We start from the raw sequence: 144,179 nt of genomic DNA, 5'->3' as shown, positions 1-144,179 counted from the left end.
TCAAAAGATGAGTCTTCTTTAAGCTCTTTTCATCTGACTCGTAAAATATGAAAAGATTGCCGAGTTTTGGCCTTCCAGCTCGTTAAAGGATCGGAAGAGCTATCCCTCCTCTAGATTTTAAACTTGTTGGACCTGAGGGATTATTGCACAAAAAGATCGAGCGCTTGTTTTGTTCGACTCGTTAAAGATATCGAAAACTCATCCCTTTTGTATTGTTTTATACTTTTTCGGACTTAAGGGATTAGATGACGAAAAAGAAATTTTGGAGTTAACTTTACATACCTTTTCAGACTCTCTAAAAATGAAAAGGACCGAGTTATCCTTGTCGTTAGACTCGTTAAAATTATTAAATAGAGAAAAACTTGTCTTTAGAAGAGAACGAGTTTCACTATCGCTAGGCTCGTTAAAACATAGCGATGGGCTTGCCCGAAGGGTGGGTTATAGAACAAGCATATGTTATCCTCCTCAAGCTTGACAAAAATAAAGAGGTACTAGTCAGCAATGACTGGGGAAAAATTGGGAAAAAATCAAGAAAACTTTGATGGTAGCAGGTCGCTCTTGAACATGACACTTTTCCTCCATATCACATTCGGGTTGGGTTGTTTCATTCACCGGTCACATCACCATGGTCTTGCCATACCATCCATATTTGGGGTAATGCTACCGATCCATCGCATCAGTGTCGCCATATGTTCAAGAGAAGTTGTTCAGAAAGAGTCAACCGGGTCCGATCCAGGTCATACATTATCCTTCATCCATTCATGACCGCCACCCTGAATCATATGTCACAGATTGTTTTCGCCTCCATTAAAATCATTAGCTCCGCTCCGTGTCACTGATGTGGGATTCATTAAGGCCCTCCTTTGACGGACCGCTCCTTGTTGACATCAGCTCATTATCCAAGGAGTTGATCTAGGAACAACCCCTTCAGTACTTTGAAGCTTGCATGCCTCAATGGCAAGTTTCTCACTTCCGGCGACAGGTATACATCAATGCCCTTCGACCAGAAGATTTTGCGTGGTGTTCGACGCCAAGTCCTTTATTCACACCACGTGAATTGTACTGCAGTACCTTGAGGGACATTATCATTATCGGTGATTCCTCTCGCGCTTGTTAACGGTTTACATCATTGACCGGTAATCAAGCGATGTCTTTCCATGTTCGACTTCAGCGCAATTCTCACATGGATCGACTTGTACTTAGAGTGAAGATTAAACGAGTTTGAAGACCTCGGATCTAGTTTCATCCATCCGGGTTGCGATATATATTCAGGAAAAATAAAGGCATTTGATGTGTACATCATTATAGCAGATGATCATCCTACTCAAAGGATGATAATTTCACCAAAATTATCAGTCTACCATTAGACAATCGTCTGTTCTTTGTACAAAAAATGAATTTATAAAGCTGAGCATAGGAATGCCCACCTCAGCTAGACCATTAAAGCAGTATGAATCATAATGTATTGTATTGTATTTTATTACAGGTCTCCTCCCAGCAGATGGATGAACTTCGGACCCTCCTGGATAAAGCATTTCACCCGATAAACGGCCTCATACTTTAGGGGGCAACTGTTATAGACATTTTTGTGCCTTGCATCACTGAGCATGAAATATCAATAATCAAGGTATCCAAAGTCCCTAAACATGTTGTTCCTACCCCTAGAGGAACAAGGCCAGCAAACCACAACACTTAACAAAAGTTCTCCACCTGAAAACACTCAAAAACAAGGCAATTCTGGATCATGTCAACTGCTCCACTGAGCATCTGCGCTGAATGTCAGCTGCTCCACTGTCTACCTACGTTGAATGTCAACTGCAAAGAAGGCTACCTACGCTGAGCGAGTTTGGACAAGTGGCAGAGTCATTCCTCAAGGTGTCAATGCCCAGGAAGCTTCCAAAATGACACTTGGATCAGGGAATTCGACTGGTGATGAGTAAGAGGTTCCAAATCTCCAAGTGGAAGCAAGAACCTCCAAGTGGACTCAAGAACTGAAGTGGGAGAGAACACTAGTCAGTCTCAGACCAGTCTCAAGCTGACTCATCCTCTCTCCAAAAACCCTATATATAGATCTCTTCTACATGAGATCAAGGGAGGCTGGAATTTGGTATTTGCAAAGAATTGTTGTTGGTTGGTGGCTAGAAATATTGGGTGTGTTTTTATTTGAAAGGAGCTGAAGAAGGAATTCCATTCTGCTGGGAAGGAGATGCTGGGTTAGAGCCCTATGGGTTGTATCTCTTCCTGAACCCTGTTACTTTCAATAAAGTTATCTTTATTCTTTCCTATATGCTAGTGTATTTTGATCCGAATTCTTACGGGCTTTCTTAGACGAAGCCTTTATCGATTTTGCGTTTGTCGTGCCAATCACGCCATCACGGCATGAGAGTCACTATTGGATATTGGAGGAGGAGGAATTGAAAATTCCGGTCTAGGGGCGTCAGGTATTTTGTCGTAGAGCATGCCAGACTGAGTATATACTAAGTCTAGATATTGTGCACAAGCAATAACCTGCTCCTCAGTTATGACTCCCCCTTTCGCCACATCTTCCGTTATAGCAGGAAATAACGACTTTTTAAACCATTCAGCTAACAGCTGATCGGGAACGTATGTTTTCACCATCCTATGACGACGACGCGACTCATGTATATGATCAGATATATGAGTGGCAGTTGTTTGCTTGAAGTTGGTTAATATTTCTGTTCCCGTTTCATACCTTATCGGTAATTGAAAATGGGTTAAGAAAGTCGTGGCTAGGGAACTAAAATTGTCGAACGAGGCTCTAGGTAATTCAATATACCATTTAGCCGTTGGACCTGTCAATGTCCTCTGAAAAAGGCGAAGCCTTATCGAATCGTCGTTCAGGGTGTTCGACGAACACCACAGATGAAAAGTCATCACGTGATTCGACGGGTCTTCACCTGGATTTCCATTGAATTTAGGAATGTCAGATGGAAGTTTGTGAGGAATCGCTGGCCACCAAGGGGCGTAAGCAATCGGATCGTTGGTTAACCGGTGTAAATCGGGTAACTCTAAAGTTGCCACGAATGGTAACTGTTGATTCAGGTTTGGTGAAGCATAACCGGGGTACGATGGAATCGCTTGAGCAGTGGGCCTTTGCATACCACCATAATGTAATTGATGTTGGTATGACTGATACGGTTGGTGGACTTGCACAGTGGGAGAAGAACTTGTTTATTCATTTCAATTGTGTTTCCGTCATTTGTTTACATCATAGACTTGACAGCAACCCTTGAACTGCATCTTTCCCGGATGCAAAGTAAAAGTTGCTGCTTTGATCTAGTATGTTGGACTTGTCTATGATTTAAACTAGATCCACAAATGATTTGATTGATCCTTGTGATAGTCTTTAGTACCCTATCAAAGCATCCCTCTGTTTATACCTTGCTTGTGTTTATGATTTGGCCTGAAACAGTTGATTTTTAAGCATTTTGTGACCCAGAAACCAAGAGGAACGAGAGTTTCTCTCTTCAGCGCAGGCACTGTGAAGGCAGTCTGCATTTCAACGCAGGTCTCGAAGGGGCTACCTGCGTTGAATGTCAAACTGATAGTGTTGGACCTGCGCTGAACCAGTGTGGCCTTGTGCAGCTGGGGTTCTTTGTCATTTTTTGCCCTGTTTTGATCTCTGTTTTTGCAGCCTTTAACCAAGTATAGGTGCTAGTCTGATAACCCTTTTCTTTGCCTGAATTCCGCCCCAATTTTTGTACAAAAATATTGTGAATGTTTTTATGTGTTTGTGGCGTCATTTACAGTCTTCCTTTGCATGAGTAAAGTGGTCTTTATGTAGCCTTTGATTCAGATCTGATTGAGAGTGATCTTAGAAGAGAGTTCATTGGCTATTTGTTCAGATTGATTATAGTTTTACTTTTGCTTATTGGTTTGAATTTGTTCTTTTCAAAGTATCAAAACGAGCCTTTATTTCAAAAATCGCAAAGTGATTGTAATCTCTTCTACCCTTGTCGATTTCGAAGAAAGTGAACTTGTTTATTTTGATCATTGTAAAAGCAAATTCAAATTTGTGCAAAAAGCTTTCTTTGTAGGCATTTATACTAAGAAAGTGAAAACAAACACCTGCGTTGTGCATTTTGCATTTGATAAGTTTGCATGTTGGATTTAGGGAAAGTGCATTAGAGTGTGCTGATTGCTCTTTGAGAAAAGATAGTCGCTCTCTTTTCCCTTAGTAGCTAGGATTTTCAAAGTTGAAAGACTGTAAAGCTTGCTTATCATCTTAGACTGCATTTAGGAAGTTGTATCATACATCTCATGGTGAACCTTGAAAGGCAAACTTTAAAAAGATCAACCTAAAATAAACTGAATGAACCTAACAACGCTTTGTAACATAACGCACAACATAGAGGTCTAGGCTAGAGACGTGTTCTGGCGTCGTTAAACATAGTGACTGTCGATCTCGAAGAAGGTGGGTGATTCCTCCTAAGAGTCGGTGGCGCTAATACGGATTGTGCTCCCACGTACCATCGCATATATATTGGGAGACCCCTATAGGCATATATCTTTTATCCTTAGGAAGCTGTGTTAGCCGCCCTACTGATCGCAATGCAGTGAACACAGCATTCACGAAGATCGACCACCCATACCGTAAAAAGTATTCTGTGGTTTTGCGAAAGGTTTGGCACACCCTCTGCCTAGATCTCCAGAGCAGTTTCTTTTGGCCTTTTTCAGACTCTATAACAGAAAAAGTCCATCCGAGCATTTGTCACTTCGGGCTCGTTAAAACATCGAAGGAGACTAGTGTCATCTTTAGCTTTTTCTCGACTCTTTAAAACTGAAAAAGCAAGTTGTGTCTAAAAGCGTCGTTAACAATTTATTTTAAACGGAACAATCACCCTTTAATCCTGCGTTGATCTTTAGGTTGAAAAGATGGAGCACGCCAACCAAGGAGTTCCCTTGGGTGGAAATCCTAGTCCCTTCTCCTCTTGGGGAGATGTTGGTGCGCCCCACATGGCCACATTGTCGCTTCCAGGATTGACAATTGGCCTACCAGTTTGGCTCTTTTCGACCAATGTCGTTCAAAATACCACCACTCCTGAACAGTCAAGTCAACAGTTAGATCAGACAAGAGTTGTTTCCCAGCCTTCCACTTCATCTTCCTCCCCTCCTTCCTCTTCGCTTGATAGAACTGGTCGATCAAAAAATCGGGTTCCTAAGGAGAAGAAGGAGAAGAAGAAGAAAGAAAAGAAGAAGAAGGAGCCTAAGGCGACTGGGGGCAAACAAATGTCATCTAAAAAAAATCCACACACCGCACTTGTAAGGCCTAAATCACCATGCATCATATGCAGGGGAGACCACTTCCATAGATATTGTCCCTGTATCCCACGGATACTAAGAGACTGGTCCCCCCGTTTGCACAATTCGGGAGCATTGACCTCTGATAGCCATGTCGACTGCTCACCGTCAACTAGTGGGAGTGAAGCTCCAAGACAGAATGGGAAAGTTAAATTTCCCTGCAGACTGTGTGAAGGTGATCACGCCATCCACCGTTGTCCCTTCTTAGACGAGGCAAAAAGAGTTCTGGAAGATCGCCCGATTTTATGAGCGAATCTTCCTCCTGGATATCAAAGACTCCTGCCAAGTCCCTCACTAGTTGAGAATCTGGGTGAGCCACTTAGATGGTCAGCCGAAGCACCTGTCATTGAAGAAGAACCGTCTGGATCCATGCCTGATGAAATTCAAAAGGTTGATACGGCAGTTGACCCGGTTTTGCTTTCAGAGGCTCCATCTTTGAATGACACCATCACAGAGGAGAATACAGACGACACTGTCCAAGTTCTCTTCATCAGCACTGACTCTGATGATCAAGGGGGCAATGCCACCATTCCTTTGTCGCAGGAAGGAAGTTCATCAGAGCTCTATCCGACCGTATATTCGGTCCCACCATCAAGCAACCTGGTTGTGTCCTTTGATTGGAATTAACTAGGCAGACCCCGGTTGCCAGCCAGTGTGCCATTCATAATTATTTGTCAAATATACAGAATGGTAATGGATGGCACTATCATTGATGAGGGGCAACTGTGAGTATCCTTTCCTCTATTGCTTGGAGAGTGCTTGGTTCGCCAGCACTCTTACCTGAGATGAGAAATCTATCAGGTTTTGATAAAGGAACCAGTCGACCTTTAGGGATCCTCCCCAATGTGCCTATAACATTGAAAGGGAAGACCGTTCAAATGAATGTGATGGTCGTTCAAGGACCTTTGGATTATAACCTACTCCTTGGACGAGACTATATATATTGCATGGGAGCTGTAGTCTCCTCACTCTTTAGAGTAATGTGTTTTCCGTATGAAGGAAGAATGGTCAAGCTCGTGGACCAACTTTCGTTTCCCGGATCACACATCGCAAATAGTCAGGTGTCATCCCTAAATCGTCTATTCATGCAAGAAGTGTCTCAACCCACGGTCCGTCCTCCTGATGAGCCCGAGTAATCCGGGAGGATATGACTGGAACCCAGGGGGAATGCATCCTGGCCTGCTTTAGCAGGGAAACTTTAGGTATAAGGTAGGTTTCCACGGGAGAATATGACTAGTCCGTACCCCGTCCGTGGTTGGAAGAGGGGTTGTTCTAGAATAGGATTCTTTTGTCAAAGTTACGTGTTTGGCACCGGTCATTCTCCCTTGTCTATTTCGGTAGACATTGTCGAGGAAGTGTTTTGTTTGAAAGATTAACGAGACAATATTTGGGTAACCTGAAAGAGGTAAGCCTCTCTCGATTTAAAACAAATGTTTTGGCGGAGGGTAAGTAGAGGTAACCTTGAAACTATGTTTTATACTTGGGGGCATGCAAACCTTTTGGAGTGCAAGCAAAGAACGGTTATTTATCTGTTTTTTGGGTTAGCCGTTTCCTAACTTGTATAAAGAAAGGATGGGGAGCAAAGCTTAGTGAGATGAATCTCCATAAAAAATAGAATCTTGATGAGACACTCTTATCAAAAGACTGGGTAATCGAGCAGTTTTAGCATAAAGTTCATGCTCGTTAAAAAATAAACACAAGATCCGAGCAGTTTTAACGCGGTCTTCATGCTCGTTAAAAAATAAATATAAGTAGTGAGCAATGTTTCCTCCAGACTTTAAGCTCATTTTTAAATAAAAAATGAACCTATCCCGGTAAATAACCACTGTGATCGTAAATTTATCAGCCATAAAAGCCTTGGTCGTGTTTGCACCTGCCACCTCCATTTTCATTTGGCCGATTGTTCACCTCCATATGAATGTTTACCCATTTTGAGGAACAGCTGCGAAGAGTGATTTCACCTAGCCATCCTTGTGACACTGCCGTGATTGGAAAATTCCAACCTGTACCTGGAATCAGTTGCTACCCCTGTTTATCACTCGTTCCTCAAAAGACGAGTCTTCTTTAAGCTCTTTTCAACTGACTCGTAAAATATGAAAAGATTGCCGAGTTTTGTCCTTCCAGATCGTTAAAGGACCAGAAGAGCTATCCCTCCTCTAGATTTTAATCTTTTTGGACCTGAGGGATTATTGCACAAAAAGGTCGAGCGCTTGTTTTATTCGGCTCGTTAAAGTTACCGAAAACTCATCCCTTCTGTATTGTTTTATACTTTTTCGGACTTAAGGGATTAGATGACGAAAAAGGAATTTTGGAGTTAACTTTATGTACCTTTTCAGACTCTCCAAAAATGAAAAGGACCGAGTTATCCTTATCGTTAGACTCGTTAAAATTATTAAATAGCGACAAACTTGTCTTTAGACGAGAACGAGTTTCACTATCGCTAAGCTCATTAAAACATAGCGATGGGCTTGCCCGAAGGGCAGGTTATAGAACAAGCATATGTTATCCTCCTCAAGCTTGACAAAAATAAAGAGGTACTGGTCAGCAATGACTGGGGAAAAACTGGGAAAAATCAAGAAAACTTTGATGGTAGCAGGTCGCTCTTGAACATGACACTTTTCCTCCGTATCACATTCGGGTTGGGTTGTTTCATTCACCGGTCACATCACCATGGTCTTGCCATACCATCCATATTTGGGGTAATGCTACAAATTCATCGCATCAGTGTCGCCATATGTTCAAGGGAAGTCGTTCAGAAAGAGTCAACCGGGTCCCATCCACTTCCATACATTATCCTTCATCCATTCATGACCGCCACCCTGAATCATATGTCACAGATCGTTTTCGCCTCCATTAAAATCATTATCTCCATTCCGTGTCACTGATGTGGGATTCATTAAGGCCCTCCTTTGACGGATCGCTCCTTGTCGACATCAGCTCATTATCCAAGGAGTTGATCCAGGAACAACCCCTTCAGTACATTGAAGCTTGCATGCCTCAATGGCAAGTTTCTCACTTCCGGTGACAGGTATACATCAATGACCTTCGACCAGAAGATTTTGTGTGGTGTTCGACGCCAAGTCCTTTATTCACACCACATGAATTGTACTGCAGTACCTTGAGGGTCATTATCATTATCGGTGATTCCTCTCGCGCTTGTTAACGGTTTACATCATTGACCGGTAATCAAGCGATGTCTTTCCATGTTCAACTTCAGCGCAATTCTCACATGGATCGACTTGTAATTAGAGTGAAGATCGAACGAGTTTGAAGACCCCGGATCTAGTTTCATCCATCCGGGCTGCGATATATATTCAGGAAAAATAAAGGCATTTGATATGTACATCATTATAGCAGATGATCATCCTACTCAAAGGATGATAATTTCACTAAAATTATCAGTCTACCATCAGACGATCGTCTGTTCTTTGTACAAAAAATGAATTTATAAAGCTGAGCATGGGAATGCCCGCCTCAGCTAGATCATGAAAGCAGTATGAATCATAATGTATTGTATTGTATTTTATTACAGGTCTCCTCCCAGCCGATGGATGAACTTCGGACCCTCCTGGATAAAGCATTTCACCCGATAAACGGCCTCATACTTTAGGGGGCAACTGTTATAGACATTTTTGTGCCTTGCATCACTGAGCATGAAATGTCAATAATCAAGGGATCCAAAGTCCCTAAACATGTTGTTCCTACCCCTAGAGGAACAAGGCCAGCAAACCACAACACTTAACAAAAGTTCTCCACCTGAAAACACTCAAAAACAAGGCAATTCTGGATCATGTCAACTGCTCCACTGAGCATCTGTGCTGAATGTCAACTGCTCCACTATCTACCTGTGTTGAATGTCAACTGCAAAGAAGGCTACCTGCGCTGAGCGAGTTTGGACAAGTGGCAGAGTCATTCCTCAAGGTGTCAATGCCCATGAAGCTTCCAAAATGACACTTGGATCAGGGAATTCGACTGGTGATGAGTAAGAGGTTCCAAATCTCCAAGTGGAAGCAAGAACCTCCAAGTGGACTCAAGAACTGAAGTGGGAGAGGACGCTAGTCAGTCTCAGACCAGTCTCATGCTGACTCATTGTTATAGACATTTTTGTGCCTCGCGTCAAGGAGCAGGAAATGTCGATAATTACAGGGATCCTCAGTCCCTAAACATGTTGTTCTTACCCCTAAAAGAACAAGGTCATCAATCAACAGCACTTCCAATCAGTTCTCCACCTGAAAACACTTCAGAACAGGCTTATTTTGGATCATGTCAGCTGCTTAACTGAGCTTCTGCGCTGTATTGCAACTGTCCCACTCTGTACCTGCGCTGGAAGTCAAAAACAATGAAGGCTACCTGCGCTGGGCGAGATTGGCCAAGTGGCACAGTCATCCTGCAAGGTGTCAATTGCCCAGGAAGCTTCCAAACTGACACTTGGGTCATGAGATTCGCCCTGTGATGAGTAAGAGGTACTTGATCACCATGTGTAAGCAAGGATCTCCAAGTGGACACAGGAACTGAAGATTAACTGAAGATGGAGAGGACACAAGGCAGCTTCATGTCAGTCTCAAGCTGACTCATCCTTTCCTCTTCTCTCCTATATATAGAGCTCTTCTATGAGGTCTAAAGAGGCTGGAATTTTGTATAAGCAAGGAGGTGCTGTTGGTATACTGCCAGGATTATTGGGTGATTGTTTTACTAGAGGTGAAGAAGAGAGTTCTTGCTGCCGAGGAGGTGCTGCTGGATTGGGGCCAACATCATTGGTTGTAACTTCCTCTGGAACCCTGTTACTTTCTATCAATAAAGTTTGCATGTTCTTCTATATACTTGTTTTACATAGATGCTTTTGTGTTTACATGTATATTTGATGCAACCTAATCCATGCTTCAATTATGATTGCTTGTATCTCGTAGTTTGCTCCCTTTTGTTGTGCAGATTCTGTGTGTAGCTGGATCGGCTTGGAGAGTAAAGAGCTGGGAACGGGATACAAAGCGAGAAGGACAAGGATCGACTAAGCGCAAGACACCAGGTTGGTTGATCCTCTTTCTATTCTCTCTGTGCTTTTATAAAGATGAACATGAAAACTTTGTCATTCAGTTGTTGCTAAAGTCTGTCACCTTTAGAAAGGGTTAGTGTCATCCGCATCGGATACTTTTCCCCACAACAAACTGGCGACTCCGCTGGGGAGGTCCTAGTATCTTGTTGTTGTAGTATTTTGCTATTCATTTCTTGAAGAAAGGAGTACCGAATCGAAAAGCTTTTGACTCTATCAAAAGCGAAGTAGAGGGTTTTTGCTACTCTTGCTCCTTTGCTGAGCAAATTCAAGATTTAAAGAGCTAATCTACAGATGAATCCTTACTCTTTGTGATAGATCTTTATCCTCTTGATCATCCCTTAGCCTGTACTTAACCCATAGCATTTTATTTCAGTCAAAACAGTACATTTTTGAGCTTTTTATGACCCGGAATTCTTAGCAGACGTAACTCTCGCAAGTCAGTGCAGGCTTTCCACAGGCAGTCTGCATTACAGCGCAGGTGCTCCCTTCGGGAACTGCGCTGAGAGTGAGATTGGCAGACCAGTGCCTGCGCTGGTCCAGTTGGCCTTAGTCTAGCTCAGCTCTTCCTTTGTGTCTTGGCCCTGTTTGCACTTGTTTTTGGCTGATTGCTTGCTGGTTATTGTATTTGCTGTAGACCTTATCTCCTTGACATTATTCCGCCTCAGTTGTGTGATGAAATTGTAAATGTTCTTTCAGTATTTCTTGTTTCAGTTACAATTTCCCATTGTGAAAAGCGAACCTAGTAGCTGTGGCCTCTTAGATTGCGATCTTATGAGTTAGTGTTATTACTGTTCATAGCTGTTTAAGTTGGTTTGCTTCTCACTTTATGGTTTGAATCTATACTTTTCTTGTATTTAAAACAAGTCTTTCATAAGGTGTTCTTTTGATTGTGGACAAGCTTGTTTATTTTTACTTGAAAGTTGATTCAAAAATCATACAACAGTTTCCTTTTGTTAAGCATCAACATTAAGGATAACGAAAAGAAATACATGCATTGTGCATTTTGCATTTGACTGTATGCTTGACGATTTAGGAAAATGTGCATTTTAGTGTGTGTTCTTTGATCTGTGGAAAAAGTTGTGTCTTGCTCTTTCCTCAAGTAGATTAAGGTTTTCAAAGTTGAAAGATTGAAAAGATTTTGCTTCTCATTCTTAGATTGCATATAGGAAGTTGTATATATACATCTCGTGGCGAACCTGAAAGGCAAACTGTTAAGGAAGATCAACATTAAAATAAACTCAATTTACATAACAACGCTTTGGAATTTAACGCAAACATCTAGAGGTCTAGGTAGAGACGTGTTCCGGCGTCGTTAAACATAGTGACTGTCGATCTCTACGAAGGTGGGTGATTCCTCCTGAGAGTTGGTGGCACTAACACGGATTTGAGCTCCCGCGTACCGTCGCGTATATTGGGAGACCCCTATAGGCTTTTATCCTTTATCCTTAGGAAACCGTGTCGGCCGCCCTACTGATCGCGATGCAGTGAACACAGCATTCACGAAGATCGACCACCCGTACCGTAAAACGTATTCTGTGGTTTCGCGAAAGGTTTGGCACACCCTCTGCCTAGATCTCCAGAGCAGTTTCTTTTGGCCCTTTTCAAACTCTATAACTGAAAAGGTCCAACCGAGCATTTGTCACTTCGGGCTCGTTAATACATCGAAGGCGACTAGAGTCATCTTTAGCTTTTTCTCGACTCTTAAAAAATGAAAAAGCAAGTTTGTGTCTAAAAGCGTCGTAAATAAAACTTATTTTAAAGCGGAACATAATCACCTGTTATTCCCACGTTGATCTTTCAGTTGAAAAGTATGGAGCCCACCAACCAAGGAAGTAACCTTGGCGGAAGTCCAAATCCCTTCTCCTCTTGGGGAGATGTTGGTGCGCCTCATATGGCTACATTGTCACTTCCAGGATTGACAATCGGCCTTCCTGTTTGGCTCTTTTCAACTAATGTTGTCCAAATCGCCACTAATCCTGAGCAGTCGAATCAACTGTCAGAACAATCTAGAACTACCCACCAGCCTTCTACCTCTTGTGATACTTCCTCTGATCCTTCATCTTCGCAGGGTAGAGCCGGCAAAAGTCAGCCTCCCAAGGAGAAGAAGGAAAAGAAGAAGAAAGGGAAGAAGCAGAAGGAGCCTCTGGCGAAGGCGACTGGGGGCAAGCAGAAGAAAACTGACAAAAACCCACACACTGCACCGACCGGGCCTAAATCGCCATGTGTCATTTGCAAAGGGATCCATTTCCATCGTGATTGTCCTTGTATTCCCCGGATACTAAGGGACTGGTCCCCGAGGTTGCACAATCCGGTAGCATCAACCTCTAGTTGTCAAGTTGATTGCATTCCCTCAACTAGCGAGAGTGAAGGACGAAGAAGGGGACCAAGATCACCATGTCTATTGTGTGAAGGTCACCATGCCATCCACAAATGTCCATTCTTAGATGAGGCAAAGAGAGTTTTGGAAGATCGCCCGGTGTCACCGGTGCAACTTCCGCCTGGATACCGAAAACTCGCGCCTAATCCCTCGATAGTTGAAAATCCAGTTGAACCACTCAAGTGGTCAGCTGATGTGTCAGTCATTGAGAGTGAACCTACCGAATCTAGACCAGACGAAAGTCTAAAGGTCGAAACGGCAGTTGACCCGGTTCTTCCTTCAAAGGTTCTATCGTCCAATGACTCCGTCATTGAAGACCCGTCTTCAAATGACACCGTCACCGAAGTGTCGTCTTCATGTGACACCCTCACTGATGAGAACAAGGATGACACCATCCAAGTTCTCTTTATCAGCACCGACTCCGACGAGCATCCGGGCAATGCGCCCATTCCTTTATCGCAGGAAGGAACATCATCTGAGTCGTATCCGGCCGTATATTCGGTCCCACCACCAAGCAACCTGGTTGTATCCTTTGATTGGAATCAACTAGGAAGACCCCGGTTACCAGCCAGTACACCATTTAGAATCATTGTCCAGATCTATAGAATGGTTATGGCTGGTACTATCATTGATGAAGGGGCGTCTGTGAGTATCCTTTCCTCTATTGCTTGGAAAGCACTGGGTTCCCCAGCGCTTTTACCTGAGTTGAGAAATCTCTCAGGTTTTGATAAAGGAACCAGTCGACCATTAGGAATCCTCCCCGATGTACCTGTTACATTGAAGGGGAAGACCGTCAGGATGAACGTGTTGGTAGTTCAAGGACCCTTGGATTATAACCTACTCCTTGGACGCGACTATATTTATTGCATGGGAGCGATAGTCTCCTCACTCTTTAGAGTAATGTGTTTTCCACACGAAGGAAGGGTGGTCAAGCTCGTAGACCAGCTTTCATTTCCGGGATCTCGCATCGCAAATAGTCAAATACCAATCCTAAATGGTCTGTTCACTCAAGATTCGCCTCCGCCCCCAGTCCTCCTTCCCGATGAGCGCGAGTAATTCGGAAAGAAAGACTAGGACCCAGGGGGCATGCACCCTGGTCTGCTTCGGGCAGAAGAAACTCCGGGTATAAGGAAGAATTTCCGCAGGAGAACATGACTAGTCCGTACCCCGTCCGAAGGAAGTGGGGTTGTTCTAGAATAATGATCTTTTGTTAAAGTTATGTGTTTGGGAATCATTCACCTTTGTCTAAAAAAGTGGGCAATGCCCAAGTAGGAATTCCCTTATTATAACAAGTAGTCACCATCTTTAAATTCAAGCCTCGCCCATCGAAACATATGTTTTGAAGGATAAGCAGGGGCAGTAAACTAAGAAGGAGACCGTATTGTTGTGACAGAGGGTAACCATCTTTGGACAACCCAATGATAGACACCGCCGAAGAAAGAGATTGATTTGCGGCAGCGAATAGAACCACTCTTCGGATAATAAGAAAGAGGCAAGCCTCCCTCGATAATACCAATGTTTTATCTTTGAGTAGTGTTCTTCTATTGTCACAATAGCTGTTTGTTAAAAGTGGGCCAACAGGAAGTCTGAGTACTGCGTAAGACCCCTTAAAATAACGAGAAGACAAGTATCGTTAGCATTAGATTAGCAAGATGACAAATAACTGTGAACACCCAAAGAAAAGCAGAAGTAGAAGAGAGGAGGGGCAACCTCGAAATTCTATCCTATACCTGGGGGCATGCAAACTTTCTGGAGTGCAAGCTAGGGGCGGTTATTTATCTGGTTTTAAGATTAGCCGTTTCCAAACTTGCATGAAAGAAAGCCTGTGGGGCAGAAGTAAAATTTGCCAAAATAAGAGCATAGCTGTAGTAAGGCATAAGCTCTATAAAAATTGGTCCTTATAGGAGGCATTCTTATGACTGGTATATCGAGCAGTTTTAGCATATAGTTCATGCTCGTTAAAAAATAAACGCGAAATTCGAGCAGTTTTAGGCCTGAATTTATGCTCGTTAAAAAATAGAAAAGTATGAGCAAATGTTTCCCCCAGAGTTCAAGCTCATGGAAAAAATGAACCGGTAAATAACCTTTTGAGATCGTAAATTCATTAGCCATAAGAACCTTGATCGTGTTTTCATCCACCACCTCCACCGTTCATTTGGCCGATCATTCACTTCCATTTGTGTGTTTACCTCTTTTTGAGAAACAGCTGCGAAGAGTGATTTCACCTAGCCATCCTTGTGACACTGCCGTGATTGGAAATTCCAACCTGTACCTGGAATCTGTAGCTATCCCTGTTTATCACTCGTTCCTCAAAAGACGAGTCTTCTTTCAGCTCTTTTCACTGACTCGTAAAATATGAAAAGTTTGCCGAGTTTTGGCCTTCCAGCTCGTTAAAAATGACCGGAACGCTATCCCTCCTCTAAATTTTAATCTTTTTGGACTTGAGGGATTATTGCACAAAAGGATCGAGCGCTTGCCTGGTTCAGCTCGTTAAAAATACCGAACAACCATCCCTTCTGTATTGTTTTATACTTTTTCGGACTTAAGGGATTAGCTGACGAAAAAGGAATTATGGAGTTGACTTTCTGTACCTTTTTAGACTCTCTAAAAATGAAAAGGACCAAGTTTTCCTTGTCGTTAGACTCGTTAAAATGATTAAATAGCGACAAACTTGTCTTTAGACGAGAACGAGTTTCCCTATCACTAGGCTCGTTAAATCTTAGCGATGGGCTTGCCCGAAGGGCAGGTTATAGAACAAGCATATGTTATCCTCCTCAAGCTTGACAAAAATAAAGAGGTACTGGTCAGAAATGACTGGGGAAAATTTGGGAGAACATCAAAGTTTAGAGGTAGCAAGTCACTCTTGAACATGACACTTTTCTTCCGTATCACATCGGGTTGGGTTGTCTCATTCACCGGTCTCATCACCATGGTCCTCGCCACACCATCCATTCGGGGTAATGCTACCGATCCATCACATCAGTGTCGTTATATGTTCAAGAGGGGTCATTCAGAAAGTGTCAACCGTGTCCCATCCACTACCATACATTTTCCTTCATCCATTTCATGATCGCCACCCTGAATCATATGTCACAGTTCGTTTCACCTCCACTAAATCATTAGCTCCGTTCCGTGTCATTGATGTGGGATTCATCAAGGCCCTCCTTTGACGGATCACTTCTTGTCGACTTCAGCTCATTATCCAAGAAGTCGATCTAGGAACACCCCCATCAGTTTTTGAAGCTTGCATGCCTCAATGGCAAGTTTCTCACTTCCGGCGACAGGTATACATCAATGACCTTCGACCAGAAGATTTTGCGTGGCATTCGACGCCAAGTCCTTTATTCACGCCACGTGAATTGTACTGCCGTACCTTGAGGGTCATCGTCATTATTGGTGATTCCTCTCGCGCTTGTTAACGGTTTTCATTATTGACCGGTAATCAAGCGATGTCTTTCCATGTTCGACTTCAGCGTAATTCTCACATGGATCGACTTGTACTTAGAGTGAAGATCGAACGAGTTTGAAGACCCCGGATCTAGTTTCATCCATCCGGGCTGCGATATATATTCAGGAAATATAAAAGCATTTGCCATGTACATCATTGCAACAGATGATCATCCTCCTCAAAGGATGATAATTTTAGCGGAAGATTATCAGTCTGTCTTCAGACGATCGTCTGTCATATGTACCAAAATGTATTTATAGAAAGCTGAGCATGGGAATACCCGCCTCAGCTAGATCATGAGAATAATGATGAATGAAAGATAATGTATTGTATTGTATTGTATTACAGGGCACTCTCCTCAGCACTAGAACGAACTTCGGACCCTCTAGCTAAAGCATTTCACCCGATTAACGGCCTCATACTTTAGGGGGCAACTGTTATAGACATTTTTGTGCCTCGCGTCAAGGAGCAGGAAATGTCGATAATTACAGGGATCCTCAGTCCCTAAACATGTTGTTCTTACCCCTAAAAGAACAAGGTCATCAATCAACAGCACTTCCAATCAGTTCTCCACCTGAAAACACTTCAGAACAGGCTTATTTTGGATCATGTCAGCTGCTTAACTGAGCTTCTGCGCTGTATTGCAACTGTCCCACTCTGTACCTGCGCTGGAAGTCAAAAACAATGAAGGCTACCTGCGCTGGGCGAGATTGGCCAAGTGGCACAGTCATCCTGCAAGGTGTCAATTGCCCAGGAAGCTTCCAAACTGACACTTGGGTCATGAGATTCGCCCTGTGATGAGTAAGAGGTACTTGATCACCATGTGTAAGCAAGGATCTCCAAGTGGACACAGGAACTGAAGATTAACTGAAGATGGAGAGGACACAAGGCAGCTTCATGTCAGTCTCAAGCTGACTCATCCTTTCCTCTTCTCTCCTATATATAGAGCTCTTCTATGAGGTCTAAAGAGGCTGGAATTTTGTATAAGCAAGGAGGTGCTGTTGGTATACTGCCAAGATTATTGGGTGATTGTTTTACTAGAGGTGAAGAAGAGAGTTCTTGCTGCCGAGGAGGTGCTGCTGGATTGGGGCCAACATCATTGGTTGTAACTTCCTCTGGAACCCTGTTACTTTCTATCAATAAAGTTTGCATGTTCTTCTATATACTTGTTTTACATAGATGCTTTTGTGTTTACATGTATATTTGATGCAACCTAATCCATGCTTCAATTATGATTGCTTGTATCTCGTAGTTTGCTCCCTTTTGTTGTGCAGATTCTGTGTGTAGCTGGATCGGCTTGGAGAGTAAAGAGCTGGGAACGGGATACAAAGCGAGAAGGACAAGGATCGACTAAGCGCAAGACACCAGGTTGGTTGATCCTCTTTCTATTCTCTCTGTGCTTTTATAAAGATGAACATGAAAACTTTGTCATTCAGTTGTTGCTAAAGTCTGTCACCTTTAGAAAGGGTTAGTGTCATCCGCATCGGATACTTTTCCCCACAACACTCATCCTCTCTCCAAAAACCCTATATATAGATCTCTTCTACATGAGATCAAGGGAGGCTGGAATTTGGTATTTGCAAAGAATTGCTGTTGGTTTGTGGCTAGAAATATTGGGTGTGTTATGCTTTGAAAGGAGCTGAAGAAGGAATTCCATTCTGCTGGGAAGGAGATGCTGGGTTGGAGCCCTATGGGTTGTATCTCTTCCTGAACCCTGTTACTTTCAATAAAGCTATCTTGATTCTTTCCTATATGCTGGTGTATTTTGTGTAATTGCATTAGTATATTTGATTTACTTCTAATCCTGAATCATTTATGAATATGTATATTTGCCTTTGTATTGTGTTCTTCTCTTGTTGCAAGTAGCTGTTCTCTTGTCACAGGTAGCTGTTCTCTTGTGATCTCGTGGGATTCAAGTAGCTGTTCTCTTGATCAAGCGAGGAAGCAAGTAGCTGTGGACACACAAAGAGAAGAGGATCTAGTTCGAGGGACAACCGAAAGACAATGGTAAGTCTACCGATCTCCTCTCTTTCATATTTCATAAAGGAAGAAATCATGATAGTTGTATTCGTTTGTTACTAAGGCGCTGTCACACCTTAGGTGGATAGGATCGTCCTAAATAGGAATTTTTCCCCACAACACCATCTCTATCCTATTGCGTGTCCTCACATAACTTCACCCTTACCTCTACAAAAAAACACATGGAGACCTTCCTTCAATCCTGTATCTATATGCTAATTCCTGTCTTCAACTTACTTTGCTTCTTAGCTCGAGCCTTCTTGACCCGTTTGACCAATTTCCTGAGTCAACCATAGAATTTCAAAGCTCAGAACTTCCACACTCTTTCTTGTCGTTTTCATTGTTGCACTTCCCCTACCAATTCAACATTCTTATTCTTCAGAAATACACCCTGCTCTTTCATGGACTGATTTAAAACTTTGAATCTATAAATGCATTGCTTCAGCTCCTCGATCTAACTATTCAAATTGAGAGTGGAATCCTCCTTAAAAAATTCCTCCTTCATTAGAATATTCTCAGCGGTTTACTTGAAGCAAGTGTTGGTATCGTCAAGACCAATATCATCCTGTATATTAATATCCGGCATTTCGACATCACAGGGTGTCTCATCATCCTGCACTTTGTCATCACATTGTATTTCATCTCCCTGTTCTTCAACATTACATTGCGCTTCATTACCCTGATCCTCTGCTGGACCCTTTTTTGCACTAACGTCTGTTGTCTTAGAGGTCTTCCTATTCTTAATATTTCCAACTAATACTGACAGAGGAGTAACATCTTCATCTTCGAGGTACCCTGCACTAAACATTGTGTGAACCGCAGCATCTGCAAGGAGTGAGAGATTGTTCTCATTCAGCGAACTAGGCTAGGAGTCATCTATATTTATTGGAGAGGTTGACTGAGTATGGCCTTCTCTCGAGGAGGAAAACCTCTTCTTAACAGAACTTCTAGTTATTCTCTTCAAAGGGCAAGGGGTTTCGGTTACGGGTGCTTGTTTCTCTTCCTGCACTGGTTCCTTAGGCAGGGTCTTTTTCTTCTTACTAGTTTGTGGGGTGAGGGTTTTATTTGTCTGTTCATATTCTTCCTTCCTACTCTTACCCTTCTTCCCAGGTGACTCCACTATGTTTCCTAGTAATTCCTTCAAAAACCTTTCCCAAGTCATATTTTTACTCTCCAATTCATTCCTAACTGGAATTGGGATCAACCTGTAATGATATAGCTTGAACCCAACCTGACTCTCTTGACTTTTCTGAACACCCTTCGACATTTTTTCCAAACTTTTAAGCAAGAATTAAGGAAAGTTAATCAAATTACCAGACTCAAAGTGTAACAACAAGTGGATGTGATATAGGAAGGTTAGGGAATATCGTCCTTCACAAGTGAGGAACTTCTGTAGAATGTACAGTAGGTGTCTCCACTTCTCGATCATAGAAGTTTGTTGCGTCCCTTGTTTCCAGTCCACTTTCTGCTTTTTATTGACTATAAATCTATGCCAAGCCCCTTTTTCGAGCTCTCCTTTCTTAAACCACTGTTCGCCTATGGCCCCCAGCCCTGTAGCCTGCGAAATAGTTTGCTTTATCAATTAAAACTCTAGAGACCCCACCTTGGCTCTACATCCATCAAAGGTTCAGGCAAACTCTAATGTCATGGCCAAATAAAAGCCATCAAATTTTAGCAAGAACAAGAGAAATCCTTCTTCTTGCATCACGGACAAGTTGTTATTGTACTCCATCGTTTGCTCTACTTCCTTCACAGACCATGGTTCGATTAGAATAGGTTCCATTTATTGTTCGAATTCGCTCAACTACTCAGAATTTGGGAGAGTTAATTAGCAGGGGGGTTCAGGACAGAGAAATTTGAAATTTTGAATGAACTAGACATTTCTATATTAATCTTATCTTTAACAGCCACACTACTGAAAATTTTAGTTCTTGGGAAAGAATATGATACGGCCTGATATAATTGTGCATGCAGTAATAATGATTGGTAGTGGGAGGCGGTAATGGAGGAAATTATGTGAGAAAATGTGAGGTGTTATATATGAACGGGTCATCATTTAATTATCAGCGGGCTTTCCAAAAATGAACGTTGGATTTTGGGAGATTTTCAGACAAGGCACACATGTTAACTTACATAAAGATAGGTTTTCATAATCAAATGTCCATGTACTTAAAAAACTTTCCTAATTAGTAACAATGAACAAAGTCTAATCATCTACAAAAGAAAATCATTGCATGACATCATCATAAAGTAGTGCAATCAGTTGTGCTTGAGTGCGATTTTTGTACCAAACATAAAAAATAAATCTCGTTTTTATCCTTGGACTAAACTTTGGCTTCAAGTGTGCATTCACGCACTGGACATTCCTATACCATAATATACATTATTGAACTAAAGAATTGTTGGTTCCTGCACTCAAACATACATTCTTTCACTGAAGACTACTATTCTTCTTGCACTAGGAACATGTTCTTGTGCTCTAGGCACACAGCAATGCGTGTTCCTACACCTAAGATTTATTGTTCTTGCACAAGAACATACATTCTTGTACCAAGGGACATCATTGTTCTTGCACTAATTGATGTTGTGGAAAATATGAAAAAGGTTTAAAAAAAATACAATTTGTGGGCTGAATCTTGGTAATGACACATGCCTTCTTATCTAATCCATGAATTTTGATTAGATCCTACAATATAATCCATGAGGGAGAAAATAATTGGAAAAGGAGTAAATTCATAACGGGAAGGAAATTCAATAGGGAGTTCAAGTGTGAAACCACTAAGAGGGTGTATGGAAAAAGGGAAAGGGAAAACAAATTTAGGGGAAAAGAGGGAAAAACGAAATTGGACAGGGGTAGTATCTTTAGAAGAAAGGGAAGGTTCATTTCCATAGGACGAAGAAGAAAAGGTATAAGGGAATTTACAGAAAGGAAATGGAAGAAGGGAAAAATTTCACCTAAAAATCTGCTTGAATAGTGTTGAACCAAAAGTAAATGCAACAGGAATTGAGTGCTTCTTGCATAAAAAATTTCATGTTAGTTGTCCCAAACTTGGATAAGGGCTCGGTTCCTGCACTTAAAAACCTACTTCTTAGCGACAGTTAGCACATATAAAGATCAAGAAACATTCCCATCTTATTAGAATTTCGATCTTCCTGTCAGCATGCTGGTTTTCATGTTGATCCTTCTGTGACCATGTCAGCAAACTAATTTTCACAATGACAAGAAAAGCTTTTCTTTCTTCTTTTTTTGTCACTTTTTTTCATTTTATTTATTTATTTATTTATTTTTTTTGGAAGGAAAGAATTAGATCTATAATCGGTTGGCATAGCTTCCTACCATCTCTAGCTCAAATTGTTGTTGCACTTGTTGCATGAGGTCTTCCTTTGTGAGGGGTTGAAAGTATACCTTGAGTCTATGCCCATTCACAAGGAATACTGAATTTTTCCCATCAATAGTTTTGGTATCTATAGCCCCATTCTAAAAAATTATGACTTTCATAAGGTCCCATCCAGCGTGTATCGAATTGTCCTTTGAAATGTTTACATCTAGAGTCATAAAGAAGTACCCAATCACCTAGTTGGAACTACTTCTTCCTAATAGACTTGACATGCCACTTTTTTCATTATTTCTGTACTAACACATTCTGTTAAAAAACATCTCTTCAAAATTCATCTAAATAATTTAATTGCAATAGGCGTTGTTGTTCTTCTTCTGAGAGATCTAATCCCAACTAAACTATTGTTAGAAAAGTTTTTATCTGGAACTCTATCGGCAAAAGAACTTGTTTCCTGTATACCAGCTCATATGGTGTATGTCCTGTGTTGTTCCACCAAGTGGTTTGATAAACCCATGAGGCTTCAAGTAACCAACTATCCCAATCCTTCCTATGTAGATTTACTATTTTGGTAAGGATGGATTCGATCACCTTGTTGGTAGACTTCACCTGGTCATTTGCGTGCGAGTGATATGGAGTGGAATTCCAATGACAAATTTTGTATTGACCCATAACTTCCTATACCAGATTAGAAATAAATTGTAGCCCATTGTCAATAACAATCTCTCTAGGAACACCAAATCTAGTAAAAGTTTCACTAAACAAAAATTCAACAACATTTTTTTCTGTAGCAAAAGAAACAGCTTTAACCTCTACCCATTTTGTAACAAAATTAGTGGAAACGAATATATGTTTTTTATTCATAGATGTTGGATTTATTGGTCCTACAAAATTGATAGCCCATTTTTAAAAGGGCTCAATCATAATCTGAGGACATAAAAGCATTTCATTGGCTTGAACAGGTTGACCCATTCACTGACAATTATCGCATCGCTTGACATATTGTCTGGCATCCTTAAACAAAGAAAGCCAAAAGTATCTAGCACATAAGATTTATATGCAGTTCTCTTATCAGAAAAGTGACCACCACAAGGTTAATAATGGGTAGATTTTAGTATATCAAACACTTCTTCCTCTCTTACACATCTACGAATGATAAGATCTGGTCTAGTTTAAAAGAGGTCTCCTCGGATCCAAGAATATGCAACACTTCTTAATATGATATTCATCTTTTCACGACTGGATAAGTAAGATGGTGTTTTTCTGGTCACTAAATAGGTAGCTATGTCATCAAACCATGGAGACTTTGTTGACACAGGAAAAATATGTTCATCAGGGAAATCATCATTAACAGGAATTACTTCACCAGGATTATTCGATCTAGAAAGATAGTCAGCTACAACATTATATTTTCCTAATCCATCAACAATATTAACATTAAGTTCCTGTAGCAACATAACCACCTAGTAACTCTACCACTAGTCAATGGTTTATTCATTAAGTACTTTGTTAGGTTCCTATACCAATAGGTTTCATTTTTCATGATTGACAGTGGAAGTGCCAAATATGTTCATCGTTTCATGCCGCAAAGGTTCCATATTTTGTAAAAATGGCATTAGAGGAAAGTTAAAAAATGTGAAGAGGGTATGCCCTAAAAGAATTATCAAAGGGCAAAGAGAGTAAATTGGTAAGAAAAAATGATAAAAAGGAACCCCAAAGAATGACCAGGAAAGTGGCTAGCCAAGATGCCACTTCTAGCTTGATGGATGGTCCAACAGTTCAATCTGGACCATGCCATGTTTAATTTGAGGTTGTAGAATAGAGAAACAATATCTGTCCAAACAGTTCAAGCTTGGCAGATCACTAGCTAGGTAGAGAAATTAAGGAGCCCAACAGCTTAATCTGGGCCCTCGGAAGAGATAAGGGTAGATTTAGATAGGAGGGCTGTCAAAAGAAAAGACGATAATCAGGGTTTGCAAGGCTAAATTCACCCATTCAAAAGGAAGAAAAAATGTTAGGTGTATTAGGCTGGGTAGGTAGTTTGAGGTTGCAGAAGCAGGATTTGCATCACATTTGTATTGTCAAACAAAGTCCATCTCATCAAGGAATAGATTCTCAAAGCAGATGTTTAATGGAAGAACTATGGAAGCATGTCTAATTCCCCTTCACTCTCCCTAAAAGTTTCTCACTAACACCCCCTTGAGGAGTTTGGGATTTGCCCAACCAGTCCTACTTGCACTTAATTCTTGAGAAAATCGAGTCAAGTTTTGGCTTCCCTCAATAAAAAGAATCCACATTTCTTGTGTAAAAGTCATTTCTCCATATTCCATTCATCCATATGTCTGAGTTTCAGTTCACAAACTTAGCCTCTCCCCTACACTTCACCTCACAAACCCATATTAACTTCTGATTCTATTGAATATCTCCCTAACTACTTTCCCATCCCTATTACTACAAAAAACTATATAAAATTCCAAAAAAATATTAAATATCCCACCCTATGGCATTATAGCCATATAATACAGTCTTGGGAAATAATAGTCCATCTGGGACTACTACTAACCCTTTCACGTTCTAAACCTGGAATTAACTTAACATTTGGTTAAGTTAATAACCTCTTTTCCCACCCCTTTAACATAAAGTTTGCCATTCTACCCTTTCGCGCTCATTGTTTAAAAGTCTTTGTTTAAATGATTATTTAAAACATTAAACACTACCGGCACACATAACCCACATTTCCAAAGTTTTTGACCCTCCCCGGTGCGTGATTATTTTAATATATTGGGCGGGTCCTGTCCCTAACCCCCTATCACCTTGCCTTTACCACCATCCGTCTGATCTGATAAGCGATGAATCAACGGTGGGCGATCGTTTTGGGACCCTGATCCACCGAGGTTAACGTCCGGGGGATGGGTTGCTTCCTTGCCGTACCCCCGACACGTGTCGGCCTCCCGGCGTGTTCAGAGGCCCCTCCCCCAATACCGCCTATGCTCAAAGGTGGTGCGGGGAAAACCGGATACCACCCTCCGTCCCCTGACGTCAGCAACCACGTCATTTGTGACGTCACCACCGTGTCCCCGCCACTGCTCCACGTCATTGTCAATTCGTCTGCCCGCATCCACACACTGCCACTGTGTCACCGCCACGTCGGCGCCCGAGTCAGCCTGCCACGTCACCCTGCCGTACCCAGGACCCGCCGATAACATCATGCTAACGTCATCGCGGAAAAGCGCCAAAAGTGCAAATATGTCAATTTTTTTATAAAAACGTGCATTTTCGACCGTTTTATGTTAGGCCCCTATACTACTAGTGTAACCCCTTATTGTTATTAGTACAACCCACTTATTATATTGATGTACCCATGTAGTGCCCATATAGTTACTAATGGGCCCCATAGAAGCCCACTATTGTTATTATTGTGCCCTTACATTATTATTGTTATGTTGGCTCTGGTTATGTTATGACCCCTTAGACTCCTATATATAGAAAGCGGGTATTTTCATTTGTATCATCCAAGAATTTTTTGTTTATGTAATGTAAAGGAGGTTTCCCCCTCGAAAAGGCTGAATTCTAAAGCGTTGATCTATCTTTTCTATCTTTTCTTGAGTTGGTTTCATAACATTTGGTATTAGAGCTTTGGATTCTAGGGTTTCGCTGCTCCAAACAGGTCATCGTGAAATTTTTGCTATAACGTTTTTTCTGTGACATTTCAGAAGTAAAAAAAAAAACCCATTTGAGAAGAAATCGCACTGAACCTTGGGTACGAATTTCAGAGCTTTTTGAGTAATATCTACAGAGATATGTCTGAGGAAGTTGGTCTTTTTCCAAACTCTTGAATTACATTCAAAACAAGTGACCTGGGGAAAATCATCATAACGTTCTCTCTGGGGATCGGATTGAAATTTCGTAAGAAGGTAAAGAAAGAGGACGGATTGTAGTTTCTTGTATGCATTTTTCAGATCCAAAGGTTGAAACAGTGACTCGTGGCACATCGTACAAGTTTGCTCTACTGAACTAGTCTATAATCAGGTCATCTTGGGAGATTGCGCATAACTCTTTCTTGGAGAATCCAATTTGGATCAGAGTGGTGGAATTGGAAAGAGGACATAGATGGATACTATAGGTCACGATTTTAGAACTTAAAGATCTGAAAGTACATAGTTACAGTCGTTTCAAGGTAGAGCTCCTAAAATCAAGAAAAAGCAAGATGAGGAAGTTTGATGGCAAGGATCCGGTAAATTGGATACTTCAGATGGAGCAATATTTTGATATACATGGTGTACAACTATTACAAAATTTATATATTACATCTTCATATTTAGAACCAGATCAATTTTTATGGTACAAAGGGCTTTGTTCTCGTAAACAACTTGTTACGTGGTCAATTTTCATGAAGGAAATGATAGCACATTATGAGGATACAAAGAGCAACACCTTCTTTAGAGCAACACCACAACAATTGGAAAGAGTAAAAGGGCTTTGTGACATAGTGGAAAGAAAAATTATGGAAACCACGAAGTGTACCCCTCACAACTATAAAGATGGAAGTGTTGTTTCTCCTAGCCTTCCACAACCTACAAGGGTTACACCACAGCAATTGGAAGAAAAAAGAGAAAAAGGGCTTTGTTACAATTGTGATAGCAAATGCACTAAAGGTCATAAGTGTGCTGAGAAGAAACTATTTTACATAGAATATGAAGAGGAGGAAGAAAAGGATCAAGAAACAACAAAAGAAGAAGATATATGCCAGGACCCCACCCGAGAGAAAGAAGAAATGAATCAGGCCATATCTTGTAAAGAATTGGCAAGAATTACCACTCCTCAAACTCTCAAGATAGAAGGACATATCAAGAAGAAAAAGGTGCAAGAAGTAAAATATCACATCGAGAAAGAAGAAATGAATCCAACCATATCTTGTAATTCACTGGTCGGAATTACCACTCCTCAAACTAGCAAGACAGAAGGACATATTAAGAAGAAAAATGTTCAAGAAGTGAAAGATCACATTGAGCGTCAAGAAATGAATCCGACCATATCTTGTAAAGGATTGGAAGAAATTACCACTCCTCAAAATATAAAGATAGAAGGACATATCAAGAAGAAAAAGGTTCAAGCAGTGAAATATCACATCGAGCATCAACAACAAGTTCTCCAACTTTTAAAGGATAGTGCCACTTCGGTGCAAAATCAAATGAAACAACAGGTAGATCAACATCATAGTGAAAAATGTTTTTATGTAGGCGATTGGGTATTTTTACTGCTACATCTAAAGCAAGCTATTTATGAGAAGGAAACGTTGGCAATACTACATGCACTTAAAAAATGGCGACCTTACCGAATGGGAAGACTCTTCAAGGATGAGGATGTGGAAGCATTCTTTTGTGTTATTTCTATTATCAAAACAGATTGGATAAATGAAGCAAGGGATGAATGGAAGAATGACAAAGAAGTATGGCCACTTATTCAAAACTTGCAAAAGATCCCAGAACTATGACTACAAGTATAACTATGCCAAGTTCATAGCCAATAAAATACATGATCAGCTAGTAAAACTGGATAGGGAGGGAGTCTTTAAATATTCATCATATATCTATCATTTGTTCATGTATTACCAGTCTGAATGCTTCCAATGCCCCATCAAGAAGTTGGATTCTAAGGGTGAAAGGAGGTTTGTCATCTTTCAGTCATCAGTTTTCCATGAGGTTCAAAACTCTCCATTTTCCTACTGTGAGTTCACTGACCAATTTGTATACCCAGTCTCTTGTCTCCTAATGAGATCCCCTCCTCATAGATTGTCATATGACATACAGAAGACCTTGCAGCTGTCCAAGAGTTACAAAATAGGTGATTGGTATCTCTATCAAGATCACACTGTCATTAGAATCTATGGTTTTGAGCTCTGTCCTTACAGGCTCCCAAGATATGTACCAATGAGACTGTTTGCCTTGGAGTACTATAGGCAACTCATTAATTCTGATCTCACTCATTTTCACAGTGCCAAAAAGAAACCTCACCTAAAATTCAAATACCATCTAGGCCCCTTGTCGTGGCGGAAAAAGTCGTTTGTGCGGGCACAACAGACCTCCCTAGGAGTCTAAACTCTCTAGCGACAAACAAGACAAAATGGAGCAATCTTTCTCTAAATACATCTTTTAAAATATGAAAACTACAAGTGTTTAGGCTTACCTTATTCCAAAACGCTGTTGTTGTAGTCCGTCCTTGCCGATCCGGATGAGCTCCTCCTTCAAGTCAATTCCTGCAACCACAAACAATCAAACAATTACCAAGCACTTGCATTTCATATAATAAAACATATATTTAACATGCAGACCAAGGAACACATGAAATAACTCATTAACACAAGCTATTGAGAAAAATAAACCAGTTTGTATTAATAACGAAACAAAGAAACTCTTACAACCTGGCCTTGGTGTTGTGCAAGTTCCTCCCAGGGTCCATCAAGGGTTTTCCTCTACTTTGACAAAGCTCACCCACTTCCAAGTAGAATCAAGCAAAGACAATCTCTCCTCACAAGGTTCTAAATGGGAGTCCTAATTCCTGCAGCATTTACCCAAAGAAAATGTATAGCTTCAACCTCCCCTCCCTTTGGCTCAATGCCTTTATTTATAGTGCTGTAAAGAGGTTATTCAGGTCCACCATCAATGGGATAATCCCCCTCTTTGGGTGGGATAGCTCCCTTATTGATGGGATAAGTTCCCCCTTAATAGAGATGCATGAACCAACTGGAGGCGCATCCATTTCACCAAACCGACCTCTAGAAAGTTCTAGAAGTAACCACAAGTAACTTTTTTAAGATGAAACTTGCGCATTTTGCCTTTTACAGAAGGACGCACCTGTCCTTTGACATACAGAGCGTCCAAAGACGCAGATTTTGTGAACATGATCAGCGTCCCCGCAGGTGAGGCTTGAGAGAACCTGCGACCCCAGAGATAAACATATTTTTTACAAGACTTTCTCTCTTCTTTGAGTTTGAGATGGATAACAGAGGCATAAGACTTGCCTAAGAGGGTAGCATGACTGTTGATTTGAGCCATACTAACTGTAAGTAGTCATGGTGACATTTTTTAGTGTAACAGATTGCCCCCTAAAGTGCGAAGCCTGGAATAGATTAGGGTTTTGTAATTCTAGGAAGGGTGAAGCGCTTTATCATTTCAAGGATTGTCTCGTGGATGGCCTGGTTGGAACCTGCAATTTTCAACACAAAATACATGTATAAGATTATATCATCACTGAGGTAGGCATTCCCATACTCAGATTCAAAACTTTAACTAATGGACTAACTATTCTGATACAGGAATGATCTTGCAGTACATCATTTTTATAGACTTTTGTAGACACAGTATGGACGCAGCCATCTGTTTATGATTAGTCTACATAGATAATGAATACAAAACTCCTCGCAGCCTGGATGGTAGAAACTAGATCCAGGGTCTTCACTTCTACTTCCCGAATTGGTACGATTCTAGCCATGTGATTAAATGATTTGATGTCGAACATGTTTAGAAACCACTTGATTACCAGTCGATGATGTAAACTGTTAACAAGCGTGAGAGAGACCACCAGTAATGTCAATGGTTCTCAAAGTACCAAGCACAACCCGTGAAATGTGAATAGATGTTTTGATGTCGAACACTTCACGGAATCCTTTGATCGAAAGTCAATGATGTAAACTGACGTCAAAGGCGAGAAACCTGCCATTGATGCATGCAGACTTCAAGGTACTGTCGATTCCTAAGTCATCTTTCTAGATAATGTGTTGATGTCGATAGAAAGCGACCCGTTGCAGGCAAGCCCGCAACACGAAATCATTGTTCAAGTTGAAGAAATGTTGCTGTAAGGACTGACTCAAGGATGATCAAATGGATGACAAGTATTTTGCAGATGAAAGTTTTTGCTTGCAGACCTCTTGAACACATAACGACACGACAGATGGCTTGGTGACGAATAACTCAAAGTTAATCCCCGAAACCCGGTTAAAGACTTTCAAAGTGGTTTGGTCAACTGTGAGGTAAAAAATTTCCCAACCCAGGTGAATGAAAAGTGTCGTGTTCAAGAGTGGTAATAAAGTTTCTTTTGAGATAAAAGGTAACAAATAGGCTCATTCTTCTCTCTTTTCCCCCACCATTTCTGGCAAGTACCTCTTTATTTTTTAACAAGCTTGAGGAGGATAACATATGCTTGATTATAAGCTCATCCTTCGGACGAGTCCAACCTAGTTTAAATTCGAACCCTAGGAAGGAGTGGTTCGTTCCTGTTTGTAATTGAACAGGTCCTCTACTGTAAAAGTTTAACGAGCCCAGTATAGGAGAAACTCAGCGTTTTTCAATTTTAGAGAGTCTGAAAAAACAAAAGGAAACTCCACGTTGAACTTTTTCGTAAATTTGTGTCCCTCAAGCCCGAAAAAGTATAAAATAATACCTGGGGGAATCGCTTGATCTTGCGACCAAGGAGTACTTTCATAATAGTGTCGTTGACCTGAAAAGTAAAAAGCGATCAAGGACACGTCGTTTTATTTCCTTATCGAGTTTGAAACGACAAAAACCCGGCAATCTTTTCCTGATTTTACGGTCAGAAAAGAGCTAAAAGGGGACCGTCTTTTAATTCCGTTTTAACGAGTGTAAAAGAAACGCTCGGCGATCTTTTCATTTTTTAGGAGTCAGAAAAGGGCTTAAAAGATGACTCTGATATTTTGTTTGTGAAAAAATTACAATTTCCCTCGAGATCCCTTTGTCCTGCACAAAAGCAACATATTACTCATACCTGTTTAAAATAGGCAAAAATACATCGAGAAATACCTTTTCATGGTAAAAAATGAACTAATTCATCCAAAAAACCTATAAAAAGACCTTTTACCATGTCATTTTTACCGTTTGACTTTGGAGGTTGAAAAAGGAGCTTTTGACAAGAAACTTCCCGTGGTCGCTGCGGAAAATCTGACCGTCGGAATCGAACGCCGTCTCATCCAGGTATTTTACACATCCTACTCTGCATTTCTATCCGTTTAGAATTAATTTTTAGGTCTTAGTTTCATTTTTTGGGGGGGTTTTGGTTTTGGAATGCGCCTCTCGGCGGACGCAGGTGCCCTTCGGGTGACCTGCGTCCCCCGACTTTTTCTCATACGGGAAAACGGTCGGAAGACGTAGCCCGCCTTCAGGCCAGCTGCGTCCGGGCGCCCTGTGTTACAAAGCCGAGGTGCGTCTTCCGAGAAGTGCGCATTTCAAAACGCCAACTCCCTCAAAAAACCACCAAAAATTCCCAAATCAATTTCTAATTGCTATTTTTGATGTGCAGGGTATTAATCATGTTAGACTGGAGAGAAAGAGAGCATGTAGAGGAAGATGAAGCTGCAATAAATCACCAACCTTCTCTGGATGCCCTAAGAGCATGCGGATTATACAAATATTGGACCATACCGGGCATGAGGGGCCAGGTAAGATTCTTGGAATGGCTGGTTGAGCGATGGAACGTTCAAGAACAATGCTTTTACATAGGAGGGCACCAGCTCGAGATAGAGCCCTCAGATGTATACTTTCTCACTGGCTTGCCGAACAGAGGTGAGCAACTCAGTCTTGCGGGGACTAGGCCGGGTGGCCAATCCCTTGATAGTCTCCGCGAGGATTGGTGCACACGTGGGGCTCACCATCCAAAAGGCATAGAGATAAAACACATCACTCTACCGGAACTCAAAGTCATAGCATTCACGGTTACCAGAATTTGCGGCGCGGCCGCTTTACACATTGCTTCCGGATCCCAAATGCGGATGGCAATTGACTGTTACCAAGGCACCATTTTCAACTGGTGTGAAGCTGTGTCGGCTCATATGAAGAGCCAACTGACCAAGGCAAAGAACGGATGACTAAAGACTTTTGGATATGGGCCTATAGTCGTGAGCTTTGCCTTGGAGAGAGTTCCAATGCTGATCCCTCAGCAACTCACTGTTGATATCTTGGGTCCTCGGCAGCCAAAGCTGATACGATGGGTTGCGGTGATGGCCCGGCATCCTGACGAGGGTGCGACAGTGGTTCGATTCTCAGATAGTTACTTTCACTGGTTAGAGGACCAGGTTTTTTCGATACAGGACTTTCCGTATGCCGGAATGGATTTCAGAGGTGATCCGGACATGGTTCTTCCACAGGGAGAACAATGGGACGACAGAGGTACTTTTATTTTCACAAGTTTTCTAATTATGTAGTTTTTTTTATTTTTCATATATATCGTCTCAAAACTAACAGTAAAATTTTCAAAATGCAGATGTTGGTCCACAGCGTCCAGCCAACCTCCGGCCTTTTGATAGACTACATCCAGCTGCACCGGTACCGGCCCCACAGGACGCGGCTGCAGACGTACTAGCTGAGTTGGAGCATGATCTAGAGCGTCTCACGGCAGACATACCTGAGACTACTATGGACGACATTCCTATCAGGCTTCAGCGTTTTGTAGTCGCGGTCCCTGGACCGTTTAGGAGATTTTTGCGTAAGGTAGCCCGCGCAGTGGTGTCATACAGAGAGCACCACCAGTGATTGACTAGTCACTTTTGTAGTCACATGTGACATTTTGACTTTTTGTACTATCATTTTGCCGATCATAAGGTGTTTTTCAACCTATGATCGAAGACGATGTATATTTTTTGACACACTCCTATCTATATATATATCACTATTACCGGCTTATCTTGTTTAACATATGTGATGAAATGTTTTTAAATTTACTTGCATGATTATCGTAAATGTCTGTCCAACATTCGAGAAGCAATTGCATCTGCTAATGTATTTAAAGACCTTAGAATATGCTGATATTCAATGTAATCAAATTCACGTTCCAAGAGACGCACTCTCAAAAACAACCTTAATAACACAGGATTTCTAATGGCATAAACTCTATTAAGCTGTAATACAACAAGTTCAGAATCTAACCTCACTATCAAACGTCGAATTCCAAATGAAATAGATTCGGATAATAATTCAACCACTGCACTGTATTCTGCAATGTTGTTCGTTGTTTGACCGAGGCTTACCCCATGCATAGAAACTAACTCGTCAGAGGGCGAATAGATAACCCAAGCTGCGGAAGAGATATTCCGTGTACTACGACAAGCACCATCAGCAAATCCAATGTATGTTTGGAGAGGCGTCGACATCTGCAATATCAAGAGTAAAACCAAGATAAGCCAGAATAATGACGAAAAACACACTCTCTAAGCTAAGCACACTGACTAAACTAACAAACACGCTAGCTAGAAAGAAAATCTAACCTATTTAAAGATTTCTCCATCCACCATTTAAGCATAATACCTCTTTAGGTAAAGTCCATTTCTGGGTTTACCCAAAGAGTCCCCATCAAAATCAACCAGCTCATAAGCCCCTTTTGCTAGCTTTCGCTTTACAATGTAGGGTCCATGCCACATGGGAACGAATTTTCCAGCACCTAGCTTATCGTTAGCTTGATCATATAATAGCACTAGGTCTCCTTCCGAAAAACTTCGAGGTGTTACATTTCTATCATACTGAGCTTTCATTCGTTTCGCGTGAGTCTCGATTGCCAATGTAGCGTCACGTCGAGTCTCATCTAATTTAGCCAAGTATAATAAACGTTTCTCCTCTTCGGAAGTAGCTGGAAGTAATTCGACAGCCATTTGAAGTGATGGGATTTCGCATTCAATGGGTAACACAGCTTCCAAGCCATAAACTAGCTGGAAAGGAGTGAACCCTGTTGAATTTTTCACTGAGGTTCGGTATGCCCATAGCGCTGAAAATAACATGTTGTGCCAATTCGACCGATGAACACCAATGGTTCGTCGGATCATGATAACCAGAACTTTGTTGATAGACTCAACCAAACCGTTGGCTTGCGGATAATAAGGAGTAGAGCTATCGTGGCGCAAACCAAGCTGGCTTGTAAGCTCAGTCATCATGATGTTTCGAAAATGGCTCCCATGGTCAGTAATGATTGCTTGTGGGACACCAAACCTAGTTATGATATGATTGAATACGAAAACTGCAGCTGTTTTTCCGCTTGCGTCGAATGTAGGCATCGCCTCGGCCCACTTAGTAAAATAATCAACCGCAAGGATGATATACGCATGCCCCCCGGCCGAGTGAGGGTTACAAGTAATAAAGTCGATACCCCATTTGGCGAATGGACCAGCGGCAATTATAGGGTGGAGAGGAGCAGGTGGAGCGCGCATCTTGCGATCAAACACTTGACAGTTGTGGCATTTTCTGACGGCAATGATACAATCCTTAAACATAGACGGCCAGAAATAGCCAGCGCGCAACACCTTCTGAGCTGTGGCATACCCAGACATATGACCGCCACATGCTCCAGAGTGACAATCATTCAAAACTCTCTCAGCCTCTTCGTGAGTTAAACAACGTCGAAAAACTAAGTCTGCCCCCCGGCGATAAAGTGTATCTCCAATAATTCTGTATGGCTGGGATTGAAACCGAATTTTTCGACGTTCCGCTTTGGAAGCTTCAGGCCGAAAGGTTTGGGTTTGGAGATAAATGATTATATCCCCGTACCACGGATCTACAGTACTGATAAGAAACAAAGATTCGTCCGCAATGGACTCTTCTGCCACAGTCTCTGTGTCAGCACTCGGGAAATCACACATCAATTCCGCGAAAACTAAGGATTTCTTAGACTTGGACTTCTCGAACTCCAAGTCGAACTCTTGCAGGATAACGATCCATTTAGAGTACTTGCCCCCTAGCAATTGTTTTGTCAAGATATAAATCATAGGGTTGCAATCCGAAAAAACTGTAGTTTTACGGAGAAGAATGTAGTGACGAAAACGCTGGACAGCTTGAACGGCTGCCAGGGCCAATTTCTCCACATGCGAATATTTTAGCTCAGTGGGATTCAAGGTCCTACTAAGATAATATATCACATGCTCCGCTCCGAATTCATCTTCTTGAACTAACACCATTCCAATGGTGGAATGCGAAGCTGCGAGGTATAAGAAGTAGTCCTGGTTGTAGTTGGGAGGATGCAACAACGGTGCATGGGTCAACGCGTGTTTAAGTGCATCAAAAGATTGTTGGGCAATCTCGTCCCAAAAGAATTGTGCGTTCTGTTTCAACAACCGTGTAAAACCTTTAGTGACCTCGGCGTAGTTTGGGATGAATCGGCGTAAAAAGTTTGCTTTCCCTTGCAAACTTTGGAGTTGGCGCAAACTCGAAGGAGGAGGCAATTTGATGATAGCCTCGACTTTCGAGGGATCGACGCGAATGCCGGCTTTTGAAACAACAAATCCCAGCAATCGACCTGTTTCTATACAGAAAACACACTTGTGGGGATTCAACCGAATTCGATAATGCCTACACCTCATAAAGATTGCTCGTAGGTGGACAAGGTGATCAGCTCGATGTAAAGAATGAGCAGGCAAATCATCGAGATAGGGTTGCACAATGTGCTTGATGTCATGAAATGCATAAGACATCGCCCGTTGAAAAGTAGCCCCGGCATTCTTAAGCCCAAAAGGTAATTTGCAATAAGCAAATGTCCCCCATGGACAAATGAATGCCGTTTTTGGTTGGTCGGCAGGTAGAATATTGATTTGATTATAGCCCGAAAAACCATCCATAAAGGAAAACATTTCACTTCCGGCACAATCATCAATAATTTGATCGATATAAGGCGTAGGATAGTTGTCTTTTGGACAAGCTCGATTTATATCCCTATAGTCGATACAGATTCTTATTGTTCCTTGTTTCTTGTTGACTGGAACAATATTCGATACCCAATCCGTTAACGGGATCGGATAAATGAAACCTGCTTTCAACAGCTTTTCGACTTCTGCTTTAATCGCAGCCGCTTTTCGAGGGTGAATCTGACGCAACCGTTGCCAGACGGGTTTAGCATCCGGGTAGGTCTTTATTTCATGAACAACAATGGCAGGATCGATTCCCGGCATTTCCTCGTAAGACCAGGCAAACACATCGCGGAATTCTTGGAATAGGGCCTTGTAAATTTGGATTTCTCCTTCAGTACATGCGGCACCTATATGAATGTTCTCCTCAATTCCGGGCTTCACTGAAATATCAATGGGAATAGTACGAGAAATATTCCCTAAATTCAGCTCTGAATCAGAATGTTTCGTTGGATCCTGAGCGTCTTTGACATATTCAGCGGTAAAGATAGATGAAAAATCATTTTCAAATGCATCATCCTTAGGTAAAAACGAAGATCTGTGATGGAGATCTTCCCATGGTAGATCATCTACACTTAGGATTTCGCGAAGTTGTTCGTCAGATGACACGACTTCGGGAAATGCTATCCATTCTAAGGTTGAGGTGAAAAGTGATTCTTCACTGACCACATTCATTTGGTCAATTTCGGTTGAATGCAAGTCGGTAAAAGACATGACAGCTTCATAAGCAATTTCATATGGACTCAAAGGCATAGCATCACCAAATGAGTCTATCTCAGAGTCAGATGGGACAATCCAAGGATCATCATAAACAATGTTTTCTAATGTAATCATATGAATTGTTGCAAATGAAGGGTCTACGTTGAGTGGAGGGAGAGGAAAAGTTCCCAGTAAACCGGAATCCTTAACTAAACCTACACCAACGTCCCTATAAGGGATGGTCGTCTTACCGACATGCTGGATACTCTCTGAAGAGGCTGGGTCGGATGAAAAGTATGTCAGCTGATCAATAGTCACGATCTTACCGTTATGTGGAAACTTAATTATTCTGAAGACCGATGAAACAACCGCTGTCATAGCATATGACCAACTTCGACCCAAAAGAAGGTTGTAGTCTAGAGGGGCATCAACCACTTCCACATCCAGACTAACGGTTTTACCTTCTACCCCTATAGGCAATTCTTGTAGAATACCAAACGGACGGAACCCACGGCCATCAAAGGCCTTAAGGATGGTGGGGGATTGGTTCAACGAAGGAGAACCAAGCGATCTCCAACATTGAATCGACATAATACACGTAGAAGCTCCCTCATCAATCACAGTCCGATGAATAGGTCTGTTTTTGACTATCACTGGAATTTGGAAAGCCATTTGATGGGGGAGACGCGGCGTACTATTTTCTAGATCGAAGATCATTAGATTAGGATCCTGAACATCAACAGCTCCGATAGCCGACAAAAGCAATTTTCGTTGTGCTGGGCATGATTGCAGCACTTCTAATGCCGACATTGCTGAGGGTGAAACAGCTAAGTCCTCAACAATGTTGTAATTCTGGGCTGCTCTCGCATGTGGATTGAAAGCAGACCTTCGAAGTACACCCTTGGCGGGCGGCTTAATCACTAAGTCTGGGTTAGGTTTCTCAATCTGTAGTGGATCGGAACCAGGAGCTGAGGTTGATGGGTTAGAGTGAGAAGATTCTGCTTCCTTACCATCAACAGGATTCTTACTACCATAATCTTGCGATCGAGTCGCAATCCTCACATGAGACATCATCAAAATGGGTTCTTCACTGGCATTCGAAGAAGAACCTATCATCTTATTCTCCTGCTCCGGAAATGGATTTTTTAACACAGCAGGAGTGGGAGCACCTTTGACGATTTTCACAACCTCGGCCCGATGAGGGCAATCTCTCGTAAAATGATCCTCTTCACAAATAAGACAAGGATATCGAGGTTTGCGCTTTTCGTCATTGGTTTCCGACTTTTCTGTTTTCTCCTTCGGAGCCTTGTCTGCTTTAGCCTTCTTCTTTCCTTTCTTCTTCCCACCGTTTTTTGATTTGGCCGTAGATGTTTCTACAGCGTGAATATCGGCGGTAAGTTCAGGGGGAGAAGACTCTCCTGTCGGAGAATCAGGCAAAGTGATAACTGGAGTATTCAAAGCCTTGGAAGACTTCTTTTTGCTCTTCGTAGTCACGATACCAATCATACCATCAGCGGCATGAGATCCCGAAGGAGTAGCAGCGATTTGATTCGACTTTGGAAGATCCGGAATCTTCTCGTGTAATGTACCCGACTGAGTATAAACTAAGTCAAGGTATTGTGCCTGAGCAATGACTTGCTCCTCAGTAACTACTCCGGCCTTAGCTACATCTTCAGTAATCTTCGGTAATAATGATTTGACAAACCATTCAACTAAGATTTGGTCCGGGATAAAAACTTTCACTAACCTCCTACGACGTCTCCACTCATGAATGTGATCAGAAATATACGTGGACGTCGATTGTTTTAGTGAAGTTAATAATTCCGTGCCGTTATCGTATCTGACCAGCAACTGAAAGTGAGTTAAGAACGACGTAGCTAACTGACTAAAGTTGTAAAAAGAGGCCCGTGGTAACTCAATGTACCACTTGGCCGCGAGACCAATGAGTGTACGCTGAAAAAGACGTAGGCGGATGGAATCATCTGAGATAGAATTTGAAGCACACCAGAGGTGGTAAGTCATCACGTGATTGGACGGATCCTCTCCAGACTTACCTTCGAACTTGGGTATATCACTGGGCAACTTGTTTGGCATTGGCGGCCAGAACGGAAGATATTGAATTGGATCGTTCGTTATGCGCATCAAGTCCGGTAAGTCCAAAGTTGCGATAAATGGTAACTGCCGGTTAGGATCTCTAAAACTCTGGGTCACAATACCAGCCCCAGGAGGAGGATATCCAGGATAACTAGGAACAGGAGTCGCATTTGGGATATTATATCCTCCTGGAAAACCAGGATTAACCGGACCGTACTGGGGTTGTTGAGGTTGTTGATAAGTATACCCAGGATACGGTTGATACTGGTAAACCGGTTGTTGGACAGCTTGCCCATGTTGGTACTGTCCCTGGTACGGAGGTTGAACAAATTGAGGTTGAGTAGTAACAACCGTACTTATACCAGGCTGACCTATAGGCATCTGGACCGTGGTTTGAATTGTAGATCCAGACAACGGTAAAGATGTCTGAGGTGTGGTAACAGGGACAGTAGAAACTGGAGCCGTCGATACTCCAGAAGTAAGTATGGTAGATGTAGCGGTAGTTGCAGCAGCCGTTTGGGATGGAGTGCTAGGTGCAATTGGCGGCTGAGTAACTACCGAAGTTACAGAAGTTTGAACATTTGGCTGGACAGGCTGCGGTTGCTGGGTTGGACCAGAAACTACGGGTTGTCCAACTTGAGGAATCATCTGTACACTTGGCTGCAACACCTGTTGACTCTGTGATGGATCCCATACTAACATTCCAGGGTATTGACCCGTAACAGGTTGAGGATACTGAGATCCATAACCGGATTGAGGGTAGGATTGATAATTGTAAGGTGCAGTTCCCATACTTGGAACATATGACTAACCTTGAGGCGGTTGATAACCTTGATTCGAGTATTGACCTTGAGGTTGATGACCTTGAGGTAAATACTGATACTGGGGTTGACCTTGACCTTGAGGTTGGTAGCCTTGAGGTTGATAACTTTGGGGTTGATACCCTTGAGGTTGCCATCCTTGAGGTTGATATTGATACTGAGGTTGACCCTGGGGTACATATTGAGGCTGGGGTTGACCTTGAGGCGTGTATTGCACCATAGGTGCATACTGACTTTGAGGTTGCCCCCCAGACACGATTTGTGTACCTTGAGGTTGCCCCCCAGGCGTTAGCTGCGGTTGCCCCCCAGGCGGTAATTGGCCACCTTGAGGTTGAGAAATGGGAACTGAACCTGACATCATGTAAATGTCTCCTACACCCAATGGTACATTACCACTGTTTCCAATTAATAACCCATGATCAACGGGTTGAGGAGATGCCCCCGCAAAGGTACCAGAAAGAGATTGATACCCAGTGGGAACAGAAGGACCGCCGTGTAAAAAAGATTCAGGACTTTGAGTAAACACGGACGACTGACCAGTCATATTTATAGGAGTATAAATACCTCTAGGTGGAAAAGGAGTACGAGGTGGAGAAAAACCTACCCCTGAGTTGTCCAAATAATTGGTTAACGAAAGGTACCAAGTAGTACTTCTAGGAGGACTGTAAAAGATGGATTCACGCTCCCTTAGATCAATAGTAAGTTGACCTTCAAGGTTAGAGACACCTATATCCTCCTCTGGAGCAAGTTCTTCTATAGCAATCAAACCAGTAGGAAGATTCTCGGTGATAATTATTTCTATCCTTGGTGAATCTGGAACACTAGAAGTTCGAGTAACAGGTTCGGAAATTTCAGGTTCTTCGCCTGTATCACTAGCAGACGAAAAATTACCGACAAGCTCAGAAACTGAAACAGCTTCAGGATTATAACCTGTCTCTAAACTTTGGTAATCTGGATGGACTACCAAGGAAGATTCTCCTTCTTCAGGTGAACCTACTCTACTGTCACTAGGAGGAGTTACAAGGACCTTTAACCCTTCGTACTGACCCGGAATGTCTTCAGGAGATTCACCCCGCGATTTACGGAGTTTTCTTAACAAATCTACTCCGGTAACAATCTCAGGAGACTTGCCCCGAAGTCGACGGGACTGTCTCGGTAATTCCGCCACAATTAAAGATTTTTAACTACAACACACGAAAACAAAGTAAAAATTTCAAATCAAACCACCTAAAGTCTTCTAAAGAAGCAAACAAATTTGAAGCACACGCCTAAAGAATCTAGAGCGTCAAACCAAACAAAAACAGTAGTCTTCCGGACCAAAAGCGCTAGTTGGTGATGAAGTCCAACCTCGCCGGATTCAGTACAGAAATGGCGGGTGGAACAGTTACCCCGGCAACCTGCTTAATGAATAGACCGGCACAAGTTCCTCCACTTTAACCGTCTCGAAGTGAAGTGAACCCCCCGGAAAATCCAAGTGAGTATAACCGACGTCTGCTCCAGGTACAATGGGACCTTCCCTCCACCGTCACCTCGGTAGAACCCTAAAGATTATGGTCACTAAAGTTACCAATCACAACAATTACACCTGGGGGAACAGTCTAAACTCCGACAGCACGCAAGGGCAGAGTAACAAGCTCCAATCCCCTTACCGGCTCCTTGACAACAATCCAAGGTTTACTGATAAGTGACCCCTGGCTCCTCGACAATGGTTAATCCGAGGTTTACCGTTTGTAATACGTACTGTCTGGCGTCGTTCCCAACGAGGGGGGAATGATCCCCTCACTGGTTCGGACACGAGCTCGTGCTTCTCCTTTAAGAGGAGCTTTCCCAGAATGCAACTGAAACAATTGGATTTATTCTACTCAAGATAAACTATCTGTTTGGTTTTGTAGTCTTGGAGAGTTAAGTACTCACCTACTCCAAGACCCTAGCCTAAGCTATGTTGGTGTTTCAGAGCCCTAAAAAAAATAAAAATTACTAGATTGATTTTAATTTAAGCGTTACTTTTAAGGTTGTTTCTTAAGTCAAAAGGTGATGGAAGTGAAACCAGTGGTGTGTTGACTCGACTCGAAACCACTACAAAATGCACCTAGGATGATTTACCCACTACTTTACTTTTTCGATGAATTGCTTAACTAAAAAGTTGAGAGAATGCACTTTTTAATAAAAGCAACTTCTTAATTAAGGACAATCAAAGAAACGATTCGTTTGTCTTTTCCAAGCATAAAAACATGACCACTCTCTACTTGCACGAAAAAACTCTTTTTCTCTTTCAAAAACAAAAAGCTACTTGAAACAAGACTTTTAAAAGGAGATGTTTTTATATTTTTCTTATTTAACGAAAAACATAAATCTATTTTAATAAAAATCAATTGCAAACTATGAAATCTATAAAAATTCACTCAAAAAACAAAACAAATCAAAAGGAAACTACCGTAATTAATCCTAATGAGGTAAAGCCAACAATGATTATTCTAAGGTGTTTTACTTGATCACAATCAAATCAAGGACTCGCTTATTGCAGAACCAAAAACTAGTCAAAACAAAACTCTAATCTTTTTGTTCTTTTGTAAAATGGAAATCAACACTTTATAAACAAGTAATTCGAAATTTGACCCAAAAGACAACTTAAATGGCAAGTTGTTCACACAAGGAGACTTTACGACAGGCCCGACTTCTAAGAAGGCTGACAAACCAGAGAGATCTAAGGCTTGACAACTTTCTACCGTCGAAGTCACTACAGGACCTATTAAAAATCAAACCCTAGGCCTAAACTTCGTTGAAATCCACTAAAACACTCAAAGCTCACAAAACAAGTTCAGGTGAAAATTTTTGACAGGGTACTAAAGGATCTGGGCAGAAAACACGGAGAAAAAACAAAATCTAAAAGCAATTAAAGCAAAAATGGAGTTTTCCTAAATTCTACAGGAAGACGCAGGCAACCCGTTATAACAGGCGCGGGCCCGCTCTGTGCAAACGGCAACAGCGCGTCCAAAGACGCACTGTGCAGCACTCAGAGGGTGCGTCTCTCTGGAAAAGTTAAGAAAAACCAAATCTAACTAAATCTAAAGCTAAGCCACCCAAATACTAATTCTCACAGTCAAAAACCAGAAAATAAAAATGATTTTCTCAGAGCAAAGTTCACACAAAGGAAAAGACTTTCTCATTAATGGTTTCCCCAGCGGAGTCGCCAATTTGTCGTGGCGGAAAAAGTCGTTTGTGCGGGCACAACAGACCTCCCTAGGAGTCTAAACTCTCTAGCGACAAACAAGACAAAATGGAGCAATCTTTCTCTAAATACATCTTTTAAAATATGAAAACTACAAGTGTTTAGGCTTACCTTATTCCAAAACGTTGTTGTTGTAGTCCGTCCTTGCCGATCCGGATGAGCTCCTCCTTCAAGTCAATTCCTGCAACCACAAACAATCAAACAATTACCAAGCACTTGCATTTCATATAATAAAACATATATTTAACATGCAGACCAAGGAACACATGAAATAACTCATTAACACAAGCTATTGAGAAAAATAAACCAGTTTGTATTAATAACGAAACAAAGAAACTCTTACAACCTGGCCTTGGTGTTGTGCAAGTTCCTCCCAGGGTCCATCAAGGGTTTTCCTCTACTTTGACAAAGCTCACCCACTTCCAAGTAGAATCAAGCAAAGACAATCTCTCCTCACAAGGTTCTAAATGGGAGTCCTAATTCCTGCAGCATTTACCCAAAGAAAATGTATAGCTTCAACCTCCCCTCCCTTTGGCTCAATGCCTTTATTTATAGTGCTGTAAAGAGGTTATTCAGGTCCACCATCAATGGGATAATCCCCCTCTTTGGGTGGGATAGCTCCCTTATTGATGGGATAAGTTCCCCCTTAATAGAAATGCATGAACCAACTGGAGGCGCATCCATTTCACCAAACCGACCTCTAGAAAGTTCTAGAAGTAACCACAAGTAACTTTTTAAAGATGAAACTTGCGCATTTTGCCTTTTACAGAAGGATGCACCTGTCCTTTGACATACAGAGCATCCAAAGACGCAGATTTTGTGAACATGATCAGCGTCCCCGCAGGTGAGGCTTGAGAGAACCTGCGACCCCAGAGATAAACATATTTTTTACAAGACTTTCTCTCTTCTTTGAGTTTGAGATGGATAACAGAGGCATAAGACTTGCCTAAGAGGGTAGCATGACTGTTGATTTGAGCCATACTAACTGTAAGTAGTCATGGTGACATTTTTTAGTGTAACACCCCTTCATTATGAACAAAAAAGAAGGTTGGCAAGATGTTGATCAAATATTGAGGGACAAATATAAGTTAAAGAGGAGCTTTTGGTGGGTCCCTTATGACCCGGAGGATTTTATTAGTGCCAGAAGAGTTAAATACAGGTTGCTGGCCTATGACCATTGTAAATTTCTACAAATTGAACAATATGCCAACCAAAATGACTGACTGCAAGGCACATTAGTTGAGGAATTGACCCAAGAGGAAATAATGGAGAAAATTGTCAAGGATTTAGAAAAAACTCTTCACTTGGATTCTGTGCAGCAGGTAACATTCAAGTTGCCACATCAAATTGGAGAAGGCACATCTGCTGTTGTAGCCACACAAGCCGCCCAGGGACCATCTACATCAGCAACAGGTACAACAAAAGGGAAAGAGGTAATGGATACAGAGCAAGAAGTGATCGCAGAGCAGCCTGCTACTTCAATGGAACAATCTCAAGGGCAGGTTCCTCCATAGAAAATATAGGCACCACAAGTTCCTACTTTACAGACTCCTGCCTATGAGGAAAGAGGCAGAAAATGAGACCGAGAAGACTCCACACCTACTAGTGGGTCTACACAGCAGCCTGAAGCTAAAAGGCAAAGAGTTGATCCTCCATTTGAGGAGGAAGTTAGTGAGGAAATCCTTGGAAGTCCAAGGAGAGACAGAGAAGGGAGTCAACAAACACCTACAAGCTCTTTCCAATAAGAGCAAGACAGACAGCATGGCATGGAGGTGTCTTCCTCTACTTAGCAAAGTAAGAGGCTAGCTAGCATCAAAGCCACCTTTAAAGAAATTAAGGCTCAAACTGAACTATTAAGAGTACAATTGTATGACCAATTTCTTAAGGCAACACCTACCAAGCAGGAAAGGTTGATGGCAGCATATGACATCAAAGAAGAAAAGATGATTCTCAGCCACTTTAAGCCCAAGTTTCAGCAGCCTCAGACAGCTGCAGACTATGTCAAGACAAATTTAGAGGTCCTGGCCAAGGACATTCACCCCATGGATCAAATAGAGTTGCACAAGCAAACAGGGGAAATGGTCTATGCCACACTGGCAGACAAGGCCACACTGGCCCATGAATTGAAAGAATATTTGAAAAACACAAATACTCAACTTGATTTGGAAAGAATGTCCTCCACAGCCAAAGACAACAGAATTAAAACATTGGAGGACATTATTGTGGACCTGGGGCATGATCCTAAGAATACCAAAGCTATCAAGGCCCTAATGAAGAAAAAGGAGGATGATATTGCTACTCTGAAAATGCAAATGAGGCTCTCCTCAACTATGCACCCACAAACAGTAGAACTAGTGCAAGAGAAAGAAGCTGAGGATACAATGGACCTGCTAATGCAAATGAACCAGAGAATAGTTCAAATGGAGGGAGAGTTGGAGAGAGAACTGCAGGGCAAGCAGGGAGATTTGACCTCCCAGCCACCTAAAACCACTCCAACTGTTGCTGCTATTCCACCTACACAAGCGGCAGTGACCCCTCCTATTATTTCAGCAACTACAACAGCTACAGATGCTACAGCAGCAACAACAACAGCTCTTGAGTCTAGCATGAGCATGGATGAATTGACAAAAGCTGTCAAGGAGCTAGAGCTTCAAGCAATAGAGATAAAAGAGGCCAAAGAAAAGTTGGCCGATCTAGAAGGAAAATATGATAAATCCAAGGTGACAGTAGCTGAACAGACAAGGGAAATTAAGGCCCTGAAGGACAAAATAAAGGCCTTGGAGAAGGAGCTGAATTTAGAAAAGAATCTAGCTGAAATAAAAAAGATTTTGTGGACCAGAATTGACCACTCTATCACTAGACAGTGGAAATCAATCCGAACTATGCATGAACAGATTGAATTAATAGGCCTAGCGCAAATTGAGAGTCAAAAGGCTAGAGCAGCATTGGGAAATATACATGAGCAGGCTAGCAAAATGATTCACTTCCTGAACACTCACACCAAAGAGGAGTTGGCAGCCTTAGACATCAGTAATAGGACAGAAACTGTTCTAACAGCAAAAAAGGTGCTCACCCTTAGAAATTTTGTACAAATTTTGGAGAGAAAGTGTCAAGAAATGCAGGAAGAGGTAGATGATTACAAGCTGAGGATGGGAGCATTGCAAGGCAAAGGATTGCCCAACCTATTGACCAGCGCTGGAAGACTGCTGACCCGTGAGCAGTATGCCACCAGGATGAGTAACTTTATTTTAAATCAGATCACAGCATCCTCAAGTACCTCAGAAGAAACAGGACCTCCATCAAGACAGAGCCTTTATGATAAGCTGGAAAATTTATTTTACATTGAGCTTGAAATCAATCACTTGTTTGAGGTCCCACCCAATTTTTACAAGTATATCGAGGCAGATGAGACATTAATAAAGATACGAAGACATCAATTGCCTAAAGAAGATTGGTGGCGAGCAATGCTGGAAATTTTTCCAAAGTGATCTCAGTCCTTCTCTTTTTGGTCAACCTCAGGTCATCTACAGGTCAACAGAATTGAGTACGTAGGCACCAGGCACAGCATGAAGACAACAGGCAGAGCAGGTGGGAGCAGTGACTCAACAAAATGCTAGGACAGCAAGCCCGAAAAGGAAAAAATGCAGATTTAAAGGCGCAGCCCTAGCCGACTCAATTGGTCACAAAAGTCAAAATTCTCTGACAGAATGGACAGCTAATACATTAATATTTACTGCAGCATTTACTCTTTCAGCTACTATTCCTCAAGAGTTGGCAAAGAAGTTATGAGCTATTAACTCATCATCTAGATATTTTGTATCTTATTTTTTGTATATATACCTCCCCACAGAACGTATTTAGGGTTGGTGATTTTCTCTCTAAGACACTGCGTTGTAAATTTTTAGACTATCTAATACAAATGGCTGGGAAAGTTCATGGTCTCTGCACTGTTTGGATGTGAAAGTGATGATCTGCGTTCTGCTACAGAATTCCTGTGTTTTTTAATGGAACAATAAGTTATTATAAACTACGTTTTGTCTTTCTGTGTCTGCTTAATTCACATATATGTTTCATTATCTTAGCAATAGAGAAGAATAATAGCTCAGGATTTTCTTGAATGCACCCTCTGCTCAATCTCTATTGTTAACTATGTTTTCTTCAGAATTAATCATAAACATGAATTCTTAACTGCTCATATTTACATTGATTCTCTCATTATGAATGCTGTTTTGGAATTCTTAAGTGCTCCTAGATAATATTCTCACATTTTCCCTCTATGAGCATAGTGAAAGATCCTTAGCTGCCTTTCATTCACTGTTTTCATGCCATCATATTCCATATTTGAAGAATTGTTCCATAGATACCTATCTGGCTCTGTAGTGTTACCTCTTCCCCAATAATCACTTCCAGCTGTACAAAAGCATTGACTCCGTTGCCCAATGGTCTAGACTGTTCTGAGATTGCATACCAGTTCTGACTGAAATCATCACCCAACCAAATTCAAAACAAAAACCTGTACATCATAACTAGCCTAAAATTACACCTAAACAAAGCTAAATCATAAAGAGAGAGCCCTCTCTGATTGCTGGTAGGCTAGGACCTGCAATCCAAAGATTGGTTTGTGGTTACCTCGGTCGTATTCCCTTAGGAGTCAAAGGGAACAACCTGAGTGATAACATATTTTATCACAGAATGATCAGTATGCACAAAGACTTCATATTCTGTGATAGATTGTTTGAATTTATTGATACCAAAATTTATGGCTAAAAACTCTTTCCCGATCATTGTATAGTTCAATTCGGCAGGTGACAAATTTTTACTGATGAAGTAAATAGCATAGGATTTTTTGTTCTCTTCCTTTCCTAAAGTTGCACCAATGGCAGTATCTGAGGCATCAAAGGAAATGTGGAATGGAAGGGACCAGTCGAAACCTCTTAAAACTAGTGCTTGCACTAATTTTTCCTTAATGTATCAAAAGACTATTGGATATTTCTTGACCAGAAAAACTCACTATCCTTAGCTAACAATCGGAAAAAGGGAGTATTTGTCCTAGAAACGTTCTCAATGAACCTCCTGTAATAGCCTTCATGTCCCAAGAATCCTTCTACTTCCCTTTGTGTTTTGGGTGCAGGAAGGCACAAGATAACTTCTATTTTGGCCGGGTCTACCTAGATACCTTTATCGGAAACCAAATATCCAAGGAATACTCCTGCTTTACACATTAACCTACACTTTTTATCACTCAAAGCAACGTGAGCCTCTTGGCAATGTAAGAGAAATTTTTCTAAGTTTTTGAGGGCTTCTTAGAATGAGTTACCAAACACTAAAAATCATCCATATAGATCTCAACGCACTCGATATCAACAAAAATAGCCAACACAGCCCTTTGAAAGTTGGTTGGGGCATTACATAGTCTAAGGGAAAGCACTTGGTAAGAAAATGTACCCCATGGACATGTAAAGGGGGTCTTATCTTGATGTGTGGGTGCGATCTGAATTTGGTTGTACCCACTTAAGCCATCTAAAAATGAGAAGTACTTTTTACCAGCAAGGGTATCTAGCACCTAATCGATAAAAGGAAGGTGAAAGTAATCCTTGAGAGTGGCTTTCTTAAGTTCTCGATAATCAATGCAGAGGCACTATCTCCCATCCTTTTTCGAGACTATTACCAATGGGGAGACCTATTGGCTATCGGGTATAGGATATATAAAGTTAGCATCCAAGTTTTTTTGTAATTCTTCTTTCAAAACATCTCTTAGCACAGGGTTCATGCACCTTTAGTGTTGACGAACAGGTCGAGCTCACTCCTGAATATAAATATGGTGAGTACAGGTTTCAGGAGGTATGCCTTTCATGTCCTCGTAACTCCATGAAAATGCATCAAAGTGATCACACAACAAATCAACAAGATGCTCTCATTGAGATAAGTCTAGGTCTAAACTGATATGTAGGGATTTTCCTGGACTAATTTCAAAGAGATTAGTCTCAGGTTCAAGAGTGCAAGAAGATGCTACTAAGACCAGTGATGAGGAGGGTTGAGAATCCAAATTTCCTTGAAAACCCGGGCTAAAGATTTGACGAAACATGTCAAAATTGCGCATTGTGTCCAGGTTATTCAATAAATCTAGTAATTCACCCTCCTGGGTAGACTCAGTATGATGGTGGATCAAAGAAACAGGTTGAGTCTCCTCATCACTGTTGTCGTAATCTAACCACAAAGTGTCCTTGATCTCCTGAATAGATCTAGCAGGCGGATATAAGGTGACTTTCTTCCTGGAGTCTCCATGTGAAATATACATATCACTAGAGCAACATCCAATGTAAGCATCAACTGTGGCAAGCCATGGTCATCCCAGAATCAAGGGATGTCCACCCACAATATTTTTTGGTTGAAGCACAATAAAGTCCACGGGGTATTCCCAAGAATCTATGGAGACAACCACATCATCCAGCACACCTTTTGGCTTGATTTTTGATATGTCTGCAAGTTCAATCATAGTAGGGGTAGGATGAATATGGACCAACCCAAGTTGATCCATGGTCTGCCTAGTCATGACATTGATGGACGCACCCAGGTCTATTAACACATTGGGGACAACGATATTGCCTATCTGAACTAAAACAATCGGGTTTCCAAGATCAGTGTACTTTTCCATTTGTACACATCCTGTCATTAACTTGGCTACTCGGCCAACAAATTGAATGGCCTGTGTTAGTGTCAGTGTCTTCACACTGCCATCAGTGATCAAAATTTACTCTTTTTCATTTCATACTAGGAGTCCCATTCTAATGAGTTGCATTCCATTAGGTCATGGATCAACTGATGGTATGGTTCATTTCAGTTTTTTCCCTCATGGCGCATATTTTCTGACCTATTTTCATACTTTTCAGTCAATGGTTCATGTTTATTTTCAGTTCATTTCATCAATTTGGTCTTAGGTATTAGGGTTTCAATCTCATTAGGTATTAGGGTTTTACCGTGATTAAATTTCAAGGACTATTGATTAATAATGGTCAGCAGACACATGAGGATGACAATAATCATCAGAAAAGTCTTCATCTCTTAATTCGTAAGCTTAATAAATTTTTCACCACACAGAGCATTCATATATTATTTGTAAATTTGATGTAATTTTATTATTTCTCATATGTAATTAATATTTTCATGCTGCTCCTAGTCACATGATGATATTTCCAAGTACATGGCACTGCAAAAGTCAAAGAAATCAAACATCAATTCACTTGTTCAAGCAAAAGAGCAAGCATCCAAAAAACATAGTATTTGAAAAGGCAAATAGACATTACAAAGTGGGTTTTGGAACATAAAAAAATCAAAAGTTGAAAAGCTATATAAAGGTCATCCCTCTCTTACGTCATTTCATTGTTTGAGTTGAAGTACATGAGCTAAAAACGTAATTTTGAAGTGTTATTGAGAAAAGGGGTGCATTCATTGTATTTTTGGGAGAAATCTGATTGGCGCTACGCAGCAAAGGCTAGTGTTATGCATAGAGTTGGCACTACGCACCTAGGTAATTTCTGTAGTGTAAAATTGAACTGGCGGTATGCACCAAACTAGTGCTACGCACCTGGGTGAGTACGCTACGCACCTGGCAGTTAAGCTCCAGATCGTTCCAAATTGCATCAATTCACCTCAAAAATTCCAAAATTGTCTCTTTATAAGTAAGTAACACCATCATTCTTGTTGGAAAGAGGTTTTCGCATTAGTCTTTGGTGGTTTTGTCTCTCAAAAATCAAACCCAAATTTTCACCAAGTTATCTCATATATTTTAAAAGCTCACTCATTACTGTTGTCCTATATCATCTATTTGTTGTTCCCTAAACCCCATCCCCTCATATATTATTCCCAAAACATCATTCCCTCATACATTTTCCCCAATTCCCAAACCCTACATATACATCACAAACCCTACACAATTCCCAAACCCGACTCACTCCCTAAATCCCATTCCCACTTTTGTTCATCTTCACCTATTTACCTATAAAATCTCTTCATACTCATCTTACATTCATTCACCAATTCACCACAAGAGAAACATTTATACAACAATGGAGAAGGACAGTAAGTATCAATTGGAAGATGAAACCCATAGTGATAGTTCCAGGGAGAGAGACACATAAGGCAGGAAACCTCATAAGGGAGGAAAACAGAATGGAGAGGAGCCCACCAGTTTGAGGGAGCTGCAAGCTTGCCCTTTTGCCATTTCTTGTTTTAGACATCATTCATGTTTCAGTTTCTATGAAATGGTGGAAAGGGTTAAATCTCATCATGAATTAGCAAGGTTTTTTGTGACACATTTCGACAACAATGAAGTAAACCTTGCCGGAGTTACATTCACTTTGTCACTGGCTATTATTTCAGAGGCTACAAGTATTCCAAATGTGGGTGAAAAGTGGAACAAAGGTCAGGACATTGACAGGGAGTACTATGAGCCTTATATCAAGGCTAAATACCATAACAAACTCAAGACATTATTTCCCTTTAAATTCTTGGAAGACAGGTTTGCCCCATTGATGAAGATCATCATCAAGTACTTTACTTGTGAAGGTAGGTTCTCCTTCTTGTATGCCTACCACATTACACTGCTGATGCATTTCACTAGGGTGAGAATGATGAATATCCCCTACTTAATGTTCAGAAAAATCAAGAAAATGGCACTCATTGTAAAGAAGAAATCATACCCCCGACAATTAACTAGCATCTACCACTACTCTTTGATTAAAATCATTGTTTTACATCAGCTGAACCTTCTCAACATGCCATGGGAAACTTTCATTTCTCATGAAATGTTCAAAGGCCCTCAAGTCTTTCGTCAGTGCCACATGAAGAAGGTAGACCTTCAGGACATGAAAGGGTCCAAGAGACTGAAACTATTGGAGTGCCAATATTTGTGACATATGAGAGGGGCACTAGGAAACTTTTTGCAGCTGCCAAGCGAGTATTATCTCCACAAGGAGTGGAAGGGGTCTCGCCTTCATCTTCAGGCCACAGGAAAATGCTATCTCCACAAGGAGTGGAAGGGGCTTTGCCTTCTTCTTCAGCTAAACAGGTACAGGTTGGGCAGCAACACAAGAGTAAAGGTAAAGGCAAGAAAAAGATGCATGAGAAGGATCCTAGTGATGGGCAAGAGAGAAATTTTGTCCTTGTTGATCATGAGGAGGCACAAGGAGTTGATGTCATTGATTTAGATGCTCAAGATCCAAGGACTATCAAAGACATGATCATAAAAGAACAAGAGGCTAAGATACAAGCCTTGTTAGTCAATTTAGAGAGGGCTAAGTGGGTCATCAAATATGTAGAGCATGAAAACAAACAATTGACTGACAAGCAAGTCCTCATGGTGTTGCAAATGATCAAGGAGAACAAGCGAAGGGCAAAAAGGGCTCGTGTCAATTTTACTCCTCTTGAGAAAGAGATTAAAAACGATAGGGAAACATGGCTTGAGAGGGCCAACATACACCTTGAGAGGCTGATTGAGAAGGTGAACATAGACAAGAAGATGCTTCGCCACATGGGCTACCACTACATGACTCGTAACAAGATCTGCAACATAAGAATGAGGAAGCTTAAGGCTAGGTTGAGGAAGGCCTTAAGGAGAAAAAAGGAGCAAGACAAGTTAAAAATCTTGGTTGAAGCCTCACTAGCCCATCAAAGCAACTAATGGTGGTGCCTTGTGCCAAATCTAGGCAAGTTTTGACAAATTTTGGTCATTTTCAATTTTTGAAATTTCGCAACACAGAAATTTGCCCGATGGCGCTACGCTTTTCACTGGAGGACTTTTTGAAGAAATGGCTTACATATTTGGATTCATCATGATGAGAACATCAAACCCAAAAAATCTCAGCAATTTTGGAGCAAAACTTGGTCACCAAAAGGTCAAAAAACCATCAAAAAATGACCTCTCTGCCTCTTTTTGGACACACAAAAGCAGACTTGGGGGATTCCACCTTTGAGGGGGTAAATTACCTCCAAATGAAAAAACTCAAGATGTTCCAGAAACTAGACAAGAATACCTTTCCAATGCGCTATCTTGGGCTCAATTTGGTGAAGGGAAAGGCCTCCAAAAGTGGTTGTGAAGCGGCACTACGCACCTTGCCAGTGGCGCTACGCATAGAGCCAATGGCGCTCAAAAATCCAAATTTCGCCTAGTTTTTCTACAAGTTGAATTTTTTCTCTCATCTTGGATGAATTTATGATTGTAAATGATGTTATGCTATGTAAATGTAATTATAAAATGACCTTAGAGGGTAGATTCATCATTTTGAGGTGGTTTGGGGCTAAATGAATCAGTTTCCATGGTTTTAGAGGCAAGTTGTTCCATTGCCTATATTCCTGTTCCTTGTTGGGAAATGGTTATAATAGTTCCTTATCTCTTGAATTCGACCCCTGATGGCTAGCATAGGTGGTTTTGATGTCTATATTATGTATTTTTTCAGTCATTAACAAAGGTTGGACTCTCTTGGATGCTCTGAGCTACATTGTACATCTTTACAGCAGTTTAGCAAGGAAATAAACCAGGATTTGCAGCTATTTTTGTGGAATAGTTGTGGTAACGTGTTTTTGCATAGTTTCTCCTTCTGTTATCAATGTTTCTCATGTTTTATGTGTGCCAAAATATAATTCATTCTTCTAAACTAAATGAAATCAAGATAGATAGGTAGAATACATTGGTTACAGTGCTCTGCCTTGGGAATCCATTTAGTTTTTGATGTTTTCTACTATTTGAAGAGGACTCATGATATTTGCATGCCCTCCTCAGCCCCTCACCAGTATTAGACCTACCATCTCACTCTATTTCAAGTGCTAAAACACCTACCTACCTCGCCCTATAGAACACCCTGCATTCCTGACTTGATTACCCGGACACAAAGCTGCCTTCTCCATTCGATCTAGCAAAACCATCAAAATCAAATCAAAAATGCTAGAGCTACTATACCTAGTCTAAAATCAATATTTGATCCAGACATCGCGACTGATATTGACAAGGAGAGAGCCCTCTCCCGACCTGGTAGGGCTAGCTACCAGGTTAAGCGTGGTTTGTGGTTACCCTAGAATTGCCTCCCTTCAGCCTGAGATCAATCTAGGCTCTAACAGTTTGAAGTTCTATTCTCTTACTTCATAGATTTTTGAGACAAAGTTCCCTAATGATTTTCGTGCAGATGTGGATCTCTTTAATAACATGAAGCAAAGGGACCTTTATGCAAATATTCCTCAACTCAGAATCCAAACTAGACTCGGGGTCACTCCTCTCCATAACTAGCCTCTCTAGATAGGGAGGCTGGTTTGAAGAAGATGGTAACTCTGATGGTGTGGGAATGGGTTGAATGGTGTCATTGTTTTTCGAATGACCAAGAGTTTCCTCCTCGTTTTTCTCCTCAATGATCACCATGGGTTGTTTTTGTTTTTCTGGTTTGACTACCCATCTCGATCTCAATTGAAGATCATGCATCCCAACCGACAAGGTTTGGTAAATAGGAGAAGGCGGTGATTCAACAGAATGGATCGATTTCACCACCTTATAATTAGGATTTCGTACTGGTTGAACAGGCAGTTGGGGTGGTCAAAAAGGTTGTGGTAAAGGTAATGGTGGCATCAGTTAACTTTGTTGAGGTAGGGGAGGGAAGGATGGTTGTGCCATATGGTGAGGTGCATATTTAGGAGGATATGATGACATCTGCGTAGGATAGAGCTGATGTGAATGGTTTGACCCTCTCCATCCTTCTTGCCAATATTAAGGTGGTTGCACATACTGATAATGGTTCCCATGTTGCCAAGGTTGAGAGTGATGAGTGTTATAATAGGAATATGGATGTGCATTATGACCAAAAAATGTGGTGGAGATTAAGGAACCATACCTGCACTTACTTGAGGCCAATTTCTCTGTGCTCCCATAACATGTAATGGTTTACGTTCAGAATGCTCTCCTTTTGTGGCCAGCAACAATCCCCCCCCCCCTAGTTCATTTAAGTTTTGACCATAATACTTAAATGAATGGGGACCCTTAGTTAATTTTTAGAAAAAACAAGAGTTTCCTTCCCTCAAGATAAGGTTACCATCATGGGCTTAGGCAGGTCTTTTGAAAATTTTAAAACCTAAGTCTATGATAAAGAGAAAATCTTTAAAGTTGCGTTGCAAAAGATAGGAAATACCTCCATTCCTCTTTAAATATCGATATGCGCAAAATCCTCGTGTTAAGAATGTCATCACGTCGCAACAAAGTAATCCTCATAAAGAAAAACCTAAAGATTCACCAATCTGCGATAACGCCGATTGCAAGATCGCATATCACAGAAATGAACCGACAGGATTTGGCAAACATCAAAGTTCTGTGATCTGCGATGTTGCGATCGCTGCGATATTGCAACCGTGCGATTTGCGATGGGGCAAATTGTGATCGCGCGCTATGCAAGCTTACGTAAGCAAATCATAAATCACTCTAGTACGAATCCTTCGAGTGCGCCATTAAAAAAAAAAGCCATTTACCATAGTCTGACTTGAAATCATGCACTTTTAATGATAGTAAATGAATTAGTTGTCAGTTATTAAGTGAATTAAAGACGCGTGCCTTTGTAGAGATTTACTTCACGTAAGGTGGCATATTTGATACATATGTTGCATTTAAAACTCTCCCATCACCCTTCTGGATCAATCATTTCCATTTCACTCGTACTCTACAGGAACGAAGAGTTAAGATGATTCAAACACATACGCAGGAAGAAATGGGAAAGAAACACAAAGCTCAAAGCTCCGAATCAAAGGAAAAGACAAAGGAGATGGCACCTTTGTATACAGACGCAACCTGTAACAAAGACGTAGGAATATCAACATGCGAAAGCATGTACAGGCTGCTGGAAGAGGAAAATCCCAGAATAATGAAAGTTGTTGCTTCTGTGGGCTCGCACCGCTCTTCTGAGGCGTCCTTAGAAGACCTAGCATGTTCATTTCTTCACAGAATAGTGGCAAGACCGAAAATCCTACCATATACGGATATGATCAAGTGGATACTGGCTGATGTAGACATGAACAACGGACAATTCAAAGTTCAAGGACACAGGCTCATCGAATCGTTTGCTCCACAAGACTTGAAGCTTATGTATCATCTTCCCGAACCACAAATGACCTATAATGCTCAATTAGTTAAGAAGTTCGCGACAGAGAACCCAGACCTATGAGATACCACCAAAGATTGGTCTAGGAAAGAGGAGCCACTCAGAAAGGACAAAAACGGTATGTACAACACTGTTTCCCTCACCTCTCCATATTGTTTTGTTGTGGCCATGCTCTGTAGGTTATTTGATATGCCAGATATCAACAAGTTTTCATCTGAATGGCTACCATTAATTGATGCTGCCACAAACGTCGATATTGTGGATTGGGCCAAAATTCTTTATGATAATCTTTACACGGCTGTTATCAATTACCGGTCTAAAAGATCCTTGTCTCAAAGGGTCTATCCTCCTTTTTATCTGTCTGCATATGTTATGGATTCTGTTTGTCTTGTGTCTAAATTCCCTATTATGGGTTGGAAATGGACTACCCGAGACCCATTTCCTATCCATGTCTATCATAAAGTGTTATGGGATTCTCAGTTTACCCCTCACTTCTATCAGATTTTCCACGGGCTTATTTTGCCCTTGTATAGAATAATGTATGATAAAGACCCCCCGAGGCACAAATCGACATCATCCCCATTGCGAGATGGTTCGGGGAAGAATGGTTTACTTATGTTAGAGTTTTTGGAAGCACTGTACCTCTACATGTCCTACCTCTATATATCCCTGATAAACTTTTGGCTCGGGAAATTGTTGATCAAACTTGTTCAAAAGGCGGTCTGACCAAAGACCTAAAAGACAAAAAGAAGGCCATATGGCCTCAATTTCTTGTAGCTTGTGGGGCCTTCTCATTGTTTGATGTAGGACACGCTTTCAGCGAAGTGGAGAATGTGACGTGTCTTCAATTATTTAAATTCACAGCAAGGCCATTTGACCCAAATGATATTGCCCAAGAGTTCACCACGAACGTCAAAATAAGAGTGTTCTCTGGGAAGAAATATTTGTTTGATGATCTATTTCAGAATAGAAGTTCGCTCCAAGAAGTTTTGCGAGAAGCTCGGTCGAGGTTGTCTCCAGATGACCTCCAAAGATTCATGTTATACAGGGAAAGAAGGCTGGCCAGTATTCCGCTAGAGAAGCTGCGACTGCCCGCTAGAGAACCAACTCCGAGCATTAGCCTCAGCGAAAACTCTAGCACTTCCAGATCTAAATCCAACACTGCACAAGGAGCGCCTGAGCATCCTAAAGAGTCTGGATACGACCAAGGAAAAAGCGAAGAAACAACTAAGGATACAGCTCAGTCAAGTGCAATGTCTCAGCAAAAAGTTATCGCCTCCCCTCCAAGAGATGTCCCCCTCCTGTCATTGAAGCACCGCTCGTCACAACAGAATTGGACAAAGAATGGGAAACCTTCAATGAATTGATAAATCTTGAAGGGAAAGCCCTGAAAACACCTGTGAACAATACACGGGTAGTGCAAGAAGTGGTCTTTACCATAGTCGGCAGTGTAACAGAAACGAAGCATTTTCCCATCGCTCCACCTTCTGAGCGTCTACTTAATATAGAAGAAATTCCCCCACTGGATGTATTCTATATTCCCCAACACAAAGCACTTGTAAGGAGGCAGAGGAAGAAAAGAAAACTAGAAAATACACTGCCACAAGATGCCGAACAGTTGGATGCCTTATGGAAAGACCCCAATAATAACCCAACTGAAAACCTCACTAAGCTGTCTCAGATCGCAGGAGCATATGCTTCTGAAACTATTGATAAGGCATCAGAAGTTCAGCAGCTATTGAAAGAACAAGAAGACGAGATACAGCTGCTACAACAACAGTTGCAACAAGCCAATGCTAACACTCAAGCTTCCAAACAGATCGAGAAGCGGCAGGAAGACTTTCAACAGATGCAGAGAGGCTATCAAAGAAGTCTCGACGAAAAAGGAAAACAATTGCAGACTTTACAAGAAATGCATAAGGATGAACCTAAGCTGGCAGAATTTGTTTCAGAAACTATTGGCTTAAATGAGCAACTACTACAGCAACGGGAAGAGTTCGGATGTAAAATAGCACAGTGGAGTCACTATTGCGAGCTGAGCGATAAAATCACCAATCAGGTGGTAGATTTGCGGAGTGACTATGATCAGACTGACAGAAGGGTGATGGAATATTTAACTTGGTAGGATGATGATGAAGGAAGAAGAGCAGGTGCACCCAGGATAAATGAAAACCAAAAAGAACTGCTCTTTAAAAGATGGGACGATCAAATCAGGCAGGCGGAGCAAGCAGCGGAGACAGCGGCTACACAGGCAAGCATTCTCATCGCCTGTGTAAATGAGAATTTACACAGGGCCAATTTAATCGCAGAGACCACCCCAAGGTATCTACCAAAGAGGTTACAACTGGAAGAAGAATGGAAGCAGAAAGCGCAGGCAACGGAGAGAGCAATCCACGCATTAGCCAGGTTGAATTGGGAATGTTACTGGACGTACTTAGTCAAGCCGCACAACCAATGGATGACGGTGAAATGCATCACAAACACGGCCGAAAAGATAGCGCCAGCTCTCATAGATGTTGTTTTCACAGCACAACTCAGCGCCGAAATCAGTCAACCGACTCTTCTTAAGCCTATGCTGGATACTTGCAACTTTAAGGACCAAGTTCAGAAGTAGCCTTACGAAGAATGTTGTTTTTTCTTTTTAACTATATTAGAAAAAGGACGGTCATTTGAAAACCGCATCCTAAATTTTGTAATAATACTATTATTAGAATTAGGAAGTAGTATTTTAACCCTTCTCATGCATTTAGAGAAGGGTCCAGAAATTTGTCAAAAACTTGTCCTCAGAACATGCACTTCTGCACCCTCAGAGGAGGTTTTGATGAATGGATGGATCGAGATTTATTAATGTTTGCATTTAATGTCTGCTACTGATGTTGCACTTTTGTACTCTTAGTAGATGTTAGAACAAGTAGAGGTAAATTGTTATTGCTTGAAGCTTATGAGTGGAATCAATCATAAATGGTACATTTATCTCTTGGCATGTTTCTGTTCATATTCTTAAAGTGATATGTAGTTTTCAGTTGTTTATATGTTAATGCATGAATGTGTGGGTTACCATTTGGCACTTCTGTACGGTGGAGTCATTTATTTGTGCTTGATATATGAATAACTTATTATGCGATATGTTGTTCACAACTGTTTTGCTTAACTTCTTACGCAGAATGGTTTATCTTAATTGATTTCTATTCTTATGATAGTTGAATGATCTTTATTACCAGTTATTGTTCGAAATCTTTTTAGATTGCATAACAGAAGAAATACACCCGGGTTAGCGTAGATTAGATGTGTTGTTTCTCATTAGATTACAGTAGCATAGAGTTAGTTTAGAAGTTGGATTTAAATTAGATTAAAATTACCCTTAGATCAACAACATCCAACTCTACACACACACACACCCCTTAGATTGGGAAACTAGTCCCATCATCTCTAGTCGGACCCGCTATACCAAACGGATAAGGAGCTACCAACCAAGGTCCAGACCGGGTGGGTATCCCCCTTGTTTTTGACCCGATTTTCAGGGCTTCAACATATTTGGCACTAGAAGGAGGGCCTGAACATAGTGTCTGTTGGAATGATTTTCAATTATAAGATTTGAATCAGGATGGCTGCTCGTAAAATTCCTATTTGGAGTTGCATCCGCATTCCTACCTCTTCCAACACTCCACCAGAAGTGGTAAGACTCTTGTCTCAGGTAAAATTCAATGGTAAGAATGATTCTTCTGCTTTTAATCATGCTCTTCAATTTATTCAAAGAGTTTCAAGTTCTGATATTCAGAGAATTGATGAAGGCGTTTTATGCAGAATTTTCACTCTTACATTCACAGCGGAAGCTAGAAAATGGTGCAGAAACCTCCCAGTTGCATCAATTCACAGCTGGGACCAATTTGTCAAGGCTTTCATTTTTGAATTTGATTGTTATGACTATGACCAGGTATATGATGAAATTGATTATTTACGGAAACAAGATGAATCTGTTAGGGATTTTAATATGCGATTTCATCTTAATTGTCTAAAGTATGATCTTGAAAGTGAATTCACCGATGAAGAATCTTCAGATTATGCTGAATATTCCCTACCTCCTGTGACTGATCAAGCAGAAATTAGTTCAACCTTTGTCTCATTTTCTTCTAACATGAATGAGGATTCCAAGTTGACTATACAAATCAGCCATGATGAAGAAAGTCCCCAGAGCCTGGGAGTCATGCATGCTCTAATGCAAGAAGACAAAAGCGAGAATGCTGGAGGAAAGTCTACCTTGGAACCAGAAGACGACTTTGATACAAGGTCAGATAATATCATTGCAAATCAACAAATGCAGGGGCTAAGGTTAGAAAAACAAACTATTTCTCTTTCAAAAAGTATCAGTACACAAAGGTATGATTTGAAGCCCGATGTCTATGATGAATCTGATGAACAAAGATTTTTCCATGATGTTTTCAAATGCATTGTTCCAGAATCGCATTTTTCTCTTTATCCTGATGTTTTTAGTGATGATAATTTCTCCCCTCTCAATATTAAAGATATCTCAAGAAACACAAAGGATTATTCAAACAAGCCATCATTAGGTTTTCAGGATGATGAGATAGTTATAGAAGATCCTTTGGCCATTTTCAAACAAGAACCACTTCACCTTCCTTGTCTGAAAATATATGATGAAAAAGAGAAATATAGGGAAACCTGTAAAATCATTTACGATAGCTACTTTGACAACGATGAGGTTGTTGAGTTACCCCAGGTAACTCAACTAAGCTTCGATAATGAGAGATATCCTAATTCAGAAATCATATCAGTCAACCCTCATTTCAAAGTAAAAGATCATTTGCATAATTTTACTATCCAAGACAATGTCCCGATCTATGATTCATATTATGATGAAACCTCCAGGCCTACTCACAATCATAACTTATCTTCTGATTCACAAGATGGAATTCGAAGTTACTCGGATCCCATAATTCTGGCCAGTTCTTGTGAGAAGCAAGATATTACAAGTAAATCCCAGTTGTGCTGTAACACTATTTGTACAGATAATCATCCCTTTCTTTCTCACTTGCACCCATTTTGTACAAAATCGGATTTTGTTTTAAATTTTCAGACTTTTGATAGATTATTGTGGCATTTTGAGCATCTTATCAAAGAACATTCGAAAGACATGCCACCATTTTGGAAAGATAAGCTGTGTCAAGAAAGTGTAGAACTTTCTCAATTTCAACACCAATCAATGCCAGACTTTCTTAAGAAACCTCTTTGGCATCCAGAACACCATCAACCAGGGAAAGTACCTTTCGAAACTTATTGGCCATTTGTGCCAATTGATAGAGATCTTTCCGGGAATTTCCATCTATTTTGCATCGAACCATTTAGTGATTTATATATGGAAAATTTCCTTTTAAACCAGATTGCTAAAAGCTCAGCTTTAACGAACAGTATGTTAAAAGCCATTGAAATTAAAAAATCATATTCACAACCTGGCTTATCATCCTTCCTATTACGAGGTCATCAATCCATAACAGAAGTTCATCCTAATTTTGATGATCCAATAGGTATCCAGTTGGAAAGAAGTTTTCGTGAGAAAGAAATATCAGACAGAATTCCAACTGAGGTCATGCATTCTTATCCCACATCCAACATTAATAGTTCAAGGATCATTAGGATCCTAATACTGATGTTTGAAGGTTACAAACGGCTAGGAATAAAAATGAAGAGATGGTTCCATTGGAAATATCATTTCACCTAGCTAATTTTCTGTTTATAGCTAGAATAGGAGTAGGAGTAATTTAGCTAGGTTGTTAGGTTTGCTTTTGATAATTGATAGGCAAAAATAAGAGAAGGGATTATCCCTATTCTGTACATAACCCTAGAAAATTTCTATCTCTCATAGTAGTTAAATATTTTTCTCCATAATAAGGTTTGCTATGGTTAACAGCATTTGACATTTACTAAGGACATCTTTTCTCTGTCAAAAACATCAAACTTCTGCTTCTATGAACAAAAAATCTTTTGAAAGCTTAATCTTTATTATCGTTAGAACTTTAACCCAGATATGATGCTAGTTTCAACTCCAAGAAATCTGAAGAAAGCTACCTCGGTAAAGAAATTGTTTTAGGTCAGTACAATGAAAGGTATCAATAATGAAATAAAGATTCTCTGTAGAAACAGCCATTTCCAAACAACTCTATCATTTTAGTATGGGGGATTTACGCAGTGCATTATATTAGATATCATTTTTGGGATTCAACTGCGTTAAGTAAGTCATTCAAACGTATGACCATTTCCATGAGGGGTAGTCGTAACTGACTAATTTCTCATGATTTTTGAATAGTTCACTTAGCACTCATTGCATCGGGTGATGCTCACAGGGGTGAAGAAGTGGGATTGAAACTAGTGAAATGTGGAGAACGAATCACATAGCATCAATCATCACTTCCGGGGCTTGCACCCGGTAACCAGGACTTCCCAGGAGGTCACCCATCCCAGAACTCCTCTGGCTCAAGCGCGCTTAACTGTGGATTTTTTCCCCACAATCAAGCCCACTTAGCTTGCTACCCCATTTGCAAAACCTTAGCAAGTATTGTGCCTCATGAACCATTCAAGTAGAGATCCCTTGACTCTTTTTGAATTTAAGTATGGGGGATTTACGCAGTGCATTATATTAGATATCATTTTTGGGATTCAACTGTGTTAAGTAAGTCATTCAAACGTATGACCATTTCCATGAGAGGTAGTCGTAGAGTTTGGGCTTGATTGTGGGGAAAAACTCCACAGTTAAGCGCGCTTGAGCCAGAGGAGTTCTGGGATGGGTGACCTCCTGGGAAGTCCTGGTTACCGGGTGCAAGCCCCGGAAGTGATGATTGATGCTATGTGATTCGTTCTCCACATTTCACTAGTTTCAATCCCACTTCTTCACCCCTGTGAGCATCACCCGATGCAATGAGTGCTAAGTGAACTATTCAAAAATCATGAGAAATTAGTCAGTTACGACTACCTCTCATGGAAATGGTCATACGTTTGAATGACTTACTTAACGCAGTTGAATCCCAAAAATGATATCTAATATAATGCACTGCGTAAATCCCCCATACTTAAATTCAAAAAGAGTCAAGGGATCTCTACTTGAATGGTTCATGAGGCACAATACTTGCTAAGGTTTTGCAAATGGGGTAGCAAGCTAAGTGGGCTTGATTGTGGGGAAAAACTCCACAGTTAAGCGCGCTTGAGCCAGAGGAGTTCTGGGATGGGTGACCTCCTGGGAAGTCCTGGTTACCGGGTGCAAGCCCCGGAAGTGATGATTGATGCTATGTGATTCGTTCTCCACATTTCACTAGTTTCAATCCCACTTCTTCACCCCTGTGAGCATCACCCGATGCAATGAGTGCTAAGTGAACTATTCAAAAATCATGAGAAATTAGTCAGTTACGACTACCTCTCATGGAAATGGTCATACGTTTGAATGACTTACTTAACGCAGTTGAATCCCAAAAATGAACTCTATCATTGTCGTCCAGAACTTTCTTAAGGAAAGGAAATTTGACTTCCTCCCTGCTAAAGGAGATTGCAGCATTCAGATGAACAACCCAAAAAGAAACACTATATCTCAAAGAATAAGAGGTCGCATCACGAGCCGGCTTATAATGATCATAGATATTATAACTTTCTGAATTTGCCAATACTGTCTACCAAAACAGGGCAACGACTCGAGATTGTTGCAATCAAAAGACAAGGGGTCTCATCATGAGCCAGCTTGTTCAGCAAAAGTGTAAATCAAGTGAATGACTGTGTCATAATTTGGCCACCAAACCAAGACATTGTTCTTTAGAGAATAAAAAGGAAAAAGTGTCAAAATGGGTTTTTCTCTAAAAAGTTGTACATAACCTTAAGCAAGATAAAGGATCATTGTTGGGTAATAGGTAACCCTGTCGAGGCTATGGACGCCTACTGGCAGCAGAGGCTCTACCTGCAATAAAGGAGCATATTTAAAAAGGCTGCTACATAGGCGAAACTTTATTTTATGTTTTTCAAGACCAAGTAATGGCCGATGTAAATGCAAGGACAAAGTTGAGGGTGCAAGTAATCAAAATAGAAAAAGGTTGAAACAAAACATCATTGACAGGTTGAAGTATGATATTCTCTATCTTTTTATAATAAAGTTTAAGTTCTCTGAGAATTTTTTTCAGGAGTTTGAAGACGTCAATAGAAGATCAGAGATAACTGGTTCTCCCAAGTGAATCGCCAATTGTTGTGGCCAGCAACAACCCCCCCCCCCTAGTTCATTTAAGTGTTGACCATAATACTTAAATGAATGGGGACCCTTAGTTAATTTTTAGAAAAAACAAGAGTTTCCTTCCCTCAAGATAAGGTTACCATCATGGGCTTAGGCAGGTCTTTTGAACATTTTAAAACCTAAGTCTATGATAAAGAGAAAATCTTTAAAGTTGTGTTGCAAAAGATAGGAAATACCTCCATTCCTCTTTAAATATCGATATGCGCAAAATCCTCGTGTTAAGAATGTCATCGCGTCGCAACAAAGTAATCCTCATAAAGAAAAACTTAAAGATTCACCGATCTGTGATAATGTCGATCGCAAGATCGCATATCGCAGAAATGAACCGACAGGATTTGGCAAACATCAAAGTTCTGCGATCTGCGATGTTGCGATCGCTGCGATATTGCAATCGTGCGATTTGCGATGGTGCGATTTGCGATGGGGAAACTTGCGATCGCGCGCTATGCAAGCTTATGTAAGTAAATCATAAATCACTCTAGTACGAATCCTTCGGGCGCGCCATTCAAAGAAAAAGCCACTTACCATAATCTAACTTGAAATCATGCGCTTTTAATGATAGTAAATGAATTAGTTGTCAGTTATTAAGTGAATTAAAGACGCGTTCCTTTGTAGAGATTTACTTCACGTAAGGTGGCATATTTGATACATCTGTTGCATTTAAAACTCTCCCATCACTCTTCTGGATCAATCATTTCCATTTCACTCGTAATCTGCAGGAACGAAGAGCTAACACGATTCAAACACAGACGCAGGAAGAAATGGGAAAGAAACACAACGCTCAAAGCTCCGAAGCAAAGGAAAAGAAAAAGGAGATGGCGCCTTGGTATACAGACACAGACTGTAACAAAGAGGCAGGAATATCAACATGGGAAAGCATGTACAGGCTGTTGGAAGAGGAAAATCCCAGAATAATGAAAGTTGTTACTTTTGTGGGCTCGCACCGCTCTTCTGAGGCGTCCTTAGAAGACCTAGCATGTTCATTTCTTCACAGAATAGCGGCAAGACCCACAATCCTACCATATACAGATATGATCAAGTGGATATTGGATGATGCAGACATGAACAACAGACAATTCAAAGTTCAAGGACACGGGCTCATCAGATCGTTTGCTGCGCAAGACTTGAAGCTTATGTATCATCTTCCCGAACCACAAATGACCTATAATGCTCAATTAGTTAAGAAGTTCACGACAGAGAACCTAGACCTATCAGATACTACCAAAGATTGGTCTAGGAAAGAGGAGCCACTCAAAAAGGACAAAAACGGTATGTACAGCATTGGTTCCCTCACCTCTCCATATTGTTTTGCTGCGGCCATGCTCTGTAAGTTATTTGTTATGCCGGATATCAACAAGTTTTTGTCTGAATGGCTACCATTAATTGATGCTGCCACAAACGCCGATATTATGGATTGGGCCAAAATTCTTTCTGATAATCTTTACAAGGCTGTTACCAATTACCGGTCTAAAAGATCCTTGTCTCAAAGGGTCTATCCTCCTTTTTATCTGTCTGCATATGTTATGGATTCTGTTTGTCTTGTGTCTAAATTCCCTATTATGGGTTGGAAATGGACTACCCAATACCCATTGCCTATCCATGTCTATCATAAGGTGTTATGGGATTCTTAGTTTGCCCCTCACTTCCATCAGATTTTCCACGGGCTTATTTTGCCCTTGTATAGAATAATGTACGATAAAGACCCCCCGAGGTGCTCTCCTGAGGCACAAATCAACATCATCCCCATCACGAGATGGTTCGGGGAAGAATAGTTTACTTATGTTAGAGTTTTTGGAAGCACTGTACCTCCACATGTCCTACCTCTATATATCCCTGATAAACATTTGGCTCGGGAAATTGCTTATCAAACTTGTTCAGAAGGCGGTCTGACCAAAGACCTAAAAGACAAAAAGAAGGCCATATGGCTTCAATTTCTTGTAGCTTGTGGGGCCTTCTCATTGTTCGATGTAGGACATGCTTTCGGCGAAGTGGAGAATGTGACGTGTCTTCAATTATTTAAATTCCCAGCAAGGCCATTTGACCCAAATGATATCGCCCAAGAGTTCACCACGAACGTCAAAATAAGAGTGTTCTCTGGGAAGAAAGATTTGTTTGATGATCTATTTCAGAATAGAAGTTCGCTCCAAGAAGTTTTGCGAGAAGCTCGGTTGAGGTTGTCTCATGATGACCTCCAAAGATTCATGTTATACAGGGAAAGAAGGCTGGCCAGTATTCCGCTAGAGAAGATGTGACTGTCTGCTAGAGAACCAACTCCGAGCATTAGCCTCAGCGAAAACTCTAGCACTTCCAGATCTAAATCCAATACTACACAAAGAGCGCCTGAGCATCCTAAAGAGTCTGGATATGACCAAGGAAAAAGCGAAGAAACAACTAAGGATACAGCTCAGTCAAGTGCAATGTCTCATCAACAAGTTATCGCCTCCCCGCCAAGAGATGTCCCCCCTCCTGTCATCGAAGCACCGCTCGTCACAACAGAATTGGACAAAGAATGGGAAACCTTCAATGAATTGATCAATCTTGAAGGGCAAGCCCAAAAAAAACCTGTGAACAATACACAGGTAGTGCAAGAAGTGGTCTCGACCATAGTCGGCAGTGTCACTAAAACGGAGCATTTTCCCATCGCTCCACCTTCTGAGCTTCTACTTAATGTAGAAGAAATTCCCCCACTGGATGTATTCTATTGTCCCCAACACAAAGCAGTTGTAAGGAGGCAGAGGAAGAAAAGAAAACTAGAAAATACACTGCCACAAGATGTCGAACAGGTGGATGTATTATGGAAAGACCTCAATAATAACCCAACTAAAAACCTCACTAAGCTGTCTCAGATCACAGGAGCATATGCTTCTGCAACTATTGATAAGGCATCAGAAGTTCAGCAGCTATTGAAAGAACAAGAAGACCAGATACACCTCCTACAACAACAGTTGCAAGAAACCAATGCTAACACTGAAGCTTCCAAACAGCTCGAGAAGCTCCAGGAAGACTTTCAACAGATGCAGATAGGCTATCAAAGAAGTCTCAATGAAAAAGGAAAACAATTGCAGACTTTACAAGAAATGCATAAGGATGAACCTAAGCTGGGAGAATTTGTTTCAGAAACTATTAGCTTAAATGAGCAACTACTGCAGCAACAGGAAGAGTTGGGACGTAAAATAGCACAGTGGAGTCACTATTGCGAGCTGAGCGATAAAATCACCAATCAGGTGGTAGATTTGCGGAGTGACTATGATCAGAATGACAGAAGGGTGACGGAATATCTAACTTGGCAGGATGATGATGAAGGAAGAAGAGCGGGTGCACCCAGGATAAACGAAAACCATAAAGAACTGCTCTTTAAAAGATGGGACGATCAAATCAGGCAGGCGGAGCAAGCTGTGGAGACAGTGGCTACAAGGCAAGCATTCTCATCGACTATGTAAATGAGAATTTACACAGGGCCAATTTAATCGCAGATACCACCCCGGGGTATCTACCAAAGAGGTTACAACTGGAAGCAGAATGGAAGCAGAAAGCACAGGCAACGGAGAGAACAATCCTGTTATAGACATTTTTGTGCCTAACAGCATGAAGCATGAAATGTCAATAATCTGAGGGATCCAAAGTCCCTAAACATGTTGTTCTTACCCCTAGAGGAACAAGGTCAGAAAACCACAACACTGAAAATCAGTTCTCCACCTGAAAACACTCAAAAACAAGCAGTTTCTGGATCATGTCAGCTGCTACACTGAGCATCTGCGCTGAATGTCAACTGCTCCACTTTGTACCTGCGCTGAATGTCAAAACTAATGAAGGCTACCTACGCTAGGCGAGATTGGCCAAGTGGCACAGTCATTCTGCAAGGTTTCAACTACCCAGGAAGCTTCCAAACTGACACTTGGGTCAAGGAATTCGCCTTGTGATGAGTAAGAGGGTCTTGATCTCCAAGTGGAAGCAAGAATCTCCAAGTGGACTCAAGAACTGAAGATTAACTAAAGTGGGAGAGGACACTAGTCAGCTTCATGCCAGCCTCAAGCTGACTCATCCTTTCTCCAAATCTCCTATATATAGAGCTCTCTCATGAGGTCTAGGGAGGCTGGAATTTTGTGCAAGTAAGGAAGTGCTGTTGGTTTGTGTATAGAACTATTGGGTGATTGCTTGAAGGAGGTGAAGAGGAGATTTCTTTCTGCTGGGAGGTGTTGCTGGATTGGGCCTATTATGGTTGTAACTCTCTCAGAACTTTGCTTCTTCTATTAATAAAGTATTTGAGGTTCTTCTATATGAATGTGTCTTTATGGTGAATAGATGCTTGTATATTTGATTTATGCTAATCCCTGAATCGATTATGGATGTATGCTTCTTGTAGTTTCCTTTTCTTGTGCTTTTACAGGATCTTCGTGTAGCTGGGCCGGTGAAAGAGCAAGGAGCTAGGAGCAAGCAGCAAGGAGTGAAGACTGGATCGACTATTAAGCGCAAGATAACGGTTAGTAGATCATCCTTCTCTTCCCTCTCTCATCTCATAAAGAAGTAATCTTGAATAGCTTTGCATTCAGTTGTTGCTGAGGTACTATCACCCTTAGAGTGGGATAGGGTCATTCCGTATTGGATACTTTTCCCAACAACAAATTGGCGACTCCGCTGGGGACCGTATCTTGTTGGTTACTTGTGTTTTTGCTATTCGTTTTATAAACAAAGGGAGTACCGAATCGAACTGTGTTCGAATCTTTCGAATGCAAAGTAGAGGGCAGCTACTCTAGCTCAGTTTCTGGGCAAGTTTATAATTTGAAGAGCTGATCCACAAGGACTCTAATAAGCTCTTAGTGATAGCTTTTCATCCTCCTTATCATTCCTTAGTGTGTCCTTGACTGATAGCTTCTGATTTGAGCAAAAACTGTGAATTTTTGAGCAATCTGTGACCCGAAAACCAAGAGAGACGAAAGTCTCGTTCTTCAGTGCAGGCTGTACAAAGGATGTTTGCATTTCAGCGCAGTTCCCAAAGGGGCTACCTGCGCTGAAGGTCAAACAGGCAGTGTTCCACCTGCGCTGGACCAGTCCTGCCTTGTGCTGTTGGGGTTTCCTGCTGTGTCTTGCCTTGTTTTCACTCTTGTTTTTGTTGTTGTTTGTTACCAGTCAGTAGGCCTATCTGAAACCAACTTTCCTTGTCACTATTCCGCCTCAGTTGTATAAAGAAACTGTGTTGGTTCTTTGTGTATTTCTTGTACATTTACAGTTTCCCATAACGAAAGTGAACTAGTCTTGTTGTGGCCTCTTAGATCTAGACCTGTGATAAAGTGTCGTTTTGATCTTAAGAGTTAGTTTATTTGCTGTTCATAGCTGATTGAGCTTTTGCTTTCGTCATTTGGTTTGAGTTTGTATATTTCTAGTGTCGAAACAAGTAAATCTTAAGGTGTCTTTTGATTTTGGACAAGCTTGTTTGCTTTCACTTGAAATTGAATTCAAAGTTATACAACAGCTTTCTTTTTGCATTTCACCAACATTAAGAAAGAGAAAAGAAATACTTGCATTGTGCATGTGCATTATGACAGCTTGCATGTTGATTTAGGAAAAGTGCATTAGTGTGTGCTCTATGATCTGTGTGAAAAGGTGTTATCTTTATTTTCCCTCAGTAGTTAAGGTTTTCAAAGTTGAAAGATTGAAAAGCTTGCTTATCATCTTAGACTGCATTTAGGAGTGTTATCATACATCTCGTGGTGATCCATAAAGGCAAACTGCTAAACAAGATGAACCTTAAAATAAATTGAATTTACATAACAACGCATTGAAACATAACGCAAACATCTAGAGGTCTAAGCTAGAGACGTGTTCCGGCGTCGTTAAACGTGATATCTTAGCGTTGAGTGGTTGGGTGATTCCTCCACGGTGAAGCGATAAGTATCAATACGGACTTGTGCTCCCATGTACCATCGCGTATATATTGGGATACCCCTATAGGAATAAAGCCTTTATCCAATAGGAAACCGTGTCGGCCGCCCTACTGATCGCAATGCAGTGAACACAGCATTCACGAAGATCGACCACCCGTACCGTAAAACGTATTCTGTGGTTTTGTGAAAAGTTTGGCACACCCTCTGCCTAGAACTCCAGAGCAGTTTCTTTTGGCCTTTTTCAAACTCTATAACTGAAAAAGTCCATCCGAGCATTTGTCACTTCGGGCTCGTTAAAACATTGAAGGAGACTAGAGTCATCTTTAGCTTTTTCTCGACTCTTAAAAAGTGAAAAAGCAAGTTGTGTCTAAGCGTCATTATAAAATTTATTTTAAACGGAACATAATCACCTCCTATTCCCGCGTTGATCTTAAGTTGAGAACATGGAACGCCCCAACCAAGGAACTTCACATGATGGAAGTCCTAGTCCATTCTCCTCTTCGGGAGAAGTTGGTGCGCCCCACATGGCCACATTGTCGCTTCCAGGACTGACAATTGGCCTTCCGATTTGGCTGTTCTCAACTAATGTAGTTCAGACCACCATGGTTCCTGAACAGTCGAGTCAACTGTTAGATCAGTCTAGAGCTACCCACCAGCCTTCCACTTCTTATAACTCTTCCTCTAATCCTCCATCTTCGCAAGGTGGGGCTGGCAAAAGCCAAGCTCCCATGGAGAAGAAGGAAAAGAAGAAGAAGGAGCCTAAGGCGACTGGGGGCAAACAAAAGACATCTGACAAAAACCCACACACAGCACAGACCGAGCCTAAATCGCCATGTGTCATATGTAGAGGAGACCACTTCCATAGAGATTGTCCCTGTATTCCCCGGATACTAAGGGACTGGTCACCTCGTTTGCACAATTCGGGAGCATCAACCTCTGATAGCCATGTTGATTGCTTACCGTCAACCAGCGAAAGTGAAGGTTCAAGACGAAGAGGGGGAGCAAGATCCCCCTGCAGACTGTGTGAAGGCGGTCACGCCATCCACCGTTGTCCCTTCTTAGACGAAGCAAAGAGAGTTTTGGAAGATCACCCGGTTTCACTGGTAATACTTCCTCCTGGATACAAAAAACTCGTGCCAAGTCCTTCGTTGGTTGAAAATACAGCTGGCCCGCTCAAGTGGTCAGCTGAAGCGTCAGTCATTGAAAATGAACCTACTGAATCCAGACCAGACGAAAGTCTAAAGGTCGATACGGCAGTTGACCCGGTTCTTCCTTCAGAGGTTTCATCCTCAAATGACACCGTCACTGAAGATTCATCTTCAAGTGACACCCTCACTGAAGAGAAAAAGGATGACACCATCCAGATTCTTTTCATCAACACAGATTCTGATGAGCATCAAGGCAATGCGCCCATTCCTTTATCGCAGGAAGGAACATCGTCAGGGTCGTATCCGGCCGTGTATTCGGTCCCACCACCAAGCAACCTGGTTGTGTCCTTTGATTGGAACCAACTAGGCAGACCCCGGTTACCAGCCAATATACCATTCAGAATCATAGTCCAAATTTACAGAATGGTAATGGCTGGAACTATCATTGATGAAGGGGCATATGTGAGTATCCTTTCCTCGATTGCTTGGAAAGCACTGGGTTCCCCGGTGCTTTTGCCTGAGATGAGGAATCTCTCGGGTTTTGATAAAGGAACCAGTCGACCGTTAGGGATCCTCCCCAATGTGCCTGTTACATTGAAAGGGAAGACCGTTCAAATGAACGTGATGGTCGTTCAAGGACCCTTGGATTATAACCTACTCCTTGGATGAGACTATATATATTGCATGGGAGCTATAGTCTCCTCACTCTTTAGAGTAATGTGTTTTCCACACGAAGGAAGAATGGTCAAGCTCGTAGACCAACTTTCATTTCCGGGATCACGCACCACAAATAGTCAAATACCAACCCTCAATGGTCTATTCACTCAAGAAATGTCTCCACCCCCAGTCCTCCTTCCCGATGAGTACGAGTGATTCAGAAAGATGGGATTGGGTCCCAGGGGGCATGCATCCTGGTCTACTTCGGGTAGAGGAAAGCCTGGGTATAAGGTAGAATTTCCACGGAAGAATATGACTAGTTCGTACCCCGTCCGAAAAGGAAGAGGGGTTGTTCTGGAACAGGATTCTTTTGTCAAGGTTACTTGTTTGACAAAGGTCATTCAACTTTATCTAAACAGGTAGGCAATGCCAAAGAGGTTCCTTTGCGGCAGCAAATTGTAACCATCTTTGGGTAAAAGGCAAGCCTTACCCGTTAAAACAAATGTTTTGAAGGATAAGTAGGGGCAGCCTCCAAAGAAAGAGATTCTTTTGCTGCAACAAATTGTAACCATCTTTGAGTAACCTAATGATAGACATCGCCGAAGAAAGAGTTTCATTTGCGGCATCAAATAAAACCATTCTTTGGGTAACCAGAAAGAGGCAAGCCTCCCTCAACAACATTAATGTTTTGTCTTTGAGTAGTGTTCTTCTCTTGTCGCAAGTAGCTGCTCTCTTGTCGCAAGTAGTTGTTCTCTTGCGATCTTGCAAAAGATCTGTTAAAAGTTGGGCCGACGGGAAGACAAGTACCGCGTAAGACCCGTTAAAAATAACGAGAAGACAAGTACCGCGTAAGACCCGTTAAAAATAACGAGAAGACAAGTATCGTTAACATTAGACTAGCAAGACGACAAGTAGCTGTGAACACCCAAAGAAAAACAAAGGTGGAGGAGAGGAGGGGCAGCCTTGAAATTGTATTTTATACCTGGGGGCATGCAAACCTTTTGGAGTATAAGCAAAGAGCGGTCATTGATCGTTTCCTAACTTACATGAAGAAAGGATGTGGGGCAAAGGTCAAAATTTGCCAATTTAGGAGCATAGCTTCGTGAGATAAAGCTCCATAAAAAATAGCTATCTCACAAGAGACATTTCTTATCCTATGACTGGTATAATCGAGCAGTTTTACCGTGGAATTTATGCTCGTTAAAAAATAGAAAAGCGAGATCCGAGCAGTTTTACCGTCATAGTTCATGCTCGTTAAAAAATAAACATAAGCTTTTGAGCAGTGTTTTGGCGCATTCAAGCTCTTTAAAAAATGAACCCAGTACCGGTAAATAACCGTTGTGATCGTAAATTTATTAACCGTAAAAGCCTTGGTCGTGTTTTGCACCTGCCACCTCCATTTCATTTGGCCAACCGTTCACCTCCATATGATTGTTCACCCATTTTGAGGAACAGCTGCAAAGAGTGATTTCACTTAGCCATCCTTGTGACACTGCCGTGATTGGAAAATTCCAACCTGTACCTGGAATCTGCTGCTATCCCTGTTTATCACTCGTTCCTCAAAAGACGAGTCTTCTTTGAGCTCTTTTCTCCTGACTCATAAAATATGAAAAGTTTGCCGAGTTTTGGCCTTCCAGCTCGTTAAAAGGACCGGAAGAGCTATCCCTCCTCTAGATTTTAATCTTTTTGGACCTGAGGGATTATTGCACAAAAAGGTCGAACACTTGTTTTATTCGGCTCGTTAAAGTAATCGAAAACTCATCCATTTTGTATCGTTTTATACTTTTTCAGACTTAAGGGATTAGATGACGAAAAAGGAATTTTGGAGTTAACTTTCTGTACCTTTTCAGACTCTCTAAAAATGAAAAGGACCGAGTTGTCTTTGTCGCTAGACTCGTTAAAATGATTGAATAGCGACAAACTTGTCTTTAGACGAGAACGAGTTTCCCTATCGCTAGGCTTGTTAAAACATAGCGATGGGCTTGCCCGAAGGGCAGGTTATAGAACAAGCATATGTTATCCTCCTCAAGCTTGACAAAAATAAAGAGGTAATGGTCAGAAATGACTGGGGAAAAATTAGGAGAACCTCAAAGCTTTAATGGTAGCAAGTCGCTCTTGAACATGACACTTTGTCCTCCGTATCACATCGGGTTGGGTTGTTTCATTCACCGGTCTCATCACCATGGTCCTCGCCAAACCATCCACATTTGGGGTAATGCTACCGATCCATCACATCAGTGTCGTTACATGTTCAAGAGATGTTGTTCAGAAAGAGTCAACCGTGTCCCATCCACTGCCATACATTATCCTTCATCCACCCATGATCGCCACCCTGAATCATATTTCACAAATTGTTTTCACCTCCACTAAAATCATTAGCTCCGTTCCGTGTCATTGATGTGGGATTCATTAAGGCCCTCCTTTGACGGATCGCTTCTTGTCGACTTCAGCTCATTATCCAAGAAGTTGATCTAGGAACAAAACCCCCAGTACTTTGAAGCTTGCATGCCTCAATGGCAAGTTTCTCACTTCCGGCGACAGGTATACATCAATGACCTTCGACCAGAAGATTTTGCATGGTGTTCGACGCCAAGTCCTTTATTCACACCATGTGAATTGTATTGCAGTACCTTGAGGGTCATTGTCATTATTGGTGATTCCTCTCGTGCTTGTTAACGGTTTACATTATTGACCGGTAATCAAGCGATGTCTTTCCATGTTCGACTTCAGCACAATTCTCACATGGATCGACTTGTACTTAGAGTGAAGATCAAACGAGTTTGAAGACCCCAGATCTAGTTTCATCCATCCGGGCTGCGATATATATTCGGGATATAAAGACATTTGTTATGTACATCATTGCAGCAGATGATCATCCTACTCAAAGGATGATAATTTCAGCAGAGAATTATCAGTCTACCATCAGACGATCGTCTGTTCTATGTACCAAAATGAATTTATAAAGCTGAGCATGGGAATGCCCGCCTCAGCTAGATCATGAAAGCAGAATGAAAAATAATGTATTGTATTTTATTTTATTACAGGACACCTCTCAGCGATTGAATGAACTTCGGATCCTCCTGATAAAGCATTTCACCCGATAAACGACCTCATACTTTAGGGGGCAAGTGTTATAGACATTTTTGTGCCTAACAGCATGAAGCATGAAATGTCAATAATCTGAGGGATCCGAAGTCCCTAAACATGTTGTTATTACCGCTAGAGGAACAAGGTCAGCAAACCACAGCACTGAAAATCAGTTCTCCACCTGAAAACACTCAAAAACAAGCAGTTTCTGGATCATGTCAGCTGCTCCACTGAGCATCTGCGCTGAATGTCAACTGCTCCACTCTGTACCTGCGCTGAATGTCAAAACTAATGAAGGCTACCTGTGCTGGGCGAGATTGGCCAAGTGACACAGTCATTCTGCAAGGTGTCAACTGCCCAGGAAGCTTCCAAACTGACACTTGGGTCAAGGAATTCGCCTTGTGATGAGTAAGAGGGTCTTGATCTCCAAGTGGAAGCAAGAATCTCCAAGTGGACTCAAGAACTGAAGATTAACTAAAGTGGGAGAGGACACTAGTCAGCTTCATGCCAACCTCAAGCTGACTCATCCTTTCTCCAAATCTCCTATATATAGAGCTCTCTCATGAGGTCTAGGGAGGCTGGAATTTTGTGCAAGTAAGGAAGTGCTGTTGGTTTGTGTATAGAACTATTGGGTGATTGCTTGAAGGAGGTGAAGAGGAGATTTCTTTCTGCTGGGAGGTGTTGCTGGATTGGGCCTATTATGGTTGTAACTCTCTCAGAACTTTGCTTCTTCTATTAATAAAGTATTTGACGTTATTCTATATGCATGTGTCTTTATGGTGAATAGATGCTTGTATATTCGATTTATGCTAATCCCTGAATCGATTATGGATGTATGCTTCTTGTAGTTTCCTTTTCTTGTGCTTTTACAGGATCTTCGTGTAGCTGGGCCGGTGAAAGAGCAAGGAGCTAGGAGCAAGCAGCAAGGAGTGAAGACTGGATCGATTATTAAGCGCAAGATAACGGTTAGTAGATCATCCTTCTCTTCCCTCTCTCATCTCATAAAGAAGTAATCTTGAATAGCTTTGCATTCAGTTGTTGCTGAGGTACTATCACCCTTAGAGTGGGATAGGGTCATTCCGTATTGGATACTTTTCCCAACAACAAATCCGCGCATTAGCCAGGTTGAATTGGGAATGTTACTGGACGTACTTAGTCAAGTCGCACAGCCAATGGATGACGGTGAAATGCATCACAAACGCGACTGAAAAGATAGCGCCAGCTCTCATACATGTTGTTTTCGCAACACAACTTAGCGCCGAAATCAGTCAACCGACTCTTCTTAAGCCTATGCTGGATACTTGCAACTTTAAGGACCAAGTTCCGAAGTAGCCTTACATAGAATGTTGTTTTTTCTTTTTAACTAGATTAGAAAAAGGACGGTCATTTGAAAACTGCATCCTAAATTTTGTAATAATACTATTATTAGAATTAGGAAGTAGTATTTTAACCCTTCTCATGCATTTAGAGAAGGGTCCAGAAATTTGTCAAAAACTTGTCCTCAGAACATGCACTTACGCACCCTCAGAGGAGGTTTTGATGAATGGATGGATCGAGATTTATTAATGTTTGCATTTAATGTCTGTTACTGATGTTGCACTTTTGTACTCTTAGTAGATGTTAGAACAAGTAGAGGTAAATCGTTATTGCTTGAAGCTTATGAGTGGAATCAGTCATAAATGTTCCTTTTATCTCTTGGCATGTTTCTGTTCATATTCTTAAAGTGATATGTAGTTTTCAGTTGTTTATATGTTAATGCATGAATGTGTGGGTTACCATTTGGCACTTCTGTACGGTGGAGTCATTTATTTGTGCTTGATATATGAATAACTTATTATGCGATATGTTGTTCACAACCGTTTTGCTTAACTTCTTACGCAGAATGGTTTATCTTAATTGATTTCTATTCTTATGATAGCTGAATGATCTTTATTACCAATTATTGTTCGAAATCTTTTTAGATCGCATAACAGAAGAAATACACCCGGGTTAGCATAGATTAGATGTGTTGTTTCTAATTAGATTACAGTAGCATAGAGTTAGTTTAGAAGTTTGATTTAAATTAGATTAAAATTACCCTTAGATCAACAGCAACCAACTCTACATACACACACCCCTTAGATTGGGAAACTGGTCCCATCATCCCCAGTCGGACCCGCTATACCAAACGGATAAGGAGTTGCAAACCAAGGTCTAGACCGGGTGGGTATCCCCCTTGTTGTCGACCCGATTTTCGGGGCTTCAACACCTTCAAATACAACTTTTAATCCTATTATGGAGGGGAATTTCTCGATGGCATGGTTTTCTGCACAAATCACACATTTTAGATCATTAGGACATTCTCTTAAAAAATGGTCTTTCCTACATTTAGTACAAAAAATAGACAAAGGCTCTTGTTCATCTACCAATTTCGGCTGAAATTTTAAAGAGTCTATTTTCCTTCTAACAGTATTCATTATTTCAATTTTCATATTGTCCATTTTATTCTCTAGTCCAATAATCATAGCATCTTAGGATCCAAGTTTACTAGTTCTACTTCGATTTCCTCTACTGGATCTAGGTTGATTCCTTGAAGATTTCTTGGACAAGTCACAAATTTGTTCAAAAGTTTTCTGAGAAATATCCCCTTGTCCTAATAAATTCAAATTATGCCTAGAATCTTCAGTAAGTCCATGTTAGAACAAGGTCCTAATAGTACTTATGTCAAATTTATATTTTGACCTCTGTAGGATGTATAAAAATCTATTTAAGTAATCCTCCAAGGTCTCATCATCACCTTACACAATGGTAAATATCTCGTCCTGCATTTCTCTAGTTTTGAAATATTCCTGGTATTTAGTCAAAAATGCCCTCTTGATTTGGTCCCAAGAAGTTACAGTTCTCCCTCCGAGTCCCATGAACCAACGCAAGGTTGAGTCCTTGAGAGTTGCAGGGAATTACTTTTATTTCTGGGCATCCGAAGAGTAATCATAGCTTCTACATAAGATATCAAACTCAAAAAGAAAAGAATTAGGATCTTTGTGCACCCTACCATAGAAATGAGGGAGAGCTGATGGCGGAATATTCTTCAGTTGAGTAATATTTTTGGGATCCACTATTGGAAATCCACAGGTGGATTGTTCCTCAATTACGTGATTGTCTCCAGTTCCCTCAACATGATCCTCGTGCTCTTTCATTTTTGTTCCCCTCATCAAACCACTCCCATTAAAGTGAGAAGGTTGAATATGGCTCAATTTGGCCTTTGGAGCAACACTAGTTTCCTTCTTCCTCTTCTTGGGTTGCGCCATACCTGAATTGTTGTTTCTAGAGTCCAAGTGGACAGTTCCTATGTTATGAGTTTGTTTCTATTTGGACTTTCTACTTGCAAAAGAAGGTCCAATATGAGAAACATTTTCAGATTTATCAGTGTTCCCTCACCCCTTATTGTGCTTCAGACCTCTACCCTTTTCTGAATTTATCTTAAAATAAAATCCAAAAAATGACAAAACTTTTAAATTTACAAAAAATAGAATCTTAAATCAAATGTTGCAAATGAATAAATAAATCAGCACTATGAAATCTTTCAACAATAGAAGCACATTGCAGAAAAAATAAAAACATACTTACCCCTACTATAAAGGAAAGAAAACAAAAAATTTCCTACCAATTTTTAGAAACACCTCCCTCACAACGACGCTGAAACGTTGGGTGCAAGAATTGTGTTATGAAACCAACTCACAAAAAGATAGAAAAGAAATATCAACGCCTTAGAATTCAACCTCTTCGAGGGGGCAACCTCCTTTACATTACACAAATGAACAATTCCTGGATGATTCAAATGACAAAACCTCAGTTCTATATATAGGAGTCTAAGGGGTCACAATATAGACAAAGCCGACCTAACAATAATAATATAAGGGCACAAAAATAACAATAGTGGGCTTCTATGGGGCACAATAATAACAATATGGGGACACTAGGGGCACAACAATAACAATAAGGGATACAATGACACTAGTAATGGGGGAATCACTAGTATTATAAGGACCTAACATGCCCCTCTCCTTCAAAAAAGTGTTGTCTTCAACACTTGAGTAGTTTTGGATGATTTTGTATAAAATTCTCATCCTCCCATGTGGAATTTTCAACGGGTAAGTTATTCCACTTAATGAGATACTTTGAAATTGATCGATTTTGTAACTGTTGAGTTCTTGTTTCCTTGACTGCTTCAGGTTCCAATATGATTTTTCCTTCCTCATCAAGTTCTGGCAATATTGTCTGAACTGGGATCTTGTCACCTATAAACTTCTTTAAGCACGACACATGGAAAACTGGGTGCACTCGGGAAGCTACAAGAAGCTCCAATTTGTATGCCATAGTACCTATCTTTTGCAACACCTTGTACGGACCATAATACTGTGGTGATAATTTATTATCCTTCTTAGCTTGCTTGAGGGACATTTTTTTATATGGTTGTAGTTTTAGGAATACCCAATCATCTACATCGAAACTTCTTTCATTGTGATGTTGATATGACTGTTGTTTCATTCTATTCTGTGTCAAGGTGAGGTTATCCTTTAAGAGTTGGAGAACTTCTTGTTGATGCTTGATGTGATCTTCCACTGCTTGAACCTTATAATTTTCTCTTAAATATGATGTGATGGATGGTGGATGATATCCATAAAGTGCCATAAATGGGGTCATTTTTGTTGCTGTATGGAAGGAAGTGTTATACCACCATCCAGCCAAAGGAAACCATTTGACCCATTGTGTCTATTTATCAGATATGAAGCAACGAAGATATCCTTCCAAACATTTGTTTACTATCTTAGTTTGCCAATCAGATTGAGGACGATAAGATGAGTGATGAGCTAACTGAGTACCAAGACAAGAAAATAATTTTGTCCAAAAATTTCCAGTGAAAATGGGATCTCTGTCACTACACTAATCTTTGGGTTTCCATGTATCTTTTCAATTATTTCCATAAATGCAGTAGAAACTGTACTCGCTTTAAATGGATGAGATAATGCACAAAAGTGTGCATACTTGGTAAGTCTGTCAACTACCACCATGATAACACTCTTTCCTTCGGACTTGGGTAAACATGTGATAAAATCCATTGAAACTTCCTCCCAACATTGGCTTGGAATGAATAAAGGTTGTAATAGACCTGGGGTCTTAATTGTTTCAACTTTATTTTGTTGGCAAATGAAACATTTCACCACAATCTTTTGAATATCTAATTTAAGGCCATCCCAAAAAAAATCCTTCTTAACCATGTGGTAAGTTTTCAGAAATCCTGAGTGCCCTCCTAAGGGAGAAGTGTGCAATTCCCTAAGAATCTTTTGTTTGAGTTGGGAATTCTTACATAGGTATAATCAATCTTTGTACCATAATCAATCATTTTTCCAGCTAAATGTATCAGATGTACTGGGATCATGTTGTATCTTTTGAATGAGTTCCCACACTTCTTCGTCATTCTTCCATTCATCCCTTGCTTCGTTTATCCAATCTGGTTTGATAATAGAAATGGCGCAAAGAAATTCTTCCACGTCCTCATCCTTTCTCGAGAGTGCATTTGCCACAACATTTTGCTTCCCTTTTTTGTAGATGATTTCAAAGTCATAACCCAACATCTTTGTGACCCATTTTTGTTGCTCTTCTGAAGATAATCTTTGTTCTAAAAAGTATTTAGGACTATCATGATCTGTTTTTACCTTGAAGTGTCTTCCCATTAGGTAGGGTCGTCATTTCTTAAGTGCATGTAGTATTGCCAACATTTCCTTCTCATAAATAGCTTTGTATAAATACTTTCCTTTGATTGGACGACTTTCGAAAGCAATGGGCCTTTCTTCTTGCATTAAAATAGCACCAATTCCATTTCCTGAGGCATCACATTCCATAATAAACATTTTTGTAAATTCCGGTGTAGCTAAGACCAGTGCTTGGCACATTGCCTCTTTAAGATCTTCAAAGGCCTTTGTTGCTTCTGGAGTCCATGAAAATGCATCTTTATTCAATAATGTTGTTAGAGGTGCTACTATTCTCCCATAATTCTTAACAAACTTCCGATAATACCTTGTCAAAACCGAGAAATCCTCGTAGATGCTTTATAGATGTGGGGATTTTCCATTCCTTAATGGTTTTAATTTTGCTAGGGTCTACCTGTTGTGGCCAGCAACAACCCCCCCCTAGTTCATTTAAGTGTTGACCATAATACTTAAATGAATGGGGACCCTTAGTTAATTTTTAGAAAAAACAAGAGTTTCCTTCCCTCAAGATAAGGTTACGATCATGGGCTTAGGCAGGTCTTCTGAACATTTTAAGACCTAAGTCTATGATAAAGAGAAAATCTTTAAAGTTGTGTTGCAAAAGATAGGAAATACCTCCATTCCTCTTTAAATATCGATATGCGCAAAATCCTCGTGTTGAGAATGTCATTGCGTCGCAACAAAGTAATCCTCATAAAGAAAAACTTAAAGATTCACCGATCTGTGATAACATTGATCGCAAGTTCGCATATCGCAGAAATGAACCGACAGGATTTGGCAAACATCAAAGTTCTACGATCTGCGATGTTGCGATCGCTGCGATATTGCAACCGTGTGATTTGTGATGGTGCGATTTGCGATGGGGCAACTTGCGATCGCGCGCTATGCAAGCTTACGTAAGCAAATCATAAATCACTCCAGTACGAATCCTTCGAGTGCGCCATTCAAAGAAAAAGCCACTTACCATAATCTGACTTGAAATCATGTGCTTTTAATGATAGTAAATGAATTAGTTGTCAGTTATTAAGTGAATTAAAGACGCGTGCCTTTGTAGAGATTTACTTCACGTAAGGTGGCATATTTGATACATCTGTTGCATTTAAAACTCTCCCATCACCCTTGTGGATCAATCATTTCCATTTCACTTGTAATCTGCAGGAACGAAGAGCTAACACGATTCAAACACGGACGTAGGAAGAAATGGGAAAGAAACACAAAGCTCAAAGCTCCAAAGCAAAGGAAAAGACAAAGGAGATGGCGCCTTTCTATACAGACACAACCTGTAACAAAGATGCAGGAATATCAACATGGGAAAGCATGTACAGGCTACTGGAAGAGGAAAATCCCAGAATAATGAAAGTTGTTGCTTCTGTGGGCTCGCACCGCTCTTCTGAGGCGTGCTTAGAAGACCTAGCATGTTCATTTCTTCACAGAATAGCGGCAAGACCCAAAATCCTACCATATACGGATATGATCAAGTGGATACTGGATGATGCAGACATGAACAACAGACAATTCAAAGTTCAAGGACACGGGCTCATCAGATCGTTTGCTGCGCAAGACTTGAAGCTTATGTATCATCTTCCCGAACCACAAATGACCTATAATGCTCATTAGTTAAGAAGTTCGCGGCAGAGAACCCGGACCTATCATATACCACCAAATATTGGTCTAGGAAAGAGGAGCCACTCAAAAAGGACAAAAGCGGAAACATCTAAGGAAAAGAGGAAAGCAGCAATACTCGGAGAACAGAGAAGAGATGCCTTCGCAAACGGATGCCGCATGCAACAGGACCGTGGATTCTAGAGTATCACTCAATAGATACTGATGACAATTGACTATCCAAGACTCAGAGTCAAAGGCGCACAAAAGCAGCATGTTTACAAAAAATCCTGAAGCTTAGACTGGGTAAAGCAAAAAGAAAAATGCTAAACAGGGAAAATGCACCAAAAAAGCCTGGAACAAAGAACGGAAGCAGTTTTCAATACAGAGAATTGTTCAGAGAGAAAGGTCCCTAACTTATTCAGTCATTCGCAAGGTCGGAAACCGAAATAGCAACAACACAATCAGTTTGAGAGAAATTTGGGTTATTACCAAGTATACACACAGTGAATACACCAAGCCAGAGGAAAATATCTTCCAGTTTGTCAGAAAGCGGTGCCATCTCTTGTTATTTCTATTTTCATAACTCAAACGAAAGGAGAAGACAACCAGCTGACTCCTCCCAGGCGAATGTTGCATTGCTTACAGCACTAAGGAGCAAATACAAAAATGGTTAGAAATTAGATTCAATTTTTAGAAATAAATTTTCTTTAGTAAAAGGGCGGTCATTTGAAACCGTGTCCTAAATTTATGTAATTAAGATTAATTAGTTAGCAGTATTTAAACCCTTCTCAGGCATTTGGAGAAGGGTCCAGAAATTTGTCAAAAACTTGTCCTCAGAACATGCACTTCTGCACCCTCAGAGGAGGTTTTGATGAATGGATGGATCGAGATTTATTAATGTTTGCATTTAATGTCTGCTACTGATGTTGCACTTTTGTACTCTTAGTAGATGTTAGAACAAGTAGAGGTAAATCGTTATTGTTTGAAGCTTATGAGTGGAATCAATCATAAATTGTACTTTTATCTCTTGGCATGTTTCTGTTCATATTCTTTAAGTGATATGTAGTTTTCAGTTGTTTATATGTTAATGCATGAATGTGTGGGTTACCATTTGGCACTTCTGTATGGTGGAGTCATTTATTTGTCCTTGATATATGAATAACTTATCATGCGATATGTTGTTCACAACTATTTTGCTTAAATTCTTACGCAGAATGGTTTATCTTAATTGATTTCTATTCTTATGATAGCTGAATGATCATTATTACCAGTTATTGTTCGAAATCTTTTTAGATCGCATAACAGAAGAAATACACCCGGGTTAGCGTAGATTAGATGTGTTGTTTGTCATTAGATTACAGTAGCATAGAGTTACTTTAGAAGTTTGATTTAAATTAGATTAAAATTACCCTTAGATCAACAACATCCAACACTACACACACACACACCCCTTAGATTGGGAAACTGGTCCCATCATCCCCAGTCGGACCCGCTATACCAAACAGATAAGGAGCTGCCAACCAAGCTCCGGACCGGGTGGGTATCGCCCTTGTTTTCGACCCGATTTTCGGGGCTTCAACATATTTGGTGCTAGAAGGACGGCCTGAACATAGTGTCTATTGGAATGATTTTCAATTATAAGATTTGAATCAGGATGGTTGCTCGTAAAATTCCTATTTGGAGTTGCATCTGCGTTCCTACCTCTTCCAACACTACACCAGAAGTGGTAAGACTCTTGTCTCAGGTAAAATTCAATGGTAAGAATGGTTCTTCTGATTTTAATCATGCTCTTCAATTTATTCAAAGAGTTTCAAGTTCTGATATTCAGAGGATTGATGAAGGCGTTTTATGCAGAATTTCCACTCTTACATTCACAGCAGAAGTTAGAAAATGGTGCAGAAACCTACGAGTTGCATCAATTCACAGCTGGGACCAATTTGTCGAGGCTTTCATTTTTGAATTTGATTGTTATGACTATGACCAGGTATATGATGAAATCGATTATTTACGGAAACAAGATAAATCTGTTAGGGATTTTAATATGTGATTTCATCTTAATTGTCTAAAGTATGATCTTGAAAGTGAATTCACCGATGAAGAATCTTTAGATTACGCTGAATATTCCCTACCTCCTGTGACTGATCAAGAAGAAATTAGTTCAACCTTTGTCTCATTTTCTTCTAACATGAATGAGGATTCCAAGTTGACTATACAAATCAGCCATGATGAAGAAAGTCCCCAGAGCTCGGGAGTCATGCATGCTCTAATGCAATAAGACAAAAGCGAGAATGCTGGAGGAAAGTCTACCTTGGAACCAGAAGACGACTTTGATACAAGGTCAGATAATATCATTGCAAATCAACAAATGCAGGTGCCAAGGTTAGAACAACAAACTATTTCTCTTTCAAAAAGTATCAGTACACAAAGGTATGATCTAAAGCCCGATGTCTATGATGAATCTGATGAACAAAGATTTTTCCATGATGTTTTCAAATGCATTGTTCCAGAATCGCATTTTTCTCTTTATCCTGATGTTTTTAGTGATGATAATTTCTCCCCTCTCAATATTAAAGATATCTCAAGAAACACAGAGGATTATTCAAACAAGCCATCATTAGGTTTTCAGGATAATGAGACAGTTATAGAACATCCTTTGGCCATTTTCAAACAAGAACCACTTCACCTTCCTTGTCTGAAAATATATGACGAAAAAGAGAAATCTAGGGAAACCTGTAAAATCATTTACGATAGCTACTTTGACAACGATGAGGTTGTTGAGTTACCCCAGGTAACTCAACTAAGCTCAGATAATGAGAGATATCCTAATTCAGAAATCATATCAGTCAACCCTCATTTCAAAGTAAAAGATCATTTGCATGATTTTACTATCCAAGACAATGTCTCGATCTATGATTCATATTATGATGAAACCTCCAGGCCTGCTCACAATCATAACTTATCTTCTGATTCACAAGACGGAATTTGAAGTTACTCGGATCCCATAATTCTGGCCAGTTCTTGTGAGAAGCAAGATATTACAAGTAAATCCCAGTTGTGTTGTAACACTATTTGTACAGATAATCATCCCTCTCTTTCTCACTTGCACCCATTTTGTACAAAATCGGATTTTGTTCTAAATTTTCAGACTTTTGATAGATTATTGTGGCATGTTGAGCATCTTATCAAAGAACATTCGAAAGACATGCCACCATTTTGGAAAGATAAGCTGTGTCAAGAAAGTGTAGAACTTTCTCAATTTCAACATCAATCAATGTCAGACTTTCTTAAGAAACCTCTTTGGCATCTAGAACACCGTCAACCAAGGAAAATACCTTTTGAAACTTATAGGCCATTCGCGCCAATTGATAAAGATCTTTCCGGGAATTTCCATCTATTTTGCATCGAACCATTTAGTGATTTATATATGGAAAATTTCCTTTTAAACCAGATCGCTAAAAGCTCAGCTTTAACGAACAGTATGTTACAAGCCATTGAAATTAAAAAATCATATTCACAACCTGGCTTATCATCCTTCCTATTACGAGGTCATCAATCCATAACAGAAGTTCATCCTAATTTTGATGATCCAATAGGTATCCAGTTGGAAAGAAGTTTTCGTGAGAAAGAAATATCAGATAGAATTCCAACTAAGGTCATGCATTCTTATCCCACATCCAACATTAATAGTTCAAGGAAAATTAGGATCCTAATACTGATGTTTGAAGGTTACAAATGGCTAGGAATAAAAATGAAGAGATGGTTCCATTGGAAATATCATTTCACCTAGCTACTTTTCTGTATATAGCTAGAATAGGAGTAGGAGTAATTTAGCTAGGTTGTTAGGTTTGCTTTTGATAATTGATAGGAAAAAATAAGAGAAGGGATTATCCCTATTCTGTACATAACCCTAGAAAATGTGTATCTCTCATAGTAGTTAAATATTTGTCTCCATAATAAGGTTTGCTATGGTTAACAGCATTTGACATTTACTAAGGATACCTTTTCTTTGTCAAAAACATCAAACTTTTGCTTCTATGAACAATAAATCTTTTGAAAGCTTAATCTTTATTATCGTTAGAACTTTAATCCAGATATGATGCTAGTTTCAACTCCAAGAAATCTGAAGAAAGCTACCTCGGTAAAGAAATTGTTTTAGGTCAGTACAATGAAAGGTATCAATAATGAAATAAAGATTCTCTGTAGAAACAACCATTTCCAAACAACTCTATCATTGTCGTCCAGAACTTTCTTAAGGAAAGGAAATTTGACTTCCTCCCTGCTAAAGGAGATCGCAGCATTCAGAGGAACAACCCAAAAAGAAACACTATATCTCAAAGAATAAGAGGTCTCATCACGAGCCAGCTTATCATGATCACAGATATTATAACTTGCTAACTTTGCCAATACTGTCTACCAAAACAGGGCAACGACTCGAGATTGTTGCAATCAAAAGACAAGGGGTCTCATCACGAGCCAGCTTGTTCAGCAAAAGTGTAAATCAAGTGAATGACTGTGTCATAATTTGGCCACCAAACCAAGACATTGTTCTTTAGAGAATAAAAAGGAAAAAGTGTCAAAATGGGTTTTTCTCTAAAAAGTTGTACATAACCTTAAGCAGGATAAAGGATCATTACTGGGTAATAGGTAACCCTGTTGAGGCTATGGACGCCTACTGGCAGCAGAGGCTCTACCTGCGACAAAGGAGCATATTTAAAAAAGGCTGCTACACAGGGGAAACTTTATTTTATGTTTTTCAAGACCAAGTAATGGCTGATGTAAATGCAAGGACAAAGCTGAGGGTGCAAGTAATCAAAATAGAAAAAGGTTGAAACAAAACATCATTGACAGGTTGAAGTATGATATGCTCTATCTTTTTATAATAAAGTTTAAGTTCTCTGAGAATTTTTTTTTCAGGAGTTTGAAGACGCCAATAGAAGATCAAAGATAACTAGTTCTCCCAAGTGAATTGCCAATTGTTGTGGCCAGCAACAACCCCCCCCCCTTAGTTCATTTAAGTGTTGACCATAATACTTAATGAATGGGGACCCTTAGTTAATTTTTAGAAAAAACAAGAGTTTCCTTCCCTCAAGATAAGGTTACGATCATGGGCTTAGGCAGGTCTTTTGAACATTTTAAAACCTAAGTCTATGACAAAGAGAAAATATTTAAAGTTGTGTTGCAAAAGATATGAAATACCTCCATTCCTCTTTAAATATTGATATGCGCAAAATCCTCATGTTAAAAATGTCATCGCGTTGCAACAAAGTAATCCTCATAAATAAAAACTTAAAGATTCACCGATCTGCGATAACGCCGATCGCAAGATCGCATATCGCAGAAATGAACCGACAGGATTTGGCAAACATCAAAGTTCTGTGATCTGCGATGTTGCGATCGCCGCGATATTGCTACCATGCGATTTGCGACGGGGCAACTTACGATCGCGCGCTATGTAAGCTTACGTAAGAAAATCATAAATCACTCCAGTACGAATCCTTCGGGCGCGCCATTCAAAGAAAAAGCCACTTACCATAATCTGACTTGAGAACATGTGCTTTTAATGATAGTAAATGAATTAGTTGTCAGTTATTAAGTGAATTAAAGACGTGTGCATTTGTAGAGATTTACTTCATGTAAGGTGACATATTTGATACATCTGTTGCATTTAAAGCTCTCCCATCACCCTTCTGGATCAATCATTTCCATTTCACTCGTAATCTGCAGGAACGAAGAGCTACGACGATTCAAACACAGACCCAGGAAGAAATGGGAAAGAAACACAAAGCTCAAAGCTCCGAAGCAAAGGAAAAGACAAAGGAGATGGCGCCTTTGTATACAGACACAACCTGTAACAAAGACGCAGGAATATCAACATGGGAAAGCATGTACAGGCTACTGGAAGAGGAAAATCCCAGAATAATGAAAGTTGTTGCCTCTGTGGGCTCGCACCGCCCTTCTGAGGCATCCTTAGAAGACCTAGCATGTTCATTTCTTCACAGAATAGCGGCAAGACCCAAAATCCTACCATATACGGATATGATCAAGTGGATACTGGATGATGCAGACATGAACAACAGACAATTCAAAGTTCAAGGACACGGGCTCATCGGATCGTTTGCTATGCAAGACTTGAAGCTTATGTATCATCTTCTCGAACCACAAATGACCTATAATTCTCATTAGTTAAGAAGTTCGCGGCGGAGAACACAGACCTATCAGATACCACCAAAGATTGGTCTAGGAAAGAGGAGCCACTCAAAAAGGACAAAAACGGAAACATCTAAGGAAAAGAGGAAAGCGTCAATACTCAGAGAACAGAGAAGAGATGCCTTCACAAACGGATGCCGCATGCAGTAGGACCGTGGATTCCAGAGTATCACTCAACAGATACTGATGACAATAGACTATCCAAGACTCAGAGTCAAAGGCGCACAAAAGCAGCATGTTTACAAAAGATCCTGAAGCTTAGACTGGGTAAAGCAAAAAGAAAAATTCTAAAGAGGGAAAACGCACCAGAAAAGCCTGGAACAAAGAAAGGAAGCAGTTTTCAATACAGAGAATTGTTCAGAGAGCAAGGTCCCTAACTTATTCATTTATTCGCAAGGCTGGAAACCGAAATAGCAATAGCACAATCAGTTTGAGAGAAATTTGGGTTATTACCAAGTATACAGACAGTGAATACATCAAGCCAGAGGAAAATATCTTCCAGTTTGTCAGAAAGCGGTGCCAGCTCTTGTTATTTCTATTTTCATAACTCAAACGAAAGGAGAAGACAACCAGCCAACTCCTCCCAGGCGAATGTTGCATTGCTTACAGCACTAAGGAGAAAATACAGAAACGGTTAGAAATTAGATTCAATTTTTAGAAATAAATTTTCTTTAGTAAAAGGGTGGTCAATTGAAACCGTGTCCTAAATTTATGTAATTAAGATTAATTAGTTAGCAGTATTTAAACCCTTCTCAGGCATTTGGAGAAGGGTCCAGAAATTTGTCAAAAACTTGTCCTCAGAACATGCACTTCTGCATCCTCAGAGGAGGTTTTGATGAATGGATGGATCGAGATTCGTTAATGTTTGCATTTAATGTCTACTACTGATGTTGCACTTTTGTACTCTTAGTAGATGTTAGAACAAGTAGAGGTAAATCATTATTGCTTGAAGCTTATGAGTGGAAACAGTCATAAATGGTACTTTTATCTCTTGGCATGTTTCTGTTCATATTCTTAAAGTGATATGTAGTTTTCAGTTGTTTATATGTTAATGCATGAATGTGTGGGTTACCATTTGGCACTTCTGTATGGTGGAGTCATTTGTTTGTGCTTGATATATGAATAACTTATTATGCGATATGTTGTTCACAACTGTTTTCCTTAACTTCTTACGCAGAATGGTTTATCTTAATTGATTTCTATTCTTATGATAGCTGAATGATCTTTATTACCAGTTATTGTTCGAAATCTTTTTAGATCGCATAACAGAAGAAATACACCCGGGTTAGCGTAGATTAGATGTGTTGTTTCTCATTAGATTACAGTAGCATAGAGTTAGTTTAGAAGTTTGATTTAAATTAGATTAAAATTACCCTTAGATGAACGACATCCAACTCTACACACACACACACCCCTTAGATTGGGAAACTGGTCCCATCATCCCTAGTCGGACCCGCTATACCAAACGGACAAGGAGCTGCCAACCAAGGTCCGGACCGGGTGGGTATCCCCCTTGTTGTCGACCCGATTTTCGGGGCTTCAACACTACCTTAACACCTTCATGAGATACAATATGACCCAAATATTCCACCTCTTGTACTCCAAAGAAACATTTGGAGATTTTTGCATATAATTTTTTCTCCTATAATAGTTTGAGCACTATGTCAACATGTTGAACATGATCCTTCCAAGACTTGTTGTAGATTAGTATATCATCAGAAAATACTAACACAAATTTTCTAAGGAAGGGTTTGAAAATGGAATTCATCAAACCTTGAAATGTAGAAGGTGCATTGGTAAGGCCAACAGGCATGACCAAAAATTCATAATGACCCTCATGAGTTCTAAATGTTGTTTTTGGAATGCCTTCAGTCTTCATTTTGATTTGATGATATTTTGAACGAAGATCCAAATTGGTGAAGTAAATTGATCCATGCAATTCATCCAATAATTCATCAATGAAAGGAATGGGAAATTCATCTTTAATAGTGAGCTTGTTGAGCTCCCTATAATCTAGACACGTGCTCCATGATCCATACTTCTTGTGAACCAATACTACTGGAGCAGAGAAAGAAATTTGACTAGGTTGAATCCAGCCTCTAGCATTTCTGCAACCATACGTTCAATTTCACTCTTTTGGGCATAGGGATATCTGTAAGGCCTGGTGTTTGGAGGAACACTTCCTGGAATCAAATGAATAGCATGATCATGATCACAAATAGGTGGGAGGCCTTTGGGAGTATCAAAAACCTTGGAATAATTGTCCAAGACTTTTTGGAGATCTGGAGAAATAGACAATTTCGATGTGGGAACCTCTAGTGAACATAATTGTGCAATTATGCCTAGTTGTTCTTTCTTTAGAAGTTTTGTCATTCCGTTAGAGTTGATTATCCTTCCCAGTTTCCTTGCGATACCCCTTAATTAAACTTCCTTTCCTTCTGAAGAAAATTTCATGAAAAGTTCTTGAAAATTAAAAGCTATTGTACCCAAGGATTGTAGCCATTGGACTCCTAGTACAACATCAGCACCACCCATTGGAATGGAAGCATTGGGCTATTCAATACATATTCTCCCATGGAGCACTTGATATTATGGCACTTTCCTTAGCAAGTTATGGTTCCTCCACTTGCAACCATCACTTGAAACTCTGGTGTTGGATATAGGAAGCAATTCAATTCCTTAGCTCTCTTACAATGAATAAAATTATGGGTACTACCCGAATGAAAAAACACTATTACCTTTTTCTTCTTGATATGCCCTTCTATCTTGATAGTCTGAGGAGTGGTAATTCCAGCCAATGCATTACAAGATATGGTTGGATTCATTTCTTCTTTCTCTAGGGTTTGTTCCTGGTGTATATCCTCTTCTTTTGACGTTTCTTCTTCCTTTTCTTCCTCCTCTTCACAATCTATATAAAATAATTTCTTCTCAGCACATTTATGATCTTTAATGTATTTTCTATCACAACTGTAACAAAGCCCTTTTTCTCTTTTTTCTTCCAATTTTTGTGGTGTCAACATTGTAGGTTGTGGATGGCAAGGGGAAAAAACACTTCCATCTTTATGATTGTGAGTGGTAGGCTTCCTTGTCGCCATAATTTTGCTTTCCATTTTTCTTGCCAACCTGAACGCCTTCTCCAATGAATCAAGTTCCCAAAGGTGAACCTCATGTTCGATGTTATCCTTTAAAGTCCCTATGAACACATCAATCCTATATATTTTACCCTTATATTCAATTTTTGGAAGTCCTCAATGTGCTCCATCTTTTAACCCTTTTGTTTGAGATTTATCAATTGGCTAAAAAAAGTGTTTTTTTTATCCTCATAATGTGCTATCATTTCATCCGTAAAAATAGCCCAAGTGACAATTTGTTTATGAGAGCAAAGCCATCGATACCATACAAACTAATTTGGTTCCAAATATAAAGTTGTAATGCGTACCTTTTGTGTGTTTTAGACATTGTGGAGATCGAAAAAATTCTCCATCTGTAGTATCCATGTTGCAGGATCCTTATCATCAAACTTCCTCATATCGATCTTTGGAAATGGTGGTTCTTCGATCCAACATTAGAGTCTATGAAATCATGATTAACATTTATTTTGTTCTCATCATGTGTTTCCTTTATTACCCTTTCACCATTAGTATGTATTTCTTGTAGAAGTTTTTCCAAATCTTCCATCTTAGCTTCCATGCCATCCATCTTAGCTTCCATGTCATTCATCTTAGCTTCTACGCATTTCTTTAAACCGTCTATATTAGCTTCCGTGCCATACATATTAGCTTCTACGTATTTCTTTAAACCATCCATCTTAGCTTTTGTTACTTTTTGTGATAGTGAAATTTGTTGCACTTGGTCTTGTAATTTTGATATATCATGTTGCATTTCTTCCTCTTCTTCATGAGTCATGCTAGAGATTCTATATTTCTTACTAGGTGTTTCCATTTTCTTTCTTCAGGGCATCAATTAATGATAATAATGCTTCACAATACCCTTTGAATTCCTTCAAACTAATTTTCAAAACCAAACTTGTGCAAAAATTTAAAAAAAACTACACACCTTTTTTCACTTTGTAGGAGCTCGATATTGAAACGACTATAACTTTGTAATTTCGAATCTCCATGGTTTGAAATTGTGACCTGTAGTATCAATATATGCCCTCTTTCTAATGTCACTAGTCTGATCAAAATTGGATTCTCCAAGAAAGCGTTATGCCCCACCTCCCAAGATGACCTGCTTATATGCTTTTTCAGTAGAGCGAACTTATACAAAGTGCCATGTGTTACTATTTAGACCTTAGGTTCTAAAAATTATACCCAAACAAAATACAGGTCATCCTCTTCCTATAACTTCTTATTAAATTTCAATCTGATGCTCACGGTGAAAGTTATGATTATTTTCCCAAGGTCACATGTTTAGGATGTAATTCAAGAGTCTGCAAAAACCCTAACTTCCTCAAATCATATATCGGAAAATATAGTGAGCCAAGATCTAAAATTCAAACCCGAGGTTCAAACTGATTTCTTCGCAAATGGGTTTTTTTTTAGCTTCTAAAACTTCGTAGAGAAAAATTTATAGCGAAAATTCCACGATGACCTATTTTAGATGAAATTTGGGATCTTGCAAAAACCCTAACTTCCTTAGATCATATCTCTGACAATATAGCGAGACAAGATCTGAATTTTGGACCCCAGGTTTAGCGCAATTTCATCTCAAATGGGTTCCTTTTTTAGCTTCTAATACTGCACAGAAAAAGAAAAAAAAAATTATAGCGAAAATTCCACGATGACCTGTTTGGAGCAACGAAACCCTAGAATCCAAAGCTTTGATACCAAATGTTATGAAACCAGCTCACAAAAAGATAGAAAAGAAAGATCAATGCCTTAGAATTCAACCTCTTCAAGGGGGCAATCTCTGTTACATTACACAAATGAAAAATTCTTGGATGATTCAAATGACAAAACCTCCTTTCTATATATAGGAGTCTAAGGGGTCACAATATAGCCAAATCCGACCTAACAATAATAATATAAGGGCACAAAAATAACAATAGTGAGCTTCTATGGGGCACAATAATAACAATATGGAGACACTAGGGGCACAACAATAACAATAAGGGATACAATGACAATAGTAATGGGGGAATCACTAGTATTATAGGGACCTAACAAATTGTAGTTAAGTAGACTCCTTTTGACACTTAATTTGTGAACCCAGGGTTTCGTACACTTCGAGGCATAGCATAGGAAATGCCAAGAAATGATATGAACCTTCTCTAATTTCATTCCTACTTATTTTATTACAAAATTCAGAATCAAAAGGATAGATCACATGAAAGTGAATACCAAGAGAACTCTGGTGTTGAATGAAAAGAATGTGATTTGCAAAATTCAAATAAAGGAAACTCTCAATTCATCAAGAACAATCTGAATTCATAAAATAAGTGTTTGAGATTCTCTTTAGTATGGTTGTAAGATAGAGGAATGATCCAATTAATTAGGATGCATGTCTTCCATAAGATTTCCCTTCGTATACCAATTTGTCATTCTTGTACCGCAACAAGGTTCCTATACTGGAGCATTCTTCCTGTACTAGAGTGAAGCTTCTATACTGGAAGTATGTATATTGGGTCCTTACTGAAGACCTTGACTTGCATACAAGAGCTCCAAGCCTTTGTACTATAGCACTATGTTCCTGTACTCGGAATGTCAATTCCTTGTACTAGAATAGAGGTTCCTGTACTAAGAAACCACAGTTCCTGTACTTGGTTTCCAAATCGGTTGCAAGAAATAAAGTGTGTCAACTAAGAAAATAAATGCAAGGTGAAAAAAAAATTGTAAAGTGAAATTCTATCAGAAAAATGAACCATTAAATAATCACATGCTCAGAAATGAAAAGCGCTTTCACAACCAAAGGAAATTTATATTGAAATAAGAAATAGTTCTACTTGGAAACTACTTTGACTCAAACATCAGCAAGCTCTTTCCTTAGATGACTATTTATTGAATAAATTAGATCTGCAACCTTATATAAATAATCATTTTAACTCAAGGAATCCTTCTGATAAATTCAATATTAAATCCAACAACGAGTGCAGGTACAAACCCAAATAATGTAAAAGTGTTTTAGTGAAAGCTTATGGACATTAATAAAATCTAAATCTGAATTTGAATATTAGAATATGCTTCACTAAAAAGCAAAACACTATTTGCAAAAGAATAATAGACCTGTAAAAATAAGAATGACTGGTTGCAATGGATAAAGGAAACTTTCAATCTTACTGAAACGAAAACACACTAGTGCAGGAAGCTATATGTACGTTTTCTTTGTAAAGAAAAAGGCAGCACGCATTTGCAGGAAAGAATGTAAGGAAATAAAAGTGAATGCAAATGAACCACACACGCACCTGGATCCAGATCACACACCTTGCAAGAAATTAAAGTTCATCAGTTATAGAAAGAATCCAAACATGATATGCTTCACTAACCTTGAATAAAAATAAATCTATTAATCTAACACACCTTTAACAAAGGGAGAATGAAATAGGTTGGTTGGGCCTAGCCAACCAACTCTTTTCCCTGTAATGAAATTGAAACTTCAAGTGCTCAATTGGAGCATCACAACGACATCGAGATAGATAAGTTCACAATTGGCATGTTCCTTTGTATTAAGTTTCAAAACAGAAAATACACATCGTGGATCCCTTGATCTAGCCCAGAAATGGCAATACTCAGAAATTACAAATGGTAGCAAAAGTTCAATACGACTTCGTTCTCTAACTTCTATAGAGAAACCCTATTAAATACATACTTCGGCTCTTAGCTGCAACAAAAAATATAACAACATGATATATTAAGCCTTTTGGCTGTTTGCAAAAAATATAAACAGGGGTTTTGTAGCTGAAGTCCAGCCTTCATATCCCGCTTTCTTCTCTAAATGCCGAGCCCAATAAGGAAATTGATCTCTTGGCAAGAAATCCACATAGTCTATTGAGTTGTCTCGTCCATAAGCAGTGAGTCAAACAAAGAATTGGTAGTTGCCTCAAAAGTGTAGGAACACTAACCAGTACAAGCACGATTCTTGCACCAACCCAATATTTCACATAGATTAACACTTTGGTTCCATCACATTACTTAGGAAAGGAATATATTAGTTGCAAATACATTTTAAGATATAAAACCTATAATTTAATGATTAAGTACATATATAACCTTTGAATATGAAAAACATAAGAGGAGTGCAGGAATGTGTGCAATTGGGAAAAAGTACAGGAATAGATAGGCCTTTAGGGTTAAAAAAGGGGTTAAAGTGGTGTTTTGGATATGATAGATACCAAAAAGTAGGAAAATTCTAACCACCAATAGTAGATACTAATCCATCCTCTTTCGAGTAAGAAGTAGAGAAACCTATTTGGGTTGATGCAAAGGTGGAGGAATATGAATCCATTGTAAAGAAACGTTTTTGGGAAATGGTCCTAAGACCAACAGATATATCTGGAGTGGGTTCAAGATGGATCTTCAAAGTAAATCATGAAACAAATGGAAGAATAAAGAAGTATATGACTATATTTGTGGCCAAAGGATTCTCTCGAGTTGAGGGAATTGACTATGAGGAAACCTTTTCTCCTGTAGCAAGGTATTCATCCATTAGATCAATTTTTGCACTGGTTTCGCATATGGGGTGGAAGATCCACCAAATGGATGTAAAAAAAACATTACTATATGGTGTTATTGAGGAGGAGGTGTACATCAAGCAACCAAAATGTTTTGATACATTCAATCAAGAGTCTCATCTGTGCAGACTCAAGCGAGCATTGTACGGTCTCAAAAAAGCACCTTGTGCATGGTACACCATGATTGACAATTATTTCACTGGTTTGGGCTTCACCAAAAGTGAAGTAGTTGCAAACCTCTATCATATCTTCGTAGGATGTAAATTTCTTATTATTGTCTCATATTTTGATTATTTTATTTTAATTGTTAATTAGAAGCTAATCAGTTCTTGCAAGGAGGAACTTGCAAGGGAATTTGAAATGAAGGACATGGGTCTCATGCACTACTTCCTCGAGTTGGAAGTATGGCAAGGTGATGGGGAACTATTTGTTTCTCAAGGAAATTATGCAAATGAGATACTACAAAGATCCTACATGGAGAGTTACAAACCCATGGAGACACCTCTAGCGACCAACTAGAGGAAGGAGGATGCCACTTCAGGTGAAAAGGTGGATGCTACCATTTATCGATAGCTAGTGGGTTCATTGATGCATGTTATGAAAATATGACCGGTGTGCTATGTAGTCAACAAGCTAATCTAATTTATGGTTAGGCCAACCAAATTTTATTGGAAGTCAGCTAAGCATGTTTTATAGTACCTCAAAGGCTCTACTCATTATGGATTATGGTACAGACAGAAAAAGGGAGTAAATTTGTGTGGCTTCACATATGCAAATTGGGCAGGGATTCCATCCAACCAAATTACATCAGGTGGAATTGTCATTGTTGGAACTGAAGTGGTTTCTTGGTACAACATGAAGAAAATATCTATAGCACTCAGCTTGGCAAAAGTAGAATACATGGTTGCGAGTAAAGAAACATGTGAGGTCATTTGGATGAGAAATATACTTGTGGGATAGTTTGGTCAGATGAAGGATCCAACTGTGATCTATTGTGATAATCATAGTTGCATCAAGCTCTTTGAGAATCTGATATTTCATGATCAATCCAAACATATAAATATCCATTATTACCATTTACTGGACTATGTGCATGGGCAAATAATTTTGTTACAATATATTCTAACAAAGGAACAAGATGCATACATCTTGATAAAGGCTTTTTTAAGAGGGAAGTTCGAGTTCCACAAGTATAGGATAGTGGTGGTTGATAATCCCTTTCTCGCTAAAAGAGTGCGTTGAAAAATGTAGCAAGAAAGTCTCAATTTGATTTTGCCTTGGTCAAAATGAGAAAATTTTGAATTTCCAACAGAAGACAACTTGGATGTAGTTAAATGAGGTGACATGGCTCTTGTCACTCAGTTAGCTCAGTAAATTCGAGTTAGCAGATTTTGACTTCAGTGAAGCATGTGTGATTGCTAATTTGTTGTAATCAAGTTCAATTATTTCATGTTGTTTTCAGTTAAATTAGTTATAACTATTGGAGGAAATAGTGGAAGGTTAGTTGTGCTATGGGACAACAGTTTAACTTAGTGATCATCTAGTTAAACTGATCAATCATCCCAAAATAGCTAGTGCATGCAGAGAAATCGAGTTCCCTAGATGTGATGGAGATTCCAAGGCAATGTAACATCAATTGTAGACTAGTCTTGAGTGTACACGTGTTTCATGCAATCAAATGATCAACCTTGGGATTTGCGCAAGAATTTTGGAGGAAATTCCTTAATAATAGTGGCCTAATTTCCTCTGAAATTGCGCAAGGAAATAGGGGCTCAAATAAGCCTGAAATTGACTAAGTCTGGGTCAAAGATTCTCTGTGAGAAGAGAGATAGGTTATTCACTTTTAGGTTGTGCTTGGTCTGAGCAATCAAATGTAATATATCTCTAATCATCATATTAACGCAAGCAGGCTTAAGGGGTTTTAGCATTTTCTTTCCCCTAGAATAAATATCGTGCATGAGTGTTATTTCTTATTTCATGTTTGTGATTGATGTTTTAAATTTTAACGGAATTTCACGAAGTAGTAGAGTAGGATTGTGTCTTGTGATTTAGATTAAAATTTCACGAGCACTTACAATTCTACACCATAATTTCTACATAACATTATAAATGGATAATAAGCTAGAACAAATGTAGAGTTGTGATTCACATAATATTGTGTTACACAAGAATATATTTATTATTTTCATAATAACGAAAAATATATATAAACACTAATAAAAGTTTACTTTAATAATAATTAGTTAAAAATAACGTTATTGTATGAATAATGAAAAGATCAAAATCTTCTCGTATTGCAATGTTTACAAACTAAAATGGAGAAGAACTTTGGTTATTCGATGTGTGTGTATCAATATTTTTTGTATCTTTACTACTAAGAAAAATGGTCATGCTTTGTCTTAATTTCCTAAAAGCAACTACATTTTCCCACAAATAATTTATAAGGCTCTCCAAAACAATTACTACGTCTCTCATAGTTGGTCGTTCATTAGGAGAAACAAATTGGCCTGTAACAAATAAATTAGGCATGTGTATACATTATTTTCTTCAAATTTATCTCCATCCACCTTACTAAAAAGGTTGTAGTCAATTATCTCCTTCAATCTATTTGGAAAGGCTAGGTTCATCCACTTGTGCAAGTTTAAGTCTCCATAAAACATGTCACTATTTGGTTGTTTCCCAGCAAGCATTTCCAATAAGAAATTGCCAAATTTGTAAATATCTCCTTTTGTAGACACTACCTCACCCAATCCATACTCTGCATTACAGTTATCCTTCATCAAATTTTGCTTGGCTAGTGCACACCAAAATGTTGATAAGAAAAACAAGTAAAAATTAAACATTCAAAAATTGCATACCTGGTGCAATTTAGCCCATGGATCCTTTCAAATCAAGTGTTGAAGTGACTCACTATATTATTCATCAATTAATATTTCAATAACAAAATATGTTACATGTTTGACATGTCTTCATTTAGATTCACATCGCTGGGTTTTAGATCACGATGCACTACTTGCACAAAAGAATCATGATGAAGATATTTGATGGCATGGGCCACATCTATTATAATGTCCAATATTTTTTTTATTCTCAATTCGCATACATATTCCCAATTTTTGTCATATATATTAGGCTACAAATGCTTCTCCAAGCGTTGGATTAGGTGTAACTCGAACAATAATCCTCTACTGTTGCATTTTTCACAAACCAATATATAGAAGAAATCTAGGTAGCCACTACATGTGCATCATTCCTTTTTGAATTTTTACTACTAAGTAACTTGTAAATGCTTTCTCCTAATCTCCCATAAGCAACCACGATTTCCCATACATCCTCTCTTTGGCTATCCACCACCATTCCTACGTCATCGTTCGTGGTTCAATTGGTGAATATTTCAAACAAAGAAAGCCAACCTTTCGAAAACAAAGTAGCCATTTATAAGCATTACTTAATTCAAATTCATCTTCATCCACCTCACTAAAAGGAATGAGGTGAATTACTTCCTTCTCTTTCTTTGGAAAGATTGAGTTCACCCACTTTTGCACGTTTCGATCTCCAAAAAACAAGTCATTAGTTGGTTGCTTCTAGATCAGAATTTCCAATAAGAAAAATCCATCGCTATAAATATCTTTGTTGGTAGACATCATCTCACTTGATCCATACTCTGTATTGAAGTTTACCATTATCAAATTTTAATCAAAATTAATATCTACATACCAATTATATTGAAACATAGTAAACAAAATAAAAAATTTCGATCTAAAATATGTGTTTATAGGTCATAAATTTATTTTTTATAAGAATATCCTTTCATCTATAAAAACATAAAGAGTTAATGTAATTTTCACAAACTAAAATGTAGAAGAACAACAAGAATTTAATGCATGCATATTACTCCTTGTCGCATTTGTATTTCTAAGGAAATTAGATATGCTTCATCTCAATCTCCTAGCCCAAACAATTTCTAAGGCTCTCCAATACCATTACCATATCTTTCAGAGTTGGTCATTCATTGGGCGAACCTTTTGAGAAAAGAAAACTAACATGTAGCAAAGAAAGTAATTGTATACTTTATTTTCTTCAAATTCACCTCCATCCAACTTGTTAAAAATATTTATGTGAAATTTGTCCTTCACTATGTTTGGAAACACTAACTTCACTCACTTGTGTAAGTTTAAGCCTCCAAAAAACATGTCACTAGTTGGCTTCTTCCTAGTAAGCATTTCCAATAACAAAATGTCATAGCTATAAATATCTACTTTTGTACACATGCTCTCACTTAATACATATTTTGCATTGAAGCCAATCTTCATCTTGTTTTACTTGACCAATGTGTACAAAAATTGTTGATGAGAAACAACAAGTAAAATTAATGTTCTAAAATGTCATACTTGATAGAATTTATCCCATGGACCCTTTCAAAGAAAATGTTGAAGTGAGTTAGTAGGGGTTACATTAATCAATTTTTCAATACCAAAATCCATCATATGGTCTATATGTCTTCATCAAAAAGCATGTTATTGGGTTTTAAATAACAATGCACTACTTGAACAAAAAAATCACGATGAAAGCATTCCATGGCATGGGGCACATCTATGGCAATATCTAATTGTGTTATCACTGCTAGTTCACATACATATTCACCATTTTTGTCGCCTATATTAGGATATGAATGCTTTTCCAAGATTTTGCTAGAAATAAATTGGAACACTAATCCTTTAAAATGGAGGTTGAACCTTTTATAGAATGTTACATTTTTCTCTAAAACTATTTTCAACCTTTTATTTTACAACTAAAAAACTTTCATAAGAACAAGTGTGTCATCGCTCAGATTTAACTTATAAATTAACCAAAAATCCTCATTTCTAACTAGTTATGGTTGGTAAATCCATTAGTTGTTATGTGAATCTCTTGATATGAACTCCTTTTCTGCTCTAACCTTTGGATAATATGTTGCAAGAATCAACATTTTGTATACATTTATTTCATTTCCAAATGAATCTCAAAAGTAGAAAACATAGAATAGAAGCAATATCTCCATTCATTAGCAATAATACTCTTTCATAAATGCAAAAATGACCTCTTGTTGTTTGAGATATAGGTAATTGGAATGTGGATTTTCTAAAAAGGCTAGGATTTCCGATGAAGGACATGGCAATTTTTCTATTTGGAAAAAAGCCCTCCTTTTGGAATTTTCCCCATGTGATTGTTGAAAAAAAAATCAAACAATGAAGCATATCCAAATTTTTAAAAGTAATTGGAATTGTCCTTAATAGCGAGTTGGAAGGGAGGTCTAAGTTCATAAGACTATAAATTTCTGTTGGGTCCCTATAATACTAGTGATTACCCCATTACTGTTGTAGTTATACCCCTTATTAATATTGTTGTGCCCCTATTGCCCTCATATTGTTATTACTATGCCCCATATAATCCCTCTATTGTTATTTTTGTGGCTTTATATTATTATTGTTAGGTCGGCTGGATTATATTGTGACTCCTTAGATTCCTATATATAGAAAGGAGGTTTTGTCATTTGAATCATCCAAGAATTGTTCATTTATGTAATTTAAATGAGGTTGGCCCCTCGAAGAGGCTGAATTCTAAGGCGTTGATCTATCATTTCTATCTTTTCTTGAGCTGGTTTCATAACATTTGGTATCAGAGCTTTGGATTCTAGGGTTTCGTTTCTCCAAACAGGTCATCGTGGCATTTTCGCTATAAATATTTTTCTGTGACATTTCAGAAGTTGCAAAAAAAACCCATTTGAGAAGAAAGTGCGTTGAACCGCGGTTCCCCATTTCAGAGCCTTTCGCTCTATATTTGTGGATTTATGATCTGAGGAAGTTGGTCTTTTTGCAGACTCCTGAATTACATTCCAAACAGGTGACCTGGGGAAAATCATCATAACTTTCTCTCTGGGGATCAGATTGAAATTTTGTAAGAAGGTACAGAAAGAGGACGGACTATAGTTTCTTGTATGAATTTTTCAGATCCAAAGGTCGAAACAGTGACTCGTGGCACGTCGTACAAGTTCGCTCTACTGAACTAGTCTATAATCAAGTCACTGTGGGAGATTTCACATAACTCTTCCTTGGAGAATCCAATTTGGGTCAGAATTGTGGCACTGGAAAGAGGACACAGAAGGCTACTACAGGTCGTAATTTTAGATCTGGAGGATCTGAAATTACAGAGATACATCAGATTCAATATCAGGCTTCTACAAAGTGAAAAAAGGTGTAGTTTTTTTTAAATTTTTTCGTAAGCTTGGTTTGAAGGAATTCAAAGGGCATAGTAAAGCATTATTATCGGTAACGGATGCCCCGAGGAAAGAAAATGAAAACACCTAGTAAGGAACCTGAAAGATCTAGCATGACTCATGAAGAAGAGGAAGAAATGCTACATGATATATCAAAATTACAAGAACAAGTGCAAAAAATGTCAAGCTCACAAAAGCTAACAGAAGCTAAGATAAATTGCGTGGAATCTAAGATAAAGGGCATGGAAGCTAAGATGGATGATTCAAAGACATATTTGAAGAGAGACATGGCAGATTTGAAGACAGATTTGAATACAGACATGGCAAATTTGAAGACAGATTTGACAAATTTTCTACAAGAAATACTTACTAAGGGTGAAAAGGTTGTAAAGGAAAATCATGATGTGAACAAAAGAAATGTTAATCATGATTCCATAGACTCTAATGTTGGATCGAAGACCCACCATATTCCAAAAATCGATATGAGGATGTTTGATGGCAAGGATCCCGCCACATGGATATTACAGATGGAGAAATTCTTCGATCTCAATAATGTGCAAAACACACAAAATGTACGTATGGAAACTTTATATTTGGAACCAAATCAGTTTGTATGGTATCTGTTAGTGTCAGTCTTTACAGCCTTCCTCCAGTGATCAAACATGCTCTTACAAAGTGATTTTAATGTGTCAAGGTCAAATTTTGTCATTTCAGTGAGTCTTCAAGCAAAATTTGGTCACTAGGCATTGGGTCTAGGGTTTGATTTCACCCTTGTCAAAGTTGTCAAAATGTCAGTCCATGTCACAGTTCAGCTGAGTGTACCATCATTCATAGAGTTTTCATTATCATGTCAAGTCCCACTGGGTCATTTTACACCTTGTTCATGCTTCAGTTGCGCCTAGGTAAGGTCATTTCCCTCTCCTAGGGTTTTGAAGGCAATTTCTCTTGGACGGCCAAATCATCGGCAAAACTTGTATCCGGATGTTCATACACCTTCCCCTATCCTTAAATTACCTTATCAAACACTTCTCATCACTGAGATCCCCCAAATTCCTCATTTTCGCACAAACCCTAGTTTCTTGCTACAACCTAGCAGTTTTCTAGGTTGGGCCTGTGTTTTGCATTTTTGGACCCCTTCCCTTCACTCAATTTCAGAGATTCCACTTTCCTCGGCTTTCTAACATCCCTCCCTACTTCCCAAAATTTCCTCAAGAATTTAGAAGCTCCCTATCCCCTCCATTTCGCTTCATTTCGACAAATCCCTTGTTCCACACATTGGGGTAGGTTTCACTCAAATAATGTTTCTGAGCAATCATAGATGAATTTAGGAAAACTGAGAGAGGTTTTTGTCCAAAATAGGCCATAAATAAAAACCCCCTTCACGTTTTACATAGGTGTCATGGTATAAGAGAAATGTCAAAAATACAATTGCCTCGGGAGAATTGCTGCACCTCTAAAGTGACCTTGGGAAAATCAATTTTTCTCCTAGATCCGTTGGCCAAATGACTTCTTTGATGATCCAAATGATAACTAGAAACAAATATCTTTCCAATGAGCTATCATGAGCCCAATTTGGAGTTGATGAAGGCATTTAAAAGTTCATTGTAAAAGCACTCTGCCTTGAGGCAGCCTCACTGGGCACATTTTTACCAGTCTTGGGAGATTTGACTTTTGTTAGAGAAAATAAACTCCAAATTTTAAAATTATAGTTGGGTTGGAAATTAGACTCAAATACCTTTCCAAAGAGCTATCCTTTTCCCAATTTGGACACTGGGAAGGCCTCCAAAAGTCACCTGGAAAAGAGCATGACGCACAGAGGGAGCACGACGCACTGGGAGAGATTTTCCAATGTAAATGTACACTAGCGCGGCGCACATGGAAGGTGCGGCGCATATAGCCGGGAAAGCATGAAAATTATAATGTCACTCAAAATCTCCTAAATTCACATTGATACAAGTTTCAGCAGGTGATGTTCAGGCAAATATTCCACCAAGGGGATGGAATTCATATGACTCGTTTTCATGGATTACCTCCGAAGAACAGTGTGTACAGAATGCTCAGGTTGCTTCCCAAAAGTTGCTACAACATGGTTATGAGGAAAATAGAAGAAGGATCATCTCAAAATTCTCCAGGATTTTATATCTTAGATTAATGGGGAAGGCCAATCCCAGATCCCATAAGATGGCCATCTTCAAAAGGAGGAAAAGGGTTCAAGGAGGTTGCAGATAATGTGCATAAGATGGGTCTCAGGTTTGGCATTTATGTCAAGCATGGAATTAGTACTCAAAATAGTTAATGCTAATACTCCAATCGTGGGATCCCAGGGTGTCCCTTATGAAGAAGGTGGGAAGATTTGGCATGCTAAAGACATTGGTCTAATCAATCAAACTTGCTAGTGGATGCCTGCATGTTCATGAATGTTCAAACTAACCTAGGAGCTGGGAGGGCTTTCCTCAGATCATTATATACCCAATATGTTGAATGGGGAGTTTATTTTGATCTTAAAATAGCTTGATCATCCTATGGTGTACTCTCTCTCACTTGGAAGTGATGCTACACCACAAATGGCCATGCAAATAAACTCTTTTGTCAATATGTATCGAATAACAAATGATGATTGGGATAACTGGAGAGATGTAGAGTTCCACTTCGATGTGTCAAGATATTTTGATAAATCTAATTTGATAGGAGAAAATGGTTTAAGGGGGAAGTCTTGACCAGATTTAGAATTGCTTCCCCCTGGATGGTTAACTTACCTTGGTGTAAAAGAAGGTCCGCATCGCTTTAGCAACCTTAATTTGGATGAACAAATAACTCAGTTGACTCTATGGGGGATGGAAAAGTATACACTCATGAGGAGGAGGCCCACAGTGATTCACCAATAGAGGTACATGCACCTAGGAGGCCTCATAGAGCTGGAAAAACATCTGTGAAGACCAACAGGTTGTGCAGAGAAGCCTAAATGAAAGGACACCTATTCAGCAGGAGATAGAGGCTGATTGAGAGGTTTGGCTCAAGAGGATCCACCTCCACTTAGAGAAGCTATTGGAGAAAGCAAACAAGGACAGGTACATGCTCAGGCACATGAAAAATCACTATTGGGCACGGAACAAGGTTTGCAAGGCACGAATAAGGAATTTGAAGGTAAACCTAAGGAAGGCATGAAAAGGGAAAAAGAGAAAAAGGAGCAAGATAGACTTAGAATCTTGGCTGAGGATTCCTCGACTCAGCATGGCACCCCATAAGGAACCTCTAGCCCAAATTTCAGCAAATTTGGGGAAGTTTTGGTCAAATTTTGATTTTTTGGACAAAAAACAGGAAATTTCTCTCTGTGCGTCGCGCCACTGGTGCGACGCTAAAATTCTAGGGCTCCAATGGAGGAATCGCTTGCATATTTGGATTCAACATCAAAAATTACGACAACCGGTGTCCAAGAAAGAAATTTTGACAAGATCTGGGTCTCCTAAAGGTCAAAAAACACCCAAAAATGGCCTCTCTGCCACTTTTTTGACACACAGAAAGCAGTCTTGGGAGAATGAATATTTGGAGGGGAAAATGAGAACCAAATTTGAAAATTTTAGTGGGGTTAGTAATTAGACAGGACAGGCTTTCCAACAAGCCCACTTGGACATATTTTGGACACCTGCAAGTGCTCCAAAGTAGGCCCCAAAGTGGCACGACGCACAGAGAAAAAATTGCCAATTTTCTTCTGTTTCGCGAAATTTCAGTTCGCGACTTCTCCAAGTGGGCCCGGTCATCTACACTTCAGTTTCTTGGCACCAAAGGCAGCAGTTAAAGTGTTTTTTCTCCAGATTGGCTTCTATCCAAGTGGCGAAAGAAGGAAAACGGTCACCCAAGCCAAATGTCATGTTTGCAGCGCTGCACCTGTAGCTAATGGTTGGCTCTCCATCTCCATTTTGTAATGATTCAAGTAACTCCCCAACCCTTGGGCATTCTATCTCTTCCTTACACATTCTATATATTGTATGCAAGCTATTTGCAAAGGGTTGGCTGGCTTGTAACTTCTGGGAGACTATGCGAAAGAAACTCTGTTTCTACACTTTGTATTTTTTGACAGAGAATTAATGAAAGGCAGCAGCTTTGTATCATGAGATTCTTGTGGTTGTGAGTGTAGCAAATGTGTTCTTATGTTCCATATGTATCTTGTTATGTTTCATAATTTCATTCACGTTTCATTTCAATGAAATTTTCTAAGTGAGATTAGGTAGAATTCAATTTATATTGCTCTTCCTGTGGGAAAATTTCATGTGCAGTGTCATTCTTCTGTTGAAAAGGATTCATGCGACCATGCCCTTTTCACTCTCTTCAGAAATCTTTCCATTCCACGTCACCTTAAGCCAAAATTTTTGCGCTTTCCACCTACCTTGCCTCAAAAAATAATCTGTGCCTTCATATTCGATTCTTTGTTCTTTGATGAGTGTCGGTCCCATATACACCCCAGAAGCTCGGCCTCTTCATAAAATCTTTTCCAAAATCCCTATCCACTTACTAGCCTAAGGTAAACAGCGTATTGCAAGTCATCTCAGACTGTTTTTTATCATATATTCACTGAGTGTGACTCGGAGAGAGCCCTCTCCTGCTCTGGTAGGGCTAGCTACCAGACTGAGCGTGGTTTGTGGTTACCCTAATTTTTGCCTTCCTTCAGTCTAAGGCAGATTTAGGTGCTAACAGTATCAATGGCTTTGCTCTCCTAAACAATTTATCACTTGGGCAATTTTTACGGAAGAATTGATAGCACATTATGAGGATACAAAAAGCAACACTTTTTTTTAGCCAATTGATAAGTCTCAAACAAAAGGGTTCAATAATGGAGCACATTAAGGAATTCCAAAAATTGAACATAAGGGTAAAAGATATTCCAGAGGAGCATAGGATTGATGTGTTTATAGGGTCTTTAAAGGATAATATCCAACATGATGTTCACCTTTGGGAACCTGATTCATTAGAGAAGGCATTCAAGTTAGCAAGAAAAATGGAAAGTAAAATTATGGCAACCAGGAAGCATACCACTCACGACTATAAATATGGAAGTGTTGTTGCCCCTAGTCTTCCACAACCTATAAGGTTGACACCACAACAATTGGAAGAAAAAAGAGCAAAAGGGCTTTGTTACAGTTGTGATAGCAAATACACTAAAGGTCATAAGTGTGCTGAGAAGAAATTATTCTACGTAGATTGTGAAGAGGAAGAAGAAAAGGAGCAAGAAAGGTCAAAAGAAGAGGATATACTCCAGGAACAAAGCCTAGATGAAGAACAAATAAATCCGACCATATCTTGTAATGCATTGGCGGGAATTACCACTCCTCAAACCATCAAGATAGAAGGACAAATCAAGAAGAAAAAGGTAATAGTGTTGATTGATTCAGGAAGCACCCACAATTTTATTCATTGTAAGGTAGAAAAAGAATTGAATTTCTTCCTATATCCAGTACCAGAGTGTCAAGTGATGATTGAAAATGGAGGAACAATAAATTTCTCTGGAAAGTACCATAATATCAAGCTATCCATGGGAGAATATGTATTGGCTAGCCCAATGCTTTCCATTCCAATGGGAGGTGTTGATGTTGTACTAGGAGTCCAATGGCTACAATACTTGGGTACAATAGCTTTTAATTTTCAAGAACTTTTCATCAAATTTTCTACGGAAGGAAAGGAATTTGAATTAAGGGGTATTGCAGGGAAACCATGAAAGATAATCAGCTCTAATGGTATGACAAAGCTTCTAAAAAAGGAGCAAAGAGGTGTAATTGCACAATTATGTTCGCTATATGTTCCACATCGGAATCATTTATTTCTCCAGATCTCCAAAAAGTCTTGGACAATCATTCCAAGGTATTTGAGACTCCCAAAGGTCTCCCACCTATGCATGATCATTCTCATGCTATTCATCTGATTCCAGGAAGTGTTCCTCCAAACATCAGGCCGTATAGATATCCCTATGTTTAAAAGAGTGAAATTGAACGTATGGTTGCTGAAATGCTAGAGGCTGGTATAATTCAACCGAGTCAAAGTTGTTTCTCTGCTCCAGTAGTATTGATGCACAAGAAGGATGGATCATGGCGCATGTGTCCGGATTATAGGGAGCTCAACAAGCTCACTATCAAAGATAAGTTCCCCATTCCCGTCATTGATGAATTACTGGATGAATTGCATGGATCAATTTACATCACCAAGTTGGATCTTCGTTCAGGATATCATCAAATCAGAATGAAGACTGAAGACATTCCGAAAATAGCATTTAGAACTCATGAGGGTCATTATGAATTTTTGGTCATGCCTTCTGGCCTTACCAATGCACCTTCAACATTTCAAGGTTTGATCAATTCAATTTTCAAACCATTTCTTAGAAAATTTGTGTTAGTATTTTTTGATGATATACTAATCTACAGCAAGTCTTGGAAGGATCATGTTGAACATGTTGACAGGGTGCTACAACTATTGGAGGAGAAACAATTATATGCAAAAAGATCCAAATGTTTCTTTGGAGTCCAGGAGGTGGAATATCTGGGTCATATTGTATCTCATGAAGGAGTTAAGGTAGACCCTAGCAAAATTAAAGCCATTAAGGAATGGAAAATCCCCACATCCATAAAGCATCTACGAGGATTTCTCGGGTTGACAGGGTATTATTGCAAGTTTGTTAAGAATTATGGGAGAATAGCAGCACCTCTAACAACATTATTGAAGAAAGATGCATTTTCATGGACTCTGGAAGCAACAAAGGCCTTTGAACATCTTAAAGAGGCAATGTGCCAAGCACCGGTCTTAGCTACACCAGACTTCACAAAAACCTTTATTGTGGAATGTGATGCTTCATGAAATGGAATTGGTGTTGTTCTAATCCAAGATGAAAGACCCATTGCTTTTGAAAGTCGTCCAATCAAGGGAAAGTTTTTAAGAAAAGCTATTTATGAGAAGGAAATTTTGGCAATACTCCATGCACTTAAGAAATGGAAACCCTACCTAATGGGAAGACACTTCAAGGTAAAAACGGATCATGATAGTCTTAAATACTTTTTAGAACAAAGATTATCCTCTAAAGAGCAACAAAAGTGGGTCACAAAGATGTTGGGTTATGAATTTGAAATCATCTACAAAAAAGGGAAGCAAAATGTGGTGGCAGACGCACTCTCAAGAAAGGATGAGGATGTGGAAGCATTATTGTGCGCCATTTCTATTATCCAAATAGATTGGATAAACGAATCAAGGGAGGAATGGAAGAATGACGAAGAAGTGTGGGCACTTATTCGAAAGTTACAACAAGTTTCCAGTACGTCTGATACATTTAGCTTGCAAAATGATTCGTTATGGTACAAAGATCGCTTATACCTCTGTAAGAATTCCCAGCTAAAACAAAAGATTCTTATGGAATTGCACACTTCTCCCTTAGGAGGGCACTCAGGATTTTTAAAAACTTACCACAAGGTTAAGAAGGAATTTTTTTGGGATGGCCTTAAATCAGATATTCAAAATTTTGTGGCGGAATTTTTGGTTTGCCAACAAAATAAAGTTGAAACAATTAAGACATCGGGTCTATTACAACCTGTTAGAAAATTATATATTATGGAGCAATGGAACACATAAAATATTGCAGAAATATAAACACAGAAAATGCCCAAAACAAGAGAGACACAAATATACGTGGTTCACCCAGTTTGGGCTACGTCCACCCCGAACAGCCAGTCCTTCCTTTCTATTATCCAGCAAAATGAAGAGATACAACCTACAACAAATCCGCTGTAATATCCTCTGTTTTCTCTCACAGTCTCACCTCTCTGTTTCTCGCTCACAGAATACACACACATCACACAGCCTCAAATACAATACCCTCATACAAATAGAGGGGTTGCCTTCTAGGGAAAAAAACCCTAAACTAAACATAAGTTCTACCGTCAGATCATCCGCCTAATGAACGGCCCAGATTGACTAGAAGCATCACATTCCAAAGGTCGCAGCCGCCCCCCCCTGGACCCCCCTACAGCGAATATTTTACGGGTGGCGTTGCCGCCCCCATTTCGAACTAGGGTCCTATGTGGCGATACCTTTGAATATAGAAGATAATCAGGCTCCACACCCAACAATCTCCCACTTGGAGACTAATTGTAGCAACTCCACCGCTGCTCCATTTGCTGGACAATGACTCCTCTTTGGACCTGGCTGTTTCTCATCTTCATCGTCATCCTTGAAGACCAACTGAAACTGAGCATACTCTCAGTTTCTCCCTGGTTACAACTTGTGTTAGCATATCTGCAGGATTCTGGCTAGTGTGTATCTTTTCCAGCTTCAACTCTCCATCTTCCAACATTGATCGTATGAAATGGTACTTGAGCTGTATGTGTTTAGTCCTGGAGTGAAATGTTGAGTTCTTTGCAAGATGAATGGCACTTTGGCTATCACTGTATAACGTGCCCATATCATGCTCCTTAGCCAATTCACCCATAAACCTTTGTAACCAAATCATTTCTTTACTAGCCTATGTAGCAGCAACATACTCTGCTTCTGTTGTTGAAAGTGCAACAACACTTTGGATTTTTGAAACCCAACTGACAGTTGTTCCTCCAACAGTAAATACATATCTTGTAGTGCTCCTCCTGTTATCTCTGTCACCCGCCATATCTGCATCAACATATCCTTGTAGGGAGATGTTTGAACCACCAAAGCATAATGCTTGATTTGTGGTACCTTTCAAATATCTGAGAATCCATTTCACAGCCATCCAATGTTCCTTTCCTGGATTGTTCATGTACCTGCTTACAACTCCCACTGCATGTGCAATATCAGGCCTTGTGCAGACCATTGCATACATTAAGCTTCCAACTGCTGATGCATATGGAACTTTAGACATATAATCCATGTCTTCTTAGGTCTTTGGGCACATTTCCTTGCTAAGTTTGAAATGGCTAGCAAAAGGTGTACTAATTGGTTTTGCATTGTGCATGTTAAATCTTTTCAACACCTTTTGTATGTACTCATTCTGAGACAATGTTAATTTACGATTTTTCCTGTCTCTAGTTATTCTCATACCAAGGATTTGTTTCGCAGCTCCCAAATCCTTCATTGAAAATGAATTTGCCAATTTTCTTTTGAGCACATTTATTTCCTGCATGTTAGATCCTGCAACAAGCATGTCATCTACATACAGTAACAATATAATATAGCTGCCATCATTTTTCTTTTTCAAATAAACACAATGATTAGAGTGACATCTAGTATAACCTTGTTCAGACATAAACTTGTCAAATTTTAGATACCACTGCCTTGGAGCCTGTTTTAAGCCATACAAGCTCTTCTTCAACCTGCACACTAGTTTCTCCTTCCCTTTCACCTCATATCCTTGTGGCTGCTGCATATATATCTCTTCCTCCAAATCCCCATGGAGAAAGGTTGTCTTTACATCTAACTGCTCAAGACGCAAATCTTCAGCTGCTACAAGACTTAAAATAGTTCTGATTGAAGTCATTTTAACAAGAGGAGAAAATATTTCATCAAAATCAATACCTTTCTTCTGTGCAAACCCCTTCACCACAAGTCTAGCTTTATACCTCTGTTTTCCCCCATCTTCTTCCTTCAGCCTGTAAACCCATTTATTCTTCAATGTAGTTTTTCCTGCAGGCAACCTGACTAAATCCCAAGTTTGGTTATGCATTAAGGAGTCCATCTCTTCTTCCATGGCTACCTCCCACTTCTTCCTGCTTTCAACCTGCATTGCTTCTTCATAACATTCGGGTTCACCGGAATCAGTCAATAATAAATAATATAATGAAGGAGAGTATCGTTCAGGGGTCTACCTATCCTGGTAGATCTTCTAACACCACTTTCAGGTGTTTGGGGTGCCTGTTGCTGTTGTGGTGGTTGTTGTTGTTGTGGTTGTTGATTATTATTATTTTCAGGCACCTTTACTTTTTCAGTGATTTCATCAAGAACTGTGTATTCCTTGTTTTCCTTTTCTTGTTTCTTTTCCTGCAACTGATTCTTATACAAGACCTTTTCATTGAATATTACATCTCTGCTCCTAATTATTTTGTGATTTTCGTAATCATATAAGCGACAACCAAAATCATTAACACCATATCCAATAAAGGTACATTTCTTTGACTTTGCCTCAAGCTTTGTTCTATTTTCTTTATCAATATGGACAAAGGCCTCACAACCAAAAGGATTTAAAATAGAGTAGTTTACCTTTTTACCTGTCCATGCTTCCTCTGGAACACCACCATCCAAGGAACTTGAAGGCCCTCTGTTTATTAGAAAAATAGCAGTATCTACAGCATCTGCCCAAAACTGTAAAGGCAATCCTGCATGCAATCTCATGCACCTTGCATGCTCCATGATTGTTCTATTCATCCTTTCTGACACACCATTTTCTTGTGGTGTTCTTGGAACTGTCTTCTCTCTGTGAATTCCATGCTCTGAACAGTACCTATCAAACTCTTTGCTGCAATATTCACCTCCATTGTCTGATCTAAGACACTTCAATTTTTTTTCCTGTCTCAATCTCAACCAAAGCTTTCCATTTCTTGAAAGTATCAAATACATCAGATTTATTCTTAATACAATAAATCCAAGTTTTTCTAGTTGCATCATCAATAAAAGTAACATAATAACGAGAGCCACCGAGAGATGATACCTGAGCAGGTCCCCATACATCTGTATGCACAAGCTCTAATTTTTCATTCTTCTTTTCTTTCCCAACTCTAAGAAATCTGACTCTCTTCTGTTTTCCATAAATGCAATTTTCACAGAAGTCCAAATCAACATTCTTCAAACCTAGCAACAAATTCCTTGAGTGAAGAATCTTCATCCCCTTTTCACTCATGTGTCCGAGCCTATGATGCCATAATGCTGCATCTGCTCCCTTGGAAGTTAAAGCATTAACAGAGTTAGAAATACCATTGCATAAATACAATGTACCAACCTTTTCACCTTCTGCTATTACCAGGGCTCCTTTGGTGACCTTCCAAGCTTTATCTGTGAAATTTGTCACACAACCTTCACCGCCTAACTGCCCTGTTGAAATCAGATTTTTCTTTAGATCTGGAACATGACTTACCTCCTTTAATAGCCATTGGTTTCCATTCTGTTGTTTTACAAGAACCTTACCCATTCCAACGATTTTACAGGGTTTATCATCACCTTGACGAACTTGTCCAAAATCTCCTTGAACATAGTCATGAAAGTATTTCTTATCAGGTGTGGCATGGAATGAAGCCCCTGAATCTACCACCCAGGAATCAGTAATATTTTCGAAAGAAAGAATCATAGCATCTTGTAACACCTCACCTGTCACATTTGCTTCATGATTGTTTTCTTGCTGTGCATCTCCTTCTTTTCCCTTCCGAGATCTACATTCTTTCTTTAGGTGTCCTTTCTTTCCACATTTCCAGCACACTATCCCCGATCTGGACTTGGATCTGCCTTTCCTTGATTTACTGCGATATCCTGAGCTCTTTCCTCTTTCCATTTTTCTTTCTCTAGACTCTGCACTCAAAGCATTTCCTGATGTCTCACCGGAGCTTTTCCATCGCATTTCCTCGCTAAGGATAGCACCGACAACATCATCAAACTTTAAAGTACTAGATCCAGAAACGGAGTTACTAATGGCCATTACCAAACCATTCCAACTTTCTGGTCATGACAACAAGAATAACAGAGCTCTAACTTCATCATCAAAGTTTACCCCTATAGAACTTAACTGACTTGTAACTGTATTAAAATCATTTAAATGCTTTGCAACAGATCCACCTTCCGACATATTCATATTAAATAACCGTTTCATAAGAAATACCTTGTTTGAGGCCGAGGGTTTTTCATATAGTTTCAACAACGTCTGCATCAAACCCTCTGTCGTGGTTTCCTTCGAAATGTTGAAGGCGACTGACGCAGCAAGGCACAACCGTATTGTTCCGAGTGCCTTTCTATTGAGAAGGTTCCATTTTTCGTCTTTCATACCCGTTGGCATCTTTGTTTTTTCGCCCAATGGTAGGTATAGATCTTTCTGATACAGATAATCTTCCATCTGCATCTTCCACAGTGAGAAGTTTTGGCCGTTAAATTTCTCGACCCTAAACTTACCATCTTCCGCCATTGCTCCCACTCGAACCAGGAACCCTTCTTTCTTGTGAGTTTATCAGCCAAATAGACCTTTGGCTCTGATACCAATTGTTAGAAAATTATATATTACAGAGCAATGGAACACATAAAATATTGCAGAAATATAAACACAGAAAACGCACAAAACAAGAGAGACACATATATATGTGGTTCACCCAGTTTGGGCTACGTCCACCCCGAACAGCCAGTCCTTCCTTTCTATTATCCAGCAAAATGAAGAGATACAACCTACAACAAATCCGCTGTAATATCCTCTGTTTTCTCTCACAGTCTCACCTCTCTGTTTCTCGCTCACAGAATACACACACATCACACAGCCTCAAATACAATACCCTCATACAAATAGAGGGGTTTCCTTCTAGGGCGAAAAACCCTAAACTAAACATAAGTTCTACCGTCAGATCATCCGCCTAATGAACGGCCCAGATTGACTAGAAATTACTATACTTTTACAAGGAAATTTTACAGTTGTTTTTAGCTTCGGGGGCGCTGCCCCCGAAACCCCCCGCCAGGGGGGGGATCCCAAAGGTCGTAGCCGCCCCCCCCTGGACCCCCCCTGCAGCAAATATCGCATTTCGAACTAGGGTCCTATGTGGCGATACCTTTGAATATAGAAGATAATCGGGCTCCACACCCAACACAACCTTTATCCATTCCAAGCCAACGTTGGGAGGAGGTTTCAATAGATTTTATCACAGGTTTACCCAAGTCTGAGGGAAAGAGTGTCAAATTGGTGGTAGTTGACAGACTTACCAAGTATGCACACTTTTGTGCATTATCACATCCATTTAAAGCTAGTACAGTTTCTACTGCATTTATGGAAACAATTCAAAAGCTACATGGAAACCCAAAGATTATTGTAAGTGACAGAGATCCCATTTTCACTGGAAATTTTTGGACAGAATTATTTTCTTGTCTTGGTACTCAGTTAGCTCATAGCTCATCTTATCATCCTCAATCTTATGGAGAAACTGAGATAGTAAACAAATGTTTGAAAGGATATCTTCGTTGCTTTGTATCTGATAAACAGACATAATGGATCAAATGGTTGCCTCTGGCTGAATGGTGGTATAACACTTCCTTCCATACAACAACAAAAATGACCCCATTTATGGCACTTTATGGGTATCAACCACCATCCATCAGATCATATTTAAGAGAAAATTCTAAGGTTCAGGCAGTGGAACATCACATCGAACATCAACAACAAGTCCTCCAACTCTTAAAGGATAACCTCGTGTTGGCACAGAATAGAATGAAACAATAGGCAGATCAACATCGCAGTGAAATAAGTTTTGATGTAGGTGATTGGGTATTCCTATGGCTACAACCATATAAGCAAATGTCCCTCAAGCAAGCTAATAAGGATAATAAATTATCACCAAAGTATTATGGTCCGTACAAGGTGTTGCAAAAGATTGGTACTATGGCATACAAATTGGAGCTTCCTACAGCTTCTCGATTGCACCCAGTTTTCCATGTTTTATGTTTAAATAAGGTTATAGGCGACAAGCTCCCATTTCAAACAATATTTCCAGAACTTGACGAGGAAGGAAAAATTATATTGGAACCGGAAGCAGTCACAGAAACAAGAACTCGACAGCTACGAAATCGACCAATTTCAGGGTATCTTATCAAGTGGAAAAACTTATCCGCTGAAGATTCCACATGGGAGGATGAGAATTTTATGCAAAAGTATCCAGAACTACTCAAGCGTTGAGGACAACAATTTTTTGAAGGAAAGGGGCATGTTGGGTCCCTATAATACTAGTGATTACCCCGTTACTATTGTAGTTATACACCTTATTAATATTGTTGTGCCCCTATTGCCCCCATATTGTTATTATTGTGCCCCATAGAATCCCTCTATTGTTATTTTGTGGCTTTATATTATTATTGTTAGGTCTGCTGGATTATATTGTGACTCCTTATATTCCTATATATAGAAAGGAGGTTTTGTCATTTGAATCATCCAAGAATTGTTCATTTATGTAATGTAAAGGAGTTTTCCCCCTCGAAGAGGCTGAATTCTAAGTCGTTGATCTATCTTTTCTATCTTTTCTTGAGTTGGTTTCATAACAATTTCCGATTGAATTTGGAATAGGGCCTAATAAGATATTTTTAGATAAATTCAATGAACAAATCAATGAACATGACACTTAGAAATTCGAGAAATGAAATCTATGTGATTTGCCATTTTGAAATAATATCATATGTATACCATATTCAACTAACCTCTATCTACTTGGAGCTAGAGAGACGAACTCAGCATAAAACCTTATTTTCCATCACTCACTACTTTATCAATAAGAACATAGCATAAAACCTCAATTTCTATATTTCATTGTTTTATCAATAGGATTAAGTATCAAATTGAAGTAATCATTGAAATACAAGAACCCTTACTACAAGAAGCCAAATATCTACATGATCAACAAGAGTCCTTTGAAGACAAAGAGGGATGAAAGGTTAAGGAAATATCTCAAACATTTGTGCAATGATGTATGAGGATAGAAAAATTATAGATTATATAGTTATAATATAATTGAAAAAAATCAAAATTACTAAAAATTATAATAAGTCTTAATTTCACAATATCAATTTTCGTACCTTTTAGCATGATTTGTAAATCAAAAGTGAATGTTTAAATAATACATTGTATATAGTGTTGAGTAATGAAATTGTTATGTAATTACCATTAATCCCATCATCCTTTTCCTTTATTCTTATCTTTTCTATACCTTAATGTGTTAATATATTAAGGAATTACTGTAAGAAATGAAGGAATTATCTACAGTTATGACTTATCTAATTATTACCCTTCTCTATGCAGGAAAACAACAAAAGGGACAAATGTTGTTCCCTAGTGAAGGGATAGCAAAAGATCAATGAGCCAAGGAAGGAACATGGTGGTTGCAGCCAAATCTAAAGTCGAATCAAAAGGATCAGCGCAAGAAAGGAAAGGATGTCTGAATTGGAAATCAGTTGTAGATCCCTCAGGATCACGAGATCCTGAGGGATCACATTTACCCTTTATCTTTTAACCCTTTCTTATGATAAAAGGAGATGATTGTAGGAAGAAGGGGAAGAATCTCTGTTACTATTGAATTTGTAATTTTCATTACAAACTCTCGTTGCTGATAGAATGCAGTCATATTGTAATGCTACTCATATTTTATGATTAAAACATAAGTGTTTTTGTTGTTCCCTCGCGTATCTAAAGTAATTTAGCAGTGTTTCGCTGGCGGCTAAGGGCCCGGCCTTTGGTGGATTCTACTGCTTTTTCTGTGCCATACATTTCCAATTTCCGCAAGTGTGATGGTTTGATAAGTTTTCTCGCTTTGTGTGATTTGATATCTGTCTCTGTTTATTTTTCTCTTGTATTAACGGAATTTCTCTACTTCATACGATTTACAGCATTATTTTTTGATTTAGTTCATCTTTATTTCAAATTAAGTATTTAGATAAATATTCAGTGCAATATAATCAATTGTAACGAGTTTAACTATCATTGTGGGACTCTCAGATTGATATCATTACTATCTGAATTATTTAATAGAGATTGGGTTTGGTTTATATTGAATCAATTAAGAAGAGACAAGATATCACTACTATACTCTCAACTGATATCATTTCGAATTGCTTGAGTAGGGATTGATTACATTTTCAGTAGACGCTTGAGTTCTAAAGTTTAGTATTATATTTCCTTTAATGATTGCTATTGGAAATTATTAGAAGCATCCATTTATTCTTGTATTTGAAGACCTATACTGCAATTTAGAAAGCATTACTCTCTGAATTAAATAGCAGCCACATACTGTGTACACTCTTGAAATTAGAAGGCTTACCCGGATTGATAATTAATGTGAGGATAATTAGGAGTTTTAAAAGGCACCTTTTGTCATGCAACATTTTGGTGTCGTTGCCGGGGAGAGTGTATCCATTTATAAAGAGTGATGCACATGTGCTAATTGTTGTTGAAGAAGAACTGGGTATTGAAAACGGAAGGTAAGAACCTACGTAACGGGCAAGTAAAGTGCTTTCTCCTCCACCCGCTTTTCAACACAATTACAGAAAATTAAGGTAGGTATTTGATGCTTGTCTTTTGAGGGAGAACTAGGTATTAAAAACGAAAGGTAATAAACTGCGTACGAAGAAAGTAAAATGGCTGCTCCACCACCCACCTTCCAGCAGAACTAGTAAGAAATTATGCTAGAGATAAACATTTGAACTGTTTGCATGAATGACTAAGAAGAAAAGATCTGAAAGCAATCCAATTCCACTACCCAAACCTGAAAAATCTAAGGGACTAGTGACCCTTGGACGATCAACTTTCATAGACGACATCTTAAAGAAAGTTGAATCTCAGCCATCAGTAGGTCCTCGAACAGTTGCTTCCAGACAACCTATTGTCTCCCTTCGGGTCACAGGCTCACCATCTATAGCCTATGCTGAGGTCCATAGTAAAACAAAAGGAACTGAGCCCAGTTTTCAAGGTATTGAAAATTTGTGCCCAAGTCCCTCACAAGAAGGGAATTCTTGTAATATTCGTGAAGGAGGAGGAGAAACAAGGGAAACAGAGGAACCAAGATTCCCTCAGAGAATAATTGAACAAAGAAAACACAATATCCCAGATCGAGGGAGCGTTGTTAAGATCAACCCCATCCCTTCTAGCCACCCTAGGAATAACTCTCTAGAGATCCCGGAAGGGTACTAGCATATATTTGATCAAATGGCCAAAAATCCACAAGCACCTCAGACCTCTACATTACAGTACCCCATCGTTGACACAGCTATCAACGCACCCATGAAATCTATTCCTGTCCAAAATATTCCCACCTTTCATGGGCTCACATAAGAGGATCCAGATGCATTTTTATTTGAATTTGATGTATTATGTCGGGTTTATGATTATACCGGCGACCCCCAGAAACTAAAGCTTTTTCCTTCTACATTAAAAGGAGCAGCCCTGTGTTGGTTTATGGGGCTAGGTGAAGGCACAATAAATTATTGGGATCAAATGAAAACCTCTTTCCTAAAAAACTATCAGGACTATTGCAGATCTATGGAATTTAAAGATGAAATATTTCAAATGGTAGCAAGACTTAGTGAAACGTTGGAAGAATATGTGGAACGTTTTCAATATAACCTCTAGTGATCTCCCTATGCAACTCTGCCCTTGCCTAATAATGTATTAAAAAATACATTGATTAAAGGAATGAAAGACCAATGGATAGAAACATTAAATATTATGGGTAAAGGTGATATATATCAGGAATATTATGCTAATATTATTAATTTGTGTATCAGGTCCTCAAGAGGCAGCACAATATTGAAACCAGCAGAACGCGACATGACCACCAGGGATAGCAAAATCTTTGGCGGGAGAATTACTCGTGCAGAAATTGGAAACCTGCTTGAGGATTTCAAAACAGATATCTTGGGAACTTTAATGACACAGCTAGACATCATGCAAGCCAAGCAAAACAAAACCTAGTGATATTTTTTCCTAGATGCAAGAAAAAGCATAGTCACAAAGAGTGCCCACTGAATATGGTACAAAATTGTGCCATATGTACCAAAGATCATGCCACAAAAAGTTGCCCATCACTCCCGGGGTTGAAAGCAGTCTATAAGGAGGCAGAAGAAGAAAAAGAACCCATCTACCTGCTAAATCAGCATCACCAATGGCAACCACAACAAATAGGTACGCCTAATGACCCATCTTCTTTCTTTCAATCCTCAAAATACAATTCACAACAATACCCAGGAGCTATGTGGCAAAACTAGCCACATTTTCCCAATTGGTCACAACAGCCATTCCCTATGCCACTTTGGGCCATCCAATCAAATCAAAATAACAATTGGCTAAGTTCCTCTTACTTTCCAACATTCTGGCAAAATAATGCATATCTCAATGGCCACCCTCCACCTCACAAAACCAGAGTTGGAAGTCAAGCTGGCCAAGACTTGCAAACCAGCCAGCAGTAACAATCCCCCTTACTCAACCTACACTGCCAGTGCCATACACATTGCAACAGAACCCCCAGACCAACATACGACCACAGCTTCTAGCCCAGCCCAACCCGAACCCCAATAATAGACCGGTCCAATCTGTGCAAATCATTGAAGGACCAGAACCAGAAACTGAGCTGAGGGAGTGTAATGAGATTCAATTAAGGTCTAGGCGGATAATAGAATTAGAGGGGGATAAAAATGTACAAATTGAAAATCTGTCACCTGTAGAACAAGTACCACAAGTGGAGAATATGGTTAGACAAAAAACTAATGATCTAGTACCTCTTCTCCACCATTCCCAGAGAGATTAATTATAACATGTTCGATCGAATACCCTGATTTTGATCTTCTGGGAGAATTGAAAAATTTTTGTGTAAAAATACCTCTCCTCCAGGCTATTCAGGACATTCCGATTTATGCAAAAACTATTAAGGAATTGTGTACCAAAAAACCGAAGAGGAAAATAAAAGCTACCCCAATTGTCTATGTAGTTGGTACTTTGTCTGATTTATTATCAGGCAGAGAAACACCGGTAAAATATGAGGACCCAGGTAATCCTATAGCCATGGTCCAAATAAATGGATGCTCCTTCCCCAATGCATTAGTCGACCTAGGAGCAGACATCAATATTCTTACAATGACGACCTATCAAAAACTTGGCATTACATCCTTGGATCCAACCCTGCTGGAACTAGCTGATCGATTGGTAGTCAAACGAGAAGGTACATTACAGGATGTAATGGTGTCTGTAGATTTCTGGGAATACCCAGCAGATTTTTTGATCATCAATCCTAGAAACCAGCTAGACAGAAATCCTCTAATTCTAGGAAGACCTTGGCTAGCAACAACAGATTCTTACATAAGCTATCGAACAGGCAGCATGACTATAGTAAGAGCAAGTAATGTGAAGAATTTAGCCCTATATCCTCCAGCTCAGCTAAGATTAACAATAATAAAAACTAGAAAACAACTTGTATCATATCTAAGTGAAAACATTAGATCACCACTAACCATAGAAGATGCTCTCGAATTCAAGGACCAAACAGAAGATGACATCATTAACACTTTCATTAACCAACAAGATGTCGTATCCCATCCAAAATGTCACATGATCGAAGCAGCCATGGATAACGAAATGGAAGAAGACCCCTTAAAGGATATTAATGACCAATCAATACCAACAACTTCTGTTTATAATATCAAAACTATAGAAATTGAGCAAGGGAAAACTTTAAATATCAACAAAAACCTGACTGATGACCAGGAGCAGAGGCTTGTTCAACTTCTGAGAAAATATAAAGAGGCTTTCACATGGGATTACCTAGACATGAAAGGGATTGATCCCCAATTATGCATGCACCACATCTATACAGAGAAAGATGCCAGGCCCATTCGACAACCTGAACAGAGGTTAAACCCTCACCTTAAAGATATTTTTAAACATGAACTACAAAAATTGCTAGATGTAAAATTCATCTATCCCATATCTGACAACAAATGGGTTTCTCCATTAGTAGTGGTGCCAAAAAAGAATGGAAAGTGGTGTATATGTGTTTACTATAGAGAGCTTAATAAAGCAACCAAAAAATACCATTTTCCCCTTCTTTTCATCGACCAGGTCTTGGACATATTGGCAGGAAAGAAATTCTTTTCTTTCCTAGACGGCTTTAGCAGCTACAATCAAATTCAAATTGCCCCTGAAGACCAGGATAAGACGACCTTTACCTACCTTTGGGGAACATTTGCTTATAGGGTCTTACCTTTCAGATTGTGCAACGCACCTGCCACATTCCAAAGGTCTATACTCAACTCTAGGTGTACATGGATGACTTTACACCTTACGGAGATGACTTTGAGCCTGCATTACAAATGCTAGAGAAAGTTCTGCAAAGATGCATTGCTACCAGGCTCTGTTTAAGCCATGAAAAATGCCACATGATGATGACTGAGGGCCTCATCCTAGGTCACTACATCTCAGCAGCTGGAATTCAGGTAGATCCAGCAAAAATTCAAATAATTCTTTTAATACCTACCCCTTCCACACAAACTGAGGTACGTATTTTCTTGGGATTTTCTGGTTATTATAGAAGATTTATAAAGAATTTCTCTCAAATTGTTGCACCATTATATGCATTAACAGGAAATATTGACTTCATATGGACTGACAAATGTGACACTGCTTTCGAAGATTTAAAACTGTTGGTATCAACAGCCCCAATATTATGTTGGCATTTTGGCACAAGTGTGGCCCTATGGTACAGGTTTTGTCCTTGATGGCAACTCACTTTGGTGTCAGACCTCAGTTTAGGTGCTCAGAATGAAGTAAATCTTGTATACGCAGGTTCACCTTGCCAAAGGCGCGTATACACGCGGGTTATACGTTTAGAAGTCGTGTATGCGTATACACGCACTTTTATGCACAGAAAAGAGCGTACATGCTGGGAAACGTATTTTGGTCCATGGTTGTTAGTCCTTGGAATTTGAACCTATGGTTTTGGACCAAGGTATCTCGTCAGAAGTGTTGACCCCAGGTTTTGGGCCCTTGGTATTGGTTTATTATGGTTTTGGACCGTGGTATTGTGGAAGGCCTAAAACTATAAAAGAGGAAGGAGATCATGTGACAAGGCATCATCTGAATTATTATTGAATATCTGATAATGTACGAGATCTGACATATTTTTTATTAGCATTGTGGAGCAGATCTGGATCTGAATGAAGGAGGAACCTTAGTGAAAAGAAGGATAAGTTCTATTGATGGGTCGTAATCTCTTGGCTTGAATGATAATATCTTTGCATGATTTTGATCTGTTATATCTGGCACATGCATGATCTATAAATCTGTTAATCTAGGTTAATCAGTGCTTGAATACTTGAAAGAGTGAATTATGTTTGTAGATCTGTATGCAAGTTCAATTCAGCTAAAGCGCGTATATACGCAGGTTCAGTGAAGGAAAACAGCGTATACGCAGGTTATTCCATACGCAGAAGCGTATGCACACAGGTTTCAGGCCATTAAAGTAGCGTATACATTTTGAGTTGTGTTTTTGCTGCTTCTGTTTATTGCTGCAGTGTTCTGGGTTCAGTTTTGGTGTGTGGTACTGTTACTGTGATCTGGGTACAGTCGTCAGAGAGGTGTTTATGTTGATTTAGTTTTGGTGAAAAGGTGATTGGTTGATGCAGAAAATCTTGATTGTTGATTGATGTTATTTGTGGATCCAGTCTGAAAATTTATGAAACGTGGTCCTTGAAAGAAAGAGAAGGTTGTAGCCTTCTGTAGGCTAGCACCTACATACTAGTATCTTGGCTAGTGCAAGAGCTAAGGGGGTTGTAGCTCCCTTCTAGGAGAAGCTGGAAAACGCGAGAGAGTTGTAGCTCTCTGCAGGTTGCAGCCTGCGTACTGGTAAAAGGACTGCACCAGTACATTTTCAAAAAGAAGTTTCTAATTAAAGAAAAGATAGAGACCAATTGCAGCGGGTGATTTTCACCCACATTGGGTTTCCACCTTATATCTTGTGTTCTTGTGTGCGATTGTCTTTCTACTCTGCTTTACTGTTTCTGGTTATTGGTTATTTGCTTCTGAATCACATATTAATAACTGACATCTGAAAGATAAATCAAATTATAAGTCTGCTTTGTATACGCAGGTTTCTTTAACTATAGTTGCGTATATACACGGTTTTTATTAAGAGAATTAGTGTATATCATCTGGAATTGAAAAGGAAATATTTGACTTGATAATACTAATTCACCCCCCCCCCCCCCCCCCCTCTCAGTATTATTTCCAACAATTGGTATCAGAGCAGGTCCTTCTGAAGAAGCTTGATCGCTTGAAGGAAGATCCTTCATCATGAGCAACTACGAGAGGGAAGCATCAATCAGGCCACCGCTTTTTTATGGGACAAACTTCGTATATTGGAAGGTAAGAGTTACTGCCTATCTTCAATCGTTGGGTACAGAAGTCTGGGATATCATAGATATAAGATATACTTTTCCAGTAGCAACTCCTACAGATCTGGATGAGGAGAAGAAATATGAAACAAATGCAAAGGCGGTCAATACTCTATTGGGATGTCTATCTCAATCAGAATTCGTGAAAGTTATGCAGTAAAAATCAGCAAAAGAAATATGGGACAAGATTGTCCTAAGCTATGAAGGAGATGATCAGGTAAAACGAGCAAAACTTCAAACCCTCAGGATTCAGTATGAAAATCTCAAGATGTATAATGATGACAGTGTGGCTAACTATTTTCTTCGTGTAGATGAGATTGTTAATTGTATGAAAAATTTGGGTGAAGAAATAAAAGAGGTTGTTGTGGTTGAAAAAGTTCTAAGATCTTCGTCCCCTAGGTTTGAATCTAAAGTTTCTGCAATAGAAGAAAAGGAGAATCTACAAAGCCTTAAAAGGTCACAACTGCACGGTATTCTAACTGCTTACGAAATGAGGAAAGGAGGACCATCAGACAGGAGAGAAGCTACCTTCAAGGCTTCAGGCAAAGGCGAGTACTATGAGTCAGGATGCGTGTCAGAAGAAGAAGAAGAATCAAATTTTGTCAGAAATCTTCAACGGGGTACTGGACGGTTCCGAGGTAAGTTACCTTTCAAATGCTTTGCTTGTGGAAGAGTCGGTCACTATGCTGCCAAATGTCCTCACAAGGATAAGATTGACAAAGGGAAGGAACCTGTTATATGGAACAAGAAACAGAATGCAAATAAGAAAAGCTATTACACTCATGAAGATAGTGATGGACTTTCAAATAGTGACGAAGATGAACGAGGTAATAAATATAAACTTTTAATGGCTTTTGAAGATGATGACTACATGGATGCTATAGATGTAGAAGGTTTTTCTGAAGAGATGACTAATCTCAAAATCTGCTTAGAAGAGAAAAGTGCAATTATTGAGTCTCTACAATATCAACTGGCTGAAAGGGAAAAACATCTTGAAAAATTGGAATGTGAAATTGTTTGTCTTAGAAAGGAGATTGAGAAAACAAAAGCTATTAATCTTAAATTTGTTAAAGGATCTGAAACTCTGGATGAGATTATCAATGTGCAGCGTTCTCCACTAATCAAGATAGGTCTGGGATATAATGGAGAAACATCTCAAGCTTCTACCTCCAAAAGTTATCTTGATGCAGCAAAGAAGAGCGAGCAAAGGCCTAATAGAAATCATCAGGTAAATCAGGGACAATTTACCTCAAGAACGAATAAAGACTATCAAGAAAATCGGGGACAAGCTACCTTAAGGACAAACAGAAGCTACAATCAGGCACAGGTAAAATCTTCCCAATTTGCCTCAATAATGGATGTCAGTAGAAACTACAATCGATTGGATGATAGATTTGATAATCACAGGAGTTTCTTCAATGGCCAATGTTTCTCTTGCCATAATTTTGGTCACAAAGCAGCTCAATGTGTTTCCTATAAGACAATCATGACTAGAGAAGCTCAAAAACAAAGGAATATGAATGGAATCACGAAAAGGACTTATAACAACTTTTCGACCCTTGAAAATGAAGTTGAATGTTCTATTTGTAATAACTTTGGTCATGAAGATTCTGAATGCAGGAGCAGGTTTTGGAAGACAACTCAGAAGGAACATACCTCAAGTGCCAGAACATGGAGAATGAAGGAACCACAACCAGAAAGATGTGGGATAGCCTTCTATGCAGAAGGACAGGAAAATATATGGTATATCGACAGCGGATGTTCAAAGCATATGACAGGGGATAAAGAAAAACTTGAATCATATACTGCAGTAGAAAAGGGGAAGAAGGTGTCTTTTGGAAATGATACCCCTGCAGCCATAAAAGGAAAAGGCACTTCTCAGTTGAAAGAATAGGTCAAAGCTGGAAATGTTTTGTATGTTGATGGCTTGAAGCATAATCTACTAAGTGTTAGTCAAATGTGCGATCAAGGAACTGAGGTAATATTTCGATCAAATGGATGTAGTGTTCGTGATCTTGATACAGGAGAAACAGTGATAAAAGGCAGAAGAACTCCAAATAATCTATACATATTTGAAGAAGGACAACAACAATGCTATTTAAGCAAGGATGATGAACACTGGTTATGGCACTGGAGGTTGGGGCATCTAAGCTTTTCACAAATAAGGAAAGCATGCAAATACCAGCCAGTTCGTGGTCTTCCAGATATCAAAATTCCAAACAACACCATATGAAAATCATGTCAGTTTGATAAGCAAACTAGAACTGACTTTCCTGAGAAGGAAGGATCAGCTAGCAGGCCTCTTGAGCTAGTCCATACAGATGTATGTGGTCCATTTAGGACAAGGTCACCTCGAGGAGAAGAATACCTTATACTATTCATTGACAACTTCTCTAGGTTTTTTTGGTTAGGACTTATGAAGCACAAAGACGAAGCATTCGAAAAATTCAAATCCTTCAAAGCCTTGGCTGAAAATGAATCAGATTACAAAATTAAGTGCCTCAGGTCTGACAGAGGTGGGGAATTTACCTCAAATGAATTTTTTGATTTCTGTGAAGAACATGGAATAAGAAGGGAATTCTCTATAGCTAGGACTCCTCAGCAAAATGGAGTGGCGGAAAGGATAAACATAACAGTCCAACAAATGGCTCGTGCTATGCTTGATGAGTCTGGAACTCCCGTAACCTTCTGGGGTGAAGCTGCATACGCAGCGGTTATTATTCTCAACAATACAAATGTCCGAGTGAACAGAACTCAAACTCCTCATGAGCTCTGGCATGGTGAAACTCCTTCAGTAAAGCATTTCAAAATTTTTGGGAGCAAATGCTATATTAAGAATACTGATGAGCAGCTTGGCAAACTTGAACCTAGAGCAGATGAAGGCATTCTCGTTGGTTATTCTCCCTACAACAAAGCATATAAGTGTTACAATAAAAGGCTTGGAAGAATTGTTGACAGCATTGATGTAGTGGTTGATGAAAAAGGATACATCCCTAGGGAAGTGAATCATGAAAATATCAATGAGGATGAAGACTACTCTCTAAATCAGATAGATGATGGAGAAGAACCACAAGAGGCACCAGAGGAATAGATAAGGATAGAAGAAAAGAATCCATCCAGGTACGTTCAGAAGAATCATCCAAAATCTCAAATTTTGGGGCAGAAAGAAGCAGGTATACAAAGAAGAAGAACAATAGTAGAAGCTTCAAGCTATTTGGCATTGCTCTCTTCCACTGAACCACAAAATGTAAAAGAAGCATGCAAATATGAGTGTTAGGTTAAGGCAATGGATGAAGAGCTTGAGCAGATCGAAAAGAATAACACTTGGGAGTCGGTTCCTCGACCAAAAGACAAAAATGTCATAGGAACAAAATGGATCTTCAAAAATAAGTTGAATGGAAATGGGGAAGTGATTAGAAACAAGGCTAGACTTGTTTGCAAAGGATATGCTCAATAGGAAGGAATAGACTTTGAAGAAACTTTTTCTCCCGTTGCTAGACTTGAGGCCATCAAAATGTTCCTTGCTCTCTCTAGCTTCCAGAAGTTCAAAGTATTTCAAATGGACTTAAAATCAGCCTTTCTGAATGGAGACCTAGAAGACGAAGTGTACAGAGAGCAACCAGATGGCTTTATCCTTGTGAATGATCCAAATCTTGTATGTAGACTTAAAAAGGCTCTCTATGGGCTTAAACAAGATCCAAGGGCTTGGTACTATAGTTTGGATAAATATCTTCATCAACAAGGTTTTTCAAAAGGATCAGTAGATAGCAATCTCTATATAAAAATTAAAAATAACAAATTGTTAATACTTGTTGTGTATGTAGATGATATTATCTTCGGAAGCAATGAAGAAGCTATGAGTCAAAGCTTTGCCTTGGTGATGTAGAAAGAATTTGAAATGTCCTTGCTTGGAGAACTGACATACTTTCTTGGATTGCAAATCCAACCAAATGAAGACGGTATCTTCTTGTCTCAATCCAAGTAGCTCAAGCAGATTCTGAAGAAGTATGGAATGGAAGATTCAAAACCGGTATGTACCCCCATGGTTACAGGATGCAGCCTCAGTGCAAATGATGAATCGGAAACAGTGCATCAACCAACCTATAGATCTATGATTGGAAGTCTTCTTTATTTGACAGGTACCCGACCAGACATCATGCATGCAGTGGGAATAGTTGGAATATTTCAGGCAAATCCAAAGGAAACTCATCTTCAGGCAGTCAAGAGAATCTTCAAGCACCTTCAAGTAACTCAAACTATGGCTTATGGTACCCTAGAGATACAGATCTCACACTTCATGCTTACACAGATGCAGATTGGGCCGGAAGCGTGGATGATAGGAAGAGCACAAGTGGTGGTGCATTCTTTATGGGTTCCAGATTAGTATCTTGGTTCAGCAAGAAACAGAGTTCGATTGCTTTATCTACAGCTGAAGCGGAATATGTGGCTGCTGCATCTTGTTGCACTCAACTTCTTTGGATGATGCAAACCTTGCAGGATTTTCAAATCACATGTACTCCACCTATCTCTATCTTATGTGATAATACGAGTGCAATAAGCATTTCAAAGAATCTTGTCATGCATTCAAAGACCAAGCACATACCTATCAAATATCACTTTATTTGGGAACAAGTGCTTGAGCAAAAAGTTGAGTTGGAGTATGTTCCTTCAAAGGAACAAATTGCTGATATCCTCACCAAACCACTGCCCAGGGAAACTTTTAAATATCTCAGACAAAAGTTGGGAGTAGTTGATGCTTCATCCTGTTGTTGAAGCTTATCAAAGAAAAGTTGGTGTACGTGAGTTGGATGGGGGGAATCCGCGTACATACGCCGATTTATGCAGGTGCAGTCGCGTATCTGGAGAAAATCAGCAAGGACAGACTCTGTTTGAAGAGAGTCTGATATGGGTCTATCAGAGACCTTCAGGCACAGGTTCAGGGGGAGCAGATAATCTTCTAATAATGCATTGTTGGCATTACCTTAGAAGCTCTTGGTTCTAGTACTCAAGCTGTTTTTGGTTCAGGTGGATCAGCTGCAGAAAGGAGATCAGAAGGAGAACATGGTTGCTGATATATCCAGTGATTGTCAGAAACTGCTGATAGTAGTTATTGGTCATCTGCATAAGTCTTGATATTTTGTCTCTATGTCATGTATATTATTTTATCAAGGTCATGTAACGACCTATTTTGGTTTCCCCACTATGTCTGGGATGATTGATGTGATTGGTTGTCATATGTAAAATTCTGATGTATCCCCACTTGGTTGGGTGATGGTTGTATGTATTGAGTCTTTTGGTGATAGGAAGGTCTTTTATGATGTATATGGTTCTTCTTGAAGAACATCTTTTTGCAGATCTTGCCTATAGTCAGGGGGAGCATGTTTAGCATCGCAGAGCAGAGATATCAGCATGTACTCAGGGGGAGCACAGCCCTTTCCCCTTGATGACAAAGGGGGAGAATGACTTTGAGGATCGTGGGGTTGCCATCAAGTCCAAAGGGGGAGATTGTTGGCATTTTGGCACAGGTGTGGCCTTATGGTACAGGTGTTGTCCTTGATGGCAACTCACTTTGGTGTCAGACCTCAGTTCAGGTGCTCAGAATGAAGGAAATCTTGTATACGCAGGTTCACCTTACCGAAGGCGCGTATACACGCAGGTTATACGTTCAGAAGTCGCGTATGCGTATACACGCACTTTTATGCACAGAAAAGCGCGTACATGGTGGGAAACTTATTTTAGTCCATGGTTGTTAGTCCTTGGAATTTGAACCTATGGTTTTGGACCAAGGTATCTCGTCAGAAGTGTTGACCCCAAGTTTTGGGCCCTTGGTATTGGTTTATTATGGTTTTGGACCGTGGTATTGTGGAAGGCCTAAAAATATAAAAGAGGAAGGAGATCATGTGACAAGGCATCATCTGAATTATTATTGAATATCTGATAATGTAGGAGATCTGACATATTGGTGATTAGCATTGTGGAGCAGATCTGGATCTGAATGAAGGAGGAACCTTAGTGAAAAGAAGGATAAGTTCTATTGTTGGGTCATAATCTCTTGGCTTGAATGATAATATCTTTGCATGATTTTGATCTGTTATATCTGGCACATGCATGATCTATAAATCTGTTAGTCTGGGTTAATCAGTGCCTGAATTCTTGAAAGAGTGAATTATGTTTGTAGATCTGTACGTAGGTTCAATTCAGCTAAAGCGCGTATATACGCAGGTTCAGTGAAGGAAAACAGCATATACGCAGGTTGTTCCATACGCAGAAGCGTATGCACGCAAGTTTCAGACCATTAAAGTAGCGTATACATTTTGAGTTGTGTTTTTGTTGCTTCTATTTATTTCTGCAGTGTTCTGGGTTCAGTTTTGGTGTGTGGTACTGTTACTGTGATCTTGGTACAGTCGTTAGAGAGGCGTTTATGTTGATTTAGTTTTGGTGAAAAGGTGATTGGTTGATGCAGAAAATCTTGATGGTTGATTGATGTTATTTGTGGATCCAGTCTGAAAATTTATGAAACGTGGTCCTTGAAAGAAAGAGAAGGTTGTAGCCTTCTGTAGGCTAGCACCTACATACTAGTATCTTGGCTAGTGCAAGAGATAAGGGGGTTGTAGCTCCCTTCCAGGAGAAGCTGGAAAACGAGAGAGAGTTGTAGCTCTCTGCAGGTTGCAGCCTGTGTACTGGTAAAAGGACTGCACCAGTACATTTGTAAAAAGAAGTTTCTAATTAAAGAAAAGATAGAGACAAGTTGCAGTAGGTGGTTTTCACCCACATTGGGTTTCCACATTATATCTTGTGTTCTTGTGTGCGATTGTCTTTCTACTTTGTTTTACTATTTTCGGTTACTGGTTATTTGCTTCTGAATCAAAGATTAATAACTGGCATCTGAAAGATAAATCAAATTATAAGTCTGCTTTGTATACGCGGGTTTCATTAACTATAGTTGCGTATATACGCAATTTTTATTAAGAGAAGTAGCATATATCATCTGGAATTGAAAAGGAAATATTTGACTTGATAATACTGATTCACCCCCCCCCCCCCCTCAGTATTATTTCCAACATATTACGAGGCCCAAACTGTGATTTTCCATTCCAGATTTCATTTGATGCATCAGATACAACCATTGGAGCAGTTCTCAACTAAAGATAAGAAACCGTATGCGATATATTACATCAACAAGAATCTATCTCCGGGTGAGTTGAATTACACTGTGACCAAAAAAGAATTTTTGGCCGTAATCTATGCTATTAATAAATTCAGACATTATATAACAAGATACCCTATGGTTTTATTCACTGATCACTCTGCTAATAAACCTGTTACAAATGGAAGAGTGACTAGATGGTTGATCCTTTTACATGAATTCAACATAACAATCAAAGATCGACCAGGAAAAGAAAATCCAGTAGCAAACTTCCTTTCACATATGCCAAAGACAGACGACTCGGCAGCAGTAGCAGATCAGTTTCCTGATGAACACTTATTCACTGTCACCATAAAAAAACCATGGTATGCGGATGTCACAAACTACCTAGCAGTGGGAAAATTACCCAAGCAACTGACGCCTAATGAAAGAAAACAAATAGTACAGTGCAACACTCGGTTTTGTTGGATCGGAGGATATTTGTTCCACACCGGAGCCGATATGCAAATTCGAAGGTGTGTTAGGGAAGAGGAAGCCTTCGACATTCTAAAAGCTTGCCACGATGGGCCTTGCGGCGGACATTTTGCAGACCGTAGGACTGGTCACAAAGTTTTACGTATGGACTATTATTGGCCCACCATTTTCAAAGACGCCAAGAAGTTTGTCCAGGCATGCGATAGTTGCCAGAGAATGGGACGCCCTGGGCAGTCTGATGAGATGCCCTTGCATCTGCAGTTAGCCATTGAACCGTTTGAGTGATGGGAATTAGCTTTCATTGGTCCAATAAACCCATCATATAATTAGAAGACATACATACTAGTTGCAACAGAATATGTGACTAAATGGGTAGAGGCAGAAGCATTACCAAGGGAAACGAAGGACTCAATAATACACTTTTTTTTTCAACTGTTCGTGCAATATGGCCTGCCTAGAGAGATAATCACATATGGAGGGCCACATTTTATTGGCCATAATATTGTTGCAACATTGAAAAATCATCATATTATGCACACAATTACAACTCCATACCACCCACAGGAAAATGGCCAGGTAGAAAGCACTAATAAAGTAATTGAGGCAATACTCACAAAGACAGTTGCATCACATAGACGTGACTGGGCCACCTGATTGCCAGAAGCCCTGTGGGCATACTGCACAACACGGAGAAATACCACGGGATATTCCCCATATCAGCTAATATTTGGCAAAGAACCTATCTTCCTCATCGAATTTGAAATTCAGACATTAAGGATAGCTCAGGAAGTAGGTTTGGACTTAAATGAAGCACAGATTAATAGGCTACATCAAATCAATGAATTGGATGCAATCCAGCTATCAGCTCTTCAACATACTGCACTGATTCAACAATAAAGAGCGACATGGCATGATGCCCTTATCAAGAAGAAGATCTTCCACGAAGGTGATTGGGCACTTTTGTATGATTCTAGGTTCTAGAATTTCTCGGGAAAACTCCAGACCAGATGGTTAGGCCCCTATGAGATAGAACAGGTGCATGATAATGGCACCCTCACATTAGCCACATTGATGGATCTGGCTATTCCTTTAAAGCGAATGGACATCGAGTATGCCTCTATCACAAACCGCTTACCAGGGAGTCATTTTGCCAACAGTTACGGGAAGATTCCACTATACAAATTCTTGCTGAGGAGGGCAGCCCATCCACAGCATTGGTCCAGTGAACAATTTGGTTGTTTTTTGAAATTTGTACATAAATTTCCCTTTCTGTTTGATTGAATTTGCTTGTATAATGAATTGTATATAAGTTTTTTTTCTATTTTCTTCTCCTCTTGTTGTTCCCTTTAAGGAACAATTGAAGTTCCCTCTAAGGAATAGATTTCGTTCCCTCTAAGGAACAACAATTTTCGTATGTATTTTCCCTGTTGTTCCCTTTAAGGAACAACTATTGTTCCCTCTAAGGAACAATTGATATTCCCTCTAAGGAACAACAATGTTCGTGTGGATTTTCTTCTTGTTGTTCCCTTTAAGGAACATCTGTTGTTCCCTCTAAGGAATAGTTGTTGTTCCCTCTAAGGAACAACAATGTTCGTGTGAATTTTCTTCGTGTTGTTCCCTTTAAGGAACAATTGTTGTTCCCTCTAAGGGACAGTTGTTGTTCCCTTTAAGGAATAGCTGATGTTCCCTCTAAGGAACAACAATTCCATGTGCAATTTTTGTTTCTTCCTGTTGTTCCCTCTAAGGAACAACTGTTGTTCCCTCTAAGAAATAGAAACTCCGTCTACAATTTTTTCCCTTCTTATTGTTCTCTTTAAGGAACAACTACTGTTCCCTCTAAGAAATAGCCATTGTTCCCTCTAAGGAACAGCCATTGTTCCCTCTAAAGTAATAGCCGTGGTTCCCTCTAAGGAATAGCAACTTTGCGTGCAATCTTATTTGTTTGTTTCTTCTTGATGTTCCCTCTAAAGAACAACTATTGTTCCCTCTAAGGGACAACTGTTGCTCCCTCTAAGGAACAGTCGATGTTCCCTCAAAGGAACAGCAATTTCGCCTGCAATTTTTTTTCTTTCTTTCTGTTGTTCCCTCTAAGGTGTTGGGTGTGGAGCCTGATTATCTTCTATACTCAAAGGTATCGCCACATAGGACCCCAGCTCGAAATGGGGGCGGCAACGCCGCCCGTAAAATGTTTGCTGCAGGGAGGGTCCAGGGGGGGGTCCAGGGGGGTCCAGGGGGGGTCCAGGGGGGGTCCATGGGGCGGTGCCCCCGAAGCTAAAAACAGCTGTAAAATTGCCTTGTAAAAGTATAGTAATTTCTAGTCAATCTGGGCCATTCATTAGGCAGATGATCTGACGGTAGAACTTATGTTTAGTTTAGGGATTTTTGCCCTAGAAGGCAACCCCTCTCTTTGTATGAGGGTATTGTATTTGAGGCTGTGTGATAGATGTGTATTCTGTGAGTGAGAAACAGAGAGGTGAGACTGTGAGAGAAAACAGAGGATATTACAGCGGATTTGCTGTAGGTTGTGTCTCTTCATTTTGCTGGATAAAAAAAAGGAAGGACTGGCTGTTCGGGGTCTACGTAGCCCAAACTGGGTGAACCACGTATATCTGTGTCTCTCTTGTTTTGTGCGTTTTCTGTGTTTATATTTCTGCAATATTTTATGTGTTCCATTGCTCCGTAATATATAATTTTCTAACATAAGGAACAATTGTTGTTCCCTAGGAACAACAAATTTTCAGTGTGTATTTCCCTTGCTATTCCCTATAGGGAACATCTGTTGTTCCCTCTAAGGAACAACAATTTTTGCATGTCTTTCCTTATTATTCCCAATAAGGAACAACATTCTTTTCGTGTGAGGTTTTTTTAGGAAAGAGCACTTTGTGAATATTTGTTTGAGAACACCCTTTCTTTTCTTTGCTCACGCTTTTATGATCCTCTATAGGGTGCAAAAGTACAAATATATATGTAAGGATACAAATATAAAGCTTACTGAAACAAAAAAATATAGTGAATATTATCATCATTAATAAGATTTCTTTGTATTGATCGAAAGAGAAAGGACACAACCATCTATATCACTTTACTGTCCTCATTTCCACTATAAATCAAATTGATTGATTATTTCTACCATGCTGGTTCTTCCCTAACCCTTATAATTCTCTCTGTTCATTATCATTACATAAGGTTAAGGGAATACTTTTTCTTCTATTGATATGTTCAGACTTTTTCCGCCATCCCTACTCGTAAGGAGCGTTGAGCCACCCTCTATATATAAACAAGAAGTGTTGTTCAAAAAAAATAGAAACATATATATATATATATATATATATATATATATATATATATATATATATATATATATATATATATATATATATATATGTTTACTAATAATTCTATGATTTTTACAGATGGAGGATAGGGGGTCTCATCACGAGCCAGCCTACCATGATCATAAGGAAGCAGCGAAGTGGCATTCTCACTATGGCCACAACACCAGGGATATGATCTAATGGATGCATAAAAAATAAAGTCCTTGGAACAGGAGGTCTCATTACAAGTCGCCTTGCCCACCTTTCGCTCCTTCCCAGTGAATGGAAATGTGTGTATCTAGTTACCATGCCAACACATTGGTCTCTACTCTGATATCATAATTCACTTCTCCAATTATACATAGAGGATAATGGTTCCAAAGGGTGAAAAAGAAACTATGTCGAGGCTATAAATTCCTGCAGGTAACAGAAGCTCTGTTGATGGTATTGGAGTCGTATTTTCAACATCAATAGACATTACAATTCCATTTTCTTATTTTTTATCTTAACTACAAAGAGATTATGTTCCTAATTTATTTTGAACCTTTATGCATGCGATATATTTAAAAAATCAATCATAATAGCTTTAAGTGGAATGATAATGATAAAGTATCTTTCGTGCATCAGTTGTCCTTTTTCCCTTTTGAATCAACTCACGACATCTCCTCACTTATTGATAATTCTCATTATATGCATTGATTTCAGCACTCCGATATCTTATGGGATCCTTTCATTAATATGCGTACCTTGCCACTCTTACCACCCTGTACTTCACCGCCACCACGTTATTTCTTCATTCATTCAGTCGAAGGCGGACTATTATTTCAAAGGGGGGTGAGGAGCAACCTCCAATGTACTATGTATGCGTGTCAGCTATTTATTTGATTTTGCAGGGCAATACGACATTCCATGATTACGAAGTATGTGATATAATAGCAAGTCCTAGATAACAATATTTATGCCCATAAAGTATCATCCGATATAACCATTATAACAACTTGTTGTTCGATCACTCTGCTCTATCTATTGCTGTGATATCTCTGCTACACTAACTGTTTGTAGAATTCAGGCAGTATGGGAGGAAGAACAGTGCGCAGGAAGCCACTAATACTGGTTGTTTCTGATGCAACCAGAGAAATTATAGCCCGAGCTGGATGGATAACATACTTCACATGGTTTCAACAACCCAACGAAGCAATTTCTATTGAGTTCCTATAAAATTTACATAATGGACAATCCATGATAAGAGGCAGGCAAATCACAGTGTCAGATGTTGTGATAGCTGAAGTATCTGGATTACCAGCAGAAGGACCCACATGGGCTAATCAAAGATTGAAGCTGCAGGATGCTATTGTAGTGTTTAAGGACGAAGGACAGGAGCTGATCATCCAAGGCAAAGGAGTTCAACCATTATCCCTTGGAGAACCGTGGGCAGAACTAGCCAGAGTCATCCAGAATTACATCACATGTGACGGGTGAAAAGACGTGGTAAGGCTGCGTCAACTTAAACTCTTAGCAGTCCTAAAACAAAAGTGTTCTGTGAATTTACATGCATATTTGAATTTTCTATTGCATGACACCACTGGAAGGATAAGAAAGTCCCAAAACATAGAAACCGTCATAAGCCACCACTGTTTGATTAGGTTGATAGTTAGGTACAACCTCGCCCAGCAGCAATCAATTTGGGAAGAATTAATATTTGTTATTGAAGGGGGTTTAGCTCTGCTTGCACCTAACCCTGTTCCGAAAAGGAAGAGGACTACCCATACAACAAACTTTCCCCAAAAGGGCAAACATCCCGCCAGGTTAAGGACAAACTTAGGAACAGCTGAAAATCCCTAGGGTAGTATCAGCCAGCCCATAGAACTATCCAGTCCAGAAAGTGACCAGTATTTGTAGGTAGAAGGCCAGGACAACCGTGAATCGGACCATGGGGAAGAATCTACCCATATATCAAACGTTCCCCAAAAGCACAAACATTCCGCCAGGTTGAGGACAAACTTAGGAAAAGCTGAAAATCCCCAAGGCAGTATCAGCCAGCCCATAGAACTACACAGTCCAGAAAGTGAGCAGTATTTACAGATAGAAGGCTAGGAAAACCCTGAATCAAACCATGGGGAAGAATTAGAGTATTCTGGAGAGGAGGAAAGAAATGAATCAGGACTCCCCTCGACATCAAATACGAGCCCCTTAGGAGATTTGTTACATGATATCGAATTGGCCCAGATCCTGACCAATATGGATGATTTCATACAGCCGAAAGCCCGATTAATTTTAACATTGGAGCAACCCAATCTTTATAGGACTCTGATGACGCGAGAATTATATCAGAAAATGTAAGCTGCGAAGTAGAAACAAGGGCAGAGCCCACTCAAGAAGAGGTGAACCAACCTGGTGATATACCTCTAGGAGAACCCAGTCAGGCAGGCCTAAATACGGAGAATATAGACCAAATAGAAGAAACAGAAATAAACCAGGAAGATGACTACCAATCTGGGGACACGGTTCTTGTAGAACAAAGCCAAGATGAGCAACCAGGCTCATTAGGAGTAGAAATGATTAACAAAACAGTTGCTCCTCCTAAAAAGCACAGAGACAAAATTAAAAATCTCAGGAAGGAACAACGGAAGTTGTGGAAAATGGTAAAAAGGCTCGGACAAAAGATAAGAAAATTATCAGTGGGGAAGGTTCCAAACAAAACCCCAGAGACAGTAAATGCAGCAGTGTAAACTAAATTATGTAAAAGAAGGACTATAGAGACTGAGACAGAACCCATACTCATTAAGGAACAGCATGCACTTCTTGCTGAAGGGGCTACCCAAACAGAGGTTGTACCCTCTTGTAACATGGCTATTCAGACGGAGCCCATACTCATTAAGGAACAGCATGCAATTCTTGCAGAAGGAGCTACCTAGACAGAGGTTGTACCCTCTTGTAACATGGCTATTCAGACAGGGATGGTACCCTCTTGTAGCATGACCACTCAGATAGAGGTGTGGGCCTCCCATCATAAAGGAACACAAATAGTAGGCATTTCTTCTCATAACAGAACTACTCAGACAATTATCCAAGCCAAAGACATCATGACGAGTGATGACCCTAGTGTATTAAATCTCCAAGAAGATTTAGCATAGGCTCGATTTACCATAGAATGGCTTGAGAAAGAAACGGTTTCCCAGCAAAAATACCAAGAATTACAGAGGCAGCCTCGGGACATGAACACATTAGAGAGTGAGACCTTCGACAAATACCGAAAAGCAGAAGAGAGAATTGAGAAAATAGCGCTCAGATTAGAGAAGGTCATGAGTCAAATGGACACTATCTGCTCATTATATACTGATGTTTTAGAATGCAGATCTCCCGCTAATAATTATGCCTTATTTTTATTAGAACGATATCTACAGCTAAAAATTAAAGTTGTGAGAGCTGGAAAACCCATAGAATTAAAAACAATTGAGGATTTTATAAACTGTTGCAAACAGCATGGGGAAAGTTCAAAGGTTACTGTGTGAATTTTACTTACACAATTTTGTATTAGAGGAAGAAGTGGAAGAGAACCCCAACCCTTTTTTGGGGGATGTTCAGTTCCAAGCCTTCATCTCATTTGTTGTCAATCAACAAAAGTGGTTCAAGGCTCATAACGCATTCCAAAGACAAGAGCATGGCCTAGATCTTTGGGTTAGAAGTGAACCCAAGCACCCTTTGCAAATGCTGTCCAATCACAAAAGTCTAATGACTAGGGAAGGAGTAATTAAAATTTTGGGCCCTATTCAGAAAGAGATTGTACAAAAGGGAGTATAATACTTCCTCTCCATTCAGGAAAGCTTCTTGGCTGCAGCTAAGCTCAAGTGGATAGTTTCCACTAGTAATGTATAGAATAGAGAACCATTAATTATGAAAATTTTAAGCTAGCTACAGACCATTTTGTCGCTTACAACAATCTCATTTTAAGAGAGGGTCCTTATTGGCTAGGTTGTCGGTTCTGTAGCCCTATCATTTGGTATCCTGTTGAAGGTTATCGGGCCATATACGAACTACCTGAAGGACAGACAGGACCCATCTTTGAGCACTTAGCCAAAAACCATGGTTTTAGACCACTGTATGACATTCCTTCTCCAGCTTATTCTTTAACTGCTCTCCATACAAATTATCCGCTTTTCATGAGGACATGAAACAGGGTAAGCAGGGGAGTATGTTGAGTCATGAAATCGGTATGTAATTACCATTAATCCCATCATCCTTTTCCTTTATTCTTATATTTTCTATACCTTAATGTGTTAATATATTAAGGAATTACTGTAAGAAATGAAGGAATTATCTACAGTTACGACTTAGCTAATTATTACCCTTCTTTATGCAGGAAAACAACAAAAGGGACAAATGTTATTCCCTAACGAAGGGACAACAAAAGATCAACGAGCCAAGGAAGGAACGCGGTGGTTGCGGCCAAAGCTAAAGTTGAATCAGAAGGATCAGTGTGAGAAAGGAAAGGATGTCTGAAGTTGGAAATCAATTGTGGATCCCTCAGGATCGCGAGATCCTGAGGGATTACATTTATCCTTTATCTTTTTACCCTTTCTTATGATAAAAGGAGACGATTGTAAGAAGAAGGGGAAGAATCTACGTCATTATTGACTTTCTAATTTTAATTACAGACTCTCGTTGTCGAGAGAATATATTCATATTGTAATGCTACTCATATTCGATGATTAATACATAAGTGTTGTTGTTGTTCCCTCGCATATCTGAAGTAATTTAGCAGTGTTTCGCTGGCAGCTAAGGGCTCGACCCCTGGTTGATTCTACTGCTTTTTTTGTGCCATACATTTCCAGTTTTCACAAGTGTGATGGTTTGATAAGTTTTTCGCTTTGTGCGATTTGATCTCTGTCTCTGTTTATTGTTTTCTTGTATTAATAGAATATCTATACTACATACGATTTTTAACGTTATTGTTTAATTTAGTTCATCTTCATTTCAGATTGAGTATTTAGATAAATATTCATCTCAATATAATCAACTGTAACAAGTTTAACTATTGCTGTCGGACTCTTAGATTGTGTCGCATGGAATGGGTCGATCTTGCAGACAAGATAGACCTTCCTAGAATCTAAAGAAGACCTAACAACAACCAAACCAACTAGACACTATCTTTCTCTAAATATGCTTCAATAAACAATAGCAAACAAAGGTTTCTAGGGCCTACCTTTGGTCCAACGCAAGCTTGTGGATTCCCTCGCTCTTTCAATCCAAATGAGCTCCTCTTCGCAAATCTGCAAACACAAACAAGGCAAACAAATTAAATAGCACCTGAAAAACCAATTGAAAAACTAATTGCATGAAACATATTTAACATGAAAGTCAAGGAGTCCATGAAACAAATAACATAAGATACTTGTTGAGAAAAATGAGTTTGATTGTATTAATTCAAAAGAAGAAGAACTTTACAACCTTTGCCTTGACGATGTACAAGCTCCTCCCAGGTTCCAACAAGATGTCTCCTCTACTTTGACAAGCTTCACTCACTATCCAATGGAACCAAGAGGTATGTGATCTTTCCTCTCAAGCTCAACCAAAGAGTTTCAATTTCACCAGCATTTACCCTCAAAATGTTCAGCTTCTAACTTTTCTAGTCCTCACCCCAATGCCTGTATTTATAGTGCAATGGAGGGAAGTTACTAGGTCCTCCTTCAAAGGGATAAACCCCTCCTTCAAAGGGATAGCTCCTTTAGTCAAGGGATTAGCTCCTCTTTTGGGATGCATGAACCACCTCAGGGCGAACAATCCACGTCAAAATTCCTTCTAGAAAACTCTAGAATTAACCCAAAGTGAGTTTTTTAAGATAAAAATTGCGCCTTTTGACTTTCACAGGGGTCCGCACCTGCACCGTTAGGAACAGAGCGGGTAGGTACGCATCTTTTGTACACAGAAGGTGCGGGACCACAGGTGACCATGGGAGAAAGTGCGGAACCAGAGTTACATTGATTTCTAATGTCTTTCTCCCACTTCCAAAGCTTGATTTGAAGAGCTGAGGTTCTAAACTTGCTTAGGAGGACAATACAAGTGATGATAGACCCATACTGACTGCAAATAATCATGGTGACGATATTTTTGTGTAACAGATTGCCCCCTAAAGTGCAAAGTCTGTAGTAGATGAGGATTTCATTTATCATATAGGAAGAGTGAAGTACTTTATCATTTCGAGGATTATCTTGTGGAGAGCCCGGTCAAAACCTGTAAAAACATTCAATGCAAGATATATATATGAGATCATATCATCGCTGAGGTAGGCATTCCCATACTCAGATCAAAAATAACTATAAGTCTACCTACTACTCTGATATAGGAATGATCTTGTGAAACATCATAAGTATAGACTCGTGTGAACACAGTATGGACGCATCCATCTTTTATGAATAGTCCACAACATAATGAGTCAAAATTCCTCGCAGCCTGGATGGTGAAAACTAGATCCAGGGTCTTCATTTCTACTTCCCGAAATAGTACGATCCTATCCATGCGAATAAATGTGTTGATGTCGAACATGGTAGAAACCACTTGGTTACCAGTCAATGATGTAAATTGTTAACAAGTGTGAGAGAAACCACCAGTGATGTCAATGGCTCTCAAAGTACTCAGTACAATCCATGAGATGTGAGTAAATGTGTTGATGTCGAACATATCATGGAATCCTTTGATCGAAAGTCAATGATGTAAACTGTCGTCAAAGGCGAGAAACCTGCCATTGAGGCATGCAGATCCCAAGGTACTGACGATCTCTAGATCATCTTTCTAGATAATGAACTGAAGTCGATAGAAAGCGATCCGTTGCAGGGAAGCCCACAACACGAAATCATAGATCAAGTTGAAGAAATTTTGTTGCAAGGACTGACTCAGGGATGGTCAAGATGGATGACAGATATTTTGCAGATGAATGGTTTATTGGCAGTGACCTCTTGAACACATAACGACACGACAGATGGCTTGGTGACAATTGACCCAAAGTTAATACCCAGAAACCGGCTGAAGACTTTCAATGTGGTTTGATCAACTGTTAGGCAAAGGATTTCCCAACCCAGGTGAATAAAAGTGTCGTGTTCAAGAGGGGTTACAAAGTATGACAAACAGACTCATTTTCCTCTCTTTTCCCCCACCATTTCTGGCAAGTACCTCTTTATTTTTGACAAGCTTGAGGAGGATAACATTTGCTTGATTATAAGCTCATCCTTCGGATGAGTCCAACTTAGTTTAAATTCGAACCCTAAGAAGGAGTGGTTCGTTCCTGTTTGTAATTGAACAGGTCCTTTACTGTGAAATTTTAACGAGTCCAGTATAGGAGAAACTCGGCGTTTTTCAATTTTAGAGAGTCTGAAAAAACTTAAGAAAACTCTAGGGTTGACCTTTTTCGTAAATTTGTGTCTCCCAAGTCCGAAAAAGTATAAAATAATACTTGAGAGAACCGCTTGATCTTTTACGACCAAGGAGTACTTTTCATTATTAGTGTCACTGACCCGAAAAAGTAAAAAAGTGATCAACGACACGTCGTTTTATAACCAATATCGAATTTGAAACGACAAAAATCCGGCAATCTTTTCATGTTTTTACGGTCGGAAAAGAGCTGTAAGTGGACCGTCTTTTAATTCCATTTTAACGAGTGTAAAAGAAACGCTCGGCAATCTTTTCATGTTTTAGGAGTCAGAAAAGGGCTTAAAGATGACTCTACTTGTTTTTTCGTTGAAAATGATAGATTTCGCCTGAATAATCCTGTATTCTGCACAAAGACACAAACATTACTCATACCTGTTTGAAATGGATAAAAGCATTGCAAAATACCTTTTCAAAGTGAAACATAAACAAATTTGCGATTTATTTACTCAAAAAACTTATAAAAAGGGCCTTTGTCAATTCATTTTTACCGTTTGAGTTTGGGTGAGAAAATAGTGCTTTTGCTTAGAAAACTTCCCGTGAAGATTGTGGAAAATCCAACCGTCGGAATCGAGCGCTGTCTTCTCCAGGTAATCCACATCACCTTACTCTTCATTTTCAACCGTTTAGTTTTTTGATTTAGCCCCTCATTTTGTTTTTTGGGAGAGTTTTTAGGCGCAAAACCCGCGCGCGGGGGTCCGCAGGTTTACCATTGCGGACCCGCGGACCCCGACTTTTTCTCCATTGGGAAAAAGCTCGGGGTCCGCACCTTCCGTGTAGACAAAGTGCGGACCCACGCACTGTGTCTAACATGGAGGGTGCGTACCCCGCAGCAAGGGTTTTGAACCTAAAATTCCTCAAAAATGGACCAATCAAAATGTTTTCTAGCAATCTAATTAATCTTTATACTTGATGCAGAGAATATATCATGCTAGATTGGCGAGAACGGGAGCATGAGGACGTGGATACCGCCGCATGGAATCATCAGCCTTCACTTGATGCTTTGAGGGCATGCGGACTGTACAAGTTCTGGACCATTCCTGGCATGAGGGCTCAGGTAGATTTCTTACAGTGGCTGGTTGACAGGTGGAGCGTACAGGACCAGTGCTTTTTCATTGGCGGACACCGGCTCGAAATCGAGCTGGAGGACATTTATTTCTTGACTGGTTTGCCTAAGAGAGGCGAGGACTTGACTCTATTCGGGACTAGGCCAGGTGGCCAGTCTGTCGATAGCCTCCGGCTAGAGTACTGCAACAGCCAGGCTAAAGACAAAGGGATAGACATAAAGACCATATCCCGTCCTGAGCTCATGGTGATTGCGTTTACTGTCACCAGACTTTGCGGAGCTGCCGCATTACATGTTGCCACCGGATCCCAGATGCGTATGGCAGTTGATTGCTTTCAGGGCACCATCTTCAACTGGTGCAATGCTGTGCTGGCCAATGTGAAAGGCCAACTGACCAGGGCCAAGAACGGACGACTAAAGACCTTTGGTTATGGGGCTTTGGTCATGAGTTTTGGCCTGGAGAGGGTTCCTATGCTGATCCCACAGCATCTTACTGTTGGAGCTGGGCTTCCTCGAGAGCCCAAACTGATGCGATGGGTCGCAGTCATGGCCCGTCACCCGGACGAGAGGACAGAGGTTGCTCGGTTCAAACCTGAGTATTTCCAATGGTTGGAAAACCAGGTTTTTTGCATTCAGGATTTCCCTTACGCTGGGATAGATTTTCGTGGTGACCCAGACATGGTTCTTCCACCAGGAGAGCAGTGGGATGAGTCAGGTAAAATCCTTTTCAACTTTTCCTATTTAAATTTTTTTTTTATATTTTTCATCGTCTCAAAACTGATAGTAAAAATTTCAAATGCAGATGTGGGTCCACAGCGACCAGCCGCTCTCCGGCCTTTCGAGAGGAGGCAACCAGTTGCACCCGCGCCAGCCCCACAGGACGAATCAGCAGAGGTTTTGGCCGAGTTGGAGAGTCATCTTGA

At 39.8% G+C, this 144,179-nt stretch overlaps 1 pseudogene; it reads left to right on the top strand.

Moving 5' to 3' along the window:
• The first annotated feature begins 44,948 nt into the window (after window positions 1-44,948).
• LOC149209714 (uncharacterized) lies at window positions 44,949-137,497 on the top strand (annotated as a pseudogene).
• Window positions 137,498-144,179: the final 6,682 nt, after the last annotated feature.

The sequence above is a fragment of the Pinus tabuliformis genome, chromosome 1_2 (genome assembly GCF_031772625.1).
Source record: "Pinus tabuliformis cultivar Carrire ecotype Pingquan chromosome 1_2, CPIR1, whole genome shotgun sequence".
NCBI lineage: Eukaryota > Viridiplantae > Streptophyta > Pinopsida > Pinales > Pinaceae > Pinus > Pinus tabuliformis.
This window is presented reverse-complemented; position numbering and strand designations above follow the sequence as displayed.